This window comes from Nuphar pumila, chromosome 12 (genome assembly GCF_984573655.1).
Source record: "Nuphar pumila chromosome 12, dmNupPumi1.hap1.1, whole genome shotgun sequence".
NCBI lineage: Eukaryota > Viridiplantae > Streptophyta > Magnoliopsida > Nymphaeales > Nymphaeaceae > Nuphar > Nuphar pumila.
In genome coordinates this window covers 16,295,405-16,439,583 of record NC_143260.1, presented here as the reverse complement: position 1 = coordinate 16,439,583, position 144,179 = coordinate 16,295,405, and the positions used below count along the sequence as shown (strand labels likewise).

The 144,179-nt window shown below is 37.6% G+C and overlaps 4 protein-coding genes across 7 annotated transcripts; 1 reads left to right on the top strand and 3 right to left on the bottom strand.

Moving 5' to 3' along the window:
• Window positions 1–7,182: 7,182 nt before the first annotated feature.
• Window positions 7,183–8,806, bottom strand: LOC149820134 (protein CUP-SHAPED COTYLEDON 2-like). The gene is made up of 5 exons (XM_089981746.1): window positions 8,659–8,806; window positions 8,297–8,580; window positions 7,699–8,193; window positions 7,513–7,582; window positions 7,183–7,280 (listed from the first exon to the last, which is right to left on the bottom strand). Exons 1-5 carry the CDS (start codon window positions 8,741–8,743, stop codon window positions 7,183–7,185), a joined length of 1,032 nt encoding a protein of 343 aa, XP_089837872.1. The 5' UTR covers window positions 8,744–8,806.
• A 17,850-nt stretch (window positions 8,807–26,656) lies between these two features.
• LOC149820133 (uncharacterized) lies at window positions 26,657–27,577 on the bottom strand. Its single transcript, XM_089981745.1, has one exon. The coding sequence runs from the start codon at window positions 27,575–27,577 to the stop codon at window positions 26,657–26,659; it is 921 nt and encodes a 306-aa protein (XP_089837871.1).
• Window positions 27,578–39,297: 11,720 nt separating this feature from the next.
• LOC149820132 (uncharacterized) lies at window positions 39,298–91,274 on the top strand. 3 transcript variants are annotated; one of them, XM_089982005.1, is made up of 4 exons: window positions 39,315–39,511; window positions 69,564–69,638; window positions 69,756–69,842; window positions 89,995–91,274. In XM_089982005.1, exons 1-4 carry the CDS (start codon window positions 39,386–39,388, stop codon window positions 90,979–90,981), a joined length of 1,275 nt encoding a protein of 424 aa, XP_089838131.1. In that variant the 5' UTR covers window positions 39,315–39,385; the 3' UTR covers window positions 90,982–91,274. The 3 variants fall into 3 exon arrangements, with proteins under 3 accessions (XP_089838129.1, XP_089838131.1, XP_089838130.1); XM_089982004.1 differs by having other exon boundaries at window positions 69,564–69,842; window positions 89,995–90,100; window positions 90,188–91,274; XM_089982003.1 differs by having other exon boundaries at window positions 39,298–39,511; window positions 69,564–69,842.
• Window positions 91,275–93,885: 2,611 nt separating this feature from the next.
• LOC149820131 (homeobox-DDT domain protein RLT2-like) lies at window positions 93,886–138,411 on the bottom strand. 2 transcript variants are annotated; one of them, XM_089982532.1, is made up of 19 exons: window positions 138,205–138,411; window positions 137,567–138,079; window positions 132,574–132,644; window positions 130,933–131,451; window positions 130,769–130,858; window positions 130,516–130,680; window positions 130,221–130,443; window positions 127,261–127,361; window positions 126,962–127,048; window positions 126,702–126,854; window positions 126,453–126,608; window positions 101,826–102,035; window positions 101,419–101,740; window positions 101,030–101,310; window positions 100,389–100,946; window positions 98,841–99,479; window positions 98,606–98,710; window positions 95,763–96,023; window positions 93,886–95,071 (listed from the first exon to the last, which is right to left on the bottom strand). In XM_089982532.1, the coding sequence occupies exons 1-19, from the start codon at window positions 138,311–138,313 to the stop codon at window positions 94,292–94,294; spliced, it is 5,343 nt and encodes a 1,780-aa protein (XP_089838658.1). In that variant the 5' UTR covers window positions 138,314–138,411; the 3' UTR covers window positions 93,886–94,291. The 2 variants fall into 2 exon arrangements, with proteins under 2 accessions (XP_089838658.1, XP_089838657.1); XM_089982531.1 differs by having other exon boundaries at window positions 101,030–101,740.
• Between the last annotated feature and the right edge of the window lie 5,768 nt (window positions 138,412–144,179).

Here is a 144,179-nt window from a genome sequence, read left to right as displayed (position 1 = left end):
ATGAATGCAACAAGTCGATCTTAGGTTTAAGCAACGCCTGAGATTGCAAACAGACAGGATCTCAACTTAAAATATAAAAGAAATAGAAATCCTTCATAGAAATGGCTGAAAATTTACAGATATGAATAGACATTTAGATTAAAAAAAGCCTTTTTATAGATTTTAAAAATTATCGCCCATTAAGAAGATATGACTGACAAAATCGGCTAAAAACTGGACCATAAAAGTAACATAGTATAATAGGGTTTCGGTTTTTAACCAAAATTTGGGTACGAAAATACCATAGAAATTAATAAAAGTTGTCATGGACAAACTAGATTCAATTTCAAAGACACCACTTTTTACGGATCGAAGATATCATCTTCGGTTAGGAAGAAATTACTCTGACAAGTTAGTGTTATTTCTGGTCAAATCTGGAAGAGGCCAAATGACAGGGTCCGAATCCCAAAGTTTTTTTGTGGATCAAACCAACTCAAAATGATCTGATTTTTTGGTGGAGATCCCGAAAACACATAAATAAAGATGCAGTAAAAAATTAGATCAAAATAAGGCTTAATTATATGCAAAATGATGATGTTAAGATCGGATCAGAATTGAAAATGTCATTTAAACATGATTGAGTAGAGTAGCAGCTTATTAATGAATTGATCCAATGATCAAGCATGAGATATATCATTCCAAATCATGGATGATAATAAAAATGATGCAAAAATAGAATTAAAATATCTAAAAATCAAATTAAAAGCATTGGGGTATGAATTGAAATTGATTTAGCCCATTGAATATGGGATTTGATGATCAAATCTCAAAATTCTAAGGGCTTGAATGAAAATACATGGATCAATGATCAAAATACATGGATCAAATAATCTAAATTGATATTAAAATGCATATACATTAAATCCATAGTGATATGCATTAAATGAAATTGAAAATACAAGGAGAAAGAGATCTAACTATGGAAATTAAAATTACAAGAAATAAAAAAAAATCAAAAGAGGGAAGAAGGAGACCTACCTTGGACTGAAGAGGGCATGAAGCTTCTCTAAAAATGGCGTCAACTTCAAGGATGAAGGAAGGAGAGAGAGAGAGAGGGAGAAGAGAGAGAATTCTTTTGATTCTCTCAATTTCTCAAATTTTCAACTTATGGAAAAGAGGCCCCAAAGGGGTCTATTTATAGCCCATCTTGGGGGCATTTTAGGCATATAAAATATATTCTAGGGTTGGCGCCAAGCCCATGTGGGCATTTTCTCTTTTTTGAAATTGGTAACTTTGGTATTTTGTCAAAAAATGCATATTTGGCACCCCTTTTGCAGGTGGGTGTCCATGTGGGTCTTTTTGAAAATTCTAAAATAGGTAAAAGGGGTATTTATTCAAAAATTTGACACATGACATCACCTTGAAAGTGATGCTCATGTATGTTTTTAAAAGTAAAGAGGGGTTTTTTAAAAGGTAGAAAAATAATTTGGACTTTAACATTCAAAAATACCAAGTGGTGCCCCTTCTTTGAAAGAACATTTTTCTTTTTGATTTTTTAATTTAAGATGAAAAGTTTAAAGATATAAGTGGAATAAAAGGTGAGAAATAGGAGGAGAATTTGAAAATATCGGATTTCAATTGGATCCAAAATCTAATTCGATTTTCGAAATCCAAATTGAGTTAAAAATGAATCCATATTGAGTTTTGAGAAATTTTGCAAAAATATTGAATTTAGATTTCAAATTCAAAGATTATTTTTGAAATTGGGATAAAAATTGGATTTTGAATTTGAATTTAAAATCTCCAAATTGATTTTGAATAAAAATTGGATTTTGAAACTGGATCTGAATCCATTTTGATATTTTGAAATCCAGATTGAGTTATGAATTGGATCCAGGGTATTTTTCAAAAGATTTTTGCAAAATGATGGATTTGAATTTGAAATTTGAGAATTGATTTTAAAATTAGAATAAAAATTGAATTTTGAAAAGGATTTGGATCTGAGGCTTTTGAAAAAAATTGGATCTGGATCTCGATTCAAAGGAAATTGGTTTGAAATGGGAATCGAACCCTAAATATGGATTTATGAAGAATTGAAAATAGAAAAAAACCCAAATTCATAATGAAAATTGGGATTTTGGATTTGGGTCTAGATCAAAATCTAAGAAGTGGAAATTGAATCTTAGATGTTAGATGAATCTGAGTTCAGAAATTGATCAAATTAACCTTTTGAATGGATCAGAAGGTGGACCCAGACTAAAATAGAACTTAAATGATTAATTGAATCCTGGATATCCGATGAGATATTTTAGGTTAAATGAATAAATTGGACTCTGGATTTGGATTTCTGAATGCGTCAGATGAAAAATCCTGGTCAAGGATGAGAATTTGACACCAGATCTAGCATTGGATCCACTATCCAAATTGAAATGGATTAGATCTCGGATATTGATGAAATGTCAGATGAAGAAATTGATCTGAGTCCAAATTTGGGACTTGTCTTAGTTCAAAAATTGTTAGAAATGATGTTCTGAATAAATTTTTATTTTTGGGTTTTCGCCCTGCAGGGTTAGAAACACGGTACTAGATTGGTTTGAGCTAATTTGAAATGGACTGGATTAGAATGAATTGAATCAGAAGTCAGTTATACTCAGGTGAACTAAATTCGGAGCTAAGACACTAGCTCAACCGGCTGGAGCTAGCTCAATTTGGATTGAATTGAGCTCAAACGAGCTAAAATGAGCTAAAACGAAGGTCCGAGTATGAAAAAGTGACTTTGAACTGGAACTAGACAATTCAAACTCTTGATGAACTCAAATTAGATTCCTGAGGATAGGATCTAATAAATTTGGCTAACTAAGGGATAGTCTGACTAAAATTTGAGTTAAAAAAAAAGTTTATTTCACCTGAAATGAATGGAATTTAGCTTGAATGAACTGACACAACTCCTCGTGAGCTCAGTGGAGCTAGAAATGACTGTCATTCTTACTCTTCCGAACTTAGAATGAGCTTGGCTACGACAGACTTGACTAAAGGGCTAAGGGTGACTCAAGGGTATAATAATAATTTTATTAAGAGAATGGGATAAACAGAGCTCTAGACCGAGATAAACCTAGGGGCGAGACTATATCACCCTGCAAGGGTTTCGTATCTGCAAAAAACGAATGTCTAAAATGGACTTGAAAAAATTGGGGTGTTTACAAAGCAACACAACCAAAGACTTTGAAATAGCATACCTTTGGTTTGTGCTTATACCAAGTCTCATATGGAGTTTTATTGTGAATAGATTTTGTGGAAGCTCTATTCAAACTATGCACAACAATGTTCACAATTTCGACCCAAAAACTATTGGAGAGCATCTTTCTTTTTAGCATGCTTCTTGTCATTTTCACGATAGTTTTATTTTGGCACTCAACCAAACCATTTTGCTCTAGTGTTTTTTCCGCAGTTAGTTGCCTCATGATGTTTTGCTTTTTGCAGAAGTCCCAAAACTCACTAGCTGTGAACTCTCCTCTGTGATCCGTCCTCAATCTCTTCGTATTGTAATTGCTTTTTTTTTTCATATAAGCTTTGAATTCTTTAAAGACGGAAAATGCTTCTGACTTTTGTTAGAGGAAATATACCCACATCATCCTATTGTAATTATCCACGAAGAGTAAAAAATATCTCTTTCTACTATAAGACTTGGTTTGCATTGGCCCACAAATGTCTGCATTGACCAATTCGAGTGAACGCTTTGCCTTCCAGGATGAGTCTGGGAATGGCAATCTATGAAATTTGCCATAGATGCATTCTTCACATATTTTTTTCTTCATTGATATAAGAGAGGCCAATCGCCATATTTTTCTATTTTAACAATTTCATGTTTTGATAATTTAAATAACTGAATCTTAAGTGTTAAGATTTGATTCATCTAAATTTTTAGTTTTCAAGGCTTGTCCTTCACATGAGGTTATAGTCAAAGAAAAAACTTTATTTGTAGTCATTTTTATTTTAACTATCACTTGTTGACTCTTCTTGTCAACTATAGTACATTGATCATTTTTATTGATTAGTTTTTTTTGCATAAGTTGACCAATACTTAATAAATTTTGAGCTAAACCAGGGGCATAAGAGACATTGTGGATAAGTTTAGTCTGATCTGATTTAGTTTTGACAGCTATGACTCTCTTGCCTTCAACATTTTGAGACTTGTCATTTCCCATCCTTACTTTATAGGTGACAGTTTTCATCAAGGTTGATGCAACACTTTCAATTTTTTTTTATGTGGTTGTTGTACCCACTATCCACATACCATGCATCATGTGACTCTTTCTCAACATTCATGTAAGAGAAGAACATCTGGCCTTTGTCATCACCATTTTTTGTAAAATTGGCTTCATTCTTTTCTTGAAACCAACAGTTTTTCTGAGAGTAGTTTGACACTCGATATCTTGTGTATTTGAATCGACAATCTCTTGATTCATGTCTAGGCTTTTCACATAGCAATTATTTTCGGATTGTTTGTGGTTTTTAGGCTTATTAGAATAGCCTTTTTCTCAAGCGCGACTTCTAAATCTTGGATTTTTGCTACCTTTTGCAAAAATGAGATTTTTTATTAGCACTTTCTTTTTCTTTATGGATATTGAGCTTTGATTGGAGTGCATGCCTAATATTTTAAGATTTGGACCTTGAGATTTGTTTCTCATGTGCCTTAAGAGAACCCATCAACTCTTGTAATAACAAGGTTGCTAGGTCTTTCGATTCTTTTATGGCAGTTATAACATAGTCATATTTCACCGGCAAGCTTCTTAGAATTTTTTCAAAAATTTTTTTCTCTTCAATTTTATTGTCATAGCTTCTTATTTGATTTATGATTCCAGCAACTATTGATAAGAATTTTTTAATGGATTCATTGTTTTTCATTGACAGTGTATCAAAATATCTCCATAATGCTTGAAGCTTGATTGATATAATTTTTTTGGAGCCTTGAAGTAACTTTTATAATATTTCAAGCTTCTTTTGATGTACATGCATTCATAATCTAGAAAAATATTTACCCCAAGTTAGAAGCAGAGAAACGTGTCTACATCCTTCTTTTTATTCTTCTTAAACTCTTTTTGTTTTGTTGGAGTCCATGTTGCAAGAGTTGCATCATCAACTAGTTCTTTGAAATCAACTTGGACGAGTTCACAAAGTTCTTGTGAGGTGAATAAAGTCTTCATTTTAAGACTCTAAAAATCACAATCTTCACCATCAAATGCAGGCACTTAGAGTTGGGAGATATTGGCGACAAAATTGCTTGAGCTTTCTATCATAGTTTTGGTGTGAGTGTGATCTCCTTCGATAAAGCTTTGATACCACTTGTTGATATATTGAGAACTCAAATAATACACTAGAAATAAGTATGATTAACAAGAAACTGAGGAAGTGTGAGGCTAGAAAATTAAACACTCCACGAATGTTGTCCACACTCAGTTAGTCACTCGAGGAATTTCATTTCATCGCTTGAAAGAAAATATATGAGAAGTATATATAGTGCCAAAGATGTTGGGATGATAAGTACCTCCTTTGGAATAGGCTAAATAACTAAGAGACCCCAGTGAGAACCCAAAAGCACCTCACTATGTTTAGCATATGGAGGCCCATTGCTAACTTCTCAAATGGGTTACATAGCATGAAAATGAAAAAAAATCAGGATTTTGTTTCAACAAAAGAATCTCATCTATAGTGTGACTAATGGACCTTGATCATTATTAAACAAAGTTTTATTTATATGCTGTCACCCTCGAACCACAAGTTAAATCTTTTACCGTTTTATGTTTCTATATTCCCCAAAAAAGGTGATATATCACTGTCAATGTTTCTGTTTGTTATTACCATCGGACATAAAGGCAGAAACATTCCCATCTTTTCTCTCTTCTTGATCATTTGGTTATGCAAAGGAAACTGCTTCGCGTTATCTTTTCGTTCTCCACAATCGTTTGTCTTAATCTAGTTCCTAAAAGCAACTGACTATAAATCAAAAACCGATGAAGTATTGCAATAAAAAAAAGTGTCTCTTCCTGTTTCTATCGATGGTTTTTGTTTTTACGCCGCTGGCACGACGATCCCTAATGGCATGCTGAGCCAGCACGACCAGCTGTTGGTATGACGACAGTAGATATCATATAACAGGTCTTTGTATGGGTGAAATTCTTCGAATTATAAATTAAAAAAACTCATAAACCATCATTTTTTTTCTTAAACAAAAAGAGAACTCATATAACCCATCATTTCATCAAGCCAACACCCATTGAAAATGAACTGCTTGAACACATGATGCTGAAGCGTCCATCATCAAGTAGAAGACGGGACGGGAGGGGTGAGGGTGTTGAGGGGAAGGTGACATGACGTTTGACAGCAGATAATAATCGACTTATAACGTCTTCTTCTATCTAAAAAAGTCCACTCGACTGACGACACCAGCGGAGGGAGAGAGGTGACATGATGAAAAAATGAAAAAAAGGGATGCGTCCAGAGAAGAGAAGACAGCAAAAACAATATTAAAAACCGAGGGACAAAAGAAATTTTAGTACATTGATTTTGATTTAAGCACAGACCAGAGAGAGAAAGAGATGGAGGAGAATAATGATTAATGATCTATAAACATTTATACGCTTTCTTTCTAAAAATGACATCTGACAACTAGGCCAGTATTAGCTACAAATGTATATTTGAACTAAAGTGGAGCATTGCTAACCTAGATATGATGTTCTATTGTGACCATATGATGTTGAATGCTTGATTTACAGAGTTGATTTCCAAAAACAAAAACCAACCTCCCGGTCATTACTTAATTACCATGTTCCTACTTTGAAGTTGACAGGTAAGCAGTTTTGAAGTTGTCCTAAAAGTTGACTCCAACGTGATGTTTTTGAGATAGCTAGGTTTTTCAAAATATAAGAATATACTTTGAGATTGAGAACCACGTCAATCATCTTTTATTCAGTCTTTCACCATCATGAAAATCGCATATAAAAGGCGTACCGCATAATAACATGGCAAACAAACCACATTAACCGCTTATGTGGATACATCCATGGAAACAAAAAAGAGTGCCCCAACGTACACCATGAACGGCCAGGGGCAGAACCACATGTCTCTCTCTCGTAAACAGTTCCGGTTGAGGATAAGGCAGTAGTGTACCCAATATTCAGAACCAAAGTTCAGAGCCTTGGCCGCTTAGGACCCGCTCTTAAGATTTTCTCGCTGAAAACCCTTCTCGATAAAGCTGTATCCCGGAATGTGAGACCAACGAGAGTCCTCCGTCTCCCCAATTCCTAATCCCACAAACCAAGCAAAAAGTCTCACAAAACCAAACACTAACAGTAGCACATGGATGATGGATTGAAAGCAAGCCATCGTAGTAGTTCAACCACTCCACCGACTGACCAACGTCAAATCTCTCTCTCTCTCTCTCAGTCGGAGATAACAGATAAGACGTGCATGATATTTGCAGCAGTAAATATATTGATAAACAAGAAAAGTTTAGATATACTGCCATCCTAAAACCTGCTAGTCTGCTACTGCTGCCAGTCAGACGGCAAGAGCACATCATCCAGACATGAATGGCAAGAGAATGCTAACCAAAAACAACAGGAAACGAAAAGAGTATAGTCACACGCAGTTCAACCCTTCAACAAACAAAGAAAGACATCAGTAATTCCAGAGAGACTCCATCTCCGGAACGGCAGCCACCGGTTTCGCGCAGTCCACCCTCTGCTGGTGCGAATCAACCGCCCACGTCGACGCCGACGACGCTCTCAACCCCGCCGGATTCAGGTAGGCGCCGCCGCCTATGCCGTGGGCGGCCGGCAGCGCAACGGCGGAGAAGAAGGCAGGCAAGTGCAGGTTCTCTTGCAACGCTCTTAGGCTGGGGAAAGAGGTGGCGGTGACGTTTTGGTGGAGAGGAAGGTGGTGGTGGCGGCGAAAGTCGGAGGAGGCGGTTTGGTGGTGTAGCTGGTGGATACCGGCGGTGGAGAAGCAGGACACGTGATCCCCTGTGGTGGTGTCTGTGGTCGTGTCATAGGAGCAGCTCTCTTTGTCGTTCCCGGCAGCCGTGTAAGGCGATTCCAACAATTGGGGTAGCGTGGAGGAGCACCCCATCTCCGAGTCTACGTAGGAGGAGCTTCCATTGCTTCTCTTCTTCCCACCGGCACTCTTCTGAAACACACGAGACACCACCCACTCATCCTGAACGGAAAGGAAACCAGATCAATATTATATACCAATAGGTAACCAGTCACCACAATGGTAATATTCATCTCATTCGCTAATCCTAATGTAAACAGTTTACCTTGGCGGTTTTGGAGAGGTAGTGGTAGGAGAATTTGCCTTCAAGCCGATACTCATGCATCACCCAATTGCTCTTCTCGCCTTTCGGTGCTCTCCCCTTGTAGAAAACAAGTGTTTTCTTCATCCCCACCAGATTACAAGTCTTCGAGTTGAAGATCTCTCTATCCTTACCCGTCGCCTTCCAGTACCCCGCCTCTGTCGCTCGGTTAGTACGCAAGCCCGTGGGGTACTTCCTGTCTCTGAGACTAAAGAAGTACCATTCTCTCTCTCCCATCTTCGCCTTCTCTGCAATACCAACCAGAAAACTCTTAAAATGCTTCAGATACGAGAGAGAGAGAGAGAGAGAGAGAGAGAGAGAGAGACCAGGAAGCTCCCATGGTTCACATTTGTTGAGATCGACCTCAGAAATGGCTCTTGCAGTGAAGGAGCTGTCGAGAACCTTCTTCATTAAGTAGTATGTGATGAGCTCCTCATCTGTTGGATGGAATCGAAAACCAGGAGGTAGAAGCGGCTCTCCTCTTCCATTGTTATTCCCTTCTTGGAGATCGGAGATAATCTGCATCTGCCACACAGTGGAGTTGGGGTGAGATAAAGAGTGAATAAGAGGAACTCTGCCCTTTGTGGTGTGGTGAGGGAGATCCAAATATGGAGATGAACCCTAACAGGGCGGGTGTTAGTGCATTTATATATTGTTTTGTTAGGGGGAAAAGAAAAAAAAAAGAAAAAGGAAGAGACGACTTGTCTTTGTCTAGTGGCAAATTTTATGGTAGTGGAGGGAGAGAGGTGAGGAAGGGTAATGTTTTCTTGTACGGATGGAATGGCAGACAGTATGGGGGTGATTTCAAATAGTGCCCTCTCTCTCTCTGCTGTGACAGTGAAAACTGAGCCCTCGACCTGTTTTACTCTGCTGCTGCAGCTGCAACGCCTGCTACCGCATCCTTATCGTATCGACTCTCTCAGTGAGTTCTGAGAGGAATCCATTATTATATCTCCCTCCCTCTCTCTCTCTCAACCAAACTAATAACGATGAATTTTTTGTTGGTGGAGGTTTTAGTTTTTAGTATGCGTGCGTGAGAAAGAGTGCAGCTATATTAGTGTCAGAGAGAGAGAGAGGGAGTGGGAACAGAAAGTAGTTTTAAGAGGGGATTGATCGTCGATCGAAAAAAGTCTGATATCGTAATCTCAGGTGTCAGGCTATAGTACCACGTTATATTATAAAAAGACAGCGACCACCCTCCTTTTCCTTCCTCTTCTTTTTATCACACCAACCGCCCCCTTCATGTTTCTTGGTACTATTTAGTATCATATTATTTCGTGGGAATGATGATCATTATCCATCTGATAAGTTTTTCCAATGTTAACCAGAAGGGTAACGTTTTCCCATCAACCAAACAAGTTTGGTGCTAAAAAACCTCTGTTTACTTACATAGACTTCAGTTGAGTTGTACTACTTTACAGCAAAGGTGGTAAGATGGAAACTATTGGTAAAAGAGCTCGCGCCACTGTACAACCATGTAGATGGGTTTAGAACCCATCTAAGCTTGGTCACTGGGTTGTGGACAGTCCCTTTCGACTCTGCTTTTTGTCTATGTAAACTTATATCAAGTGATTCTGGAAAAGCCGTCTTCTTACATATGACAATGACAATATATAGGTTTTCTCTTTTCCCATTAACAAGGAACAATCAGACTACACGCATCTTCCAAAATAATAAAACCAACTCGGTCGCTATCATCCAGCATCTTGGTGATTCCCCAAGTTCCAAAAAGAGGGCGAAATGTGAAAAATGAAATCAATGGCAAGGGCAACTGAGGAAAAGCAACAGTATTCAGAGGATCTGATCATGACGGTAAAACAATCGTTATAATAATGTAGTTGAGTAGGAAATGGACTAGATAATAAAGATGGTTGTGAAATTAGTTAGGTAAAAGAAGAAAAGAAAGAGTGAGAAAAGGAGAGGTGGAAAAAAAAGTTAAAAAAGCAACAATTGTTGGTGTGACCGAGATGTCTTTGTTTTTTTTCCAACCCCAAAACTGAGTGATCATTCATCATTATTATGACGATGATCACATACCGGGATTGATGTCTGATGATTTTGATGCGTCCTGCTCGGTTTTTAAGAAGAGGGGTAGCCACCACCATCCCCATCCATCATCTGCTTTACATCAAATCATCTTCCTTTCAATCTGCATGACAATCTCGACGCCCTCTCTCTCTCTCTCTCCATCCTTTATTCTTCTTTTGCTTTTTTACAGCTAACGCTGGTAAAAGTGATAAAATAATATATTTTTACAGATACCAATAAACCCATTTTTAAACATTTATTACTATTACTAATAATTTCACTTGGAGTCATTGTATAGGGCTACTAATCCTTTAGTGCAACCTGCCAATTCTTCCTTTTTTTTCGCTCTCTCTCTCTCCTTACGAGGGAGGGAACTGCAGGGGATTAAGAAACCAAAGGGATGGTTGACTTCCCAACGCCCCTCCGCAAAGACACAAATCTTCCCGGATCTCGAGTGACGCATGCCTGACGTCCCTCGCCGCCCACACTTATGCCACGTGCCAGATGCACTGGCGCTTCGCACGTGTTTACGTCCTCCCTCGCACGCGTCTACGGTTGTACCACGTGACAGGACGTGCATGATCTCTCTCTCTCTCTCTCTCTCTCTCTCTCTCTCTCTGCGCATTCATTATTCGCTATACACGCCGCTAAACGACAAATCCTGCAATCTTTTCTCTTTTGTTTTGGTATTTTTATTTTTTCACGTATACTCTACGTACGCCCCCATGCCACCATCCATGCAAGCCGAGAGTGGGACGGGCAGTTTCGGTCATATGGTATATCACGCATCATCGGTTGTATTCAAAGTCCTATCGCACATCTCACTTGAGATACGTGGGTTTCACTTGGGGATGCGTGAGACTTGGACGCTCACCACAATCCCTAAGTAATGAGATGTGCGGTGATGATGGAATATAACCAATCATTTTGGTAATTTTCGGTATGACAGAGTGAAGTCCGATGTAAAACGAATCAGTTTTTCGGTGTAAAAAAGATCAATACAGATTTGTATTGGTCTTTTTCGCCTATTTAGAAAAAAAAAATCAATGCAGAACGGCAGAAGTGACACTTGCTTTATGTAATGGGACCCACTAACAAACAGAAGAGTTGAAAGGTGTCATGTCTACAATAGTTTTGTAAAACGTCATTTTACCTAATCCGCTGTCAACGCAGGCCACGATGGCTTAGTTGAGTTGATGTCAACGGACCCCTCTCAGGGCATTTAATTCGCTAGTTTTCTGCCTTTTAAAGGATTTTTAAAAATTTTGTCTTAGAAAATTCTGAAAAACTAGACCCTGGGATGGGTAAACTGTTAGACGGGCGGTCTAGGCTCAAATCTCATGGGCGTCACTTTGCACTGTGCAAGCCGAAGCTTGGTGACTCTTTAAGGTCAAGAGGTAAGCTCTCAGAGTTTTACGCTGATATAGACAGAGACCGTGGTATGTTAGGCTGAGAAAGCGGGGTTCAGTCGCTGCTGCTGAGAAGTAAAACTCAAAAAAAAAAAAAATCTGAAAACTATAAGCTTTGTAAATGTCGAAAATGTTGCTATTGACATGACATCACGTGTTCAAAACACAAGAGAAGTGTTTTGATACAAAGTCAAAGCTAGTTTTTTTACTAAACCGAGGCCAGTCAATAAGCGTTTCATGATAAAAGGGTTTTTTTTTGTTAAAAAAATATAAAACTCCAGCAACCACACAACAGCTTAATTTAATAATAATAATTATTATTATTATTATTATTATTATTATAAGGTAATGAGGGACCCGTGCAAAAACAGTACCATGTGTTAGTACCTTAAAAATTGTTATTGAGTCGGAAAGCGTTTCAATAAGGAAAGATGGCTACATTCGAACAGAGAAGATAAGATCAGATAGATAAAGCCCTAAGATGGGACCAAGGGTTGCAGCCACCAAGAACCGCTGTGCTCAATGAAGCGTGTGAGAGCGGATCAGGTCTAAGATAGATACCTTGCACATAACTGTCCAAGAAAACTTGGATTCCGAGTGGCACCCAAAACCTTACACAAGTGAATGCACCTCCTGTGGATGGGCCCCACATGTTTTTGTCCATGTGGTTCACACCATATCAACGGCTAGGATGCTTTCATGCAATAGTATTTGGGTGAGTACCTATGATCCATTCATCTTTGCCGATGGATGTTATCAGGGGCAGCTCAAGAGGGAAGCAGATCAGGTCATGCTGAACATGAGTGTTTTTGCTCATGCCGACATCATGGCCGTCTGTTTGCATTTTGGATGAATGCCACGTGGTTTTGTTGACTTTTGAGTTTTTTAAAATGCAAATCGGATGGCCACGATGTCGGCATGAGCAAAAATGCTCATGTTCAGCATGACCTGATCCGCTTCCGCTCAAGAGAAGTTGAGGCTTTAGGCGAAGACTCCAAATGAGATCTTAATTTTTTTTTTCATTGTACATAAAAATTCTATTATGTATAGCTGGGCCTGCGAAAATGCTTTACAAATAAAAAAAAAATATCTTATATTTTTACTCTCTTTTTTTTACTTACAGGCACCTGGCTCTGGGTCCAACTACATGCATATGCCCAACCGAAACATAGGGTTCGGCTGGGCCTAGTAAAACATAACATAAAAGAAAATTTGTTTTCAAGACATGAACATACATAGTATATGAGTTATCGGCCTATGATCTGATTTTCTACAAAAATGAAAATGTGTAAAAAGTTAAACTATGGACAGTATAATACATCTCAAAAAATTTCAATAACAGATTTAGCATTCTCTTTGCATTGAATATTAATTCTAGCATACTTTGTGCATTGGACATCAACCTCATCAATCCCAGATTTAACATTCATTATGCATTGCACAACAACTTTATAAATCACATATTCATTATGCAATAGATGACAATCTTATAGATTACTAATTTAGAATTTACTATGCATTGAATATCAACTTTATAAATCACAGGTTCTTTATGCATTGAATAATAACTTTATAAATCACCCTGCAGCAGATCTGGGTCAAATCTGCTAATGACAGTCATGGCCAATCTGTTTCAAAGTTGCACCACGTGTGTGTGTAAGACTGATCCAGATCGGCCCACACTATCTGTGGTCGATCGGTGCAAACCTGTCGACTTATTAAAGTGGACAAATCTGTATACAAATTCATATATTCAATCCCAGATTTTACTTTCATGAAAAGGGAATCAATAACATAATATATTCATGCCTAACACTATCAAGGGAGAATGAATCGGATTCTTCTTTGTATTTCAACTAACGTACTTTATAGAATTTGATTTACATCTTTTTTTTATTTGAGAAGAGAGAAGGGCTCGTACCTTTTTTCGAGATTTGAAAAGAACTATACGTGCTTCTTCCCTTCTCTCTCTCTCTCTCTCTCTCTCTCTCTCTCTCTCTCTCTCTCTCTCTCTCTCTCTATTAAGGAAGCCCCTAGAGGTGATGCCCATCTAGGGTTTCCCCATATGGTGGGCTGAAGATAGAGTCACACTCTATCTCCAAATCCCACTTTCCTTATTTTTTCTCAACCTCTTTTTGTTAACTTTTTCAAACCCCCTTTATTACTTTCTTTTTTTCACCAATTACTCTTCTTTACCCTTTTTACTTGCCTTTTTCTCTCCTCCTTTCATGGTTAGGGTAGATTCTTCTCAAGATTAACCATAAGGTAAGTTTTGAAATTCAGAATTAATACCTATTAAATAATAAATTAATTATTTATTACTAAATAATCATCCAGAAGCTTCAAGATGGTATCTTATCCTTTTAGGAGAAATGTTTAGCTTTAATTTAACTTTAATATGAATATAAAAATAAAATCAAAGTTATATCATTGTTGGGGATGGATTTAGATCTGTATCTAGATCCAGGATCCAAATTTATATCCAAACCTCAATTGAATCCTAAGCTAGATCAAATCCTAATTAATATGGGTCTTAGACAGAGTTCAAATCTATGTTACTTTAGATCAAAAACATTGGATCCAGTCCAATCCAAATCCAGACCCGGCCCATCGAGGTTGTCCCTTTTTGAAAAAAAATGAATTTTGAGCCAACCGTAACTCAGATTGGAAAAAGTAAATATCATTGAACTTGGGATTTCGAGACGCATCCAACATCACATACTTTGAATTTTGCTTTTGAAATTCACCAGAATTTAACTTGAATTTTGCTCAAAATTCGTTTGAATTTAAAAGTCAAAAATAAAACTTTCTCGCACCTTTTAATTGGCCCGTTTAGACCTTATCGATGAGACCTGAGTCAATTTCAGGCTCAAAGAACATAGGCCTATTATCAAGGTTTACCCGATTTTTATTCTATACTTAGCCAAATTTTTGAAAAACTCAAATTTAACCAAGTGTGAAAATACATGATATTACATCCACGACTAAAATTATATACTATATTAAATTTTGCAATCCACTTTTGCACAAGTCTTGTTTAGCTGAAGTTGTTCATTAACAAATGATTGTTCCAAAGTTTTGTAAAAGGTTTTCCCAAATTATACCCATCATGAGATGTCTATCTGCATCATAGACAGAAGAGCCAACAAAAGTACAATTTAGAGCTAATCATTCATTTACCAGCTAATGATAGAAACCTAAACAAATGTTATAGATAACATTATTAGAAGGGTTATAAGCAAGTAGTAGAAACTATGATATATGTCATAATTTTGTAAATGATAAAGATGTAAATACTTCTCATATACATATAATATAAAGTGTACCTCTAAAGAAATGTGTATTCAATTTGATTGTCTTGGCTTGAGCAACAGATAGACTATGAAAGAAGCCATTGGTACTTATAAATAAGCAATTATTATAGGTGATTTTTTTAATTATCTTGCATAACAATTAGTAGGTTTGTAGGTCTACATAGGTTGTGAATGTCAAAGATTTGCAGATCTTGTTGTAACATAATTTTAATGTTGCATCTATTCTATTGAATGGAATATGAATTGTTTAATTTTTCTTAAAATGTGTTTAATCAATTTAATTAAGCAATATATTATATTAGTTGACAAACTATAGCAAACTAGTGAAAATTCTTAAAATGTGTTTAATTAAATTGTTTATGTATTTTTTTATATTAGCTGATAAACCATACCAATTCAACATAACAATATAGATATATGATATGCATGGTGTAGCGGATTGTAATGTACTCAATGTGGTCTTAAATCGATCTAAGTGCACTACCAACTTGCAGCATCATAGTGACGAAATCATCTCGCCATCAATCCCACAAAAATTGTCTATTTTCATGGCATGCAAGTTAAAGTAAGTTTTTTGTTTTGTTTTTTTTGTTTTCATAGGGGAATCGCATTCAATTCCTTGTCATGTGAATTCAGAGATTGATTTGAAAATGATGAGGAAGGAAAAAAATAAAAGCCTACTCAGCAATACTGAATGAGAAGAATAAAATTATGTGCTTGCCTTGTTAAGATAGAAAAGACTTTGGATCCACATGACTGCTTACATTTATTGAATAACAATTTGGATATATACTTCTAAAGCTAAATTGCTTTATGATGCTTAGTTAAAATACTAACACACTCAAATACAAAAGGACTTCCTTAAAAATAACTTTTCAAGAACATAAGTTACATATAAGTGTAAGTGGGTATATATAAAGAATTTGAGAACTATGAAAGTTTTATTAGAGGACAAGAGGTGAATTTCTTCTCTAGCAAGTATATGAAACTGTCAACTTTGGTCAATCATTTATGACTATTAGCTAAAAAAATTTGAAATTAGAATGAAAATTTTATAATGAAAGTGGTATGCATAATTTGGTAGATTTTATTAGTTTAAAATGGGGGTCAATCACAGGCTCACTTTATCTTGAAAAACTTTCAAGTGAGAGAATTGGAGAAGTATAAATTTCACCTTAAAATTAAGAAAGACAAGATAAGTGTTCTCGGTCAGCACAACTCATCCAAAATGTAAAGATCTGGCCTTTCCTATACCAAGCCTTTGAGATGGGGCATGTGCAGTGTTGAGCTCTACTACGTGAAAAAAACATCGGATACAGTAACGAGCAGTATGCATTAGGCTAATCAGTGATGTGCGGTGGTAGCATGGCATGTGATGAACAACAATATCAATGTTGATGCAATAGTGTGTGGTGGCATAAACATGAAGTGTTTTGGTTAAGCAGTGCCAACAGATAAGAGGATGTTTCCTTTGAAGATTTGATTAAGTACCTCTCAACTTGGATGAGTATCTCACACGTAGCATTTGGTGTGCACGGGAGTGCGTGTAAGTTAGGGTTAATTCTCCCAAGCATCATCTTAGGTGTTCTCAACGGAGTAAGGTGACTCAGAGCTAGGTGAGTAAATGCTTAGGCATCAATGAGTGATTTGGGTAGCGTTGCTCACTAGGACATGCACCTTCGAGTATGGGAGACTCAATCAGACTTATAAGTTCTCTTCTCGAATGTTCAAGCGAGATGATAGATGCATTAAACATAAACATCTTTGAATAGAATGATGAAGTTGTGGGTTTGTGGAGTGCCCACTTTGAGCAGGATACTCTCTATGTTAGTCTCTTGTGTGTTTGGCAGATTCTCTTTGGATTGTGCGTGTGAAAGAAGTTGTGCTTGGTTCATCGGTTTGGTTCCTATGAAACTTATTTGTTGGCTTTAGAAGCGAATTGTAGCATGTTGGCTCTAAGGAGAGAGATGCAACATTGGGCCAAGAGGTGCTCTTTGTTGAATGAGTGTCCAAGAAGACCATTTTAAAGCACCACTTCGAGGTGTATGCAAGTAGACATTCTCTATTTTGAGAATCAGTTTGTGTCATGGATTGGAAAAAAAAAATTGCATGACAGCAGTGCCTTTGGAGGATAAGACTTCTTGGTGGTACGTGTTGGTGGCCTCTTAACTGCCTAAAGAGAGGACCATGATGAGATGACAATAGTGTCTTTAGAGGAGTAGACCTCTTGGTGGCATGTGTTGGTGACCTCTTAACTACTTAAAGATGGCCTCTTAACTGCCAAAAGAGAGGACCATGAAGAGAATATGCAGCAGTGCCTTTGGAGGAGCAGACCTCTTGATGGCATGTGTTGGTAGCCTCTTAACTGCCAAAAGAGAGGACCACGAAGAGAATGTGCAGCAGTGCCTTTAGAGGGCAGACCTCTGGGTGACACGTATTATTGGAGTCTTAATTGTCGAAAGAGAGGACCATGAAGAATGTGCAACAATGCCTTTATAAGTGCAGACCTCTTGGTGGCATGTGTTGGTAGCCTCTTAATCGTCGAAAGAGAGAACCACCAAGAGCTTATGCAACAGTGCCTTTAGAGGAGCAGGCCTCTTGGTGGTATGCGTTGGTGGCCTCTTAACTTTCAAAAGAGAAGACCAAAAAGGGCTTGGAATTGACCTTGTTAGGGCCAAGAAGATGCCTCGAGGAGAGAAGTGCCCCATTGTGTGCTGGTGAGGGTGACTTGTTGATGTTTATGCCATTAGAGGAGCAGAGCTCTTGACAGCATGTGTGGTGACCTCTTGTTTGTCGTAAGAGAGGATTACGAAGGGCTTGGAGTTTCCCTTGCTGAAGCCGAAAGTGCTCAGCTATGAGCAAGATGATGGCAAGTTTGTCATGAAGGCAATGATGACTTGCTTATATTTGTGAGTACATCTCGCCACCAATCCCACAAAAATTATCCATTTTCATCAGTGGCATTCATCTCTACCATTTATTGTGCAAACAGTGGGACCCATCATGACATGCAAGTAGTTTTTTTTTAATTGTTTTTTTTTCATAGGGAGATCAGGAGAGGATGTTGTGTGTGCATCCCCAAAACACGCACTGTAGCTACAATGCATGTTCCGGGGTCCTCATTGAGCACTGTGTGGCACTCAGTGGGGTGTATGGGGGAGCCGTACACTGCCATACATCAGCCTGCAGGATGTACGGTGGTGTACAGCTCCCCCGTACACCCCACTGAGCACCATGCGGCGCTCAGTGGGGACCCAGGAACACGCACTGTAGCTACAGTGCGTGTTTCTAGGAGGAACATATAACCTGCCCGCAGGGATCGGCATTCAATTCCTTATCGCGTGAATTCAAAGATTGATTTGAAAATGATGGAGAAGGAAAAAAATAAAAATCTACTCAGCAATACTGAACCAAAAGTATAAAACTGTATGCTTGCCTTGTTGAGATAGAAAAGACTTTGGATCCACATGACTGCTTACATTTATTGAATAATAATTTGGATATATATACTTCTAAAGCTAAACTGTTTTACCATGCTCAGTTAAAATACTAACACTCAAAGACAAAAGGACTTCCTTAAAAATAACTTTTCATGAAAATGAGTTACATATAATTGTAAGTGGGTACGTATAAAGACTCTTGGAACTGTGGAAGTTAGTTTTGATGAATTTCTTCTCTAGCAAGTATATGAAACTATAAACTTTGGTCAATCATTTATCTACTATTAGCTAAAAAAAAGTTGAAATTAGAATGAGAAATTTATAATTGAGGTGGTCTCCATGATTTGGCAGATTTTATTAGTTTAAAATGGGGGTCCATCACAGGCTCACTTCGTCTTGAAAAGCTTTCAAGTGAGAGGATTAGAGAAATATAAGTTTCACCTTAAAATTAAGAAAGACAAGATAAGTGTTCTCGCTCAGCATAGCTCATCCAAAATGTCATGATCTGGTCATTGAGTGGTTAAAAACCATATGACAAAGTAGGATTAAATCTTGAATAGAAATATCTAAAACTACATGTGAACGTCATAACATTCAATAATAGTAGATCGGAAACAAAGATTATACGCAAACTACAAACAAAGAAAACAAAAAGATTGAAGGACCAAAGTAGTGGTTCATGCGAGTGTTTCAATAATTATTATACTCTCAATGATTGAGAAAAAGCAATTTGCACATGATCATGAGTTGTGCTCATCTTGACCAATTCTTCTTGAATATCACCAGTACTGCAAGGATAACCGACCACGAGAACGATCTCAATAGTTTCAAGTGCATGCCCAATTTCCAACATCATTTCCACAAAGCGCATCTCACTGGTGCTCCAAAAAAAGTTCTCGAGCTTCATAGTTTTGAGATGGTCATGTAGACAAGGATACAAGCTGCATTCTCTCCATGAATAGCTTATCTCTGTACCCCAGCCACACCAACGAAAACTTTGTTCTTTCATTTGTAACGTAAAGAGACTATTACATCACCATTGAAATTTTGAAGATAAGGACTTATAATATGGGAAACTAGTATTTCGGCATCTTATACATGAATAGTTAGTTCCCTAACATTATCGAAGCTTGTTAATAACAGACTTAAACTGGCCCATGCCAATGAATACATGATTTCTAAATTCAAATGAAGCAAATTCAGAAATTCACTAAGTACAATCATGTCTGACGATTCATGATTTGCCAATGCCTACATAGCAGAACGTTGAGTAATAGGGATCAATCGATAATTGCTATTGTTATTTTGAGTTTCCACGACAAAAAAAAAATAAAGCAGGCAAAAAAAAATGGAGAAAGAGTAGGTGAATACTTACATAAAGAAGGAAGGTGTCTACTTGCAAGGATTTTACATGAGCAACGTTGTTAAGGAGCTTAACTCATGCAGTTCTTTCTGCGTATGGTGTTGCATGGTTATCTCCTGAAGAGGGAGTTAATCAGATCACAATGCCTTCCAATAGCAGGACATGGGTCCTATTAATTTCCCAAAACGAGTCTTCGTACTTGAACGAGTCTTCAATTTCAGGGTATTGGTATCTAGAGAAACCCGACAACAGCAGTTTGCGATTTTAAAATATTCCAAGCATCCATGTATGGGCAAGGTAATTGCAACCTCACAAAGAGAATTTTGGCGTCTTTCCAAACTGTAAACCTGAAAGAACAATCAATGACAAAGGATTGTGTTTATCAGAATCACTGATATCTTCATTTTTTATATTATTATCCTCCTCGGTGAACCAAAGGCTTTGTATTTATCCAATCCAGAAAGTGTATCCACAGTAAAATTGAAATACATTCTTAAAGCGAGATCAATTGAACCAACATCAGCCCTACCAAAAATATTCTGGATCCCCCTGTCAATAGTGACAGTGTGATGTTCCCTCCCAAAGAGACAAAGCTTGAGGCACTCCAGTTGTTCGGTGTTCACACAAAGACATCGATCGACCATAGAGACGAACTGGGTGACAACTCAGAAAAAAGATAATCTGACCGAATTCCAACATCTTATCTTTTTTCTGAGTTGTCATCGGTTGTTCAGTGGGAATTTCTTTAACATAGGGTGCAATGAAGTTGATTTCATCAAACTCTAGTCGCGCCATCGAGATCCATAAACGAAACCATCTCATTGATAGCACACTTGTTTTCACAGCATGGAAGGCAATCTAAAATGCGATGTATTAGATAGTCAGGCAGTTTGCTAAGATGGTCTTTAGGACTTGCAACCCTATTTTCCATCATCACATCATGGGGGTAAACGCTAAAACAATAAAAAAACATATACAACTATATAATTTTTGTAATTACAAAGTACAAATGGTTATAAAAGACAATCAGGTTCTTATAAGTACAAGCATAGGTTTAACGAATGCCAAAAACAAACACACTACCCACACACTAAACAAACAAACACACAAGCTATATGGCAAATATATTCACCTGACATGTAAGTGACATCGATTGACATGCACAAGTTAAAATTTAAACATGATGTTAATTACTACCTACAAGCATACTAGTAATAGTGTAAGCCCCTCATCGACTAAACGATGAGAAAGCCACCAAGTATTGTACACGCAATCTTTATAAAGTTTTCTTACAAAAAAAAACGTACACAAAGCACGTTGTAAACGTCACTAGGCCTTTTTTATAAAAACATTTCAGGAAACAGATAGAAATACCTAACAAACTCCATATCCAAGAACAGCAACTTTAGCAAGAATGCATTCTTGAAATAGTCAAACAAATTGTGAAGATACTTCTTCGCAGCAAGCTCACACAGCATCACACAGTTTTTTTGAAGACCTCATCATAGACAATGATTTTGGTGAAGATTCTATTTTGATTGCTTTTGTTGTGATCTCCATGGCACATATATGTTTGTGTTCTCTAATGAGGTGCTTGGCAATATTGCTGAGTATAATTGGTCATGTGAAAACACCGGCTCCGGAAGGTACACCCCTATTTGTGGTATTGTCCACCCTTGCACCTTGTTGATTGTAATTGCTAAGCATAATTTTACTGAGAATTATTTTTGCCTAAACTTGAAAGGAATAGTTGTATCTGCTTTTAGTATGAAAATTATTTGAGGTATAAATGCAATCCTCTCATTATGATGGACACCACAAATCTCGACCTGCAGCAGGTTCTTTTTGAACTTCTTACAAACCAGCCTTGTTCTGTTGCACAAACCAGTTGAGGGATTCAAATTTCACAGCAACATCAATGGCACAGCCTTTTTTGGTAGAAGCGCATGCAATGAGATATTGTTGGCTGCAAACTGTTCAGGAATTTATTCATATATAATTGCAAGCAATCATCTTCAATGCTATCAAAACTATAGTATATTTGTTGCTCATCATCATGATCGCTAAGCATAATGTCATTTTATCAATGTGTTCATTTTTAGGTGTGAGTATTGTGGATGATGTGATCGGTGCGCCTAAAGATTCTGATGCCATACCATTATACACATGATCTATCAAGCTTGTTATGCCAGCGAGTTCATTCCTAGCAGTAATTGACAAACTTTCATGGATCTTAATCCAATCCTCACTATACGTGGTTTTGTCATCTCCAACTTTTATCAGGAAATTATTGTACGACACATCCTTCAATGCACCCATATTTACTTTTAGCAGCACCAAGATCAGCCCTTCACATAACTTTAACATAGCTAAACATGAATCTACTGTAGAAACTCTTGAACCTTTCGGGATCGCTGAAGTTTGCATTAATCGAAGTCAAATCCCTTACTAGCTGTACGATCAAACGTATCGAACGCAAGCTGGTCAGTCATTGGAGCTTCATCCCATATAATCAAAGTTGCTTCTCGAATCAATCCTGCAAGATGGTTTTGCTTTGTTATATTACAAAGTGAAGTGTTCGACAGTTCCAAGAGGATCTTAAATTGTAAGTGGGCAGTGTGTCTGACTGTTAATAACGTAGTTGCTATCCCTGATGATGTAGTAGCTAACGCAACATTGTTCAACACTAGACGGACATATGCCAAAACTGCCTTGTACAAAAATGTCTTCTCCGTTCCTCCAAGGCCATCAACGAAGAAAGCCTTTGCCTCCCTGTGCACGATCGCGTAATTATTTCACTGAATGTACGCAACTGCTCTTCATTCAATTTTTTGATATTTTCAAAGTCCTCAATCGGTGTAGCTATATTTATCTCTTCTTGCAGCAGTCTAGCTATTAACGAACATTTCATTTTTGTCTATGTTTCTTGGCTCAGGCAAACGTTAGTCCTTGTTTTATTCTTTGCATGCAGCCTATCCCTTATACCCGTCAAAACAAAGACACGAAGACGAGCAGTGTTCGTAACCCCTTGTATTTATAGTCATCTCACATTGCTGGCCAAAACTTATCAAACAAAATGTTGGGATCTGCTGGTTCATTAAAAAGGAGCATTGTATGAAAGAGTTCTCTCAACGCAAAAGGAAGACCGTACGTATGACGGATCAAATGAAGGTAATGGAGCAGAGGAAGATGATGTGCAAAAACAAATTGCACGCTGCACTTGCAAAAACTTGCTTCGCTCTCTCTTTTTTCACTATTGATCAACATGAGATTTTAAAGATGAAAAAAACAAAAACCGAAAAATAACCCACGGTCCCATGTAAGGGAGTGGTTCCAAAAAAAACAAAGAAACTACCACCATTAAATTTTTTAACTTGCTAACAAAGTTAGCTTTCCACGCACACTTCGTGGAGTTAACTCCCTCTTAAGATGCTGCAAAACACTTTGCACTACATGTGCAGTTAGGAACATGAACTTAAAGGAGAAAACTGACTCCTATTTTATTGCGCACGATCTTAACCAACAATCACCCCCTAAGCTCGTGCGTGTGCCTGATCTCGATCATCCCAATCCTATCTCGTAGTTCCAAAAATTTGGCTCGACCAAGTGCTTTGGTCAGGATGTCTGCTAGTTGGTTTTCTGTTGCCACGAACTCCACTGCTATCTTGCCATCCTCAATACATTCACGGATGAAGTGATACCTTGTATCAATATGCTTACTCCTATCATGAAATACCAGGTTCTTGCACAAAGCAATCGCGGACTTGTTGTCAATTTTAAGCGTGACTGCCTCAGGTTCCTTTCCAACCAAATTGCCGAGTAAACGAGACAACCACACCCCCTGACATGCCGCTGATGTAGCTGCAATATACTCTGCCTCACAAGAGGAAAGAGCTACCACTCTCTGTTTCTGACTTTGCCAAGTGACAGGAGCACTACCATAGAAGAACAACACCCCCGTAGTGCTTTTCCGGTCTTCCAAATCTCCAGCCATATCACTGTCACTAAACCCGGTTAAAACAGCTTGGCTTTCTTCCTTCTTTCTCCCATAAAAACATCCAAGAAAACACGTCCCCGCAATGTAACGGAGAATTCGTTTCACTGCAACAAAATGTTCCTCGTGAGGTTCCTGCATGAATCGGCTCACATAACCGACAGAGAAAGCCAAGTCAGGGCGAGTGTGAGTTAAGTACCGAAGGCACCCAACTATACTCTGGTACTTAGTGGCATCTACGAGTGGCGTAGCACTGATCTTGGACAACTTGAGACGATTCTCCATGGGTACATGACATGGATTACACCCTGCCATACCACTTTTTTCTAGTAATTTTTTTGCATAAGCAGATTGCCTTAAACCAATGTCGTCCGCACCTTGAACTACCTCAATGCCGAGGTAATAAGATAGACGTCCCAGATCACTCATGCAAAACAAACTCTTCATCTCAAGCTTGAACTTTTCAATCCCATCCTTGTCCGCTCCCGTGATAATGAGATCGTCGACATAGACTCCCACCAACAACATTCTTTCGCCAGACCCACGCGTATATAAGCCATATTCCACTATACTCCTTCTGAAACCCAGGGACACCAAACTCGCATCCAACTTGGTGTTCCATGCTCTTGGAGCCTGCCGCAACCCATACAACGCCTTCCGTAACCGAAGTACCTTGTGTTCCTGTCCAGCGATAATGAATCCGGGAGGTTGCGCCACATAGACTTCTTCTTTTAGTTCGCCATTGAGGAAGGCGGACTTCACGTCCATGTGATGTAAAACCCACTCCTCATGTGCTGCCATCGCAACCAAGAGTCGTACGGACTCAAGACGGGCCACGGGCGCAAAAACCTCTTCAAAATCAATGCCTTGTTTTTTAACATATCCTTTTGCGACCAACCGTGCCTTGTGCTTGACAATCGTACCCTGCTCATCTCGCTTCACCTTGAAAACCCACTTGAGACCAATTGGGCGATGTCCCGCCGGTAAATCCACCATCTCCCATGTGTTGTTTTTGATGATGGAATCCATCTCCTCCAACATCGCCTTGTTCCACCACTCTTCTTGTCTTGCTTCCGCGAAATTTGATGGTTCTTCAGCAGACGTGAGAAGTAGCTCCTCAAGATTTTCAGATTCCATTGGTGCTGTTGAATCATAGATATCACTAAGGCTGCGATATCTTTGTGGTTGGCCTGGATCAATGGTGGCATCAAGTTGAGCACCTGGAGATTCAAGCGTGGGAGCCCCCAAGCCATGAACTGGAGTCGTGGCTTCGGTCGAGTCAGATTCGGATGAATCTGAAGATACCGCTTCCTGCTGAAGTGTTGTATTCCAGCTGCCAACAGTCACAGGCGCTGCCGAATCAAAACCAGCAGCCTCCATTTCGCCTCTAACGCTCCACGCGGCTCTATCTCTCCTTTCTTCATGGAACTCGACCGACTCTCATAGACTTGTGCCATCATCCCATTGCCATTTCATGTTTTCTTCAAACAGCACATCGCGGCTAATAATTATTTTGCCTCGGCGAGGATCGAGTAGGCTATGAGCTTTGCATCCATCTTCAACGCCGAGATAAACCAACTGTTGGCTCCTATCGTCGAGCTTTGTCAAGTGTGAAGTCGCCACTTTCGCATGTGCTAGACAGTCGAACACTCGCAAGTGTCCCAAGTGTGGTTTCTTCTCGGTCCATGCTTCAAATGGGGTTCTCTCCCCCATCGCCTTTGTTGGTAAACGGTTTAGGAGATAAACCGCATGCCTGACTGCTTCTGCCCAAAGTTTGCCGGGAACATTCATGCTCTTTAACATGGATCGTGCCATCCCAACCACGGTCCTGTTTTTGCGCTCCACAACGCCGTTTTGCTGTGGCATGTAGGGCACTGTGAGTTGTTGCCGTATACCCGCTTCCTCGCACACCTCTGCAAATGCTTTACTTAGGAACTCGCCGCCGCGATCAGACCGCAGTGTTTTGATACGTTGTCCACAACGTGTTTCAACCAAAGCTTTGAATTTTACAAACTCCGCACATGCTTGGTCCTTGTTTTTCATAAAACACACTTGCGTCCATCTTGAATAATCATCAATGAGTAACATAAAGTACTTATTTCCTCCACTTGTGGGTGGAGTGATTGGCCCACATAGATCGACATGAACTAGCTCCAGCCACTCCTTGGCTCGGTGTAGCGTCTTTTGCGGGAATGCTCCTCGCGTTTGCTTTCCCACCAAGCATCCGTGGCATAGTTGATTCGGATGCTTGATCGGTGGGACTCCTACTACCATGTTTTTGTCAACCAGAAATTTCAAGGCATTGAAATTGACATGACCGAGGCGACCATGCCATAGCCATGCTGGATCTTCCATCTTTGTGAGCAAGCAAACTGGACTTGCTTTTGTCAATTCAATATGGTATAGTCGATTTGAGGATCGAGGCACTCTCATGAGCAACTGCCTCGTTTATTTTTCTAACATCTCCAGTTTGCCTTCGTCCAAGACTACTTGGTACCCTATCTCGGTCATTTGTCCAAGGCTTATGAGATTGCTGCACAACCTTGGAATATAGTAGACGTCGTTGAGAGCCCACTGTGCTCCATTCTTACATTCAAACAAGATTGAGCCCTTTCCCATAATCTGCACAGTGAACCCGTCACCGAATTTTACTTTGCCGGTGATTGTTTCATCCATCTCTTGGAATTTCTCACGATCGCCAGACATATGGTTGCTTGCCCCATTGTCAAGATACCATGTGATCTTGGAGATCATGGTTTTTTCCGCCGGGTATAGTTTAGAAAAAAATGTTTTCCTCTACTAGCAACAAGGTCTCCTTCTCTTCCCTCTCCTCGAGCGACGTCAGCTCCTCTGACATCGCGAGCAGAAGTGGCTGCTCTAGCGTATCCGTGCGGGCATGGTGTGCTTCTTCTTCCTTCCTTGGCTCTTTGCACTTGTTGGCGAAGTGTCCAAAGTTACGGCAATTAAAGCATTGAATGTTGTTGTAATCTCGTAAGCCACCTCCTATGGCTTCCTTCCCCGTTGCATTCCAACGGCTGCCTGAGCGCCCCCCGCGCCCTCGACCCGTGCTACGCCCACGGCCACGGCCTCTTCCTCGCGAGGCCGCTTCTGGTAGTTTCCCCTTACCAGAGCTATCACCACCTGCCTTCTTCGGGCGTGCCTCCCACTCCACCTGAGTGTAGAGAACTTGCCCATGTCCGGTTGCCCCAATTGTGGAACGACGCGTTCGTTCCTCGAAGGCCTTGAGTCGGCCCACTGCTTCCTCAAAGACAAGAGTGGAAAGGTCATAGAACTGTTCGATGCCTGCGATGACGGTAATGAACCGTTCAGGGACAGTATCGAAGAGTTTCCTTACAAGTGCGGCGTCATCCAGAGACCCGCCCAAGCTACTGAATTTTACTGCCATGGTAGACAGTTTACCGGCGTATTGATCCACGGATTCGTCCTCCTTCATGCGCAGACCATTGAATTCACTCTTCAACGTCTGTAATCGTGCATCTCTAACACGATCGGCGCCAATGAACCTTGTCTTGAGGCAGTTCCACATCTCTTTTGCCGTGGCTTTATTTGCCACCTGCAGCAAAAGATCTTCCGGTAAGCACTGAATAAGGTGCAATTTAGCCCTCTTGTCTTTCTTGACATCAACGGTCGCCCCGGCAGCGGGCTCGATTGCCTCCCAGACTTCTTGATCCTCCATCATTGCTTGAACACGGATTTTCTAGGAGGTATAGTTCGTCAAAGTAAGCTGCGGATATACATACCGGATTGTATTCCAGTCGCTGCTGTCAAGAGAGCCTTCTCCTCCGGTGACTGTCGTCATTAGATTGAATCGGGGGTACTTGGGCATTCAGCAACCTGGCTCTGATACCAACTGACGGATCAAATGAAGGTAATGGAGCAGAGGAAGATGATGTGCAAAAACAAATCGCACGCTGCACTTGCAAAAACTTGCTTCGCTCTCTCTTTTTTCACTATTGATCAACATGAGATTTTAAAGATGAAAAAAACAAAAACCGAAAAATAACCCACGATCCCATGTAAGGGAGTGGTTCCAAAAAAAACAAAGAAACTACCACCACTAATTTTTTTAACTTGCTAACAAAGTTAGCTTCCCACGCACACTTCGTGGAGTTAACTCCCTCCTAAGATGCTGCAAAACACTTTGCACTACATGTGCAGTTAGGAACATGAACTTAAAGGAGAAAACTGACTCCTATTTTATTGCGCACGATCTTAACCAACAATGTACTTGCTTCCATGAAGCAATATCTAATACTTTTATCTTCCTCTAAGAAGCCTCTTTGTAAGCAACTTTCCTTAAAACTCCTGCACATGTGGCCATTAACATTTAGCAAATCCTCATAATCCATGGGCACGATAACTTCATTCAATAAAATTCGCAAATGAAAAGGCTCGTCTTTTGGAGACACTGTGTATATCTGGCCTATAACAAAATCCTTTTTGTGCTGCTACAGCATTTTTGTAGTTTTCACGAAGGTGTAATGTGCTAAAAAATCTTGATACAAACATCAAACAACATTAGGGTTCTCTTGATTCATGCAAAAAAACTATGCCAACATAGTACATTGGTTGGACTTATCTTCTATAATGTACCTTAAGTTATAATGACTCATATATGTCACTCTTTGCTTGTTTGGAAGGTGAATTGGCAGTTGATACACCATCGGATACACATCGTACAAATCGAATCCAAAAATTCTCCAAAGGGCTTCTAGAGGTGAGATCTAGCATTCATCTTGAAACATTTTTACTTCATTCAAACAGGCATCCTCTTCTTTTGATGATATCTCAATGTCGGGCTTATCATGGTCCTTGTATATGTACGTGTACAAATATTTGACAACATTTAACGCGTTACAAATCTCAACATTCATATGACAATTAAACTGGAGCAACAACCGTGGATTGTAACATATGATCCACCTATTGTCCAAAATATGACCATGCACTAATACATGTTTGCTATCATCTCGGTGCCTATAGATATAGGGTATCTATCGTTTGCTTGTAAAGTCTGCTGAAAAAAGATTTTTGGGTATCTATATTTACACACATAATTTTTTAGTATATTCTCCATGCGAGGGCATTGCGGATTCAAGGCACCACATGGACCATACATCATGTGTCTTACAACATATTCATATAATTGTGGTTGTTCTGCAGCGTCAGGTATCTCTGCACAGACAATCTTGTCAAAGTCCTTATTTGTTTGAGGTTTCTCCTCACCACCTAATATTAAGAGCATGTGAATATGATGCAATCCTCTCTTTTGAAACTCCACATTTGATTTGTATACATTTACAGATCCAAACAACTTTTCTTTACAATAAGTTCTTCAATTTTTTAAATTTAGCATAAAAGTTGTGCTGATAATTCAGGTCAGGTCGATCATATGCCCGTTAAAAAGTAAACAATTCATTAGAGATTTCACTCCAACCACTATTACAAGTCATTGTAATGAATAAGTCAGGTTTTTCAAATTTGTTGACAATGGTCGTAGCATCATGATACTTTGTATACATGTAATGTGGTCCACCAATAAAAGATTGTGGCAATATTATTTTCCTTCCAACTTTTGAAGCATCCACTTCTCCAGAACCAAGGCTATCTACCAAACAACAATTTATGTTGAGGTCCCTAAAATCTATGCAAACTCTAACTTTGCCATTGGATTTAAGGACAATAATGTTGGCTAACCATTCTAGGTAGTCTATGGCTCGGATAAATCATACTTTGAGCATGTCTTCTAGACTAGCTTTGACTTGGAGTTCTATTCTCTTGTCAATTTTTCTAAGTTTTTGTTTGACCGACTTGGAATTTGAATGCAGGATAAGGTGGTGTTTGACAAGTTTCAGATCTAGACCCATGTCTTAGTATGACCATGCAAACATGTCTTTGTATTGTGTTAGAAATTTGACTAAGATTTTGCTTTTTTATGGGCTTAGTGAGGCTCCTTTTCTAATGACTTGAGGGTTCTCTAAGATTCCTAGGTTGATTTCTAGGTTTTCTTTCCTAACCACCAAAGAAGGGTTCTCTTGCCTTTCAATTTTTTTTTAAACTCAAAAAGCTCAGTAATGTCTTTATTAGACTCTTTCTCTTTCATGCAATGCTCTTGGTTTGGACTATCTTCATGTACAATGTGCTCTAAAGGAATTTCAGTGTCAGATTTTTCAAATTTTTATTTTTTAGACTTTTGAAATATCCAATTTTTTTTTTTTGAATAAGGAAACATTGACAAAAAGGAGAAGATTGACAAAGACTTTTTAGATCTCATCCGCAAATACAGAGAAATTTTGGAACAAAGAGAAAGTGATGTCATCTTCAGATAAAGATAAAGACAAAGACAAAGACATATTTTTTGGGTTTTTTAATTTTATAATTTTTTCAAATTTTTGAATATGGTACAAGGGCATGATCAAGATTAAATAGAGGATTGGGTATCACCACCCAGTTTTGATTGGACTCATGATTGTTCTTGTTAGTGAAATCTCCAGCTACAAAAGTAGAACATGCATCAAAAGACATTCCAGAAAACAGAGAATCTAATTCTAAGGCTTCAGGATATGAGTCTATGATTCTATATTCTAGGTGTTCAAGGAATTTTATGTGAGGCACTATGGAGTTGAGATCTGTACTATCAGGTGCTTCAAAAGGAATATGAGTAGGTCCTGCCTTTCGAAGAATCCTTCAAAACCTCTTGGGTGGAATGTCAAATCCATATCCACTTGAAAAAGGTCATGTAGTTTAAAATTTGCCCACTTTGAGTTGAATAGTTTTAGTGATTCTCTCTAATGCCTTTTGTATGATCTCAGATGAACAAATCTATCGAATAATGACTCTTTAAATGACTTATATCAGTAGGTTGACTTTTCTTGATACCTGAGGCATCACCTCTTTTGCGAGTGAATGGTTCCTATTGGCTTTTGCAATTCTTGCTCTGGGTTTAGACCCATTCTGACCATCTATTCCCAACACCATCCTTGAGTTTTTAGGTATGCGAGATAGGGATCTCAAGGTTTGGGAAGTTGTTCCTCAATCCATGAATTTTTTGAATTTAGAGGAGGAAGAGGGATTGTCCTGTTTTCTTTTCTCATCCAATCCAGTTCTCTTTGGATATGCTCTTTGGCCTTGACTTTCCTAGTGAATTGTGCCTTTTGTCCCTTAACCCATTTTTCATATTCCATATGGATTTTAACAATTATATCCAAATAGTAGGTTAATCCATAAGATTGATACTTAATGCCCCAGGTACTGGCCTCATTGGAAAGTGGATAGGACCTAAATGAAGCCCTTCAAATTCTTCACTTTCAGATTTTTCTTTTGGATCTTGATCCCTTTTCGAAAGTCTAATACTTCAGGGAAAGGGTTCTTCTAACTACTCAAGTGAACTTCAAATGGGCAAGATTCGATCCACCTTTTCTGACTATATAGATCTTGATTAAACAATTTAGGTGATCCATACCATTTTTGCTCGTAGGGAAGTCCATGGAGTGCTCGCTCCAAAAATTGTTCCCAACCTTCTTTTATTTTGCTTTTAACCCAGCATGCTCTTTGTTGGTCTCTCCATTCTTTATAGTCCTGATTGACTATTCTCTCTTGTTCAAGGTCATCTTCTAAGTGAGTGTAGCTGAGATTAGTGGTGAATACACTAATTTTTTGTCTGACACTTGATCCAACTTTATCTGATCTATCATGACTCTTGGTTATGGATGGGTTGAATTTGAACCATCCAAGACCTAAAATTTGATCTTTTAGATGTGCTAGGTCATTTTTAGAGTTTTTAGACAGATTTGACTTTTCTTCTTTAATTTTCAAGCCCCTTAGTGTGCAGTCTAGGTAAGACCCCTATTCTAAGGCCATGAGATCCCTATTGGATTGGACTCAAATCTTCTTTTTCCACTGATTATAGTCTGCTTCCACAAGGGCCTGACATCCTGGATGGTTGGTCCAATGAATGTAACCCAATTTATCTACAAACCTTCTAACTTTAAGTCAGACTTTGTTTTTTTTTTCTCTTTTGGAGTCACAGGTGGATCTGTCTCTAGAACTAACTGGTTGACATCTCTGAAAGTATTCTTTCTAGGTTATCTTTAGATATTCAGCTTGAAAATTCTCTGAATTTGATCATTCCAAATGTGGAATTAAGCCTTTGCTTCACATTTCTAAGCATATTACTCTGGTATCCGAGTATATTGCCAAAGAAGATTTTTGCCTAGGTCAATGGAATAGAATAGTCTGGTTAATCCTAGTGATTTTTAGAATCTGACTCTCCATTTGATTCATTAAGTAGGTCTGATTCACTCTGCACAGAGTATGCATTTGGTGACATTAAGGCCAAGACATTCTTTTTCTTAACTGAAAGTGGCTATCATGTCATCATGCAGATCGATATTCTGGAACAAAGATGCTAAAACTTTCAAAGTCTGATCCTTCTTGAATGATTTTGGAATTTAGAATTCCTCCTTGAATGAACTTAGGAGGTTTCCACTTTTTTTGGGTTATCACTCATCTTTTATTGTCTTTATCATATTGTAGGCCTTCTCTTGAATTAGTTAGAAGGACTAGGATAAGAGTTTGGATTCATTTATTATCCTTTCCCAGGCCTTGAAAGGTTATATATCTTATTCTTAGAATTATGGACCATCCTTTTGGTAAATTGGGTGAACCGAGAGTATTATTTGCATTGCTTGAATTATGAATCCTTTATTCTTTCTGACAGTTTGAGGAATTCAGACCTTTTGGAGCAGTCCACTATTGATACCTTGGACTCTTTTCATGTGGCCAACTCGATAGTTGATGTTGATGTCTCTTCTTTTTCTCATATAGAGGGGATATCTGTTAATTGGTCAGCCCGAGGAATCATAGGCTATACTACTTTGATGGTTAAATCATATGAAAAGATGACAATGATATGATCCTTCCATGGTATCTTGACATACTGATGCTAAGTGGATGAGACTGCCTTCAACTCTTGGATCCAGGGTTGCCCCAAGAGTAGGTTATAAGAAGTTGGGATATCTACCACATGAAATAGGGTTTGGTGGGATAGGTCAAATTTCCATGTCCAGTACTATTCTTCTTAATGTCATTATGACGTTCTTATCATAACACCATATTTGAAGGCAGTGGTCTCCAAATTCAGAATAAGTAACATTGAGTTTTCGTGTCATAATATAAAGACAAATGTTGAGACATCCACCACCATCTACCAAGCTGTTAGGAATTGAGAATCCTTTAATCTGGACAGTGATGTACAATGCTTTAGTATGAAGGAACACAAGATTTGATGAATCTTCCTCTAAGAAGGTGATCAACACTTGGGTCAGGACTTGGGATACTAGGTCCGCCAGACTTTTTGGTGTCATCGCAGGAAGAACTTTGACTTTGTTCAAGATGTCTTCAAGTGCTTGACGATGTTTTGAGGATACTCTTATCAGTTCTAGTGCAGAAATTAGAGCAATGATCTTTGACAAGTGACTCTAGCAATCATACTATCCTTTTTTTGTAGACTCAACCCCAGCAGAAGTAGCTGAAATCTCATTTTTGGGTATTTTTCGTGTTTAGGAACCCATTTGGTGGGGAAGTAGGGGAGAACTTTTTTTAGTATGTTGTGGTTGATATATCCTCCCAGATCTAGTGAGGTAGTCAACCCCTTTTGTCAGGGCCCAATTCGAGGAGATAGAGATGGAGGGTAGTGTTGGTGACTTCTTTTTCTGAGCACTACCTTTTTGAAAAATTTCTCATGTGGATTGATCCAAATACATGACATTCACATCTTTAGGATCTTTCTACTTGTTTTGTTCAATCTTCTTACCTTGACAACTGGAATGGTAATCCATCTCAAAACTGGTTGGTATTACTTTATGTCCTCTTCACTGACAAAGACTTGAGGGAGCACCATGATGTGCGACATCGTTGAGTGTCATGTCTGATGGTCCTATGAAATTTGCAAAAAATTATAGGATCCCTTCCCTTTACTTGAGAAGGGTTAGGAACCTCTGGGAGCTTGATGATTTACGATTTCAATAAGGATTTCATAACTTCTATGAGAGATTGACAAAATTGGTTGAACTTGCACTCTCTGATCCAATTCAAATTCCATTTTGAGCTAGGGAGTCCATGCTTTTGCTCACCATGTTGCCTATACTAATTTTGGTATCTGTATTGACCTTAAGGTCTATATTGTCCTTGAAATCTTTGTTGATCTTGATTATGAAGTAGTCCAGACTACTACCCATTATTCTTTTTAGGATTAACGATGCTAACTTGACTCTTTGGTTCAAACTTTTTTGGTCCTAGCATCCTTGTTGTTTCTAGTTTTGACTAGTGATCCATAATACACCCCCCTCTTGTGGTTTGACTCCATCTAACTAATCGTGTCAATGAGAAGCGTGAAAGTATCATATTTTTACATGGTGAAGAGCCCATTTAGGGGTTAATTGAAGTTATTCATGACTAGGGTGACAACATGGGACTCAATGATAGGGTCTTTATCAATTTATGAAATCTCGTGCATCTTACTCCTTTTGCCCAAGATCATACAATTGACTCATCAGGGCATCCATCTTGAATCTGAATCTCTTCAATGAACAAATTCATCAAAGTAACTAACAAATTTGGTGGACATCCAAAGTTTAAAACCATGATAGTGCTTTACCTTCGAGATTTCTCAGGAACCATCTGATCAATGCTCGATCATTACTGAGAACCAAAGCATGTGTCCAAGAATAGGGTCACATGGGTCTCTAGGTTGCCCGTCCCATTGAATTTTATAAATTTTTGGGGAGCGATTCTCTAAGGCTCATGTTTTTGACCCAGGACAAAATCTTTGATCGCATAAGGTCTTCTCTCTCCTTTAGCTTCCTTCATCTGACGGGTTATGTTACTTAGCCATTCTTTTAAGTTTTGGACTCATTTCTCATATTCACTGGGTTGGAAACTCATTCTCCTGGCTATTGGCATTACTGGGCTTATTGACTCTAGAATTCGGATCGACATGATTCTCTAAATCGGCTATGCTTGTGGATATGCTTATAATTTCTCAGCTTAGCTTTATTTTCAAGGAATTTTTATTGGATCTTTTACATCAAGAACTTCAAAGTTGCATTAGAGTTTTTCACTTAATCTAAAATAGATATGTCTAAAAATTCTTGAACTATCCCATTTCCTTTATCTGTTTCCATGAATTGGACCTCTTCTTCTTCGTCTATTTGGTTTTGATCCTCCATAGCGGGCTCACTGATAGAAACCACTCTAGATAAATGGGCCATCCCCATTTCATGAAGTGAAAGCTTAGATAATAGGGCTCTCAAATCCTGAGTGCCTCTGGGTACTTTTCTGAAATTCTTAGGCAGATTTTGGATCACTGACTTTGGTTGAACAAGTGGGTTAAGGTTCCCAAAACTCTGCCCCAACTCAAACGATGATCAGCTCTTTAGAGGATCCATAGAATCCTTTTGTAGAACCATGTTTGAGGATCTAAACACAAACAAGAGTCCAAACAAAATTACATAACACACAAATCAAGCTTTTGAAAACTAGATTTCCTAGATCTTCTCGAAAGCTCTATGGATCTGTGAGGTCTGCTTCAAGTATGATCAAACAAGATGCATTTTTTTTGTCAAGACCTTTCATAATATACACAAACTAAGGTTCCTGATACTACAAGCGGGCTACTGGTCTCCTTGATCCACCATTGATATATCCAAGCTGAAGGCTTCTGATACTAGTGGAGAATCTGTAGATCCAAAATATAGAATAGGTTGAAGGGTTTTAAAAATCCAATAAAAAAGTAGTGGCTCTATAGATTCATGTTCCATTAACAATTTTATAGATAATATTTGCAAATATTATACTTTTGTAAAGGCCCCAACATACGTGGACATCTTAACTTTATATGAGATTTTAGTTAAAGGAGGTTCTTATGTCTTCTGCATGATGGTCAAGATGTTTGTAAATGTATGACGTGAATCTGCTGAGCTCAAACTTTTAAATTCTAAAAGGTTCACATGCAGTATTTGCAAAAAGTCACAACATACATTTGCATACATCCTAACTTTATGTTATTTTTAGTTAAAGGAAGTTCACATGGTATCTGTGCAAAAGTTTGGACGTCAACAAATGTATGACACAAACCTATCGAATTCGAATAAGAAAACATTCAAAGCTAATGACATTCACCACATACATTTGCAGACATCCTAACTTTATGTGAGTTTTTAGTTAAAGGAGGTTCACATAATATTTGCATGAAGGTCTAGACGTCGGCAAATATATGACAAGAACATGTCGAGCTCAAACTTTTAAATTCTAAAAGGTTTTGCAAATATCAAAAGATTCTTTTGTGTTGGGATTCAAGTTGACCATTTTCACAAAGTTTTTATGCTAATTTTAATTGGTCCATGAAATGTTCATGCGAATCTCATTGTTATTGAGATGTTGTGACCTTCAGACAATGTACATATCTATTGTGCAAACATCAGTAGGTTTGCATGTGCAAATGGTAAAAACATCTTTAAAATGACAAGAATCAGCAATTTTGAACATGGGGATGATTTCGGCAAATTAGTAAATATTTTAAAAAAGCACCATTTTTAAGGCAATATGATCATTTTTTGGTTTCCAAATCACAATGTGGTGTTTATAAAAAGTGTGGCATCTATTTAATTTTGAAGATTATGTAAAAAATAAAGGACATTATTACTAAGAGTCTAGAGTGGGTTTTGGGCAATATGGCCATCTTTTGTGGGCTTATTCAAGGATGGTTTTGATCTAAGATATGGGTTTTAGGTACTGGTACATGAGGGTTTAAAAAGTTTTGGGTATGATTTTCTTTAAAATACGTATTGATACAGTCAAAGAGGGATATCAGTAGATCAAATTTTATTTGATCGACTGAATCTTATTAAATTTAGTCGAATTTGGTAAGCCAACAAAGTATCCTTTTGGATGTAAACATGGTTTTGATTTTTTGCTATTGAATCCAATTACATGTAAAAAATCAGATTTGATATGAGCTTTTGAGCATCTAAACCCGAATCTCATTAGTGAACATTATATTAGTTATGGTATGGTATTGGCTATCCGATTCGAATTCTAACTATTTGCATTTTTACCGTCATAAAGCAAAATAAAGATATTCTAATAAACATGGATGGAGTTTCAAAGCTTATCTTTTTTTTCATTAAAAAAACACAATTTAAGTGTTGATTCCTAGTAAATCAATCATGCCAAACAGATCTATGAGGTCATATTTATGAAAAAAAATACTGAATAGCACCCAAAACTCATTTAGCATGCATATATATATATATATATATATATATATATATATATATATATATATATAATGTAAAATTTTGACTTAAAAAAACATATGTATAGGTGTTTCATTAATCTAACTGACAAATATATTTTATGTAATTTAAAGGCAAGTAATGAATAGCCCTTAAATAGTCTTATCTTTTAAATCGTCCTCAACTACTTCAAAGGGACAAAATTTTGGGTGTTTTCTTAATCCTAACCGGTAGATGTGTTTTCCATAGCTAGCTTAATAGAACATGTATTAGATTAAACAATTTTTTGTGTTTAGATGCCTATTTTGAGTGGTGGAGAATCGGTGGCTCATACTGCACCAAAACTTGTTAGAACTAAAATTGAAGGTTTCACATTGGGTAGAGTTGATTTAATGAGACTTTTTGCATAGACTATGATTAAGCAACAACACATGCAGTTATGTTTTTTATTAGAAGCCAATAGTGCAATCTACTCATTACTTATTTAAAGATATACTTTTTATTTGGCTGAGGACATTATATACTTTTCATGTTTGTATGCCTAGTAGGATCCCACGGAAAATTCAAAAAGACTCCCATCCTTTGACATGGGATGTCTGTCCTAGGGGTGGCAAAATCTGACCGACCCGCCAACCCGCTTCTTAGCCGGGTTAGGGTTTGGCTTAAATGGGTTCGTGTCGTAAACAGGTCGACCCACCTAACCCGTTTATTAAACTGGTCATGTTCATGTTAGGGGTATGCCAACCCGTTTGACCTGTTTAATAAATGGGATAGGCGGGCGGGTCATTTATGAGAAAAGTTTAATTATTTATGTTTATCTTGATGATTATAAGACAACTTGGTGGATATGTTTGTAGCATGGTTGTAACTTGTAAGACAATTATGTTGATGTTGTCTTTATGTTTATGACTTTATGTTGAAGTTTTATGTTAATGTTGGTAGTACAATTCCATATTGAGATTTGCAGAAAAAAAAGTATAATATGTATTTTTTTTTGTGTTTCTAATTGTGTTATTCGGGTTACTCGGGTCGGTTATCGTGTCTATGTTATTGGGTTGACCCGTTTAATAATTGGGTCGCCATGTCGTGTAATCGTGTTGTGTCGACCTGACCCGTTTATTAAATGGGTTAACCGTGTCGTGTCGGGTTACCTGTTTAATAAATGGGTCGTGTTCGTGTTTGCCACATCCGGCCCGTTTAATAAATGGGTCGTGTTCGTGTTGATGTATTCTGACCCGCCAACCCATTAACCCGACCCACCAACCCGCCGACCCGACCGGATTGTCACCCCGACTGTATCCTAGTCCGAACGGCTAAAATCAGTCCAAGTCTAGGTGAGAATGCAGACAAACCTAGATGTCTAGGTTTGAATGTCTGGTTTGAATGTCGGATGGTATTGCACTAAGATTTAATGAAAAGTGCCCAGTCTTGGCCTAAGTAGGGTTCGGCAATGCGTCGGGCGGTTTGATGGGCCAAGCTAACCTGGCTCGTCATGAGTCAGGTTTGGGTCAAGGTTTTAGGCCTGAGCGGTTAGTTAAACCTGACTCGTTATATATGTGGGCTGGGTCCGGGTCGGCCCATGGGCTATTAGGCCTGAATTATTTATTAATTTTTAATAATCTAAAATTTAAAAATAAATTAATTGCATAGTAACTTTATAACTATTATTTACCTAATTAGTTGAATTAATTTTATGAAAACTATAAAGATAATTAGTTAGGTTCATGGAAACTTGTTAATTATTTATTATTTATCTAATTAATTGTACTAATTAGTTGAGTTTGGGATGGGCCGGGCTTCACCTGTTTCACATTGTTCTATTGGTCCAATGAGCTGTGTCATGAGCTGCCAAAGCCCGACCCGTTATTAAATGGACTGAGCCATCTCCAGGCTGGGCAACACTTAAAGCTCGGCGGGCCAAGCTCTAAACGGGCCCGGGCCGAAAAGAGACATAGGCGAGATCATGCTGACGTACATTGGGTAAGGATTAAGTAACCAATTCGGGTCGGATCAACTCCATCGTTCGTGATTACATCGACCCGTTTGCCAGGCCCGACTGTGTCGACTGCAAAGGCAAGGCCAGGCCCCGCCCACGAGACCTGCGGTCGATCAGCTTCACCCCTTTACCGCCGATCCCTTCCTTTCTCTCCCCTTCTTCTCCGTCGTCGTCGTCGTCGTCGTCGTGAGGGATGAGTGTTCGTGGTGGTTCGTTGGCCAAGGGGGGATTCAACTTCGGGTCGGACGATGTTCTCTGTCCCTACACCGATTACGACGCCACCCTCAACCACCAGCCTCCTCCTCCTCCTCCGCTCAAGGTGATTGATTTCTCGGCGTTCATCCTCTCTTTCCAATTCAGATTATTTCCTGTTCTTTTGTGTGTTTCTTTTACATGCTGTGGATCGGTGGATTACTGATTGATGACCACTTTGTGGTTTTTTTTCGGCCTCTACTGATTGGAAATCGGAGTCGGGGAACCGATCCTTTAGGATTGGATGGTCTTGATTAATTGCCAAATTGAACGAATTTTTGCGTCTATGTTGAACCTCGGAATTAGGTCGTGTAAACAAGCACCATTTTGTTTCGAATAACGTTCAAATTGTCGCGGCTCGCCTGCGGTGCAGACACCCTTTCTCTATCATCTGTTATAGTGGGCTACAAACTGGGACGCATGAAAAAGAAGGGAAGAAGAGGAAGCAGAATGAGGAATCCAATAGTAGTACTTCTGTTCTCTCAGCTAAGCTTGAAGACAAGGGTAATAATCGGCTAGGAAGGATGATAGAAGGGAAATGGTTGTTTACTTTTTTTCTGGCGAATTCTACAATTTTTCGTCGAATCATCAGATCATCGTACGCCAAACTTTTACGTCATGTGTTATGGCGATTAAAGGATTCATCATCATCTCCAAAAGAATGGGGATGAGAGGCTTTCCTGTGTTCTAATTACCAAGAAAGCAGGAACTGTGACCGACAAAGGAATAACCGGATTCATCCATGTGTTTCAAAGGAAATGTCGAAGATAAATCAAATGAAGATCAGGATGGATCCACTGAGTAATTCTTGTTCAGGCACCATCAAGATTTTTTACTAATTATGCTCCAGTATATATTCCCACTATGCAATCTGTGCATGCATCATGCTTATTATTTGATAACTATGATGCTGCAGAGCATCGTCCTCAATTCCTTGCTTTCTGTGTGTGCAGTCGTGTAACTGATTCTCCTTGTCTCTTCTATTTCTGAATTGTAGATAAATGTGTTGTATCCAAAATAGTCAACGGTGGTGTACCCCCATACTATATTTACAACCATCGAATCTTCAAAACGTGAAAGAAAACCATTTTCTTCTTTTTGGTGCAACTTCTCTTCATGGTATCAGAGCAAGGCGGTCCTATATCATTCTCCTCCCCCATTCCACTTCCCTTTCTTCACTCAAGCTCAGTATCCACTATTTCCTTTCTATAAAACTTATTCCCCCAAACTGTCTTTTGTGGCATTCACAATTCCTGGATAGCATGCATAGCCAAAAACCCAAAGGTAAGAATAATCAACTACTTGATTAAATCACCTACAATCACCTGTGAAATCAATCTATTGGTTAAGCATATATGGATTTCAAAAACATGATTCCAATACACACAGAACATGTCAACCTACAAGAAGTGCAAGCCCGGTCATTGATCATGCACCAATGCTTGCACTCAGCTAAAACATTTTGTTGGTGAGTGTGTGGACAGAACAACATGAACAATTCCATGTTAAGCAAAGTGTTTAGATAGCCAATGATCTTCTTGCCACTTTTTGAATAATATAAATCCACATAAACTTGTCAATATCATCTAAAATGTGCACATAAGAGTGATGTCTATCGTCAAATTGAATGGGAACTGGTCCCCAAAAGCCATAGAGATCAACTCAACTGAAACTTAGTTTTGAGATGATCAGGAGAAATGTAGCCAATGATACTTGCTTCACTGGCATGCTTCACACACTAAGGATGGTTTATTGTGGGAGAACGAAATTGCATGAGTTAAAACAACTTTATGGGCTGCCTAAAGCACTAGATGAACCAGCCGATGGTGTCAGTGATTGATGGCAGACCATTCACCAATAAGTGCAGCTGCACTCTCTGCATTTTGTGTGCCTCAACTTATTGCTAGCTGGTAAAGCCGAGCTTCACTTTTGCTTCATGAAGGACCTTCCACGAGCAGCAATCCTTGATAAGAAAGTGAGGGATGAAATTCAAACACAAATAATTGTCCTGTATAAACTGATTAAATGAGAAAATGTTTTTACTTATAAAAGACATGGGTAGAACACCTGTTAGTTTAAAATTTCCATGTGGAATGACTTGAAGGAGTTGTCACATATATAATATCCAAACCTTGTCCACTACCAACTTTAATATGTTCTTGACCAGAATACTTAGAGCAAATGAAAAACTTGTTTGGATTTGCTATTTTATTGTTGTTGCCCTAGAATCAAGGCACCAAAATTCAAGGGGAGCAAGCAACACTGTTGATGCATTGAGGTCACTCATTGAACCAAGAGCACATTGACAAGTTGTTCAGATCTGCTATCATATGGTTGTTGCTGTAGAATCAAGGTGTACCAGAGTTCAAGGAGGCAATAGAAACTGTTGATGCGTTGAGGTCATTCATTGAACCATTTGGACTTGGAGTGGTAAAAGAGGTCTTTTGAGTGCTGACATGAATTGAATAAGATGGCTGGTGACATTGATGAGCTGTGTGACCAACCTTGTTACAAGCTGACAAACAAGACAATTCCATAAAGCCAAAAACTGATTATCAAAAGGGACTGGTGCAAAGAGTCTACCACAACCTCTAGTGTTGTTGAATCTTCCTCAAAACCCTTGGAATTTGATGTGGAGTGATGGTGTTGTCTCTATCTAGAGGAGATGTTGTCAACCAAACCACAATACTCATTGATAGATAACAATGTTGTGAAAAGCGTTGAGGCGTAGCGAAGCGCTCCACCAAAAACTGAGGCAAGGCGTGAGCCTCAATTTTTTTTTTGAAAACTTAAAAGAACTTTAAAAAAAATATCTAAAAATACAAATAAATAAAAATTTGTTTTATTGATGAAGCAACAACCAATAAGTAATAGAAAATCTCAAGTAAATACCAAAAATATGAGATGAATATGTAAAAGTAACATTAATGCAACAACTTGATCTATGTAAGTATCTAAGAAATAAAATATGAACATTCAATAAATATTAAGTAACAAAATCTCTAATAATCAAATTTCTCAGCATCATGTCATCATCAGAAAATGCATATTAGCATTTACAACCAAATGTTAATGTATTTGTCCAAAACTCTCCAAAATGGGAGGGAGTCTTATGCAAAAGGGGCATGGAGAAGATTGGGAATAATGGGAGGAACCTCCAGGCATTTGGGAATGCCTTGTTTATATGGCCCAACCAGTCATGTGTGAGATGAGAAAATATGTACAAAACTCTACACTCTACAAAGCACATAAAATACACCAAATAATCTACCTGAACAGTAGGCCTTCTCAGTAAAATGGATCAATCACAGCCATGAGAATGTGGTCAAATGAATCAAGGAGACAAAGAGAAACAGATTTGTTGGTGCTAAGGGCAACCTGAACTTAAATCCCATGTCAAGTGGATCTGATGGAGCACTATCCAAATGGGACCATAAACAGTTTGTAATCCAAAAAGTCAAAATCCATTTCTAGCTTTCTCCATAAATATTAATATTTTATTATTAATATTTATAAATAATAAACAAACGTAACCAAAAGAAGCCAGATACATTTAAGAGTGTAAAGTTTCCACATTAGCCCTGCAGCATAGAACTTTGCTGTGGAAAAATCAGAGGACTTTAAAAACACTAGGCATCTTCCTTGAATATAGCTCTGTATGCGTTATGGCTTCAAGTGTTTTTATATGGCAAGAAGATGATAAAAGTCCATCATGTTATCTTAGATGAACATTGGCTTCCTTTTGCAGGTGCTAAAGATTTAGACTTAACTAATTCCATAGCAGAATCAGCCGTCTCAACTACAGTGAACCACCTTCCTATTTATGCCTGTTGTTCAGGATATTCTCTTCTTTTCATAGGTTGACTTTCTTAAGTTCACCATCTGATCCTATAGACTTATCTCCATTTTCTTCACACCCAAATCCATGATTTGATAGAGTCACTTCATCTTCACACTCCGACTGGCCCCTGCTACTAGCTCTTCCACAGTGTCCTCCATTGCTCAACAAAATGCATCTAATTGACTGCTGTCTTCACAATTTTACCTACTCAGCCCTCTACAACTGCTCGCCAGTCTGTTCGAATGCCTTGCCATCTCCATCTTGCACTCACACCATGAGAACATGATCTTATTATGGAACCACAGCCTAAGACATATTGTGCAGCTAAATATCCAATTCATGAGGCTCTCCTATCCCACATAACTGCACATGATGAACCAACCTGCTGCACCAAAGCTTAAAAACACTGTAAATGGAAGCATGACAAGCAAGAAGAATACTTCACTTCTTCAAAATGAGACTTGGACTTTGATCCGTTGCCAGTCCATATGAATCCAGTTGGCTGCAAGTGGATATTCAAGGTCAAACAATGGGCAGATGGGGCTATTGAATGCATGGTTACAAATATCGAGATCTTGAGAAACTCTCAATATTATGTGAAGTATTCATGAGCCATGAGTTATCCAGAAATCCTGTCTATTTTTTATATATTAGTGATATCACAATTTTCTATGGTTTTGTTAAATTTTAATATCTTTTATGCATTTGTTTTATTTTTCTTATGAATGTTATATACTCTAAGATTTTCTTGATATTTTGTTAAAATTAAAAATATTCACTTTATTGCAAGATTTTCTCTTGCTGACAAAATCTCGAGAATGAGATTTATGACTACGAGTGTCTCAAGGCTTGTATTGTCTCACCAAAGACCATCATCAGCAGGGAGGGGTAGATTATACTGAAATGATTAAGCCAACAACTATTTCAATTTCCTTTCTATTGCTGTATCCTGAAGATGGCATACTTCTAATTAGATGAACAGAGTGCATTGGAAGAGGAGGGGCACGTGCTTTTCATAGACCAAATCACCCAATCCATATTTGCAAGTTACATGAAGTTCTTTGCAGGTGGAAACTGGCCCTTTGGCTTGCTTCCAGCGACTTAGTCAATAGTCAATCCTTATTTCACTTTTCATTGTAGAACTTTTTCTTCAATATCTTGAGGATGTCTTATTTGTCATTTAGTTGAATACAATACTTTTGTCTATGGTGCATTAGAAAGAGGAGGCATATATGCTTTTTGCATACCCAAATCATCGAACACATGTTTTTAAGTTATGTAAAGTTCTTTTTGGGTTGAAATAGGGCTCTTGGGCTTTGTTCCAATGACTTAGGAGTAGTCATTTCCTTGTTTCACTTGTCCTTTTAGATCTGGGGCAAATGCTTCCTTATTCATCTAGTTCTCAATTGAGCGGCATTCTATATGCTTTTATCTATGTGGATGATATTCTGTTGAATGGAATTTATGTCTGTGATTTATTGGTGACAAATCCCAAATAATTTTTTTTACTGTTCTATAAATTGGGACAAGAATTTGCATTAAAAGATCCTGAGACCCTCAACTGCTTTCTCGCTATTAAGGTAATCATCATGAATATTTTCTATTGGTATCTCAGTGAAAATGCATTCTTAATCTTTTTGATCCAAGCCCATTCAAACACCTATCTCCACTTCAGTCAAGCTTATTAAGATTGATGGTATACTTTTTAAAAATCCCAGATATCTCTTTGGCAGTAAACAGGGTTAGTCAATTCATGCACCAACCTGTTACTAGATCCAACATCTGGTTAGGATATCGTTCTCTGAACCGATTTAATTATAGTTTCTTTGTGAACTTTGCATTTGTATTCACTCTGTTTCTCCTCCTGTATTTAGATTTGACAATCTTGGAACTACATATCTCACAATAGATCTCATATCTAAAATTAATTTACATTTTGTTAAGGACCATATGGCCAAGAAAATGTTAGAAGTCCATTTTGTATCGAGGTAGATCAGCTTGCTGATGTTCTAAATAAAATCCTTTCTGCTACTTGTTTATTATCTCGTTGGACCAAGGTCAACATAAGCCTGATCTCATTGACCCTGAGAAGTTAAGGAAACTATCAAAGATAGATCCGGTGCAGATTCAGATGGAACAATTTTGTGCAGGCATCATCCAGAATTTTTGCTAATTACGATGCTGCAAGTCTTCCTGCTCAAAATCCTTTATGATCTTTTACTTTATTTATATGCAGCCATGTGAAACTGATGCATCTTGCCTTTCTCAGTCATACCTTAACATGTATCCAAATCAAGTCAACATTGGTGTACCTCATACTTTATATACAAATGTGGAATGTCATAAACATGAGACACAATCACCTCTTAGTACAAGTTTCTTCAATGTGAAATGATGCCTCTCGAAGGAGCGATCACAAAAAATAGATATCTCATGCCAAAATTGATGGATCAAGGTTTGCATTTAAGCATTGTCTAATGTCAAAAGAGAAGAGCAGGAAGGTATGTTTCAGTAGGTTTGCTTGGCTGAGTGATCAGATGAAGGGAAGACTGAATCATGGTGAAATTACATATAGGCTGTGATGGCTGTGATCTTGGAGGAAAAGTTGGTAATGGAAACTGCATTGTCCTTTTGTCATCAAATGGCTACTGCTGATGCTGATTCATGCATAAATCACGTAGAGACATTTCCAATTAAACAAACCACCATTGGATTACTCAACAAGGTCATACTTCAAAATTCACAGATACAGGGGAGGGGTGTGCTGGGTCTAGCCAGTTTTGAATTGTGGAATTGAAACCTCACCCAACTTAGAATTCTAGTATTTGGACTGACTTGATATCTGGAATAAAAATTCCAGAATTACACAATTTCTAAGTTTTGAAATTTGAACTTCGGCAAGTCTGTTGCTTTGAGTTCCCAACATGGCCAGATTTCATGGTTGAAAGTTTCCATATGCACTCAAAGAGAGGAGATTGGGATCAATAGCAGCCCCTTCTCTTCCATATTCATCCTGTAAATGTAATAGATTGAGGAGGAATAAGAGTATTCATGATAACAATGTTTATCAAGAAAATAAGTTATTATTGTGTCAGGATATTTCCCATGGGGATGCTTCATTAGTAAGTGGAGCAGTTGACAAGCATGTAGTAGATACATCTGGGTGGTAGAATTTGTGACAATGTTAAGCACTGTAGAATGGCTTTGCGGAGGTTTCACTTTTTACTATAAATGTTTAGTGTCTAAGCATTTTTTTACAGGCAATCCAAGTCCAATCAAACCAGTGAAATCATGGGGTGCTGTTGCTTGTTGTGATTGTGAGAATAAAGATCGGCATATCTGTTGTCAATGGAAAGTTTATTATCCCATTGTCAGACCACCGTGAAGAAAGGAGGGGATGTATTATAATATACACATGCAAATGATGCTTGAAGTCTATGGAAAATTCCTTAGACTCTGTGCAAATTGGGAAACCGTGAAGGTGTTAATATATGCTTTGGTCTCTACCAGTGTTACTAAAAACGTGTCTCAAGGCGCAAAAAGCAGGACTCGCCTCAAGGCGAGGGGCTTTATGCCTTGAGGCGTATGGGTAAAGCGCAAAAGCCCCGAGGCGTGTGCCTCATATGCCTTGAGGCGCACGCCTCGAGGCGAGGCGCGCCTCAGGATGAGGCGCATATAGGGCTTAAATATAAAGGGGTTGGGGGCCCTTTATGTTTAAGCCCCTCATTTTTTTCTCACCCCACATTCTCTCTCTCTCGTGGTGGAGCCCCAAAACAGGTACGCTCTCTCTCTTGTTTCTAGTTTTTTCTCTTTCTCTCTCGTTCTCCTCTTCTTCTTCTTCTTCTTCTTCTTCTTCTTATCTCTTCTCCTTCTCAGCACATTTACACGTCTTTCTCATGCTGCTTAAGCAGTAAAAATGAGTCAGTTGATTGATGAAATACAAATTAGTATGCACTATTGAATATTTACTTTGCAGATTATTACAATTTATGTAGTATGGATTTAATGATTGATGAATATTATTATGTTGTATGACTGACTATTTGTTCGTTTATTCTTTCTGAAACCATTATCACAGTTTAAATCTTTTTTTTTTGGGGGGTAACTTTCAGACTCATGCTTACCCCTAAGCTATTCAAGAACATTGCTTGTATCATCACGGTTTATGCTTTAGACTCGCATTTTTGACCTGTCCTGGGTCAAGGCTTGCAGACTGGCAGTCTTCAGATTTGCATTTTTGCTAGTCTGTAACAAATTTTTGACCTACTGGTGGACTTAAAACATTTTTTCTATTAGCATTCTTTATCATTGTAGTTGATCTATCATCTTGCATTGGCTGCTGGTTGCATCTGACTTAGCCTAAGCTATGACTTTATCATTTGTACGATGGGGCACAACTGGGTTATGGCTAGCAACCTGATATTAGTTAGGGATGCTAATAAACATTTGGCCTAATTAATATCTCTGACTTGGTGTATCTGCACACAAAATGTTATAGTATTTAAGATATTTTACATTTCATAAATCGTGAGTGTGATAGTTGATTGGGTATAATTCAGCATCCCCATAGATTAGATATTACTTTCAGATAAACATGCGAGCTCTTGTTTGGACCACGAGTGGAATATGTACTGTCATTAGGCTGCTTTTAGAAAGACTTTGTTTGTGTTGCCATGCGTGTCCATTCTCTTTCAAGACCTAAATCTTGATAATGAATGCATGTGCAATGCCGACCATGTCTGTCACGGGAAAACCCATTGTAGAAAAAGTTTGAATCGATTAGCCTTGTTCCATTTAACTCTTTTGTCTTGGCTTAGTTCACATTTTTTGGTTAAAGAAGATCTTGTGCATATACACAAGCATGTACGCATTCATTATTAAGATTTGGTTAAAGAAGATCTTGTGCACTTATTGGTTTCTCATATACACAAGCATGTATGCATTCATTATTAAGATTGCAACTGCTATTAGTTTATTGTTTGTTTGTGCATTATTGAATCATAAGATGCAGCAAAATCTTTTTCTGTTATTTTGAATGTCTTTTATCAAAGAATGGTACTTGTAATCTTTTTTTTTTGTTAATATATATTTTCGTATATGCATTTTTGCAATTAAACAATGGGAAAAGATGTAGGATGGGATCATGGAGCTAAAGTTCCAAATCCCACTAAAGATCTCAAACTCGTAGGACATGTAATTTGCAATTACTGTCATAAACAGACTACAGGAGGCATCTATAAGTTAAAACATCACTTAACTGACACAAAACATGGTATAAACATGTGCGAAGCGGTTCCACCTGATGTAAAAAGATTTTTTTAGAACCATCTAAGGGATTAGAAAAAAACAAAAAACAAAAGGAAGAACAAAACAGGTTGGATATCGGGTGGAGTGTTTATTTTGGATCATCAACAGGCGATAACGTGAACAAAGAAACCAGTGGATCATATAGTGATGCAAAAACAAGCACAGGTGGTCCTATGAACCTCTTTGTGAACAAAGAAGCACGATAAACCGCAATAAACACTGCTTTTAAAAGGGATGAAAGAAAAAATGTATATTGTGCAATTGGTAGATTTTTTTATTCAAATGCCTTATCATTTAATCTTTGCAACAATCCATATTTTGGTACAATGGTAGAAGTTATTGCAATTATGAGCGAGGGTTTAAACCGCCTTCTTATCACGAGATCAAAACGTGGATTTTGAAGGACGAGGTAGATTGTACTCACGAAATTTTAAAAGAGTTCAAAAAGGAAAGACCAAAGGTTGGTTGCAACATTATGACAAATAGTTGGACAGATGGAAAATGAAGAAACTTAATTAATTTTCTTGTGAACAACTCATCTGGGACAATATTTTTTAAGTCTGTTGACATCAGCGATATAGAAAAAATTGGTGCAAATTTGTGTAAGTTGTTAAAGAAGTTGGTGAAAGTAATGTGGTGCAATTCATTACAGATAATGCATCAAATTATGTGGCAGCTGAGAATATGTTAACAGTAGAAAAAACATGTTTTTGGACACTATGTGCGGCGCATTGTTTGGATATTATGTTAGAAGATATTGAAAAGATATCAATTTTTAAAGATACAGTGGAAAAGGCGAAAAAAATTACAAGATATATTTATAGTCATGCATGGGTATTAAATTTGATGAAAAAGTTCAGAAAGAAGAAAGAACTTCTACGTCCAGCCGTCACTCGTTTTGCCACAACATATCTCACGCTTCATAGTATTGGATGTGATAAGAAAGAGTTGAAGTCGATGTTCTTATCTTCAAAATTTAGATCATGTAATTACTATAAAAAATCTAATGCTAAGAACATTTCTTATATTGTTCTTAATGATCATAAGTTTTGGGTTGTCATATCATATGCAATTAAAGTTACACGGTCTCTCGTGAAAGTGTTGCGATCAGTTGATGCAGATGAACCTGCTATGGGATTTTTGTACGAGGCAATGGATAGAGTAAAGGAGAAAATTGCTTTAAACTTTGACAAGGTTGAAAGAAAATATAAACCTATTTAGGATATCATTGATAGACGATGAGACTTGCAACTTCATAAGCCTTTGCATGCAGCTGCCTATTATTTAAATCCACATTTTCATTATGCTGACAACTTCAATCCGGATGGAGAAGTTATGAGTGACTTTTATGATTGTGTTGAAAAATTGGTTTCTGATGCAAATGTTCGGTTGAAAATTACAACACAAGTCGATGCATTTAAAAAGGCAAAGGGGTTGTTCGGTAGAGAGGCAGTTGTTACAACAAGAAAATTAAAAACTCCTGGTTAGTTTGCAATTATGCTGTTTGTTAATTATGACATTCTTAATGTTTTTATCAATTTTGTATTGTTTTATTTGAATGCAGCTGATTGGTGGAGTTCATTTGAGCACGAAAATCTTGAGTTGATGAATTTTGCAATTCGAATTCTAAGTTTGACATATAGTGCATCGAGCTGTGAGAGGAACTAGAGTACTTTCTCATTGGTTTGTGACTTTGTATTTTATTTTTGAAATACATTTTTATATGTGTAATTATCTTATAATTGATTATCAATGATTTAAAATTATAGGTGCATACAAAACAGATGAATTGACTTGAACAAGAGAAGATGAATGCATTGGTTTTCATAATGTACAATATGAAATTAAGAGACACCCTTTCGAAATACACACTTTCGATTTGCGCTTCAGGAAAACGCGCTTCCCCATGCCTGATGTCACTTCCGGTAACCTTGGAATGAACCACAGATTGTGGATTTGCATATATTTTAGAATAACTCGTTGCTTATAGATGCTTTCCAAAGTTCAACGGTCACCAATGTTGTGAAAAGCATTGAGGCGTAGCGAGGTGCTCCACCAAAATCTGAGGCTAGGCGTAAGCCTAAAAAAAAAAAACTTAAAAAAACTATAAAAATATCTAAAATTATAAAAAAATAAAAAAATCTTTATTGATGAAGCAACAACCAACATGAAATAAAAAATCTCAAATATATAAAAAATCTAAAATTATAGGTGCATACAAAACAGATGAATTGACTTGAACAAGAGAAGATGAATGCATTGGTTTTCATAATGTACAATATGAAATTAAGAGACGCCCTTTCGAAATACACACTTTCGATTTGCGCTTCAGGAAAACGCGCTTCCCCATGCCTGATGTCACTTCCGGTAACCTTGGAATGAACCACAGATTGTGGATTTGCATATATTTTAGAATAACTCGTTGCTTATAGATGCTTTCCAAAGTTCAACGGTCACCAATGTTGTGAAAAGCATTGAGGCGTAGCGAGGTGCTCCACCAAAATCTGAGGCTAGGCGTAAGCCTAAAAAAAAAAAAACTTAAAAAAACTATAAAAATATCTAAAATTATAAATAAATAAAAAAATCTTTATTGATGAAGCAACAACCAACATGAAATAAAAAATCTCAAATATATAAAAAATCTAAAATTATAGGTGCATACAAAACAGATGAATTGACTTGAACAAGAGAAGATGAATGCATTGGTTTTCATAATGTACAATATGAAATTAAGAGACGCCCTTTCGAAATACACACTTTCGATTTGCGCTTCAGGAAAACGCGCTTCCCCATGCCTGATGTCACTTCCGGTAACCTTGGAATGAACCACAGATTGTGGATTTGCATATATTTTAGAATAACTCGTTGCTTATAGATGCTTTCCAAAGTTCAACGGTCACCAATGTTGTGAAAAGCATTGAGGCGTAGCGAGGTGCTCCACCAAAATCTGAGGCTAGGCGTAAGCCTAAAAAAAAAAAACTTAAAAAAACTATAAAAATATCTAAAATTATAAATAAATAAAAAAATCTTTATTGATGAAGCAACAACCAACATGAAATAAAAAATCTCAAATATACTGAAAAAATATGAGATTAACATGTAAAAGTAACATTAATGCAACAACTTGACCTATGTAAGTATCTAAAAAAACATGGGCATTCATTAAATAAAAACTTAACATTAACAACGAAATGCATCTTAGCATTAACAATACAATGTCATAATTAGAAAATGCATGTTAGCATTAACAACCAAATGTTAATATATTTGTCCAAAACTCTTCAAAATGAGAGTGTTAACATTCACAATTGCAATTGAAAGACCTAAAAAAATATATAAATGGTCATAAGTCTATGATATGAATTAGGGCCTAGGCTCTTCTTGTGTCTCGTCATCATCAATATCTAAGTCTTCAATGTCATCATATGAGGAATCCATATAAATAGGTTCTCCTTCATCTTCATTCTGTGACTCTTCATCATCTGCACTTTTTTCCTCCACATCCTCGTTCACTTCTTTTGCTTTTTTTTCCTGCAATAAAAAATCATGTATTAAATACTTATTTTATGTAATTAAAAAATTATATTTATATTCATAGCAAGGTAAAATGAATTTAGCTTTACCTCGATCTCTTGAAGACCTGTCTTGCCTAGAACCAGTTTGTGAATCATGAGGTGAAATAACTTTTTCAATAAGCACATGCTCAATGGCATTTATGTCGAAGTTCGGATCCAATCATGAATCCTCCAACCAATTAGGATAACTAGGCGACACTGGATCTTTCTTCTCCACAATCCACTCATCGTCTGAGTCTATATGATCTAGACATATAGGGTCTTTGGTAGCTCTCCTCCTCATATTTCTCTCTCTTAATTTCATATTATACATTACGAAAACCAATGCATTCATCTTTTCATATTCAAGTTTATTCGTCTATTTTGTATGCACCTATAATTTTAAATCATTGATAATCAATTATAAGATAATTACACTTATAAAAATGTATTTCAAAAATAAAATACAAAGTCACAAACCAATGATAAAGTAGTCTAGTTTCTCTTACAGCCCGATGCACTGCATGTCAAACTTAGAATTCAAATTGCAAAATTCATCAACTCAGGATTTTCATGCCCAAATGAACTCCAACAATCAGCTGCATTCAAATAAAATAATACAAAATTGATAAAAACATTAAGAATGTCATAATTAACAAACAACATAATTGCAAACTTACCAGGACTTTTTAATTTTCTTGTTGTAACAATTGCTTCTCTACCAAATAACCCATTTGCCTTTTTAAATGCATCGACTTGTGTTGTAATTTTCAATCGAACATTTGCATCAGAAACCAATTTTTCAACACAATCATAAAAGTCACTCATAACTTCTCCATCCGGATTGAAGTTGTCAGTATAATGAAAATGTGGATTTAAATAATAGGCAGTTGCATGCAAAGGCTTAAGAAGTTGCAAGTCTCATCGTCTATCAATGATATCCCAAATAGGTTTATATTTTCTTTCAATCTTGTCAAGGTTTGAAGCGATTTTCTCTTTTGCTCTATCCATTGTCTCGTACAAAAATCTCATAGTAGGTTCATCTGCATCAACTAATCGCAACACTTTTACGAGAGGCAGTGTAGCTTTAATTGCATATGATATGACATCCCAAAACTTATGATCATTAAGAACAATATAAGAAATGTTCTTAGCATTAGATTTCTTATAATAATTACATAATCTAAAATTTGAAGATAAGAACATCGACTTCAACTCTTTCTTATAACATCCAATACTATGAAGCGTAAGATATGTTGTAGCAAAACGAGTGACGACTGGATGTAGAAGTTCTTTTTTCTTTCTGAACTTTTTCATCAAATTTAATACTCATGCATGACTATAAATATATTTTGTAATTTTTTTCGCCTTTTCTACTGTATCTTTAAAAATTGATATCTTTTTAATATCTTTTAACATAATATCCAAGCAATGCGCCGCACATGGTGTCCAAAAACATGTTTTTTCTACTGTTAACATATTCTCAGCTGCCACATAATTTGATGCATTATCTGTAATGAATTGCACCACATTACTTTCACCAACTTCTTTAACAACTTACACAAATTTGCACCAATTTTTTTTATATCGCTGATGTCAACAGACTTAAAAAATATTGTCCCAGATGAGTTGTTCACAAGAAAATTAATTAAGTTTCTTCCTTTTTCATCTGTCCAACTATTTGTCATAATGTTGCAACCAACCTTTGGCCATTCCTTTTTTAACTCTTTTAAAATTTCGTGAGTACAATCTATCTCATCCTTCAAAATTCATGTTTTGATCTCGTGATAAAAATGCGGTTTGAACCTTTACCCATAATTTGCAATAGCTTTTACCATTGTACCAAAATATGGATTGTTGCAAAGATTAAATGATAAGACATTTGAATAAAAAATCTACCAATAGCACGACATATATTTTTTCTTTTATCCCTTTTAAAAGCAGTTTTTTATTGTGGTTTATCGTGCTTCTTTGTTCACAAAGAGGTTCATAGGACCATCTGCGCTTGTTTTTGCATCACTACATGATCCACTGGTTTCTTTGTTCATGTTATCGCCTGTTGATGATCCAAAATAAACACTCCACCCGATATCCAACTTGTTTTGTTCTTCCTCTTGTTTTTTTTGCTTCTAATCCCTTAGATGTTTCTAAAAAAATCTTTTCACATCAGGTGGAACCGCTTCGTACATGTTTATACAATGTTTTGTGTCAACTAAGTGATGCTTTAACCTATAGATGCCTCCTATAGTCTGTTTATGACAGTAATTGCAAATTACATGTCCTACGAGTTTGAGATCTTTAGTGGGATTTGGAACTTTAGCTCCATGATCCCATCCTACATCTTTTCCCATTGTTTAACTGCAAAAATGCATATAAGAAAATATATATTAACACAAAAAATTAAATTACAAGTACCATTCTTTGATAAAAGACATTCAAAATAACAGAAAAAGATTTTGCTGCATTTTATTATTCAATAATTCAATAGTCAACAAATGCACAAACAAACAATAAACTAAAAGCAGTTGCAATCTGAATAATGAATGCATACATGCTTGTGTATATGAGAAACCAATAAGTGCACAAGATCTTCTTTAGCCAAAAAATGTGAAATAAGCCAAGCCAAAAGAGTTAAATGAAACAAGGCTAATCGATTCAAACTTTTTCTACAATGGGTTTTTCCGTGACAAACATGGTCGGCATTGCACATGCATTTATTATCAAGATTTAGGTCTTGAAAGAGAATGGACATGCATGGCAACACAAACAAAGTCTTTCTAAAAGCAGCCTAATGACAGTACATATTCCACTCGTGATCCAAACAAGAGCTCGCATGTTCATCTGAAAGTAATATCTAATCTATGGGGATGCTGAATTATACCCAATCAACTATCACACTCACGATTTATGAAATGTAAAATATCTTAAATACTTTAACATTTTGTGTGCAGATACACCAAGTCACAGATATTAATTAGGCCAATGTTTATTGGCATCCCTAACTAATATCAGGTTGCTAGCCATAACCCAATTGTGCCCCAGCGTACAAATGATAAAGTCATAGCTTAGGCTAAGTCAGCAGCCAATGCAAGATGATAGATCAACTACAATGATAAAGAATGCTAATAGGAAAAATGTTTTAAGTCAACCAGTAGGTCAAAAATTTGTCACAGGCTAGCAAAAATGCAAATCTGAAGACTGCCAGTCTGCAAGCCTTGACCCAGGACAGGTAAAAAATGTGAGTCTGAAGCATAAACCGTGATGATACAAGCAATGTTCTTGAATAGCTTAGGGGTAAGCATGAGTCTGAAAGTTACCCAAAAAAAAAAGAAAGATTTAAACTGTGATAATGGTTTCAGAAAGAATAAACGAACAAATAGTCAGTCATACAACACAATAATATTCATCAATCATTAAATCCATACTACATAAATTGTAATAATCTGCAAAGTAAATATTCAATAGTGCATACTAATTTGTATTTCATCAATCAACTAACTCGTTTTTACTGCTTAAGCAGCATGAGGAAGACGTGTAAATGTGCTGAGAAGGAGAAGAAGAAGAGGAGAACGAGAGAGAAAGAGAAAAAACTAGAAACGAGAGAGCGAGCGTACCTGTTTCGGGGCTCCACCACGAAAGAGAGAATGCTGTGAGAGCCGAGAGAGAGTCTGCTGTGAGAAAAAAAACAGAGAGAGAGTGGGGTGAGAAAAAAACGAGGGGCTTAAACATAAAGGGCCCCCGACCCCTTTTTGTTTAACCCCTAATTTTTGGTCAAATGAGGGTTTTGACTATCATTTGACCAAAACTAACGAGGCATATGCGCCTCATCCTGAGGCGCACCTCGCCTCAAGGCGTGCGCCTCAAGGCGTATGAGGTGCATGCCTTGGGGCTTTTGCGCTTTACACATACGCCTCAAGGCATAAAGCCCCTCGCCTTGAGGCGAGGCGTGCTTTTTGCGCCTTGAGGTGCTTTTTTAATAACACTGACGGTCACCTTCAATTTCCATATGGGTTTGGGTTCAGAAGTTGCCCAAGTGTTTAGGTGAAATTGTTGTGTGGTTGATTGATTTGCTGGCTGTGGATAGGAAACCAGAACTTTGGTTCAATTTATATTTTGGCTCAGATTTGAAGCCAGAACTTTTGACTGGGTAAATTTCGCATGCTCGCAGAAAAATCTTCTCTTGGTGCAAACTTGGACTTTTTGGAAAACAGATATCGCGGGAACTTGGAAGTGACTGGAAGACTAGGAACTGCAAAGTTCAGGTGGATGCCTGAAAATTTTCATTGAAGTTAATAATCGCCTCCATTTTTTGCTTGGTTAAGAAGTTCAAATGGGATTGACTTCGGTCCTACTCTTCTAGCAGCAAGGAGATTGACACTTATGTCAGCTCTAGATCAAGTCAGGATGCATCAAATTTGCAAGACTCTAGATTAGTTGTGCTAGTTTCTATGCCATATTTTTTACAAAGATTCAGTCTTGTTAGGAGTTGCCCACCAGGAAGTCAATTTTGGTAGTTTAGTTAATTTGTATGCTTACCAAATTGCAATAACTATTCTCATTGAATAGGCAAAAGGCCTTTTTACAAGAGATGGGGAGTGGGCCTGAATGAAACAATTTTGGTATTGGTATTACACAGCTTTCAAAATTATTGAAAATATGAACCTGAATGAACCAATTTTGGTAGGTTTCAAAAGTTCACAAATTGTAACTCTAATTTGGTGGAAAGACAGACTCATTTTCCTGTGCATGTTGTTTCATTTAAGGAGCATAAAGTGTGTATGGCCAGGCTAAAACTTGGTGTTAAGGATGAGTTGTCATCTTCTTTCATTATTCTATTTATGGTTCTTATGTCGCACTCCAAAACAGACCTATGGTCATGCCTCAGAATGTGACTATCGAGCAGTTCATTTTTGTTGTCAGGTCTTTATGAATCAAATAACCCTGGTAGAAGTTCAAAGAAAATAAAATTCAAGAATATAAATATTTCAGATCATTTCATAGTTCATACAACTCTATCTAGTCTATCTAATAACTTCACTTTCATAAAATCTTTGATACAAGTCAAAATACAACTTTGAGATGATCTCAATGCTTTTCAAAGTATAAACTGATAGTTTAACGACTTAATCATTGGTTAAGATGCTTGACTTGTCAGTATGTCCTCGTCGAAGTATCCAATAAATATCTCTCAAAATTCCTCGTTGCTTTATTAAAATTTTCACTTTGAAACAATAAACGATTAATGGGCTAAATGCTCAGTAAGTAGCTAATTACAACTTTAATAATTAGATTTGTCAAGATTCCAAAAGAGTTAATTGAAAAAAAAATTACGAAAAACAAAATAATATATCTTAAATCACTTCTGCAAATTCAATTTAGACCATGAAACCTGATTTTTTTAATGTAGTACAATTATACAATTTCTTATTTTGCAAAACTTTTAGAAAACATTCTTTTCTAGAACTAATTGACATACTCACTGTAGATCTGAAGGGTTGATCTTGAAATTTGTTTGGTCGATAAAAATCCTTTTGTTACTTTTGATGGGCTGATAATACCAACTGGTGAGGGAGGTCTATATGCAATGATTCATAATCTCGTGGAGAATCTCCAAAGGCCGATAAAATCTAGCTCACTCAAGAGGATGGTAACTCCACTGAGTCATGTGAAGGATCTATAATTCATTGACAATATCGAAGGGTCAATTGAATTCGAGGATTAAGTCCAGTTGGGCCAATAAAATCCTTATGATAAGTCTAATGGGCTGATTAATACCGTATGACCAGAGGTGCAATAATGCCAAACAAGGTTGTAGGGGGGTCTGATCGGTGGTGTACCACGAACGGACAAACTTTAGAATTACCAAGTCTTTTAGTTCAACAATAGTAATTATTGTTTCACAAATTATAAGTCAATCTTTAAATATGAATCCTCATTTAATTTTCATTGTTAAATCTGATTTTCTGAGGGCCATTGCTTGGTGCAATGGTAAAATGCTCGGGCTGCCAGTGGGGAGATCACGAATTTGAGTCCCAGTGCGGCCACTTGCAAAGAGCAGAAGGTTAGGTCCGTCTCTAGTACCACCCCTCCCTAGCACCTCGAACTACGAGAGCAAGTATGACCCTTTTTTGTTAATTCTGATTTTTTTTATAACATAATTTCTATTATACAGAAAAAGATAAAATCAAAGCTAATGATTACCTACTTAAGGAGAATAACTTTTAAACATTCAAAATGTAAGTTACTTGACTTTAGGAAGCTCTAAGTAAAATCAAATACTCACAAGAAATTTAACGTATAAAAACTTAATTGTAATTATCATTCTCATGAACTAATTTAAGTAAATCTGACTCTAATTATAGAAAACTATGACTAATTACAATAAAATAACTTATGGCAAGCTTAATCCTAATTATTAAGACCATAATACAAAATTAATTTAAGAAAATAGAGCTCTAATTATAGAAAGCAACTACTTACAAAACTAATTTAAGAAGAGCTGACTCTGATTATAGAAAACTATAAGAAATTATTTTCAAAAATATAAATTATGACAAACTAAATTCTAATTATCAAGCTCATAATTAGTTACTTACCTGGCAACTGCGAAACCTTTCAGCGTTGCTCCCTAGCCCCCTCTATCCTCTCCTCTTCCTTATGGGGGGTATTTATAAAGGGTTAAGGCGGCAAGGGGGGAAAGAAGGGGGGGGGGTTGACATTATTTTATCAATTATATAAAATCGCGTTTTTGTCTTTGGTCTTATAGTAAATATCCTCTATTACTTGTTTTATTTTTATTCTCCGTTTACTTAAGATATTACATGTAATTAAGCAAATTCCTATTTGAGTTAATTAAATATAGTTAAAATTCAAATTCTTAAGAAATAAAAAGTCAACTCCAAGGCTTCAGTATAGATTTTAGAAGTTTATGGATCAGTCCAAGATTATACATTTCTAGAGCTTAGGTATTTCGTTCTTTTTAAATTTTAATTAATTGCTAAAAATTATTTCCCTTTATGGGCACACTTTACAAAACTTGATTTTAAATAAGGATCTCACTTGACTTTTACATAAACTACTATAATTGATTGAGGGCCATAATTGAGTACAATTGGGGTGATCTTAGCAAACACTTGGTTTAGGAAGAGGGAGTCTCACCTAGTAACATTTAAAAGTGGGGTTAATACGAGTCAGATAGATTTTTTCCTACTTAGAAAGAGAGATAGGGGTTGTTGCATCGATTGTAAGGTTATACCGGGAGAAAGTATAGCTACACAACATAGAGTCTTAATTTTAGATCTTAGAATTAGACAATGCCGCAAAAGGGATAGACATAGGATAGATCCTAGAATTAAGTGGTGGGCACTGAAATGAGCTAAACAAGGAATGTTTGTAGAGCAGGTAGTTAAGGAAGCTGATTGGTGTCTCGAGGATGATTCAGAATCAATGTGGAATAAGATAGCGGATGGCATGAGAAAAGTGGCTAAGGAGGTATTGGGTGAGTCTAAAGGCGGTGCACCACTAGGTAAGGATACATCATGGTGGAACGAGGATGTCAAATTAGCTATTAAGGTTAAAAGATAGTGTTATAGAAATCTAAGCAAGAGTCGTGATAATGCGAATTTAGAGAAATATATGATAGCAAATAAGGAAGCTAAAAAAGTAGTTTGAAATGCGAAGGATAAGGTATATAAGGAGGTTTATGACAAGTTGGATACCAAAGAGGGCGAAAAGGATATTTATAGGCTTGCAAAGATGAGAGATAGGAAATCGAGGGATCTGGGTATGGTTAGATGCATCAACGATGAAACGCAAAGGGTTTTAGTCAAAGATGAGATTAAGGTGAGATGGAAAGATTATTTTGATAAGCTTTTTAATGAAAGTCATGCTCAAGATCTTGGAGACTTCTTCATTCCTTTTCATGAGATGAATTGTGACTTCATGCGCAAGATTCAAAAGAAAGAAATTGCAGAGACTTTGAAGAAAATGAAATCAAGAAGGGCAGTTGGCCCAGATGGTATACCTATCGAGGCTTGGAAATGCTTGGGAGAGAAAGGTTTAGAATGGTTGACAAATCTTTTTAACAAGATTTGGCGGACAAATAAGATGCCTAATGAGTGGAGGAAGAGTACTTTGGTGCCTCTCTATAAGAATAAGGGTGATATACAAGATTGCACAAACTATCGTGGTATAAAACTCATGAGTCATACTATGAAACTTTAGGAGAGGGCGATTCAGTCTAGGTTGAGGAAGGTTGTCCTGATATCGGAGAATCAATTTGGTTTTATGCCTGGAAGATCAACTATGGAAGTTATACATCTTCTTAGACAACTTATTGAGAGATATAGAGAGAGGAACAAAGATTTGCATATGTTTTTTATTGATTTGGAGAAGGCATACGATAGAGTACCTAGGGACGTTCTCTGGTGGACAATGATGAAGAAAGGTGCTTCTCTCAAGTACATTAGTATAATTAAAGATATGTATGAAGGAGTAGTAACCAATGTCCGCACTTGTGGAGGGGTGACAACTAATTTTCCTATAACGGTTGGGTTACATCAATGATCTGCTTTAAGCCCTTTCTTATTTGCCATAGTGATGGATAAGTTTACGAGATCAATTCAAGAAAATGTGTTGTGGTGTATGTTGTTTGCTGATGATATTGTTTTGATTGATGAGTCTAGAGCTGGGGTTAATGCTAAGTTAGAATTATGGAGACAGACATTGGAAGCAAGAGGATTTAAGTTGAGTAAGTGTAAGACAGAATATATGGAATGTCGGTTTAGTAAGCAACGAAGTAGTGATGGGAGTGTAGTGAAGCTTGGTGAGCAAGAAATACCGGTGGAATGACTGTTTCAAATATTTGGGATCTATCATTCAAAAGTATGGAGAAATTGATGGAGATGTAAATCATAGGATAAAGGTTGGGTGGATGAAATGGAAAAGTGCAACTAGAGTGTTGTGCGATCGTAGAATGGCATTGCGGTTGAAGGAAAAGTTTTATAGGACGACAATTAGGCCCGTTTTACTATATGGTACGGAATGTTGGGCTGCCAAGAGACATCATTTTCAAAAAATGAGTTTAACTGAGATGCGTATGCTTCAATGGATGTGTGGAAAGACACTAAAAGATAAGATTCGGAACGAGGAAATATGTAAGAAGGTAGGCGTTGCACCCATTGAAAATAAGATGAGTGAGAATCGTTTATGATGGTTTGGGCATATTCGACGAAGGCCTAATGATGCTCCGGTTAGAAGGATGGAGAAATGGGAAAATATATTAGCTAAAAGAGGTCGGGGTAGGCCTAAGAAGACTTGGATGGAGATGATAAGAAAGGATATGAAGGCTTTGAACCTCACCGAGGACGTGACATTGGATAGAAATGATTGGAGGAGAAGGATTCATGTGAAGGACCCAAAATGATTTTCTTTTTGGTTCATATCGCCAACCCCAATTGTTTGGGATGAAGGCGTTGTTGTTGTTATGTACTTGTGTGCTTTTTTGTCTAAAATTTGTTCTTACGTTTCAACTTAAATTTCTTGTTAAAATTTGATTATAATGATATTGAATTGTTCAAAAGTTTTCACAGTAGATTATGATACATCTTGCTCATTTTACTACTTAGACGTGCCACCATCTTGCTTTTGATCATCGATACTTCTCACCGATCATGACCTTTGCATATTTGCTTCTGTCAAATTCTTTCTTTTTTTTATCTTTTAAATCTTCTTGTTTTGGGCATCTGATTCCATTTTTGTGTCTATTGTCTTGGGTATCCATGGATTTGAAGGAAAAAGGGTGAACTGACATTTTACATACTTAACTAGTGATGGTTAAGAGTTAACCAAAGTTGGCTAGATAGAGATCAACAGAAGTGTCTATTTGAGCTACTTCTTAAAAGGTTGGGCACCTACTTCAAATTTCTGAAATTTCAGGTGGTCAAATGTAAGATCATCATAATGTATGCTTTATATGTAAATGACTCTAATTTATGACAATTAAAATTCCAATCATCAAGATGAATATAGCTGTAATTTGACAAGTATTTAAGAACTCAAGATAAATTGTTGGATAACCAAACCATGATGGCAGACTTTGACATCTCTGTTCACTCGCATGAACTGCATATCTTGTCTTTTCATTGATGAAAGTTTTAGAAGGTAAATGTCATCTCCTGCTAATGGATGTGCCCTTTCAGTCAATTCTTTAACAAAACAAAGGTGTGAGAAGAAGGTAACATTGCTTTTTTTAGTCATCTGGGAAAACAAAAATCAAATTTCCATGAATTTTGGACAAGAAAAACAGTATTCAAGACCATATGGCTATTAGCAGTTTGAAGGACAACCTAATCAATGCATGTTATAGGATGAGATGAGCCATATCTAGTAATTACAATAACATGACTGGTAATTTGGTATTTTGGATGCCATGCATTAGGAGAATACAACAACCAAATAATTATAGATTACCTTGGCCTTTACCACAAACCCACCTCCTTGATCCTTTCCTTTCCTCTGAACGTCCTAAAAATGATTGTTATTACCAGTATTTCATGTGAATTACTTCTGAATCTTTTATTTGTGAATAGTGTCTCGTGATGTAGTTGAAGAGGCCACAACTTTTCAAACATTGGATATTTAGTTGTCAATGATAAACTTATGGACATCACAAAAAGATGGAATGAAATGGGACTGAAAAGATAGGAATGTAATGAAACAAAAATGTGCACAAATAGATTCCTCTAAGGGCTACAACGATACACAATTATGCACAAATACAATAAGCCACTTATGGGCAAGATACAAGCTCACAAAGAATAGAACAAGTGCAAGCCACCAAAACTACAAAACATAAAAAACAAATAGTTTTATTTATCATAAAATGCTTAAGAGAAGCATGTCTTACTCTATGAGAGAGATCCCATATATATAGAGAGTGAAAGGAATAAGGGGTTATTTCAACTAGCCATTGGGCTAGCCCCAATGGCTAGAAAAAAAAGAAAACAATAAAGAAAATACTAAATTTCCCTTAATGGGCAGGCCTATTACATAAGTGAAAAGATAGAAATGCCCCTAGAGGGAATAATCAATTACACACACACACACACACACACACACACATATATATATATATATATATATATATATATATATATATATATATATATATATATATATATATATATATATATATATATATATATATATCATACAAATTAACACTCCCCCTCAAACTTACGGTGTGATAACCGAAAGTTTGTTTAGTAGAAAGTGAAACCAAGGTGACATAAGCGCCTAGGTGAAGAAATCAGCCAATTGATATTCAGAGCTGACACAAGGCAAAGTGATAGTCTTCAAAAATTCTTCACACACATAATGACAATCCATTTCGATATGTTTAGTTCTTTCGTGAAATGTATGATTGCTAACTATGTATATTGCACTCTTGTTGTCACAACATAGTCTTGAGGGTGTTTGCAAGTAAACCACCATGTCTTCAAGTAATCTCCTCAGCCACACAATCAATGATGTTATAGTATCCATGGCACAATTTTAACTTCAGTTGATGACAAAGATACTTTTTGTTGCTTTTTATATTTTCAAAACACCAGAAAATCACCTAAAAAGAAAAAAAAATCATTAGGATCTCCTCCCCAATTTTAATTAAAGTAATTTTTTAATTCAAGTAAGGAGGAAGACAACAAAAGACCTCGTAGAAACATAATTTTGTGATTATATAATGATTTTCATCACAACACTCATGCGAACTATGGTTGGTAAGTATTGCAACTAACTTACAGTATGAACAACATGGGCTATATCAGGTCGAGTGATAGTCAAATATGTCAATACTCATATCATCTGGCAGTATGGAGTGGGATCCTCCAAAGGTAATCTATCATCTTTCTTTATCTTGGCGTTAATTACTTTTGAAGTGTCCACCCTATTTTCATCAGTAATCCCTTGACCTGTCAATAATTTCAATTATAAACTTGGTTAAAACCAAGGTCAATCATTTCAAAATGTTCCTTAAGAATACTTTTAATATAGCTAACCCCATGTTTGTCTCCACCAGTAATGATTATGTTATCGACTAAAGAAGCAAAATAATAATACATGCATCAGATTTCTTAATAAACATAATAGTGTCAGTATAAAAAGATTTAAATCCAATTTTAATCATCACATAGCTGAATCTATCATACCAGACCTTAGGAGCCTCTTTTAACCCATATAAAGCTTTTATTAAATGAATGACCTTGCCATAGAATCTCATATCAAAGAGGTGAATCCATACAAACTTCTTTTGGTTCCCCATTTAAAAAGACATTTTTTTACATCCATTTAATAAATAACCCATCCTTTGATAGCAGTTAAACTATGAGAGTTTTAACAAAGGTCATTTTGGCTACATGTATAAAAGTTTCATCATAATCTATACCATATTCTTGGGAATAACCTTTAGCTACTATTCTCGCCTTATATCTTTCTAATGCCCCTTCAGTTTTAGTCTTGACTTTGTAAACCCATCTACAACCTATGGTTTTCTTTTCTCTAGGTAAACCTTTTATCTCCGATGTTTTGGATTTTTCAAGTGCCTTTAATTCATCATTCATTACTCATCCATTCAGGGTAATTTTTAGCTTGGTTATAGGTGGTTGGTTCAAAATATGACAAAATCTTGCTAGACAAGCTTTATATTGGGGGAGAGAATGATTCATATGATACAAATCTATTTGGAGGTCTAGAGATTTTGTCAGGTCTTCTCAATTCACTTTGTTGTTGTCCTTCTAGGTTGAAATTTTTTTCTAGGGCACTAGGTTGTCAATCATTTTCTCGCCTACTATATTGGATTGTTATGGGTTCAGATATGTCAATATTTTCACCATCGTGGATATTGAGTTGTGGTTCTTCGTTAGTAACATCATCAATCACACATTCATCATTACTCTTAGGCAACAATTCTAACAAGAATGAATATTCAATAGCTTCCTTAGGCACATTTTGATCAAAAAAACTTTCTTTATCTTAAAATGAAGCATCTTTTGTGACATAGTGTTTGTCGTTTTTGAAGTCATAACACCTAAATCCTTTATAGTTTTCACCATACCCAAGAAATACACATGGTATGGCTCTAGGTGAAAGTTAGTCATTTTTGTTGGTAAGAACAAATCATTTACATCCAAAAATCCTTAATCTTGAATAATCAAGAGGGATTTTGAAAAGCTTTTCAAGGGGAGAGCTATGTAACACAGACTCTTCTAACAGGGCACCGCACCCACATCACACTCACACCCATGCAGATGTGACACTTGGACATGTCTTCCTTTGTGTCAGGTGAAGTCAACCACACTGAGGTTCATTTCTGTCCAAAAGTAGATTCAATTAACACTAACCAAGTCTAGTTTTATCTATATTGTATATATATATATATATATATATATATATATATATATATATATATATATATATATATATATATATATTTGCACCAGTGTGGTGTTAATTTTTATTGATGAGGAATAGTAATTGTAGATTGTTAATTTGATTTATTGCATGAATTTATGCATCATGAATTGATGATAACTTAAATTGCTAAAAATTATATATATATATACATACATACATACCATGGTTGCGAGAGCGGGAAGCGATACGGGAAGTGCGGTACTTTCAAAATTTTAGGAAGCGGGAAGCATAGGACGACTTAGAAGCGAATCACGAGCCGGTAGCGATCTAGGAAGCGAAGCGAAAGCGACCTAGGAAGTGAGGGGAAAGCGAAAAAAGAGGAAAAAAATAAAAATAAAAATGAAAAAAGGGGGAAGCGTGGGGGAAGCACGCTTCCCTGCGCATTTCGGAAGCGCGACGTTTCGTGCTTTCAAAATGCGCTTCGGAAAGTACGCTTTCCCATATGCCTAGGCGTTTCCGGTAACTCTGATACATACCCTCTCCGTCCGCACCCCTGCACCCAAGTTTTTTTAAAGTGCCGCATCCGCACCCGCACTTATGTGACATAGGGAGAGAGATGTTTTGAAGTTTGGTAGAAGGAATTCTATTTATGAGATATAAACGGTAAGAGAAGCTTTGACCCAAAATTCTTTTGGAACATGATTCAAAATGAAAAGTATCCTGGTTGTTTCAATTATGTGTCTATGTTTTCTTTCGGACAAACCATTTTATTGGGACGTATTGACACAAGACCTATGATGTAAAATATTATTAGTTTCCAAATATTCTTTGAAATCTTTTGACATAAATTCCCCCATGAATCTAAGTGAAAAATCGATATGTTGGTTTTGAATCGATTCTTAATAAGGTTATGAAAAGATTTAAATTTTTTTAAAAACTTCATATGTGTGCATAAGAGAGTAAATCCAAGTATATCTAGAAAAATCATTCACAAATATTACATAATAAACATAACCACCTTTAGAGACAATGGATGTAGACCCCAAACATCCGAGTGCAGTAATTCAAGAGGTTTAGATGGAGAAAACTCCTTTTTGTAAATAGAAGGTCTTTCATTTTGCCAAGAATGCAATCGGTACAATGAAATTCTTCGTTACAAATTTTTTTAAAACGTAGTACATGAGATCATTTAGATATGTTAGGATGACCTAGCTTTTGATGCCACAAAAAAGTATCCAAATTTTATACGTTACAACAAAATGTGTTTTTTAGAATAATCATTTTATCCATATAGTAGAGATCTCCCTCCCTATGACCTTTCCCAATCTGCTTCCTTGACTGAAGATCCTGCACCCAACATCGGTTTGATGAGAAGAAGACACTACACCTATGGTCGACAATTTGGAAAACCAATAGTAAATTCAAATTAAAGTTTTGGAACAAATCTAATTTTGGGAATGAAAAAGATCGAAAATTTGTTAAAATCCTCAATTCCTTTTATGTCAAGAGAAGACCCATCAATGGTCAAAACATCATTTTACTTGAATTAGTGCCACAATCAGAGAGTAAAGAATCGTTTGGGGTCATATAAAAAGATACCTCGTACTCAAAAAGCCAAGAAACCTTACTGGGAGGTGATGTAGAGACCGTGGCTCCTGAGATAGAGGACGATGAGTTCTTGAGGAGCGGTTGTAGAGCCTCCATCAATTGAGACAATGTCATGGTCTCAATGGACTTGGAATCTCTATCAGTCCCACTGGTCTTCTTGAGAAGTCTTCACCAATGCCACTTTCTTTTTATCTCTTCCTTTGAACTTTGGGCAATAGGGCTTAATGTGCTCGAGTTCTCCACAATTATGGAAAATGATCTTCTTCCTTCTATTATCATTGTGTGGCTTCTCAAAATAAGGCTTGGTGAAGTGAGGAGGCTTATAGGTATTTGTGTTGGCTTTGGGTCTTGAAACGGCCAACACATTGTCTTTAATCTCCTTATATTCGGGCATAGACCTTAATCTTGTCTCTTCCATACAAACTTTGGCTAAAATTACATGTAAGGCAATAGTCCTTTCCCTATGAATAATATCCACCCAGACTTGTTCAAACTGGGGTCTAAGACCCCTCATGAATTGAAAGAGCTGCTCCTTAAGGATTTGTTTGTTCCTTTCAAGAGTATCATTCAGAGTCTCCCAAATAGGCTCCAACTTAGCCATTTGATCCCAAAGTATTTTAAGTGTACTATAGTACTCTCTAAGGGATTTATCTCCTTGTTTGCAATTGTGGATGCGATCCCATGAGTCCCATTTATATGCGACATCCTTTTGTCTGTAAGTTTGTTTGACGAACTTACATGCTTCATTGGCCCTTTCAAATTCAAGGATGTTGGAACATGGTTCTTCATTCATGCTTCACATGAAGAGGGAGAGGACCTTGTCATGTCCAACCTCCGGGATTTCTTGTAGTCCAACAATGTCTTCTTTCTTTTACTTTCTTTAAGAGGCTCTTCTTTAGATGCTTCATCTTCTCCCACTACGGTTTTTGTGAGAATAGGTTGAGGTTCCAGAGAGGAGCCATCAACATATTACCACAAATCTTTGCCCATAAGAATTCTCTTCACGGTCGTAGCACACATGTAGTTGCTTCCATTAAACTTGACGAGAACAACTGTAACAACTTCTTTGTCGGCCATTGGAATGAGAAGAGAAGAATAAGGTGAGAGACGAGGACAAAAATAAAATAGATGACAAAGGTTCCACCAAGAAGTTTTCACACAAGCTCCTGAACCTCCAACATACAATCCACGAGCACGAACCTGCAAACTCCAAGAGCTCAAAGCTTTGATACCATATAATGAAAAAAAATCTGCACAAATTCCTCTAAGGGTTACAAAGATACACAAGTGTGCACAAATACAATAAGCCACTTATGGGCAAGATACAAGCTCACAAAGAATAACACAAGCATAAGCCACCAAAGGGCTGCAAAATATAAAAAATAAATAGTTTTATTTATCATAAAATGCTCAAGAGAAGCATGTCTTACTATGGGAGAGATCCCATATATAGAGAGAGAAAAAGGAAGAAGGGGCTAGTCCAATTAGCCATTGAGCTAGTCCCTACCTCTAGAAAAAAACAAAAACAATAAAAAAGAAAACAATAAAGAAAATACTAAACTGCCCCTAATGGGTAGGGCTTGTTACATAAGTGAAAAGACAAAAATGCCCCTAGAGGGAATAACCTATTACACACATATATAGGTACCTATATATATTTATCATAAAAATTAACAAGGTATATCAAAGGAAGAAAGGACCAAGATCAGAAATGAGAAGGTCAAAGAAGGTAGATGAACAACAGGGATGTAAGAATACAAAAATAGTCAGAAAACAGTTGAATGTAAACCTGATATTCGCACCTTAATAGCCCACCAGCTTTGATACCATAATCACCTTAGGTAGAAATGGGGAAGAGAGAGGATGTTATTTATATCATGATGCTGGTTAGTATTATTTACAACATAGTTACTTGTTTCTTTTAATATTTCAAAACTGCCACTCAGAGGTGGTGTGCAATCCAAGTAAAAGAAGTACAATCTGATGAGGTGGCTTATGCCAAAGCATGATGTTAGGATAAATCAACCATTGGCAGTGTTCCCATGTAAAAGGTCGGCCCTGCCAACTATCTTATGTGGTGCTAATATATAATGGCTATTTAAGCATGCATTTGATTAGTTTCTCAGTACACCATAGTCCATATTGTATATGTATCACCATGGTATTCTAATAATTTATTTCTCAGCATTCACACACAGATATTTATTCATAATATGTTACTAGAATTGGTTACTACTTCATGTGGTTCTGTTTGCTGCTATGTCTAATGTAATGTCATTTTTTTGCTGCCTTTGCCTACTTTATGGCCATTCATTAAGATATATATATTTTTTGGGGTCAAAGATTTTTCTCTTATGTGATATTGGCTTGAACTCGTCATCTTAACTTGTGTGGTGTAGGCAGAGCTTAGGGAATCTGGAGCTGGGAGATCCTTTGCAGAAAATGCTTTTTGTGAAGGAGGTTGCAATTCTGAGGTGATTTCTACAGTTGAAAAAGCCATGAAGAAATATTCAAACAATCTATTCTCCTTCCTAGAAGGAATCAACGGACGCCTATCACAATTGGAGTCATTTTGCTGCACTCTTGGGCAGGATATTAATGAGTTCCATTCTGATTTGGTTCATAAGCATAATGAAGAAAATCTAAAATTTATCGATCTTGTGAAGAATCTCCAAGAAGTGAGTTCCTGTTCGGCTAGTTTGACTTTTGGTTATGATACTACTTCAAGAAACATATTGTGAAGCTAGTCTTCGAGCAACATTTAATTTTACTGGTTTCCTTTAGTTTTCTCTGATCAGAAGCCAAAAAATGATTTCCTCTAGCATTTTTTGTGCAATTATACATAATGCATAAAATATTATTCCAAGATTCATTCATGATTATTATTGATATAATTCTCATGCCTTGTGAGTTTTTGGGCTTCTAGGACATCTATGAAGGCATAAGCCCAAAAAATCATGTTTGTGATATATATATAATGTGCTAAGTAACATAAACACGCCTAAAGGGATGCTATACCCCTGTCGACACTCGGCGACACGGGTGCGGGTACCGGTTTGCAATGCAGGTACGCCCTGGGCCAGGTCCAACCCAGACCCGATTTTCTCTCCCTCTCTCTCGCTGTTGTCTTTCCCCTCTCTCTCACTCTTGTCTTTCCCCCTTCCCTTGATTTCCTTATCTCTCTCTCTCTCGATTCCCTTCTTCCCCCTTTCTCTGGTTTGGAAAATGAGAAGGAAAACCAGAGGAAAATAGGGATAGGGGAAAAACAAGAGAGAGAGAGAGAGAGGAGAGGAAAATCGAACAAGGAGGAGAAAGGAGACCAGAGGGAAGAAGAAACAAGAGAGAGAGAGAGAGATTGAAGAAACGGAGGAGGAAGAAAGTGGTGGAGAGATATAGGAGGGGTGGGAAGGCATACCTTGCTTCCTCTCTTCTTATGTCGGTGCTGGAGGAAGAGAAAGAAAAAGAACAACATATATATATATATATACGCACAAAAAAAAATGGATTGGGTCCAACCCTATCCAAAGTCCAAACAATAACCGTGTCCCTGTCCCTGTCCCTGTCCCTGTCCCTGTCCCTGTCCCTGCACCCGCACCCGCACCCGTGTGACAGATAATCTGTATATATTCATGACTATTATTCATATTATGCTCATGTCTTTCAGACTCCGTGCTCCCGGGAACATGCATGAAGGCATATTTGCTACAATTATTTGTATTTGCAATCTAGTTTAGATTTTTTGATGCAAATCATTTTGACTCAGTCTGACATTGTAGATATGTTCAACATGATCAATTTGTTAGGAATTGACCCTTGATTTGTGTTATTTTGCTGAAAAAAATGTTTTTAAGAGTCGAAGAATTTTGAAGTGTTTAGCTAAAAACAATCCACTCACACATCAGAATCCAGCTATGCAAATGTCAATTCTCACAAAATAGAGATGTAGATCATATCTACCGGTCGGATTTATCTAAAAAACAAAAAAGAAAAGAATTTGCTAAGTTGTTTTACATATAAAGGATTGTAGCAAATGTTTTCCTTTCTATATATATATATAGTTTATCTAACATTAAACTAGTTGTGTTTAACATTAGATGGATCAACCTTATTAAAATAACTAAAATTTAAAAGAAAAGCATTTTTTAAAATGAGTTGTCACTTTTTAAGGTAAAAAAGGTAGCTTTGATAGATTCATAAATTTACTTTTTTGGAAAAGGTGTTTGACAAATGTCATTTTAAGGGTATTTTAATCATTTCATTATAGCTAAATGTAATTAGTGTTAAGCACAACTAGTTTAATGTTATATATATAGTGTAGCTTCCAGACCATTTATCTCCCAGACTGTCCCAAACCTCTTTAAAAAACATATTTGCTTGAGTTTTTTGCATAATCCAAATCTGTAGATGTGTTTATCACTTATTTACTAAAAACCATGCTTTGGATTAAATCAATTTAACAAGAATTCTTGTTTTTTAGTTAAATTTTTGGTGCAATATATATTGTTGATTTTGTGTGGTGCTAAAAACACATATGAACATGAAAAATGGTTAAACTAGTACATGTTTTCTACTAAATAAAGCATGGAGATCATGTCTATGGGGTTTAGATTAAACAAAAAACACATGCAAGTGTTTTCTAAAGGGGTCTGGGACTGTCTAGGAGATAAATGGTCTGAAAGCTACACATTATGTTTTTTAAAGGGGTCTGGGACATTCTAAGAGATAAATGGTCTGGAAGCCACACACACACACACACACACACACACACACACACACACACACACACACACACACGTGTGTGTGTGTGTGTACCAGAATAGAGATCATCCTAACCCCAAAAAGTTAGGTCACTCATTAGGACCAGAAGATCATAGTTTCATGTGTTTTTTCTCTTGATCTCAACTGGTAGAAGTGTCATAGTAGTTTACTCAGTAGAAAACATGTACTAAATGTTAAATTATGTATATATAAATATATATATATATACATATACTTATATATATATACATTCGCATATATATATATATAAGTATATATACGTATATATGTATATATACATAATAATATAGCTTTTTCCTGTTTTGTATAAACCAAAAACCCGATAGGGGTGTTTTGGTAATTCCACATGTACTTTTTATCTTTTTTACCTTTTTTCCTTTTTCCCCTTTTTCTTTTTCCTTTTTTATTTTTCTGTTTTTACTTTTTGGAACCATAAAGGGGCCCCACCTATCTAGTCGTTGGGGCCCCAACAGTCATATTTATGACCGTTGGGGCTCCCAACGACTAGAAGGGAGCCCCCTTTATGGTCCTCCTTTAATGCCTTCCTCCTCTATATAAAGAGGAGATTCCCCCTTGTAAATGTATGGGTTTTACACCCTTCTCTTCCTTTCTTCAATAATATCCAACTTATGACTTTAAGTCATTTTCTATATTTGAGAGTTTTGTGTGTGCACATTTGGTGTTTGTGTTCATGGCTCTAGTGGTCACTCTTAAAGAGTGACTTTTGCTCTATTGGTGCTTCCGCCTCTTTTCATTACATGGCATCAGAGCTCGGTTGGTGATTGGGCTTTTCTTTGGAACGTGTGCCTCTCATTTTTTTGAAGAAAGGAAGGACTTTTGGTGCCGATGGAACGTGACTCTAAAGTGGAGCTTTCTTTTAAGCTAAATGGGTCCAACTATCTCATGTGGGCCTCCGCTATGGAAAATCATCTTAGAGGTAAGAAACTTTGGGGTTTTGTTATGGAAACTACTCCCGAACCCTCTTGTTCTCACTAAAATCGAAAATGAGGTTGAAAAAGCTTTAGATGGCGATGAGCGCATCAAAGCTATTAATGATCATCAATCCAAAATTGAGGATTGGGAAAGTAACCATGCCAAAATTTTGGCATGGTTTATGAATAATGTAGACCTTAAAAATTGTGCTAATATTGCCAAATTTAGAAGAGGGCCAATGAGGCTTGGTTTTTCCTTAAGGGTATGTATACCCAAAAGGATCTTGCCCGACAATTTTTTTGTCAAGAAAAAATTCGTTCCACCAAACAAATGGATATGAGTGTCCGGGACTATTTTAGTTCTCTAACTCCTCTTTGGGATGAACTTGCTCTTCTTGAGCCTAAGTGGGTGGCTCCGGAAGATATTGAATTAAGAAGGGAACAAATTGAAAAGGAACATTTTTTCCAATTTCTTCATGGTCTTCGCCCGGAATTTGAACAAGTAAGGGCATCTCTTCTCCATAGAAGCAAAGTCCTACCTATTGAAGATGCACTTGCCGAGATATGTCAAGAAGAAACTCGACTTGGCTTGAGCATTAAGAGTGATGAAGTTTTGGCCGTTACTAGGCCCGGATCGAATGTTAAAGCATATAGACCTCCCCACTTTAACAAAAATAGTAATGGGCCTAGAAAGAGAATAATATGCCATTATTGTAATGAACCGGGACACATTAGACCGGTTTGTCCAAAACTCAAAGGAAAGGTTGCCGCGGTTGGAGAAAATTCTCCAAAGAAGGAAGAAAGTACCAAAGAAGGAGATATCAAAGAAACTCTAAATCACATCTCTGAAGTTCTCCAACATCTTCTCAAGACTTCTCCTTCAACATCCGGAGCCGCCATCGCCTACTCTTCATCACCTCCAGGTATGTGGATACTAGACTCTGGTGCTTCTTTTCATATGACATCTCATAAAAACTCTTTCAAATGTTTTTTCCGAACCCATATCCTCTTGTGTTTCAACGGCCGATGGTACATCATTAAAAATTGAAAGTATTGGAACACTTGATTTTAAAAACTTTTTCATTCCTAAAGTAAGAATCGTTCCTAAAATTAATTTAAACCTTTTTTCTGTTTCTCAAATCACCGATCATGGATGCCAAGTCTCTTTCTCACCTAAAGATTGCACCGTGCAGGATCTCCAGTCAGGGAAGCTGATTGGGCAAGGCCATAGAAGGGGTGACCTCTACTTTATGGATTTTTTGACTCTTCCATCTAAGTCATCTTGCAATCTTGTTAAAGACAAAAGTATTGGAATATGGCATGAGAGACTTGGTCATCCAAATTTTGTAAAAATGTCTCTTTTTCCGTTTTTGAACAATACTTGTAAAGACAATTACATGACTTGTAAAGATTGCATTTTTGGGAAATCTAAAGCTACTTCATTTCCTCAAAGAAGTTACTTTACCACTCGGTCATTTGAACTTATTCATTCCGATGTGTGGGGACCTTCCCCTATTTTGTCTAAAGGAGGTTTTTCGTATTACGTGGTCTTTATAGATGACTTCACTCGATTTACGTGGATTTACTTCCTAAGTCGCAAATCCGAAGTTTTCTCCTTCTTTAAAGAATTTCATGCAATGGTCAAAAATCAATTTTTGGGAAATCTATCTATTCTTAGGTCCGATTCGGGAGGCGAATATATGTCCAATGATTTTCAAAGCTATTTAAAAAAAAATGAAATTTGTCACCAACGTTTTTGCCCCAACACTCCGCAACAAAATGGTCTTGCGGAAAGAAAGCATAGACACATAATAGAAACTACAAGAACGTTATTAATTTCAAGAAATATTCCAAAATCCTTTTAGGCCGAAGCAGTTTTAACCTCTACATATCTTATCAATAGAACTCTTTCATCCTGTTTGAAAAATCTTTCTCCATTTGAAAAACTTTACAATATCTCTCTCGATTATAAAAGACTAAGAATTTTTAGATGTAAATGTTTTGTCCTAACTCATAAAAATGATAAACTTTCTCCTAGGGCTATTGAATGTATCTTTTTGGGATATGGCGAAAAACAAAAAAGTTATCAATGTTTTGACATACTTAAGAACAAACTTTATATCTCTAAAGATGTCACATTCCTTGAAGAGGAAAATGGTTTTTCGCACCAACCAAATGAAAATATTGATTATTCATTTCTATTTGACTTGTTGCCTCAAGAAAACATCATAGATGATCATATTGATCCTAGTGAATCCCTTAGCGAAGATCATTTTGAACATCCAAGTGATGATCAAAATTTAGAAGAAAATGTTTCAAGACAAATTCAAGTCTACTCTAGAAGGAATGAAAGAAATCCTCCTTGTGCCCTTGAAAAATTTTCCCAAAGTGAGTCAATCGAAGAGACCTCTCAAAGAAGATCAAATCGGATTTCCAAAATACCAAATAGATTTGTTTCGTATGATTCCTTTTCTCCTAACTTTCGAGCATGCCTACTTGCTCTTCACTCCTTTCATGAACCATCTCATTACAATGATGCTAAGCAATATGCTCATTGGAATGAAGCTATGGAACTTGAACTTAATGCTCTTAAAAAGGCACAAACTTGGGAAATCATTGATCCTCCCAATGGCAAGAAACCCATTGGATGTAGATGGGTTTTTAAAGTAAAAACTAAGAGTGATGGTTCATTGGAAAGATATAAGGCTAGGTTGGTTGCCAAGGGATATGCCCAAGAATATGGGGTAGATTATGATGAAACTTTTGCCCCAGTTGCTCGAATGACTAGTGTTCGAGCTCTTATTGCTATAGCTTCTGTTAAAAAATGGCCTATCTTTCAACTTGATGTCAAAAATGCCTTTTTGAATGGTAATTTAAATGAAGAAGTTTATATGAAACCGCCTCCAGGTATGAACTTAAATGAAAAAAATTTGAAATTAAAAAAGGCTTTATATGGACTTAAGCAAGCTCCTAAAGCTTGGTATGATAGGTTTAGTAATGTATTAATCCATTTAGGATTTTCTTCTTGCTATACTGACACTGCTCTTTTTGTTAAAAAGACAGGTGACTCCATTATTATGCTTCTGCTGTGTGTTGATAATATGATCATCACTGAGAATGACAAAAAGGGGGTAAATGATGTTAAGTCTATGTTAAAAGATACTTTTGATATGTCTGATCTTGGTTATTTGAGATATTTTTTAGGAATTGAAGTGGCTTATTCCGCGCGAGAATACATCTTATCTCAAATGAAGTTAGCTGCAGAAATTTGTACCAAATCAGGAATATCTGATGAAAAGAAAGTTGAGACTCCTAAAGTTATCAATTTGAAACTAAGACTTGAAGATGGTGTTCTTCTTGAAGATCCAACCCCCTACCGTCAATTAATTGGATCCCTCACCTATCTATCCATCACCCGTCCAGACATAGCTTATGCAGTTCATGCAGCGAGCCAGTTTCAACACGCACTTACTACGGTTCATATGGCGGCCGTAATGAGAATTGTGCGATTCATCAAAAATACTATCTCCAAGGGACTCTTCTTATACTCTTCCTCATCTCTTGAATTAACTGCTTTTACTGATGCTGACTGGGGAGGAAATCCCAATTATCGTATCTCAATTACGGGTCTTTGCATTTTTTTAGGTGAATCTCTCATTTCGTGGAGATGCAAGAAGCAGCAGAAGGTCTCACTATCATCTACTGAAGCTGAATATCGGGCTATGACAATGACAACTATGGAAATCGTATGGCTCAGAAGTCTCCTTGGTGACATGGGCGTTCTCATTTCCACTCCCACCAAGCTCTGTTGTGATAACAAAAGTGCGATATACATTGTCAGCAATCACACCTTTCATGAGCGGACCAAGCATATCGAAATGGATTGCCATTATGTTCGAGACGAATATCTCAGAGGAACCATCACATTACCATATGTCACTTCAGAATATCAATTGGTTGACTTCTTCACCAAGGCGCTCCCAACTCCACGATTCATGTTTCTTCTTAGCAAACTTTCGGTCTTTTCCCTGTAAAGTTTGAGGGGGCATGTTAAATTATGTATATATAAATATATATATACATATACTTATATATATACATTCGTATATATATAAGTATATATATGTATATATGTATATATACATAATATATTTCTTTTTCTTTTTTTGTACAAACCAAAAACCCGATAAGGGTGTTTTGGTAAATCCACATGTATTTTTTCCTTTTTTCATTTTTCCTTTTTTCTTTCTTTTTTCCCTTTTTCCTTTTTCTTTTTATTTTTTTGGTTTTACTTTTGAAGGACCATAAGGGGCCCTACCTATCTAGTCGTTGGGGCCCCAACGATCATATTTATGACCGTTGGGGCTCCCAACGACTAGAAGGGAGCCCCCCTTTATGGTCCTCCTTTAGCTCTCCTCCTCTATATATATAGAGGAGGCTCCCTCTTGTAAATGTATTGGGTTTTCACCCTTCTCTTCCTTTCTTCAATAATATTCAACTTATGACTTTAAGTCATTTTCTACTTTTGAGAGTTTTGTGTGTGCACTTTTAGTGTTTGTGTTCTTGGCTCTTGTGGTCACTCTTAAAGAGTGCTTTTTGCTCCATTGGTGCTTCCGCCTCTTTTCATTACATATATATGCAAAGAATCAATAGTTTCAATAGGCAGCCTTTTAAATGCTATTTTTCTACCTCTCACATTTTTGGGGGGGTTTGCACAGATTATCATTTTGGTGAAAGAAATTGAATGCATACTTCAGGAAATAAAGATTTAAAGATTTTGAGTAATTATTGAATGTGTACTTTTCTTTGACTAGCACTTTCATTTTGAGTAAGTGATCCAAGTCCTTGCTATGCAATACTTGATTGAGGTATTCTTTCAATTATTAATTTTCTTTAAAGCATTATTTCGGCCCCCCATCCAAGTAAACTATCAGACTGAAAATGATTTCATCGAGGTAGTCTTTCAACTATTAATTTTCTTTAAAGCATTATTTCGGCCCCCCATCCAAGTAAACTATCAGACTGAAAAAAATTTCATACTTGTTTATCAACAACACGAGCTGCTGCACATCTTTTTACATTTCTTTATTGCATCACTAAATTTGTTAGACCATGCATGGGATATACTAAATTTGTTATAGTCTAGAGATAGACATATGTAGACTTCTTTAGTCTGCACTTTTTCTTCACTCTCTGAGGAATGATGACATGAGAAGGGGAAGGGGGAGCATTTCAGAAGGCATTCTTGACTTAAGATCCCATTCAATATACATGGAAAGTAATAGCTTCTTTGTGGAATTTGAGTGTTAAAGGAAGCAAATATTTCCTTATAGTTAGCCTCATATGTTTGTTTTGACCATCAGCAACTAGATGCCCAATATATGTGGACCCATCTCGCACCCGATGCCCAATATATGTCACATGGGTGCGGGTGCGGGTGCGGGGGTGCGGCACTTTCAAAAAACTTGGGTGCAGGGGTGCGGCAAAAATATAAAAAATTATATATATATATATATAAAGTCCAAAAGTTGGACATAAATGACCCTGGGTGCGTTGACTGCACCCAGGGGTCAGGTTGACTGCATCGGGTGCAGGTGCGACGCGGGTGTGGCACCTAGTTGAAGAGTCCCTATGACATAGTTAGTACTTCATTGTAAAAATCTATTTGCTTCTTGATATGCCTTCCTTCCTATAGGTAGTCCAAAATTTTATTTTTGTGTGTTTCTTCCCTGAAGTTCCTGTTAAATTATGTAATCAACCATGTAATCTAATATATATATATATATAAGGTAATACATATACATATATTAATATATATGTATATGTATCCACTTATTATATATATTAAATATATATTTTTTTCATATTGTTTAGCTGTAGGGGTAGTTTAGTCTTTTTATACATGTTCTTTTTGGAATATGTTTTGTAATTATTTTTTCTTTTCTTTTTAATTTATTTATTATTTCTTTTTGTAAAAGGTAGGATGTACCTTGGAGGGGCCCACCGTTTAGTCGTTGGTCCCCTTCCAACGGTCACATTTGTAACCGTTGGAGGGGCTCCAAAGTGGAGCCCCTCCAAGGCCTCCACCTCCTCTATTTAAAGGGGCTCTCCCCTTGTGTATTCTCAAGGCTTTGGGAATATTGCCCAAGCTTATTCTCTTAATGCTTATGATTCTTGTGTATGCATTTGCGCATTTGTGAGTTTGTATTGTGCTTGTGTGAACAAGTGTCTCAAGTGTTCTTGTTGTGCTTATGTGCACGTATTTATTTCCAAGAATATTGTAATCTTGATCATCATATCTTGTTGGAGATACTTTTACATGGTATTAGAGCCTCATTGAAGAAGGAGGATCGTGCGTATCCTCATTTTCGAGTGCCTCGAAAATCGTGCCTTCAAGATTTTGAAGATTGAAGTAAACCATCCTTCTCGGGCAATATTTTAGAAGCTTCTCTTGTCAAGAAAGATGTGAAAAGCTTTTGAAGTACGTGTTTTTCCTCATCTTCTATCTTCTTTAATGGGCGAAAAAGACTCTCACTTCTCCCTTGGTTTTAAACTTAGTGGTTCGAACTATTATGTTTGGTCCGGCAATATGGAAGCTCACATCAAAGGAAAGGGCCTTTGGGGGTATGTTCAAGGTTCAATACCGGAACCCAAACCCAAACTTACAATCATTGAAAAATGAGATATTAAGATTCTTGAAGGGGAAGATAGACAAAAAGCCCTAGAAGATTATTCAAAAAAGCATGATAAGTGAGAGATGAAGAACTTCAAAATCTTGTCTTGCATTTTTTCATCCGTAGAAACCAAGATGAACGCTAACATCATTAAGTTCAAAAAGGCCTTCGAAGCTTGGTTGTACCTTGAAAAAATATATACTTCAAGGGATTTATCACGCAAGTATTACCTTCAAAAGTGGGCATTGACCCTTCAACAAAACGATATGTCTATTCGGGAATATTTTGCCGAACTATCTTCTATTTGGGACGAGCTAGCTATGCTTGAACCAAAATGGAGCGGAGAAGCAATCGAATTAAGACACAAATAACTAGAGGAAGATCGATTCTTCAATTTTCTAAATGGACTTAGACCAGAATTTGAACAAATTCGGTCGTCTTTTCTATCCACCTTCACATCTCCCTCTATTGAAGATGTAATCACTAAGCTAAGTGGCGAGGAAACCCGTATAGGGATTAGTAAGAACAATCCTAGCATCCTTGCTACCTCTTCTTCTCAAGATGATTGTGAAGGGGTAAATGTCGTGTCAAGACCCGAGAATAATATGAAGACCTACAAACCTCCTCATTTCAAAAATCAAGGTCAATGAGGAAATGATCGATATGGCAAAAGAGACTATAACAAATTAACTTGTCATTTTTTTGAAGAACTCGGGCATATCAAACCCATTTGCCCCAAATGGAAGAAAATACTTGTTGCGGCTATAGCATCCCAACCAGAGGAACGACCATCTTCATCAAATGGGTCTCTTTCCCTTCAACAAATTGTGGATGCTCTACAACCTCTTCTCAAGGGAGGCATTTCCTGAGCCGCTATGTCATCCTCTTCACCTCCCGGTAAGACATCTTGGCTCCTAGATTTCGGTGCATCTTTTCACATGACTCTTAAGTGCTTGTTCCCTTTCCGATTTTTCTAAAAATTCTCTTTCATCTTTTGTCTCAACGGCGGATGAAACACTTCTTGAAATTAAAGGAATAGGCAATTTTGAAAAACAAGATTTCTTTGTTCCAAAAATTCGTCTTGTACCAAAACTAAACTTAAATTTATTTTCGGTCTCTCAACTCTCGGACTATGGTTGCGATATAAAATTCTCTTCTAATAAATGTTGGATACAGAATCGCCAGTCCGGGAAGTTGATTGGGGAAGGCTTTAGGAGAGGAGACATCTACTATGTTGATTTTCTCCAAATTCCAAGAACCAATTTTGTAATGTTGCTCAAAACAAAGATATTCATGTATGACATAAAAGACTGGGGCATCCTATGTATATGAACCAATATGAGAATTTTGTTGGGACGTTCCTTATTGAGTGACGCATTGTACTCTATAGGCTCGGAGGCAGTGATAAATGGGCAAGGGTTGTTAGGTCGTCGCCTAGAAGCGACGCGTCACACCGGCGCCCGTGTGTGGTGTCAAATAGGCAAGGGTTCCCTCACTTCGTTCGACGGGTGGGGGTAAAGAAGATAGTTCAAAACCATAAAATTAGGTTAGCCACTTGGAACATAGGGTCTTTAACTGGTAAGTTGGTAGAGTTAGTAGATGTTATGTGTAGGAGAAAGATGGATATTTTATGTCTACAAGAGACCAAATGGGTAGGTGAGAAAGCAAAAGTGATAGAACCTTGGTGATATAAGATTTGGTATACTGGAATAAATAGGAATAGGAATGGAGTAGGGATTGTTATTAGGCGTAAGTTTATAGATAATGTAGTTGAGGTCCGTATGAAGGGTGATAGGATTTTACTTATTAAATTAGTATTAGGTACAGATATTATTAATATTATTAGTGTTTATGCACCTCAAGTAGGCTTAGATGATTTCATTAAGCGTCAATTTTGGGAAGATTTAGATGGAGTAGTACAAGGGATATCTTATGGAGAAAATTTTTTCATCGGCGGTGACCTTAATGGACATGTAGGCATTAGTAGGGATGGATTTGAGTGTATCCATGGAGGCTATGGTATAGGAGAAAGAAACGAAAGTGAAGAAAGGATTTTAGATTTTGGTTTGTCCTATGATATGATCTTAGCAAACACTTGGTTTAGGAAGAGGGAGTCTCACCTAATAACATTTAAAAGTGGGGTTAATACGAGTTAGATAGATTTTTTCCTACTTAGAAAGAGAGATATGGGTTGTTGCATCGATTGTAAGGTTATACCGGGAGAAAGTGTAGCTACACAACATAGAGTCTTAATTTTAGATCTTAGAATTAGAAAATGACGCAAAAGGGATGGACATAGGATAGATCCTAGAATTAAGTGGTGGACACTGAAAGGAGCTAAACAAGGAATATTTGTAGAGCAGATAGTTAAGGAAGTTGATTGGTGTCTTTAGGAGGATTCAGAATCAATGTGAAATAAGATAGCGGGTAGGGGTGGCAATCGTGTCGGGTTGGCGGGTCAGCATACCTCAACCCGAATCCGACCCGTTTATTAAACGGGTCGGCTGTGGCAAGCACAAACCCGGCCCGTTTAATAAACGGGTAACCCGACACGACCCACCAACCCATTTAATAAATGGGTTGGGTCGGGTAAACGGGTTCTCAGGTTCGCGGGTCAGGTTGGCGGGTCGGGTCGACGGGTTGGCAGACGGGTTGGCGGGTTGACCCTCCTGCCTAACCCGTTTATTAAACGGGTCAGCCGGGTTGGCATACCCCCAACCCGAGCCCGACCCGTTTAATAAACGGGTTAGGCGGGTCGACCCGTTTATTAAACAGGTTGGCTTAAGCCCAACCCGAACCCGCCTAAGAGGCGGGTTGGCGGGTCGTGTCAGGTTTTGTCACCTCTAATAGCGGGTGGCATGAGAAAGGTGGCTAAGGAGGTATTGGGTGAGTCTAAGGGCGGTGCACCGCTAGGTAAGGATACATCATGGTGGAACGAGGATGTCAAATTAGCTATTAAGGTTAAAAGAGAGTTTATAGAATTCTAAGTAAGAGTCGTGATAATGAGAATTTGGAGAAGTATATGATAGCAAAGAAGGAAGCTAAAATAGTAGTTTGAAACACGAGGGATAAGGTATATAAGGAGGTTTATGACAAGTTGGATACCAAAGAGGGCGAAAAGGATATTTATAGGTTTGCAAAGATGAGAGATAGGAAATCGAGGGATTTGGGTATGATTAGATTTATCAAAGATGACACGCAAAGGGTTTTAGTCAAAGATGAGGAGAGATGGAAAGATTATTTTGATAAGCTATTTAATGAAAGTCATGCTCAGGATCTTGGAGACTTCTCCATTCCTTTTCATGAGATGAATCGTGACTTCATGCGCAAGATTCAAAAGAAAGAAATTGCAGAGGCTTTGAAGAAAATGAAATCAAGAAGGGCAGTTGGCCCAGATGGTATACCTAGCGAGGCTTGGAAATGCTTGGGTGAGAAAGGTTTAGTATGGTTGGCAAATCTTTTTAACAAGATTTGGCGGACAAATAAGATGCCTAATGAGTGGAGGAAGAGTACTTTGGTCCTCTCTATAAGAATAAGGGTGATATACAAGATTGCACAAACTATCGTGGTATAAAACTCATGAGTCATACTATGAAACTTTGGGAGAGGGTGATTAACTATAGGTTGAGGAAGGTTGTCATGATATCGGAGAATCAATTTGGTTTTATGCCTGGAAGATCAACTATGAAAGCTATACATCTTCTTAGACAACTTATTAAGAGATATAGAGAGAAGAACAAAGATTTGCACATGGTTTTTATTGATTTGGAGAAGGCATACGATAGAGTACCTAGGGACGTTCTCTGGTGGACAATGATGAAGAAAGGTGTTTCTCTCAAGTACATTAGTATAATTAAAGATATGTATGAAGGAGTAGTAACCAATGTCCGCACATGTGGAGGGGTGACAACCAATTTTCCTATAACGGTTGGGTTACATCAAGGATCTGCATTAAGCCCTTTCCTATTTGCTATAGTGATGGATGAGCTTACGAGATCAATTCAAGAAAATGTGTCGTGGTGTATGTTGTTTGTTGATGATATTGTTTTGATTGATGAGTCTAGAGCTGGGGTTAATGCTAAGTTAGAATTATGGAGACAGACATTGGAAGCAAGAGGATTTAAGTTGAGTAAGAGTAAGACAGAATATATGGAATGTCGGTTTAGTAAGCAACGAAGTAGTGATGGGAGTGTAGTGAAGCTTGGTGAGCAAGAAATATCGGTGGATGACTGTTTCAAATATTTGGGATCTACCATTCAAAAGTATGGAGAAATTGATGGAGATGTAAATCATAGGATAAAGGTTGTGTGGATGAAATGGAAAAGTGCAACTGGAGTGTTGTGCGATCGTAGAATGTCATTGCGGTTGAAGGAAAAGTTTTATAGGACGACAATTAGGCCCGCTTTACTATATGGTACGGAATGTTGGGCTGCCAAGAGACATCATATTCAAAAAATGAGTGTAGTTGAGATGTGTATGCTTAGATGGATGTGTGGAAATACAATAAAAGATAAGATTCGAAACGAGGAGATACGTAAGAAGGTATGCGTTGCATCCATTGAAAATAAGATCAGAGAGAATCGTTTACGGTGGTTTGGACATATTCGGCGAAGGCCTAATAATGCTCCAGTTAGAAGGATGGAGAAATGGAAAAATATATTAGTTAAAAGAGGTCGGGGTAGGCCTACGAAGACTTGGATGGAGATGATAGGAAAGGATATGAATGCTTTGAACCTCACCGAGGACATGGCATTGGATAGAAATGATTGGAGGAGAAGGATTCATGTGGAAGACCCAGAATGATTTTCTTTTTTGGTTCATATCGCCGACCCCAATTGTTTTGGGATGAAGGCGTAGTTGTTGTTGTTGTTGTTGTTGTATTAAACATCTTTGTAATGAGAATTTTGTATATAATGAATGTATTCTTGGGAAAATAAAAGGTCTACCGTTTACTCAAAGATCCATGTTTACAACAAAATCTTTTGAAATTATTCACTCCGATGTATGGGGACTGGCTCCTGTGATATCTAAAGGAGGATTCTCATACTATGTTATTTTTGTGGACGATTACACTAGATTTTGTTGGATATATTTTCTTAAACACAAACATGAAGTTTTTTCAATTTTTAAAACATTTCATATGATGGTTTTAAATCAATTCAATGGAAGTTTAAAAATTCTTAGAACCGACTCCGGTGGCGAATATCTTTCAAAGGAATTCAAAAGTTATCTTGAAAGTCATGGTATTATTCATCAAAAATCTTGTCCGAAGACCCCACAAACAGAATGGGTTGACTGAGCGAAAGCACAGGCATATCATCGAAACAACTAGAACCTTGCTCATTTTGCAGAATATTCTAAAAAGACTTTGGGCTGAGGCGGCCCTTACATCGGTTTATCTCATAAATAGACTCCCGTCAAAAAATTTGAACAAGATTTCCCCATTTGAACGATTGTATAAGAAAGAACCTGATTATAGCAGGTTAAGGGTCTTTGGATGTAAATGTTTTGTCCTTACTGATAAAAATGACAAACTCTCCCCAAAGGCCATTCCTTGTGACTTTCTTGGTTATTCTGAAACTCAAAAGGGTTTTTGATGTTATGACATTAAAAATGATAAACTATACGTTTCCAAAAATGTAAGATTTTTGGAAAATCTTAGTGGTTTCGAAAATCTTGAATCTAATATCAAGAATATAGACTATTCTTTTCTATTTGATCTTTTAACTAAAAGTGATGATACTAGTGATGATGAGTCAAATCAGAATGACTCAAGTGATAATGAAACCAGGGAAACCAGTCCTGTGTCTTCTCCTTTTCATCAACCTGTCGATGAGGAACCACGTAGAGATCCCATAACCTATTCTCATAGAGATAGAAATACTTTCAGAAGTGCCCTTGAAAGATATGATGATGTTGGTGGGACTGCTCCTCAAAGTGAGGAGAACCTTCGTAGGACCGAAAGACATTGGAAAAATCCTTTTAGGTTCATCTCATATGAGTCTTTTTCACCTAAACGTAGAGCCTGTCTAAGCGTCATTCATTCTTACGTAGAACCTAGAAACTTCGAGGAAGCACGAAAATGTCCTGAATGGATAGCCGCAATGGATAATGAACTCGGAGCTCTGAGAAGAGCCAAGACATGGGAATTTCATGACCTTCGTAAAGGTAAGAAAGCAATAGGGTGTAGATGGGTATTTAAGGTGAAGATTAAGAGTGATGGGTCCCTCGAGAGATATAAGACTCGTCTAGTTGCAAAGGGGTATAGTCAAGAATATGGGATTGATTATGAAGAAACATTTGCCCTGGTGGCTCGAATGATCATTGTCCGATATCTTATAATTGTTGCCTCAATCAACAAGTGAAACATCTATCAAATGGATGTTAAGAATACATTTATAAACGGAGATCTAAATGAAGAAGTGTATATTGATGCTCTTCCTGGAATGGAAACTCCTAAAGAAAAGGTGTTTTGCCTTCGAAAAGCACTTTATGATTTGAAACAAGCCCCCAAGGCTTGGTATGATAGGTTTAATTCCGTAATGATAGAAAAATGGTTTTTTATCCTGTTTTACTGATATTGCTTTGTTTGTTAGAAAATCCAATGCAGGAGTTATCATCTTACTGTTGTATGTAGATGATATGCTCATAACTGGTAGTGACTCTAAAGGGGTTAAGAGCATAAAATCAATTTTAAAGGATAAGTTTGAAATGTCTGATCTGGGTTTTCTGACTTATTTTTTGGGTATTGAAGTTGCATACTCTCATAGAGGGTATTTTTTATCTCAAACTAAGCTTGCTTCTGAGATCATTGACAGGTCAGGTATTACAGATGAAAAGGTTTGTGAAACTCTTGCTATAGTAGGAGCTAAAATGAAGATTGATGATGGTGTTCCTCTTTTGGACCCAACTTCCTACAGACAACTTGTCGGATCATTGATGTATCTGAGTATCACCAGACCAGATATCTCTCATGCAATCCATACTTCAAGTCAGTTTCAGCATGCACCAACATCGGTCCACATGAGTGTCATCTTGTGAGTCGTAAGATACATAAAAGGTACTCTAAATAAGGGAGTTTTTCTGTCATCTTCTTCTGATTTAAAATTAATTGCTTATACTGACTCTGATTGGGGAGGTGACCCAAATAACCGTCACTCCACCACTGGTCTTTGTGTGTTCTTAGGAGACTCACTGATTTCATGGATATATAAGAAACAACAAAAAGTTTCTCTATCATCGACGGAAGCTGAATATCGTGTCATAGCGACTACTACCATAGAAATTGTATGGATTCATTAGTTGCTAGAAGACATGGGGATCACAATAGAAGGCCCACCAAGTTGTGCTGTGACAACAAAAGTGCAATTTATATTGCGAAAAATCACACTTTTCATGAGCGGGCTAAACACATCGAGATGGACTGTCACTATGTTCGTGAGGCGTATCTCAAAGGAGTCATTGACCTTCCATATGTCACGTCAGAATATCAATTGGCAGATTTCTTCACTAAAGCTTTGTGTGCTCCGCGCTTCAACTTCCTCCTTAGCAAACTCTTGGTCATCTTGCCCTAAGTTTTAGGGGGGGTGTTAAATTATGTAATCAACCATGTAATCTAATATATAAATATATATGTAAATGTAATACATCCTACCTTTTCTTTTTAATTTATTTATTATTTCTTTTTGTAAAAGGTAGGATGTACCTTAGAGGGGCCCACCGTCTAGTCGTTGGGCCCCTTCCAACGGTCACATTTGTAACCGTTGGAGGGGCTCCAACGACTAGAAGTGGAGCCCCTCCAAGGCCTCCACCTCCTCTATTTAAAGGGGCTCTCCCCTTGTGTATTCTCAAGGCTTTGGGAATATTGCCCAAGCTTATTCTCTTAATGCTTATGATTCTTGTGTATGCATTTGCGCATTTGTGAGTTTGTATTGTGCTTGTGTGAACAAGTGTCTCAAGTGTTCTTGTTGTGCTTATGTGCACGTATTTATTTCCAAGAATATTGTAATCCTCGTATCTTGTTGGAGATACTTTTACAGTTCCTCCATGTCATCATAGATTTTCTCTATTTTCAATTAAAAAAAGCACTGGGAATTATAAACAGTGGACTGGCAAAAAAATTATTATCTTTGCCATAACATGATACACGTGACATGTAAGAAATGATAATTACAAGAGTCTCTTTTCTGTGTCTTCTTGCTTATGATAACTCTAGGAAGCCTGTCAATTAGACATTTCTTTTTCAGGTGTTTCAATGAAGGAATCCAAGACACAAGGAGAGTTGGTACAAGTTACAGGAAAATCAATCATGTGTACCCTTTTTACCTATAGTATACATCCTCTGCCTGTGCAGTCCTTGTTCTTATCAGTTTTGAACTTGATAATTTAATCAACGAATGTTGTCATTATGAATTAAATAGGGGTTCTTTTCCTATTTGAAGGTTTGCCTTACTAGAATTATGATCATCTTTGGGTTAAGTATGATAGGATGTTAGAAAGAAGGCCATATCAAAACAACTCTTTTCTTATTAGTTTGGTTATAAGACTCAACCTTTTTCGCTTTGCAGCTATCTCATGAACACATGATCTTTAGGGTGGAGTTTATTGAGGTGTGATGCTGTGAAATGTTGAAAGCACCCCAACATTCTAGAAAACTTGTTAAGATAGACATGGGACTGCAGAAACATATGTTGTGGACTGTTGACTTTAACCCATTCGTTGTTCATAGCTTTCTACCCATCAAGTATGCACCTATATGCATTGCTTCTATGATCAGTTTTTACCAGTTGCATTTTATTTGGTATCGAGCTGCACCAAATGTAGCTAGGTAGGTTGGAATATTTTCAGATCTAACCTGGTTGACAGAGGAAACATGGCTTAGGAGAGGTTTGAAACTGATTCAGAGATCCAGATAGGGAAGGATATGATTACTCTCAGTTTTGATCAGATTTAGAAAAGGGAATAGATCTGATAACAAGCACAGATCTAGAGGAGGGAAACAATGGAAGATGAAAGAATAGTAATAAGAAAGAGATGCATGAATGGAGAAGAAAAAGGAGCAAAATATTAATGACTTTAATAATGTGAAGGGCACTTACCAGTTCCTGATCACATTAGGTAAGGTCCACTCTGATACCATGAGAATTTAGAGAAGTCAAGAAAATTGTAGAGGAAAACTAACTGTCCAATCGTACAAAAATACCCCCTGTAAACAATGGTCTAACAAACAAGAAGTTAGTGTTGTCCAACAGAGGAGCAACAAACTAGAGTTTAGATGCAGAGATGCATTTGATGAAGTGGGTTCCTGGTGCAATAGTAGAGGTTAAATAACGTTAATGGCACCTATGATACAAAAGACAGTCAAGAGATGTAGTTTGAAATGGCTTTGAATTATACCGACTACAAGGGTATATGTCCTAGATTGAAGAGAAGGGTGAGTACGAGGTATATGTCCTTGTTTATTTCCCATCTTTCATGTTTAATATTTTAATTGATTTGCTGTTCCCCTTCCTGAATTAAGGCTGAGCAAGGTGTCTCCCTGGAGGTCAAGGGGTGCACCACGATTCTACGCCGCCGGAGAAGCAACCGTAGGTATGGCAGGCATAGTCCATCGCTACCAGGTATCCTACTCCAGGGATGGTTTCTCCGTTCCTCATGGAAAACTTGATTTGCTGTTACAATCACTTTCTCACGTGCTCAATTCTCTTGCTGCTGTCTTTCTCTTGGCCTAATTACTTTAAAGTTTAAACTGGTAATAAACATAATTTAAGAAGTTCCATGGGTGTGTGGAAATACAATAAAAGATAAGATTCAGAACGAGGAGATACGTAAGAAGGTAGGCGTTGCACCCATTGAAAATAAGATGAGAGAGAATCGTTTACGGTGGTTTGGACATATTCGGCGAAGGCCTAATGATGCTCCAGTTAGAAGGATGGAGAAATGGAAAAATATATTAGTTAAAAGAGGTCGGGGTAGGCCTAGGAAGACATGGATGGAGATGATAGGAAAGGATATGAATGCTTTGAACCTCACCGAGGACATGGCATTGGATAGAAATGATTGGAGGAGAAGGATTCATGTGGAAGACCCAGAATGATTTTCTTTTTTTGTTCATATCGCCGACCCCAATTGTTTTGGGATGAAGGCGTTGTTGTTGTTGTTGTTGTAAGAAGTTCCATGGGTGCGCTTCCAATCGGTCAATAAAAGTGTTTTTTTGCTGGTCGCTCCTCGTTCTTTTCATTGGGGGAATGCCTACTGAGAGCAATTGGAGACTGACTTTTAGTTTTCTCAAATTGTAAGAATAAAAATGCAACAAGCGTCTGTACCCTGATTCCAAGAGCATTAGCTTCAAAAGTTCTTTGGATTTGAACCATCTGAATATTTCTGTCATAATTTGGATTTTCATTTCTTTGCAAGACCTTTGATAAGTCCTGTTTTTGCCTCAGGTTCACAAGTCCGTGCAGGTCATGAGGGACAAGCAAGAACTCGTTGAAACTCAGAAAGAATTAGCCAAGCTGCAAGTAGTACAGAAGGAATGCCCAGATATGAAGCGTACAGATTCAAAAAAAGCAACAGCTGTTATTTCTACTTCTGATGTAACTAAACTGGAAAACGTGCCTGATGTCCGTAATTTTACAGTGCAGATCCAAAATGCGATGGGTTACACTTCATTACCAAACCAAACAACCACCTTAGTTTCACTACCATCAGTAGCAGCTGATCAAAACATGCCATATAAACAAGATTCCTTCCAGCCATCGGCTTCGTCAACTTTTCCACCAGGAAAATCTGTGGTTGAGTACCAGAAGCAGGCTAACACGAGTCAACTTTCCTATTACAACCAAACACAGAGCAGCATTCCATATCATGCCCATCATTCATATCAGAGTAGGCATGAAGTTGGCCCATCTGGAATCCAGAATCCCCAAACTCCTCAACCTGGTCAGAATGAACCAAATTCACGGTCACTTCCTTATCTTCATCAGCAACAGTGGGCTTCCCCTTATCCTCAGCCACAGTTTTCTCAACCACGAGGGCAAATTGAGATCAGACCTGAAATGGCACCTCCACCAACAGTACCATTCTACTCCTACAACCTACCATCTTCCCAGCATACTGCGAGTTCATCCTCTCAGCAAATATTTCCACAACCCTCTGGGATTTCTCAATCAAGCCCAGGGAACCAGACTGGAGAACGCTCTGGACATGGTGGCAACTATGGTAGTTACAGATACCCCATCCCTAGTGCATCCAACTATCAGCAGCAGCATATGCCACCAATGCCTTTACGCCAGGCCAACTCGAGTGAGAGCAGTAGCGTGCCCCGCCACCTATCTGCACCTTCTGCACATGATGCATCAAAAATGGTTTATGATACTGATCTCAGCCAGCATGCATATTCGCATTATTATCAACAGCAAAGCAGGCAGTAGTAGCAGGCTGCTGCTAAAATGGTTTATGCACATATACTCGATAATTTTGTGTGAGGTCTAGGGCAACAACGTGCAGAATGGTGAGCAATCTGCGTATGTATTTCAATCCTTCTTGGCAGTTAAATGGCCATCGTGCTAGTAAAATTCCATTGCCTAGCGCTTTTCAAAACTGAATCTGTATACTGTAAGTGTGACTCAATCAATAGTATATAATGAGAACTGTTGTTGTTTTGTTATAGGGATATTTTCATTTACAGACTGGTGCTAAATAATACATATTTGTCGGCTTCTTGTCACTTCTCTTTTGATCCTTTTTGCCACTGATATCTTTGTATGTTGTGTACGTGTTCTAGGAAGGTGTTTTGGTTCAAACATGCATGTCTTGCATGCATGCACGCAGGCGGGCACATGCTCATGCATAAACATTACACTCGATGAATTGCAGAATTTTATAGCCTATAGTGTGCACAAAAACCAGGGAAAAAGAATAAGATTACATAAAGAGCCATATTTCATGTCGCGAAATGCTGTTACCACCAAGGGCACGTTAATTGTGTAAGCAAGCTTAAGAAAGCTCTAGTTCTTTTTGTTTTTTAGCTCAAGCCAGTCTTGGACTAAATGCACATCTTGAAACTATTGGTGAAAGATAGCCCACAAGTAGGGCTGGCAAGCCAGCTGAACAAACCGAACAGAAAGTGTTCAAGCTTGGCTTGTTCTTGTGGAGAGTCAAGCCAAGATCGAGCTCTTGGCGAACATTAGTTAAATGAGCTTAGCTTGAACTGGCTCATTTATAAAAAAAATACAATTTCTAAATTTGAAAATAATAGAAATTTGGACTATAAACCTACTGAGTCAAGCTCAAGCAGAGTCATTTACAAAGTTAAATCATAAATACATTTTGAAAGATAAAAGCAACAAGATTTCAACTCTGGACCTGTTGTCGCAAGACAAATATTTCACTTCTCTCTCTCTCTCTCTCTCTCTCTCTCTCTCTCTCTCTCTCTCTCTCTCTCTCTCTCTCTCTCTCTGCAAGGTAACAAGGCTAGCCAGTGATCCTTAACCGTTTAGTGTTCGACTCCAATGATGGTCAAACTTAGTAATTGGACAGTCAAATCAAGGGTGTCAAGAAGGCTAAACTAAAATTCATTCGAAAAGTGAACGGCCACAAGAAATACAAGCAAACAATCAATTCAAAGAAAACTAATAAAACTGAAGATCCACCTGATCCTTCTGAAACTACTTTAATGGATTGGATTTTTCAAAAACAATATAGATAGGCTTCAGACATCTTGTCTAGCTGAGCCTGACTCTTTTCAATCAGACACTTCATAACATACTTTGCATCAGATAATCATCGAGTGGGATCAATTAGATGCGAATGATAACTATCCCAATGTAATCGTTGTATAACTGGTAAGGGCTGCCTAACCCCAGCTTGCCTTTAAAAAAAAATGAATAATAACCACAACAGGACTCCACACCTTTCTAATGCCTTGCACTTTTTATTTACGGCAAAATACCTGCCTAAGAACTAAGAAGGGCGCTTAATGGGCCTCCTCTCGTAAATACTAAACCTTAAAGGGTCATTTGTTTCACTCAATTTAGACATGAAAATGAGAGTTTACATATGAAACCCTTCACTTTCTTATGCAGGTGAAATAAACATGCCAACTCCATTTTTTCTTGGGGCCTACAATCGTCATGGTTTCTTTTCACATTCACCATGCCTTTACTACTACGTACACCCCCCCCCCCCCCCCCCCCCCTGTGAATAGATTTACTTATGCACTTTTTCACACATAAAATGCCTAATCTTTTTCGTATTGGTGGGAATGAAACAAAGAACCCCTAAGTGAGTGCCTTAAAACACAAAGAACACCCACCGAGCAAGCCACCAGTCTGATCCCAAGGAGAATCAATATTGGGCAAGATGAGGTTCCACCACCTTCCAAGAACAGCCCTAACTACTTGAGCAACTAGGGGTGGGCAACTGGTCTGATGTCCCAATGGGCCGGGTTTGGGCCATGATTTTAGGCCCGGGCCAGTTAGGTACCGGGCCGAAACCTGGCCCATTATATATGTGGGCCAAGCCCGGGCCGGCCCTCGGGCTACAGTGCCAAGCTCGATGTGCCTGAGTTATTTATTAAATTTTTAATAATATAAATTTTTAAAAATTAACCATTACATAGTAACTTGGATAATTACTATTTACCTAATTAGTTGCATGGGAACTTGCTATTTGTTAATTATTACACTAATTAAGAATTAGGTTTCTAGAGTTTTTTCTCAATCACCTTCCTTCAACTTGCAAACTTATAGGACATAGACAAAATAATTTGTTATGAACTTTTGATTTGATGTGAAATTTTGAATTTTATGTTTTTCATTTAATTTATTTTTTTTGGTATTCTAAGAATTAATGTATTAATTTTATTTAAAAAAATAGCCTACAAATGGGTTTGGAGCAGGGCAGGACAGACCCAGCCCGCTTCACATTATCCCGCTTGGGCCAGGCCATGGGCTTCTCTTCGTACCCGAGCCCATTAAGAACTGGACCAAAACCCAGCCCGTTAGTAAACAGGCCCGGCCTTTGACCGGGCCGGCCCAATGCCCACCCCTATGAGCAACCCGGAGCAGGCAATTCCTTGTACATCAAGTGGTTTAACCATTCCTAACTTTTGCCATGATATTTGTATTTCCCATTTTGGTTGCCCTCGACAATATATTTTTCAAAAAACACATTTCAGCCAAAACTCCGATATTTGGATTTGAATATATAAATGATTTTCGAGCTTAAGAGGTGTGGCTGTTGGATCCCAGAAGGGATGCATATCCAACGCCAGTGGAACTATTAATTTGACCAGGATGTTTTCATTACTGTATAGATGCATCTTGCCGCTGCAACTGCTTCTATGATTAAAGAATAAAAACAAAAAACGAACATTAATACAAAAATGTATAATTACTTGGATCAGTACAAAAAAAGACTGGCATAACACCCTCTTTTATTAAGCATCCTTGGATTTGGTTTGACATGTTAGCATAAAAATGCAAGCTGCCTTCTCTCTTCCCTGGACCATTCCTAAAACCCTTGCTGATCATGGTGTTTCAGCAGCAGGGCCACCTCGCTCAACTAAGAAGATCCATCATACAAGGATACCTTTCTGTTGCATAATGACCCCATTGCATGGCATGAGATAGATTTGTGGAGAGAAGATCAACAAAGCAAGCTCCCATTGCCAACGAGAAAGAGATGCTCAATTATATACATATCAAGGTATCAGCCACCGGTATGAAACTGTTTTTTCACTTATTCGCTGTAGTATACAGGGGATGATCCAGAGCCATCATCATCTTCATCCCCATCCCCTGCACGACCATCGCCATCATCATCATCTTCACCACTACCAATGTCATCATCATCACCATCCCCTGCATCGCTACAGCCATCATCATCCTCATCTTCCTCCTCACTATCTTGTAGCATCCCACCTTTGCTTCTCCCACTGTAGACACCATTGTAATTATTCTCCGGATCAAACTCATCTTCAGATGCTTGCTCATTGTCATCAGATTCAGATAAGTCTGATGCACTATTTCCATTGTCCCCATTCATGCGTGCAGAAGCTGCTGCTTCTGCATCCCACATCTCCCTGGCCACTGAACTTCTTGACGACTCCTTGATGCTGCAATCACAGCGAACACCAACCTCACCATCGAAAGGAAGCAATGTGATGCCATTTCTATCCTTCACTTTCCTTGGTAGCTGCTTCCCACGTAATGTGCGTGTACCCCGACCACGTCCTCTTCCACGAGTCCGACCCTTCCGCCCACGCCCTTGCACCAACCTTAAAGAACGTCCAGCATTTCCCTTAGAAATCTCCAGTCTAGAACCACCACTCCCTCTTCCTCCCCTCCCACTCCGACCACGACCCCTTCCCCGCCCACGACCACCTCGTCCACGCATATAGGTCCGTCCATTCCCTACATCAACCAATTTATCCTCTTGTTGATATTCAGTTTCATCTGCTACATCCACAGGCTCAAAATCCTGGACACTTCTGACAACAGTGAACCTTGAAGGCATTTTCTGCAAAAGATGGTAAAACAATTATCACAGGAAAGGTTTCAAAAGGCACAACATAATTATTCCAGCATCATAAATAAAACAAAATTGATGGGGAGTAGATTTCAAGATGGCACATGTTTTCAGCATAGTTTCAGATAACTTTTCAGGATTCAGAAAATTGCATGATACAGAAAGGACTTCCGTCAATGTAACTCAGGTTGTTATTAATCCAAGTTAACATCAATCAGTCAGGGTTGCAACCCATGTATTGGAAATACTGCCAAAATTCAATGTCTTGACATTTTTTGTCATCTATATCATGTCAAATTTAATGGAGATAAGCTGACAATTATTTTAATGAACTCTGCAAACATTTGAAGTTTCTAGAAGGTAAGGTGCATTTTTGCAGACATCAAAATTTTAGGTGCCATTTGAAATTTTACATTAAATGGAATTGATATAATAGATAAACACAAAGCATTTAAACATTAACAAACACGTTTGAAACCAGTGCACTGGGTGCTGCATGACCACACTCAAACCAGTTAATCAACAAGCAGGTGAAACCATGGATAAAAAAAAAAACATGCTTTGTGTGCATGTATCATGGCATATATTATCAGGTTGTATAAATATATGATTGTGCACTTTCTCAGGAATGCACAATGCACTTCAAAAATCAGTTGTTGTCTCCTGTTGAACCAGCACTCACAACAAAGTCTTTGGTTTCCTTGTCTCTCTGAGATGCCAGCCCTTGATGCAGCATGTAAGAAATGGAGGCATCGAACTCCAAAAGCCTGAGCACAACAGAAGCTGTTGTTCGTGGTATCCATGGAAGCACAGGAACAGATCCAGGTATAAATGAACCATCAGCAGCATACCAATGTCCATTGGAACCTATCAATTCTTTGGCTGTTTCAAAAGTCTGAGATAAGTAATCTCGTTTAACAGCAGACTCCAACATTGTAAGGATCTGAAAAAAGTAAAAACAGCAGATACAACTTAGTTTTCTAGCTCACCATTAATGAGATCCAATTCAAAACTGTCTGGACGTGTACAGTTTCACAAAAACCTACTTTGAACAAGATAATATGCATCATCAATGCATATTTGACGGTAGAACTTACATCAATCAAATAAACTACATGAAGGTAATCTTAGCAAAAGCTAGTAGATCATGTCACAGTATATCCACTAGTGAAAGTTACAAGGTATTCATCCTTATAATACATTTTTCCTATGCATCTTCCTTTTTTACTTCATTTTGACTCTTTCTCTCTATTTTATATATATATAGAGAGAGAGAGAGAGAGAAATGGGTATGTGCTAAATGAAATATGCTAAATGAATCATGCTAAATGGGTTTTTCTGCTTTTCCGGTGTGTTTTTCTCAGTTCCAACCCATAAATGTGTTGGGCATGGTCGATTTACAAGGAATCCACACCTGGATCATGTGTTTTCGATGAAAAAATGATATTTGGGGCATCAAAAATTTAGGCAAAGATTTTGGACCATTGATGTTTTGAAGGTTATAAAAATCCACCCATGTGTCAGAATCGAACACTTCAAGAGCTGATCCCTATAAAATCAAATACATAGATCACATCTGTACGGTCAGAATTTTAAAATAAAATAAAATAAAAAAACTGAAAAACTCATTTACCATGTTTCATTTAGCACGTACCCATTACTCTCTCTCTCTCTCTCTCTCTCTCTCTCTCTCTCTCTCTCTCTCTCTCTCTCTCTCTCTCTCTCTCTATATATATATATATATATATATATATATATATAGAGAGAGAGAGAGAGAGAGAGAGACAGAGAGATACACAAACACATCCCCTTGCCCTTCTTTTGGAAAACACATCATAGTTGTTGTACCTATGTAGTAAAATGCACAATACCATGTCCATGAAACATAGCATACATACGCAACAAACCATGTGATGTTTTATAATCATACATTTATATGTATGGAATGGAAAATACATATAAACTAAATTAAGAAAATAGATGTAGATGCATCATCTATGTCACAGGGACTCGACAAACCGGGTGTAGCATACATACGCAACAAACCATGTGATGTTTTATAATCATACATTTATATGTATGGAATGGAAAATACATATAAACTAAATTAAGAAAATAGATGTAGATGCATCATCTATGTCACAGGGACTCGACAAACCGGGTGCCGCACCCGCGTCGACGCGACGCGGGTGCAGCACCCGGTGCGGACAACCCGTCCCTAGGTGCGTTGACCGCAACCAGGGTCATTTATGTCCAATTTTTTTATTAAAAAAAAAATCTTCTGGGGGTGCTGCCCCCCGGACCCCCCTTTCTGCAAGGGCAAAAACTCAGAATCAGGCTCCACAACTCATCAGCTCGACCCCTCCCCTACACAAAGAGGGTGTAGGAAGGGGGCTCGACCCCTCCCCTGCACAAATTATATATATATATATATATATATATATATATATATATATATATATATATATATATATATATATATATATATATATATTATTTTTTTTGCCGCACCCCCGCACCCAAGTTTTTTTTAAGTACCGCATCCCCGCACCCGCACCCATGTGACATAGTGCATCATATATTCAAAAGTAACTGGTTATGTGAAGGACAAGCAACACGCTTCATACAAGAACAAGCCAAAAGAAAAGGTATGATTTTATCAAAGGTGAAAAACAATAACCACATGCATAAACAAACCCAACACCCCACACACACCCAAAAAAAAGGTTGAGTATGCAAGTAGCAAACAAGCCAAACATTGAGAAAAGACTAAGAGTGGGATTCAGCAAGAGCAGGGAAAAAAGATAAGGGAGAAAAAAAACTAGTAGCACCAATGTATGTTATATGCCACCTATTATTAGACGATTTCCCCATGATAAAAAAATTGTGTTGAAATATAGTCAAAAAATCTAGAATTTTCAACCATATTTTAGCATGCCATTTCCATGTTGTTGTCAATTTTAATGATTGTCAAGAAAGAAATTTGTAAGGAGTTGAAAAAGTGAGAATGCCACAAACCACAGAATAGAAATGACGTTAGCACAAATCTTGGATTTCGTTTGGAAGAACAGGATAAAATAGAGACGCAAGCAACATATGTAAGCAATAAAAATTATTAACCATAACTTTCTGAGCTGCAATTGATTGGCAAAGATCAAAGCAAACTCAATCTGCTTTTATTTATTTTCGCTTTTAAGGCCAGGCAACATCGAATCAAATATCAACCTTTTCACCATAAGCTTCTGCGTTAATGGACCTTCTGACCAAAATCCATGTTTGTGGTCAACGTTTGAGTCAATACCGACTCTTGATTCACAAGCTACCAAGTCAGACTTCCGAGTCTTGAACAGCTGTTTGGTCTTTTAACTATGTGCAAAATAAATAGTATAAATTCTTCTTTCTAAACATTGCAGAAAATGCACTGAATGCATTTTTCAGATTGATTTGTTCTTAATGACTAGTGTCAAAGACGACAAAAAGGTGTTCCAAATATTATAAAGTTAGGAAGCGCAAGGCATTCAAAACCTGAAGAAGGTCCTCTGAGGAGGAGGAACTACACAATTTTCCACACCATGATTTCCGATAGACTTCTGTCCAGAAAGTCTTGAGCGCTTCCGATGGGAGTGAGACCTGAATTCCAAAAATAAGATCTGCATCAAGACTTTGCCCTTTACCCAACTAAAATGGCAGTAAGAGTGAAAAGTTGAATTTAATGCTCCTATACTTGAGAGAGAGAGAGAGATCAGGCATTATCCTTCACCTCAATCATTGCTAACAATGCCTTTAGCAGCCGAACTCGCATGGGGAGTGAAGAATGTGATCCATGAAATTTCCAATTAGGGTCCATCTTTCTCTTCTCTTCACAGTTAATGACATGTTGAGTAAATGAAGCATCGGATCTATGAGAGCTCTCAAAAGTTTCATGACAACAACGGCAATGCTTGTCTTTGGAGAAATATAGATTGTAGCACACTTCACAAGTAGAAAGAAGTTCAGAGCATCTTTTCTTTCCATACTTTATGGCACATAAACTAGAAGGGTGAAAGCACTCCATCCACAACCATCTCTGGAAGTCATGGTATCTCTTTAAAGCATCAACTTTCTCAATGTTATTCCACCCTAGATCAATCTTAAATGAATTTGAGTACTCCACGGATTCAGGACTATGACCACAAACAGTACTTGAAGGGCTACCAATTTCAACATTATTACCATAAGAGGAAGCTGCTTCACCATCATCAGTGTTGGAAGCAAGGTTGTTTAGGTCAGTAGAGGCTAAGCAAGACACATTCTTTTTTATAGCCTCTTTGAATGACCTCTCTATTTTCTGCAACATAGAATGAAGATGGGCTTCTCTTATGCCGCGAACATCTAAAGCTGAAAAAAGCGCATCAAAAGCCTGAAAGAAGAAACACAGATGAGGAGAAAAATGTATGAAAAAAATTTAAGGACAAGACAGATTCATACTCAAAAGCCCAGAAGAAATTTAGCAGTATCTAAATTCCAATACAAGCAATCAGGGAAAAAACAAAACATATCAATAGATGAAACCTACAAAAATGTAAGAAATACAGAAGCTTTGAAACCTTAACCATTTGTTATTTTCTGCCTTATTTTTACAGTCCAAACATAAATCTAGTTATGAGAGATCTCATTAAGAGGAGCGTATCCATAAAAAATCAAACTTGCATAAAATTCATCATGAAGTGACCAGTAGGATGCAATCAATTATGCATTACAAACATAGGAGATAAAAAAACAAACATTCACATGACAAAATACCGCACCATGAACATGAAAACGGTCTTAAGCAGGAGTTTCCCAATGAATGATTAGAAAAATGTAACCATTAATAATCAAGGGTGTGGGTTACGTCAGACACTTGGAAACACCTAGCACAAGTATCTCATGTCAACGTGACATGACAGTACACATCACAGGACACACAAAAACAAATGGACATAGTCAAACTTGTGTTGGAAACAGTCAACATTGTGTCCTTAGCTTCATCTTTTTCTTATGAAATCAGTCCTTTATAAAATGCATTTTACCATTTTATAATTTGTCAATGAAAACATGCATTTGAAATTTTAATTTGGATATATTATTTTATTAATCATAATGGCTTACAATTGTTATACGTGGATCTCCACTTGCAAGAGTTGGTATTCATACTTTATCGCTCTATATTAAGAAAATAATGACTGTGTATGATGCACGGTCATGCTCTTGTGTTCTAGTTCTATATGTCCACGTCTATATGACACCAACTTGCCAGCTCAATTATCTAGACTCACATAATGCATACCTCCTCTGTATCAATCAGCCTCCAGCAGCCATCTTTAGACTCGAAAAAGATTCTTCCTCGTCCAGGATCATTCCCTGAAAAGGTAACAAACTGCCAATATCTATTACGCCTACGATCTTGACCAAGAGGCAAAGATCTATACACATACAACTCTTCTGCCCGCTGCCCAATGTACACTTTCAGCTGGGATCGTGACTTCTCAGCTGCAAATGCAGATTGCTGCAAAGGTGAAATTTCTGGGACCATAGAGAATTCTTGCATTGGCAAGTTTCTTTCAATTAAAGCATTACTGGGATAACTATTTGCATTTTCTGAATCAAGGATCTGCTCTTGCTTGCCCTGTGGGAATACCGGTAGATCATTCACCTTGTTATCAACCCCAATTAAAGGGCTTTGCCCATCTTCTATCGCGGTACTATTTGGTGTTCCCTCAGCTTTAACAATTGTAAAAGATGAGACCTGAAACTTCGACATGTTCTCCTCTTTCATGCGCCTTTTATCCAATTGTGCCTCAGCCCACATTTGCCTTTTCAGAGCATTTGCTGCTTCGAGGCGTTCCTGAAAAATGCTTTCATTCAGTAAACAGCATCTAAGTGAAAGCAGTCAATAACCGTATCTGATTTACAGTGAGAAAAGGTTACCTCAAGCACAACACGGATTGAGTTTCCTTCTATTGCTACACTAATCAATGCAACAAGGGTGTTAAGCCTCTCCTCAACGCTAAGATCTGAATATTCTCCTTCCATCAGGCCTTGAACCCATGGTTCGCCAACGCTACTTTCATCAATCTCTATGTCCTCATGATCACCACTAGTTTCCACAAGACTGTTTTTATCATTATCATTACTCTGATAGTTGTCACCAGCATGCTCCATGCCTTTTATGCATTCCAAAGGAGATGAATTATTCTTGTCCATGTCCCCTGCTACTCCAAGCTTTTCCTCATCATTAGACAACACATTATCCCTTACTTTTCCAGAGGAAGTTGATGATTGAACTTTACCAACATTTGAAGAGAAGATCGGCTTACTTGAATTACCCAGATTGACTGGCTCATCAACTTCAGGATCATTTGGGAAATCACACTCAAAATCCTCATCTCGTTCAACTTCATTATCTTCTGCATCCTTCTCAGCTTCTTCTGAATCAGAGAGACCACTTAGAAATATTTGTATTTTCTCCCTGGCTGCTTGTAGTATTGCTTCTGCATCAGCAGGATCTTTTCTAAATGCTGGTCGTACACAATATGTAGAAGGAGCAGTTCTTTCGAAAAGATTAGCATCTCTTGATAGTGCTGCAGCAATAGATGCCTCTGGTGTCTTACTGGTTGTAAGGTCCCGAAGGCCAGATTTCTGTAGACAGAAGACATCAGTAACGATCCATGTCAGGTAACAAAAATGACTTGCTTCCTCAAACAAAAAAAAGAGAAGACAGTACCTGAATTTTATCAGCAGCTTCTAAAATTGTAAGGCCTCGACTTCCCTCAAGTGAGAGAACATGAAATGCTGCATATTTAACTGTTCCAGGTGTCAACCTATGTCTGGACCTCCGTAAATATGAGAAGCCTTTTTCTTGCATCATAGCAACAGCACTTTCAGCAGCTGCCCCATTTCTTAAAGTAGAAACTACATCTATACCATCATTTTCCTGCATCCATTGCAGTAATATGTAATCTTCAAAACAATTTAAAAGCTCAAAAGATGTGAATGTGAGCTTGATCTCACACATTGTATTGGGAGAATATGACTGTATATATGCTTCATTAGAGAATACAGGCATAATATCATGAAAAGATAGCACTTTGTATTAAAACTTATTTGGCATCTACAAACAAAAACTCGAATGAAATACAGGACCACCATTAAACAGAGGCATCATAGGTTAGTTAAACACATTCTCATGCATGAAGCACAAAACCTTTATATGGAGAGAAATAAAGCACTATAGAATAATTTTGTGAAAAGCATTGAGACAAATGTGAAAAGCTACAGCACACATGAAACAAGGCATAGTCTTCGAGGAGCTGAAGTGTAAGCTTCGTGAACAAATAACCAAAATGTTTAAAAAAATAATAAAGAAAAACCACAAAAAATTTGATGCATGGAAAATAACAATCACAACTTTGAACTTTAAAATATGAATGTCTTCAATTAGTAATTGGCATTTAATAATTATAAACATATAAACTGAAGTATATGACAGATTATAATAAACCATTAACAGCCACCAAATAATCAAATATAATTAAGTGTGTCAATGTTTATCACAAGTTGTCTCCATGGATGTTCATTCAGGTAGTTGAAACGGCTTTCGGGTTAAGAATGATGTGATGTGACCAGTGTTGTGAGCGTTGAGGCGTAGCGAGGCGCTCCACCAAAATTTGAGGTGAGGCGTAAGCCTCGAGGCGCAAAGCGTAAGCCTCAAAAAAAATTAACTTAAAAAAAACTATACAAATTATCTAAAATTATAAATAAATAAGAAATGCTTTAGTGATGAAGCAACAACCAACAAGAAATAAAAAATCTCAAATAAATACGGAAAAAATCTGAGATTAACATGTAAAAGTAACATTAATGCAACAACTTGATCTATGTAAGTATCTAAGAAATAAAAGAACTTGGTGACATCTGGGTTCTGGCATGGAGAAGCATACACAATACATATGGGGAACAAACACAAGAGATAGAAGCAGCAAGTAAAGAACTGTAAGGTAAGCCCGAGTCTACAAGCATGATGCTGAGCATTTAGCTATGGACTTTAGGCGTTTCCTTCACCTTAACCATCAAGCCATTCTTCATGGTCAAGATGACAGATGTCTTTGGAGAAACAGGGTATCCTTCCTCAACCCTTACCTCAAAATTCAGCAGAATCAGTGCAGCAGCAAGCTTCATTTGCAGAAAAGCTATTTCTCTACCCACACAAGTCCTAGGTCCACCATTAAAAGCAAGAAACCTGAAGCTGTTGCTTTCATGCCTCAGCTTTCCTTCATCATCTATCCATCTCTCTGGTTTGAACTCCAAGCAATATTTTCCCCATACCCATTCCATCCTCCCAACCGAGTAAATCGTGTAGAGGATCATCATCCCTGGCTTCACTAGAGCCCCACTAGGAAGGGTTACTTCTCTTATAACCCCCTTTTGGCCGATGGGAACAGAAGGGTACAATCTTAAGCTTTCACTTAGTGCTGCATGTAGAGACAACATCTTGTCTAAATCTTCAGCAATAAATTATCCCTCTTGTTCTCCTTGAGGATCCCTCTCACCTCTTCTATTATCTTGGCTTTCCACGTATGGGTACTTTGAGAGGTTCCAGAAAAAACAGCTTAGAGCATTTCCCGAGGTATCGCGACCGGCAATCAAAAAACAAAAAAATCACGGCAGCATCTCTTAACAGCGTCACTTCGTCGGACTTTTCTGCATAAATTGATAACAGATCACTGCCTCCAAATCCGTACTCTTTCCGGAGTTTGATCTAACGCGCGACGAATTCATTCAGAGAGTTGCTTCTCTTTCCAAAGATTTAACCGGCGGAGTATTTGCCACCAGCTTGCAGGTAACACATACCGGTACGAAATAGACTCCATCACATCATCAATAGCTTTCGCAAAAGGCACCGTTGGGAATCCACTGCAAAGACAGTGAAGGCTATCGCCGAAAACAGCAGTACAGGTGCTATCAAAAGTGAACCTGAGAAGCACATCTTGGAGATCGATGGTCGATCCCGAGAAGGCGGATCGTTGTAGGATTGAGATGAACTGGGTCTCAATAATCTCTTGGGTAGTTCGTGTTAAAATGTACCTCTTATATATATATATATATATATATATATATATATATATATATATATATATATATATATATATATATATATATATATATATATATATATATATATATATATATATATATATATATATATAATATATATATATATATACATATGTATATATATATACATATGTATGTATATATATATATTACATCAATACCCGATAGGGGTATTTTTGTAATTTCACATAAATGTTTTAGAAAACAACTATTTTTCGGTTTTTGTTAAAATGTATTTTTCTTTTTTACATTTATTTTTTGTAATTTTTAAGGACCAAAAGGGGCTCCAACCATAGAGTCGTTGGAGCCCCCAACGGTCACAAATGTGACCGTTGGGGGCTCCCAACGACTCCATGGGAGCCCCCTTTTGGGTTCTCCTTTTGAGGCCTTTGGCCTTCCTCTCTCTCCTCTCCCTCTTGTATAAATAGGAGTGAACCCCTTGTATATTTTTCATTCTGGAGAGCTCTCTCTCTTTTCAATAAGAGGCTTTTTATATTGTTGCCTTCTTAAAGGCTTGTGCTTGTATTGTCCCTTAGTGGACTTGTGATATTGTCTCTTTTATTCGTTGTTGTAAGTGCTTATAAGCACTCTTTATATTTCCGCAATATCTCATTACATGGTATCAGAACCACTCGATTCTTGAAGGAAAGGTGTGGTTCGTGTATTTCATATTTGATGGATCTCTTCTCACTTCTTGGCAACATCATGGAGGCAAAAATTGACCTATCCTTCAAGCTCAATGGAAAGAATTATATGATGTGAGCATCGGCAATGAAAAATAATCTCAAAGGAAAGAAACTTTGGGGTTTTGTCATGGGTACCGTTCCGGAACCTAAGCTTATGCTCACAAAGAACGAAGGAGGTCAAGAAAAGGCTCTTGAAGAACTCGCCTCAAGGCCATTGAAAATCATCAAAAAGAAGTGGAAGATTGGGAAAGCAATCACGCAAAAATCCTTGCGTGGTTTATGAAAAATGTTGAGCTTAAGGTATGTGCTAATATAGCTAAATTTCGTAGAGCCAATGAGGCTTGGTCCTTTATGAAAGGTATGTATACCCAAAAGGATCTTGCAAGAGCATATTTCTTGCAAGAAAAGATTAGAACCACCAAACAAGGTGATTCTAGCATTCAAGACTATTATAGTGCCCTAAACCCACTATGGGATGAATTGGCTCTTTTAGAGCCAAAATGGGTTTCTATGGAAGATATTGATTTAAGACAAAAACAAATGGAACAACAACGATTGTTTCAATTTCTTTTTGGGCTACGTCCCGAATTTGAGAAGTGAGATCCTCACTTTTCCATAGATCTATTTTTCCTCCTATTGAGGATGTTATTGCCAAAATCACTCAAGAGGAGACAAGGCTTGGCATGAGTAAACATGTTGATGAAGTACTTGCCGTATCAAAACCGGGTAACAATGTAAGAACCTATAAACCTCCTCATTTTGGGAAACAAGGAAACTACAATGGAGGAAGAAAAATGATTGTTTGTCATCATTGCTATGAGTCGGGTCACATTAAACCCGCTTGCCCAAAGCTTAATGGAACTTTCAAGCCTAAGGTGGCCTCTCTTGAAGAAACTACCACCAAAGAAGATGAAGGCAAGAAAAATGACCTCAAGGAAACTCTTGGACAAATATCTATGGCTCTCCAACAAATTCTAAAAGTTTCTTCCTCCACATCGGGTGCGGTTGTTGCTTCTACATCATCACCCGGTACGTGTTCTTGGATCCTTGACTCCGGAGCCTCTTTTCATATGACCCCCCATGAAAATGCACTTATTGATGTTTGCACCAATTCAAAGGACTCTTGTGTCTCTACGGCCGATGGAACCTTTTTAAAAAATTTAAGTATTGGCTCTTTTAAAGATTCTCAAAATTTTTGTGTTCCAAAAGTAAGAGTTGTTCCCAAACTAAATTTAAACCTTTTTTCGGTCTCTAAAATTGTCGACCATGGATGTGAAATATCTTTCTCATTTAATTGTAAAAACCGCAAGTTTGCCATTTATATTTTTTTTTTAATGTTTGGAAACATACAAATTTGGGCCTAGATCCACATTTCGGATCTAGGACCCATAAAGGGGAAATCAGGTATAAAGGATATCAACAACGATTTTATAATAATAATAATAATAAAGGAATACAATTTTAATTTTAAAGTTAATCCAAGGATCCACAGTTGGATCCATTTGGATCCGACTTGTGGATCCATGTCGTTTGGGGGCGGGTTACGGGTCTCGGGTTCGGACCCGAGCCGCGCCCTGTGTATCGAGTTTTAAAAAAAAAAAGTAGAAGAAGGGGCAACCCGATAAGTCTGGAACAAAAGAGGGATACAGGGGTTAGGGTTCTGAGAGAGAACCCTAACGGTATCGCATGGGGGAAAAAGAGGAGGAGGCCTTGAAGCGCAGCCGCCGGCGGGAGGTTCGGCCCTGACTTTGTCGGGCTATCCTTTTCAAAAGCAGGGGGTTCTTGAGTTGGTTTCCCCCTCTCGCTCTTTTTGTTTTCCCAAAAATCTCTCTCTCTCTCTCTCTCTCTCTCTCTCTCTCTCTCTCTCTCTCTCTCTCTCTCTCTCTCTCTCTCTCTCTCTCTCTCTCTCTCGATGTGCGCACGCCGGAGGAAGGAGCCCCATTATCGGTGAATCTCCGGTCGTCCGCAGGCATCGAGGACCCCTCGAGCATCTCCTTTCACGAAGGTTGGGAGGAACGTCACCAGCCTGCACCCCTCTGCGACGGACGTCTCCGGCCACCGGAAAACCACTGTAAGAGGTACGGGTTCCCTCTTGTGAAAATGGGTGAGAAATCGAATTCAGGTTCGATTTTGTGTGTTTTGTTTTTGAGGGATTTTCCCTGGGTTGGGAAAACTACAAACCCAGCCAACTAGGATCGACTGGGCTTGATGGATACCCCAGCCGACTGGGTCTAATTGAAACCCCAGTCGACTGCGCCTGACTGGGCTTGGTGGAAACCCCAGCCGACTCGGTCGGCTAGATAAAAAAAAAAAGGATTTGGCAGCTTATGGGGTAGGGTCTATTGTGTGGTTGAGGGGTATTGTCCAAGGATATCATGGTTGCAATACAACCCCCATGAATGGACTACGGCTGGGCAGAACCATGGTTCGGTGTGTTTCCTGATTATCATAAAAGGGTTTTTACGTATATTGATTTTTTTAGAATCCTAAATTTTTATCCTCTGCCCTTTCCATTGGAGTGTGCTGGACCTTGTATGCATAATATGAAAACCACTGTAAGAGGTACAGGTTCCCTCTTGTGAAAATGGGTGAGAAATCGAATTCAGGTTCGATTTTGTGTGTTTTGTTTTTGAGGGATTTTCCCTGGGTTGGGAAAACTACAAACCCAGCCAACTAGGATCGACTGGGCTTGATGGATACCCCAGCCGACTGGGTCTAATTGAAACCCCAGTCGACTGCGCCTGACTGGGCTTGGTGGAAACCCCAGCCGACTCGGTCGGCTAGATAAAAAAAAAGGATTTGGCAGCTTATGGGGTAGGGTCTATTGTGTGGTTGAGGGGTATTGTCCAAGGATATCATGGTTGCAATACAACCCCCATGAATGGACTACGGCTGGGCAGAACCTTGGTTCGGTGTGTTTCCTGATTATCATAAAAGGGTTTTTACGTATATTGATTTTTTTAGAATCCTAAATTTTTATCCTCTGCCCTTTCCATTGGAGTGTGCTGGACCTTGTATGCATAATATGAATTACTCGATAAATTTTTGGTCTTGCATGTTCAGTTGCTTCAAGTAGGCTGTAGTTATATGTTTCAACTGCTGTCGGTGAAGAGGTGGATAATAGTGACTTATGATTAGTATGTGCTTGTAAGCTGATTGGTATGTTAATGTTCACTCTTATTGTTGCTCGTTGGGTCTGGAAGTTTATACTAATCGGTTTTTGAACTGTTACATTGAACCATATAACCTGTATATTACATTCCACCGATCTAGTTAAAATATAACATGCTACGTTAATCCCTGTAAGTAGGAACACTGAACACTTTTGTTTTACTTGTAAAAGGGCATGTGAGATGTCCATTAGGTGAAAGCAAGATTTACCTGTTTAGTGGTCGGGGTTGGGATAAAATCAGACTATGAAATTCTTTGCAAATGTGATAGTTGTGGAAAACTAGTTGCTACACAAGGTAACACCTGCCTAAGTTTGACGGATGCCTGTGGAAGAGTTGTAAGACATATTAAAGAAATGTCCTTCTTTGGAATCGGTTGTGGCATGTAATCAAGTCAATTGTTGAATGACCAATGGTTGGTAAATAGCCTGGTAGCCACAAGGGTGTAGAAAACAGAGTGTCATTGACTGTGGTTTTCTTACTTGGATGAGTCGTGTGCGTGGGCATATGATAGGGGTTGTCGGATGCAAAATATATATATATATAATAAATAAAATAAATACAGAATTTCATATAGGGGATTTTCTCTATGTTGTAGGTCTTGACAGCATACACAGGCCCAGACCGGGCTTGTGCATATACTGACAGACCCAGCCGACAGGGTCGGTTGGGCTGGATTTGTTTATTAGAACAAAAAGAAAAAAAATAATGTATATAATTCCTTTGTTTCTCCTTCGGTGATATGTTGTTCAGTTTGACTGGAGTGGGAGTTTTTAATAGATGCAGATTTTGATGGAAATGAGCAATGTTATGAGTATACATGTAAAATGTATAGTCATGCTTCTACTAGATTAGTGATGCATCATTTAAAATAAGTGTGTGAAATTGAGGGGTTTATTCGCGTGCACACATTCGTAGGAAATGTGCATTCGAGGATACCCGTATGGGATGGAGGTAGTACATGTAGTGAGAATGTATATGATTGAAAAAAAAAAAAACATGCTTATGATTGACCTTGTTTTGTATGGTGCACATGCATTTGACACAATAGTATGATGTTATATAACACATCATTTTGGTTTTGTTGTGTGATGCATCGATGGCCTTATGGATCATCACCGGTCTGGAGAGTCGTGAACTTGGTTGTGTTCTTATATGTTTAATTTGCATCACTTTAACCACACAAGTTGGTAGGGCACACTACTACACTGTTCCCGTTGTCCTCACGGGCTGGAGTCCCATAAGGGTTCCCGCAAGGGAGGATGCGGGTTTTCACTTTACTTTTGAATATGGGGTTGCAAACTTAAAGAATCGACTTTAATAAAAATATAAGAAATAAGAACAGTGTAACTTATGTTCTGGGATCTTCCATCTGGAGAATGGCGATCTTAAAAATTCGGTCTTGGGGAGACTGTGAGGATACAAAAACTCGGTGTGCTTAAAATAGGTCCCCTGAATCTGATATTGAGGTTCCTTCTCCTGCTCACGGTTTTAGGGAGAGTCTGTCATTTTACCTAGGGGTGGTGTGTTTGTCATAGCTGTGATTGTTATGGTACCAAGGAAATGACACTTGTGGGCGTGGGGTGTCCCTTGTGTCCTCGACATTAGATGTGGAGGTCTAATGTTCCGAAGGTGATTCGGTCGAGGGCTAAGTTGAAACCCAGTAATAAAATACAAATTGTGTGCTAAGCTACCCTGGGAACCTAACTTGACCTCGGGGATTTTACCCGTTTGGTGTATCCGCGGGCGATGAGAATTAAAAAGAGAAACTTAAATTGTATGCATTTAATAGGGCATGCATATGGAAACATGAACTTAAATGAAAGAAAATAAGGTGTTCATACATTACACATATATCATGTATAATTTTGCTATGCATTAGATCATGCATGATCTGTTTCTCTTCCCTGATATATGTTGTTGAATGGGTGATGGTTACTCTTTAATGTATGTGGAATACCCTGCTTACTCAAACTGAATACCTGTTATTGATTAAAGTTTTTGCATACTTAAAAGATGTTGCATGAATGCTTAAGTTGGATTGAGTAGATGTAATAATTGATTTTCCTCAAGAAGAATTGCATAAAATTGTACTTGTGTTCTTTATGCTCATTTATTTTCATTAGAGGGATCTGTACACAGAATCCTTCGGATTTCTGACCCCTTTTTTTTATGGTTTTTCACAAGAACAGGAACTCAGTGAAGCGACTGGTGTCTGGGCAAGTCACGGGTGTCACGCACTAGCTGGATAAATCACAGAGGGACATCATGGCTCTGCTTTTGTTTTCCCTTTTTGTTCATTTAATCGTTATTGCACTCTGAAAAATTCATTTATGCAAGTGTCTCTAAACATATTTATTAGTATTTCAATAAATGAATAATGGTTTGTTTTGGTATGGAAGATAAGTGTAAGCTCTATTATGGTGTGTGGTTATCCAACGATGAGTGGAACTGTAAAGACCCCAGGTCTCTGGGAATATTGTCACATCTAGAAAAAAAAATTCCGCATTTTCGAGGGGCATGAGTTGGTGTCGTTACACTAATGGTTGCTTTGGGCAGGATCTCCGGTCCGAGAAGCGGATTGGGCAAGGCCATAGAAAGGGAGAACTCTATTATATGGACCATCTCGATCTCCCTACAAATTATTTTTGTTCTTATGTCCAAGAAAAAAACATAGAAACTTGGCATAAAAGACTTGGTCATCCAAGTTATTCCAAAATGTATCTTTTTCCTTTTGGAAACAAATTTTGTAAGAAAAAAGAAATTAATTGCAAAGATTGCATTTTTTGAAAAAATGAAGTCTATTTCATTTCCAACTAGAACTTTTCTTTCATCAAGACCTTTTGAATTGGTGCATTCGAATGTTTGGGGGCTTTCTCCGGTTATGTCTAAAGGGGGTTATTCGTATTATATTACTTTTATTGATGACTTTACTCGGTATGTTTGGATTTATTTTCTTAGTCATAAATCAGAAGTATTTACCTTCTTTAAATATTTTCATAAAAGAATTCAAAATCAATTCCAAAATAACATATTTATTTTAAGATCTGATTCCGGTGGCAAATATTTATCTCATGAATTTCAAAACTATTTAACTCAAAATGGAATTTGCCATCAAAAGTCATGTCCTAGGACTCCTCAACAAAATGGCATAGTGGAAAGGAAACATAGGCACATTATAGAAACCGCTAGAACATTACTTGTTTCTAGGAATATTCCAAAGAAGTTTTGGGCCGAAGTCATTCTAACCGCAACTTATCTAATCAATAGAATGCCCTCTTCTAAATTAAAAGCTCTTTAAACTTTCACCTGATTTCAATCGTCTTCGTATTTTTTGTTGCAAATGTTTTGTCATATTACATAAAATGGATAAGTTGTCTCCAAAAGCAATTGAATGTGTTTTTCTAGGATATGGTGAAAATCAAAAAGGGTATAGATGTTATGATTTTAAGAATGATAAACTGTATGTTTCAAAAGATGTAACATTTCTAGAAGAAGAGAACGGTTTTGATAAAATAAAAGAAACAAATGAAATTGATTACATATTTTTATATAATCTTATTGATGACATACAAGAAGATTTTCTTGAAAACATAGAAGATACATGTGAGGCGTCCCATCTTGATATAATACCCTCAAATGATAGTGATACAAATATGAATGTTTACTCAAGAAGAAATCAAGAAAATCCTATTAGTGCCCTCGAAAAATACTCTCAAATTTCTGAATCTACTGAGGAAACACAAGTTAGACATTCTTCTAGAATATCAATACCCCCAAACAGGTTTGTATCCTATGATTCCTTAACACCCAACTATCGGGCATGTTTAATAACCCCACATTCTTATTTTGAACCTGCTCACTATAATCAAGCTAAATGTATACCACATTGGGTTGAAGCAATGCAAGTTGAACTAAATGCATTAAAAAGGCTAATACTTGGGAAATAGTTAATCTACCCTCACACAAAAAAACTATTGGGTGTCGCTGGGTCTTCAAAGTTAAAATTAAAAGCGATGGCTCTTTGGAACGATATAAAGCTAGATTAGTCGCTAAGGGATACTCCCAGGAATATGGCATTGATTATGAAGAAACATTCGCTCCCGTAGCTCGAATGACCAGTGTCAGGACCTTAATAGTTGTCGCATCAACCAAAAAATGGCCTATTTATCAACTTGACGTAAAAAATGTCTTTTTAAGTGAAGAAGTTTACATGAATCCGCCACCCGAAATTAATATTAAGCAAGGTCAAACACTTCGGCTTCTGAAAGCATTGTATGGCCTTAAACAAGCTCCTAAGGCTTGGTATGATCGTTTCAGTGATATCATGATAAAGTTAGGATTTCACTCTTGTTACACTGACACTGCTCTTTTTGTTAAAAATGCAGGTACTAGTATCGTAATATTGTTACTTTATGTTGATGATATGATTATCACTGGGAATGATCAAAATAGTATTATTGATGTTAAAAATATGTTAAAAAATAATTTTGACATGTCTGATTTAGGTTTTCTTAGATATTTTCTTGGAATTGAAGTTGCATACTCTTCTCGAGGATATATTTTGTCACAGATGAAGCTTGTTGCAGATATCTGTTCTAAGTCTGGGATTTCTGATGACAAAAAAGTAGAGACTTCCGAGGTTATTAATGCCAAATTACAGTTGGAGGATGGGGTTCTTCTGGAAGACCCCACACCCTACAGACAACTCATTGGGTCTCTTACCTATTTAACCATCACCAGACCAAATATCGCCCATGCGGTTCATTCAGTTAGCCAATTTCAGCATGCTCCTACAACTGTGCATATGAGTGTTGTTCTCCGAATCATCCGCTACATTCGAAATACCATCAATAAAGGGCTATTTCTATCCTCCTCTTCTTCCTTGAATCTTCTTGCTTATACTGATGCAGATTGGGGAGGTAATCTCAATGATCGAGTCTCAACTACTGGTTTTTGTGTCTTTTTAGGGGACTCTTTGATTGCCTGGCGATGCAAAAAGCAGGCGATGCAAGAAGCAGCAGAAAGTTTCACTGTCATCCACTGAAGCTGAGTATCGGGCTATGGCAACCACGACAATGGAACTTGTATGGCTTCGCAGTCTGCTTAAAGACATGGGGGTTGATATTACCGAAGCCTCAAAATTATGTTGCGACAACAAGAGTGCCATCTATATTGCGAGCAATCATACCTTCCATGAGCGTACAAAACATATCGAAATGGATTGTCACTATGTTCGTGACGAATTCTTACGAGGAACAATTGCTCTACCGTATGTCACTTCAGAATATCAGTTGGCGGACTTTTTCACTAAAGCTCTTCCGGCTCCTCGCTTCATGTTTCTTCTTGGCAAACTTTCTGTCATTTCCCCGTAAAGTTTGAGGGGGTGTTAAAATGTACCTCTTATATATATATATATATATATATATATATATATATATATATATATATATATATATATATATATATATATATATTACATCAATACCCGATAGGAGTATTTTTGTAATTTCACATAGTTGTTTTAGAAAACAACTATTTTTCGGTTTTTGTTAAAATGTATTTTTCTTTTTTTATTTTTTACATTTATTTTTTGTAATTTTTAAGGACCAAAAAGGGCTCCAACCATAGAGTCGTTGGATTTGTGACCGTTGGGGGCTCCCAACGACTCCATTGGAGCCCCCTTTTGGGCTCTCCTTTTGAGGCCTTTGGCCTTCCTTTCTCTCCTCTCCCTCTTGTATAAATAGGGGTGAACCCCTTGTATATTTTCATTCTCGAGAGCTCTCTCTCTTTTCAATAAGAGGCTTTTTATATTGTTGCCTTCTTAAAGGCTTGTGCTTGTATTGTCCCTTAGTGGACTTGTGATATTGTCTCTTTTATTCATTGTTGTAAGTGCTTATAAGTACTTTTTATATTTCCGCAATATCTCATTACAGTTCGGGCCACGAATTGCCGGAAAAGCTTGGAATGGATGTGAGAATTTGCAATCTTCCTTTGCATCTTCCACGATTCTGCATCCGAATTGAAGATCCCAAAGCCCATGAGCTCCGAGAATGCATCGTTAAATTCTTTTCCCTTGGGAAAATTGTCGAAATTGGACTTGAGTATGTACTCTATGTTTCTCGGGTCGCATGTCGCGAGGATGTGCATGTTTGTGAGGATAGGACCATGGATGGTTATGGTGCCTCCACACGAGCTACTGACGCTGGTTTCCGGGGTTACCTGGGGTCTGGCAAGGGATGTCGGCATCGCGGCTGCTTCCGGCGAGGAGGAGGAGGCCGAGAAGGAAGAGACAGTGAGAGACGAGAGAGAAGGGCTGCGAGAGACGAGAGAGAGGGGATGCGAGAGAGGGAGAGACAGACGAGATAGAGAGAGGGGCTGCGACAGCCAAATTAGGGCCCCTGGTCGAGGTAACATTTTAATGTTGGTCAAATGAGGGCTTTGACCCTCATTTGACCAACAAAATGAGGCATGTGCGCCTCACCGTGAGGCGCGCCTCGCCATGAGGCGTACGCCTCAAGGAGCATGAGGTGTACGCCTCAAGGCGCATGAGGTGTACGCCTCAAGGCACATGAGGTGTACGCCTCCATGCTTTTACGCTTTATACCTGCACCTCAAGGCACAAAGGCCCTCACCTTGAGGCGAGGCGCGCTTTTTGTGCCTTGAGGCGTGTTTTTAATAACACTGGATGTGACTAAGGCATTAAAATATGCCACTCTAAGGTTAAATACAGAGTGAGGAGATGAAACAGTAACTGCATTGAGATTAATACCAAAAACATCAAATTTGAATGCCTTGATGGTACAAGTACCTCATTCTGTGATCATAGCATACAAAATAATGACGGGGGCTGAGCTCAGGCTAGCTATCCACTGTTTCAGACCTGGTTTATGCATGTCCACCAGGTCCTTCTAGGTCCAACCCAATGCCTGTCATGCTAATGCCGAATCATGCAATAAACAGCCCAAACTTGAAACTATGCAAGAAATCTAGACTTGCCTGGAGTGCAACTGAGTGGTGGGTGGGCCAAAAAACCTTGGTAATCAAAAGTGCTAGGTGGTGCCTAGGTGTTGTCCTCCCCCACAAAGGCACTAGTTGTCGCCTATGTGGGTGACCTACTGACCCAAAAAAACATTTATTTCAAATAAAATATAAAGTTCATAAAAAAGCAGATAATATACAAAATATGCAGCCCCACAGTGATTATAATATTTTAAACATGACAAAGAAAAATATAAAATACAAAGCTAGGCGCCCCCCTTCAAGCCTGTGCACTAAGCTTGCTCTGCCTAGGTGCCTACATGATCACTTGAGCATGGCTTTAACCACTAAACAAATAGACCCTAAATGAGTGGGAGTGTGGCTTATGATGGATCCACGTTAGTAGATCACCCAAAACCTTGTTCCAAGTGACTCCACTTGCATTTTTCCTAATCGCTAAGCAGCTTACCTAGACCAAAAATGAATCCAACAAGCAAGTTCCAAAAGAGGGAAAAAAAAGAAAAAGGTTATAGCCAATGGATCTTGTTTGAGACAATTTTGTCATTATGATTCATATCATGGTTGTATCGTAATGTATCAAACGTATGCTATGATACAAGTCTTTAATGGTTCTGAACCTATACAATACAGTTTCAGGGGGGGTATATTGTGCTTGTGTTGTATTTGTTGTAAAATACTGATACCCCCGACTTGTGATTTATTATTTATTTTATTTCGTGTTAAAGAGGTCCACTTACTTTTGACTAGACCTTTTAAGTGTAAGGGGCCATTTTCAATTCCAAAACACACCCTAGTGCATTTGAGAGAGTTTGAGTGTGGGATTTGAGAGTATCAAGAATGGAAGATTTTGGGTTTTTTTTCTTCATTTTTGTGTTTTGAATTTTAGAGGACAATTTTGTGCTTGATGGGGCTTCATTTCTTACCATTGAGGCAAAGTAAGGTGAGCTTTACTATTTTCACCATTATTTTGAAGCCTTTAAGGTAAAAAATCTCTCCTTTCCTAGGGTTTTAGGTTTTATGAGTGAAATGACCTGCAATGATTAGTGAAGACTAGAACTTGTCTTTTGATCTAGATTTAACAATGATGGGAGGAAGAAGCTAAATAAACATGAATGACCATGTGTGGAAATATCATTAAGTAATTGATTATGGCAAATTTCTGAAGTGTCAGCTTTGTCAACCCAATATTCCTGTTAGCTCAGTGGGCTCAATAATTTCAAATGCTATATTGCAAGAGGTGGCTATTCTCCACAACCATGGCTATTCTCCACAACCATGCATCTCTCCTTATACTTTGGATCATGTTCATTCTAAAATAGTTGGTGGTTTCTGAGAAAAAAAGGGCACAAGATGCATAACTAACCTGCACAGCAGCTGCCGGAAGTCTTCTGGGATTCTAAGGATGAAATAGTTGATAAAAGCCCGTCATCACTACCATCAGCCACAGAATATTCTAGATTCCATGATGGAACCTTTTACAATCTACATTCCAAGTTTTAAGTAGTTTACCGCATGTGTGTTTTGGTCACAGGTTAAAGTAGAATCTGAGAGAGTAAGAAGCCGAAAAAGTAGATCACAAGGTCAACTTTGTAATCTACTTTCACAAATTTCACAGCTGGCAATCACAATCTTGGTTGTCAAAGGCAGCGCCTACGCGACCTAGGTGCAGCCCCACCACCTAGGATTTTGGGTTAGGGTAGTGGGGCCCTATTTTACTGTCTAGGCATCGCCCAGCCTGCCTAGGCTTCAAACCTATACTTGTCCTTTTTTTTAACTTGGCTGACCAACCAAGCCAAAGTATAAAAAGGGGAAGGTGGTGCTCTCTCTCTCTCTCACTTTTTTTTTCTTTTTCTTCCTGTTTTTCCTTCTTTTTTCCTTTTTTCTTCTTCCTGTTTTTTCCTTCGCTTTTTTTCCTTTTTTATTCTTCTTCCTCTCTCTCAGTTTGTTCTCTCCTGTTTTTTCTTTGTATTCATGTTTCTCTCTCTCGGTCTTCTCGTTTTTGCTATAATTTATGTTTTAAAGTTATATATATACTGATAATCTTGTGTTTCAGCATATATAATCTGTTTGACTGTTTCTGAGTTATATAACTTATATTTCTGGTTGACTGTTTCTGAGTTATGTTTATATATATATATATATATATATATATATATATATATATATATATATATATATATATATATATATATATATATATATATATATGTGTGTGTGTGTGTGTGTAATTCATATATAATCTGTTTTTTTATGCAAATATATATAATTATGTTAAATGTGATGTTTTAGTTATCATGAACTATCACTAGTTCAGTTATGACTAATGACATTTTAGTATGACTTGGATGTGAATTTAATATTGTTAAGGCTTTAATTGTGTTTGAATTATGTAGTTGTCTTTTATTTACATTGTCAGTTCTCAGTTGCATGGTTTGCTATGTCACCTGGGTATGGATGCAGGTACAGAGGGTACGACACGGCAATTCCAAAAAATGTGGGTACGAGGACACGACTATATATATATAATTCAAAATATACTGAATATAATCTAAATATATATGCTATATCTAAAATATATATTATATACTGAAAATATAAAGTTATAAACTAAAAATATAATTGTAGAAGATGAACCGAACCCTAGAGAGAGAGAGAGAGACGGCTGAACATGAAAACAGAAAACTTAATTCTATCATTAGGGCTTCTCTCTATATTAAATAGAGAGAGGCAAAACAGAGAAATTACATCTAAGTCCTTATGAAAATAATATTTCAGAAAACCTCTAATAAAGAACAACTTAACCTAAAAACCACCTATTCTCAACACTCCCCCTCAAGCTGGAGCATAGATATCTATCATGCTCAGCTTGTCACAGCATCTGGAGAAATTTGGCCTAGCAAGAGGCTTTGTAAACATATCTGCAACTTGGTCTTCAGACTTTAGGTATTTTGTAGTGATATGACCAGCTTGAATCATATCTCTTACATAGTGGCAATCAACCTCAATGTACTTTGTTCTCTCATGAAAGACAGGATTGTTTGCTATATATGTTGCCGCTTTGTTATCACACATCATGGTCATTGGAGAGGAAACCTTCACCTGGAGATCATTAAGAACAGTGCGAACCCATATCAATTCAGCAGTTGTTTGGGCCATAGCCCGATATTCTGATTCTGCACTCGACCTGGAAACCACATTTTGTTTCTTACTTCTCCATGAAATCAAGTTGTCTCCCAGAAACACACAGAATCCTGTGGTAGACTTTCTATCTACTACAGATCCAGCATAGTCAGCATCAGAATAGGCTACTATCTCCAGAGTTCCACCTTTCTTGAACAGTAACCCCTTTTCAGGAGAGGATTTTAGATATCTGAGAATCATTATGGCTGCATTCCAGTGTACCTCAGTTGGTTTGTCCATGAACTGGCTAACTTTGCTTACTGCTAAAGCAATATCTGGTCTGGTCACAGTTACATATAGTAACTTCCCTACTAGGGAGCGATAGCGTTTGCTATCAACAGGTTTTGACCCTTCTTCAACCAACTGAACTTTATGGTCCATGGGAATATTTGCTGGTTTAGCTTCCAACATGCATGTTTCCTTTAATAAGTCAAGAACATACTTCCGTTGAGACAAAACCATCCCTTCACGGCTTCTAGCAACTTCTATACCCAGAAAATACCTGAGTGAACCAAGGTCTTTTGTAACAAAGTGTTTGTGAAGATGAGCCTTTGTGGCTTCAATAGCTTTCACATCATCTCCTGTAAGAATGATGTCATCCACATATACTACCATAACAACTATGTCAGAGCTAGTTTTCCTTATAAAAAGTGTATGATCTGCTGCTGATCTGTTAAAACCAAAGCTTGAAATCACTTCAAACAACTTTTGAAACCATGCACGAGGACTTTGTTTCAAGCCATAAATCGCCTTTCTCAATTTGCACACCTTATGACACTCCCCCTCAACCTCAAAACCTGGAGGTTGTTGCATGTAAACGGTCTCAGAGAGATCCCCATAAAGAAATGCATTTTTCACATCTAATTGACACAAGTTCTAGCCATGCTGAACAACTACTGAGAGAACAAGACGGATGGTACCCATCCGTGCAACAGGAGAAAAAGTTTCAAAGAAGTCAATTCCATATGTCTGGGTATACCCTTTCGCGACTAATCTGGCCTTGTACCTTTCAATAGAACCATCAGATTTGTACTTTATTGTATATACCCATTTACAACCAACAATGTCAGCATCTGCTGGGGAATCAACTAGATCCCAGGTATGCTGAGATACCAAAGTTGTCATTTCTTCTTGCATAGCCATCTTCCAGCGATTATCAAGTGCTGCCTGCTGATAGTTCAGAGGAATGGTTTCAGCAGACAAGGCTGAAATAAAAGACTTCATCTGATGTCCAATTCTGGCATGGGAGACAAAATGAGATATGGGATATAAGGTGCATTGTCTTGTCCCTTTTCGTAGAGCAATAGGCCTGTTATCATCATCCTGAAGATCACTATTGTCAGTAGAACTTACCTCAGGAGAAGAAGAAGATGAAGGCTCTTGCGGAAGTGGAGCTCTACGCACATATACCAATGGAGGATTATTAAATCTGAAAAAGGATGAAGTTTGGTTCGGTAAGGAGGGCACAGATTCCAAAGAAAAAGGAGGTATAGGTAATGGAAAAGACTCAGCTGGATCAACCTGCAGCGGAGAACCGGAACTAGAGTAATATGGAGAGGATTCCAGGAAAGATACGTCCGCACTGACATACTCTCGGCGAGAAATAGGATCATAACATCGATAGCCCTTTTGATTTTTTGGATAACCAATAAATATGCATTTTGTAGCTTGAGCGGCTAATTTATCACGGTCAGGGCCAAGTTTGTGGACAAAACAAACACATCCAAATATTTTTGGTGAGAAAGAAAAAAGTGGGGCATTAGGTTTTAGGATATGTAATGGAATTTGATCACCCACAGAAGACGAAGGCATGCGGTTGATCAGATAGCAAGCAGTGGTAATCGCATCACCCCAGTATAACGCAGGAACATTAGATTGAATCATAATGGTCCTGGCAACATCAAGGAGGTGCCGATGTTTTCGCTCAGCCACCCCATTTTGTTGAGATGAATAGGCACAGGAAGTTTGGGGTTGGATGCCATGATCTTGGTAAAATTGTAACAGACCTTTTGATTTAAACTCAAGAGCATTATCAGTGCGAACAATCTTGACAATAGATTCAAACTGAGTTTTTATTTCAAGAATTAGGGATTTGATAAGACTTGGAACTTCAGATCGTTCTTTTATTAAAAATACCCATGATAACTTAGAGAAATCATCAACAATAACAAGATAATACCGACACTGAGTCCTAGTAGGAATCTTACTAGGACCCCATACATCTGCATGAAGAAGTTCAAAAACTTTATTACTAGACTGACTATGACTCAAAGGGAACGAACTTCGATGATGCTTGCCCAACTGACATGCTTCACACTGAAATGATGTGGTGGAAGGAATCTGAGGAAAGACCGACCGAAGCTTTGACAATGAAGGATGACCAAGACGACGATGCCACTGAACAGGACTGAATGAATGTTCCACTGCAGCATGAACAGAACCCATTGGATGATGTAGGTAGTAAATTCCATTTTCTTCATAGCCTCCACCAATCTTCTTCCCCGTCAGCAAATCCTTAAAATGACAACCCATTGGATCAAATATTACTCTACAATTTTGTTCTTTTATAAGGTAACTAACAGAAAGTAAACTTTGAGGAAAGTTTGGAGCATGAAGAGCATTTTTCAACTGTAATGAGGAGGATATAGAAATATTTCCCTGACCAACAACCGGGGAGGAGCTCCCATCGGCTAATGAGACTCCAAGTTGAGCCTTAATGACCTTTAGATCTGAAAAAACACGTGAATTTCCACACAAATGTCTGGATGCACCAGAGTCAATAACCCACTTACTATCATTCGGATGGAGATGATTCCCGATTGAATAGGCAATACCAGCTATAGGAGAAGTGGAACTCAAAGGTCGAAGAGCAATCAACTCATCATATTCCGCACGACTAAGGGTGATACTACTTTCATTTGCAGTGATATTCTCTTGTGCATTTGTTGCCTCAATAGTAGTAACATGAGCTTTAGGGTTATATGACTTTGATGCAGAAGAGATTGGCCGACCATGCTTATCCCAACAACGATCTTCTAAATGTCCAGATTTTCCACAAAATGTACATTGAAGCTTTCCTCTGCCTCCCATACCACGTCCACGTCCTCGTCCTCTGATATTCTGAATATTTCCACGGCCATAACTAGATGGGACAACAAGAGCAGATGTCTGAGTCACAGGCTGAGATTGTGGCAGAGATATCGCAAGTCTACTCAGACGATTGTAAGCGTCAGCAAGAATGGGAACATCTGAACCAGTCAACATTTGAACTTTTGCAACAGAAAAATCTGAAGAGAGACCTGTAAGAAAATGAGCAACCATGGTTTGTTCTTGATGATCCTTTTGCTTCGAGTAACACAGACGCTGGTGAGCATTAAGTCTTTCAAACGCAGCTTTGACAGAGGCATAGTACTGGGCCAAGGTCTGATCTCCCTGTTGCAAGTTATATATTTCTTGTTCGACTTGTAAGATATGACTCACATTCGTTTCTTGTGAGTATGTATCACGAAGATTGTCCCACATTAGTTTGGCTGTATTATAGTAGATCAATCCATCTGCAATATGGGGTTCGACACTGTTCATGATCCATGACATAACTATGTCATTATCTTCATCCCAAGTAACATATTTTCCCAATTTCTCAATGGGTTCGCCTTCCAACAAAATATGTTTTCGACGATGTCCAGATACCGACATCATAAAAGTTCTGGACCACCTGGCATAGTTGGTTTCATTCAACCTAATATAAGAGCCATACGAGAAGGGGTTGGCAAACACCTTATACTCCCCAATATGTTCCATTTTGGAATCACCTTTCGACGTTTCAGCCATACTAAAAAAACTCACTTGAACAGCAAGTGTTCAAGAAGAAAAAAAAATTTCTTCAACTCAGCAGGAAACCACACCTGCTGTTCCACAAAATAAAGTTCAATCCAGCAGGAAATCACACCTGCTATTTTCCATGACAGAAGAGTAACTTCAGCTTCCGTGCTTCCTTAAAAACAACACTCGACACAACAGGGAGTCACTGAAAAACACATTCTGAAATAAACCAACCCACACAAAAAAAAACTAAATTTCAGTTGCTGTAGATACCACAGAAATCCCGAACATTGCTGCACCCAAACACATCACCACACATGATAGAATGCAGTCGCAAAACACAATGTTCACTAAACCTGCTGTTCTCCAACATATAAGGCATGACATCCAGTAAATATCACACACAATCAGCTTCTGCAAGAACTCAACACTTACGGCCACACAGAAAAAAAAATTCTGTTGCTCCCAAACAGCAGGAACACACCTCGACAAGAATTCAGCACTCACGACAACAGAAAAAAAATTCTGAAAAAAAATTCTGTTACTTCCAACCATCAGGAATACCCTTCGACAACTCATGAACCAAAAACAAAACTCGTCATAGCAGCAACAAGACTCGGCACCACCAGGTCGCAACAGGAAATCCAGATGAGGAGAACTGATTTAGATTTTCTCCTAAGATCTGAACCGCAATCAAACTCCCAACAGCGTAGGTAGTCACGAGGAGAGAAAACAAAAAGAAGGACGAGGAGATACGACACCCACAGCAGGCATCCACGACCAGCAGATGATACGACACCCACAGCAGGCATCCACGACCAGCAGCATGCCCAGAAAAAAAAAATTTAATTGCCGACCTGATTAGAAACATTACTCAGCGTGATCGAAGTTTGATCATGATCATGAAAGGCTCCACGATCGACTGTGTTCTGGTAAAACACGATCACGCTCCCACGTCACAGTCGATATCTCGATCACGCTCCCACGTCACAGTCGATCACGTTCCCACGATCGGCTGAGCTCCGATACCATGTAGAAGATGAACCGAACCCTAGAGAGAGAGAGAGACGGCTGAACATGAAAACAGAAAACTTAATTCTATCATTAGGGATTCTCTCTATATTAAATAAAGAGAGGCAAAACAGAGAAATTACATCTAAGTCCTTATGAAAATAATATTTCAGAAAACCTCTAATAAAGAACAACTTAACCTAAAAACCACCTATTCTCAACAATAATTATAAATTATAAATTAAATACAAACTTGTATGTATGGAGGGTAAAATAGTGTGTCCAGGTGTTGACGTGTGTTGACACTTATGGAGGGCAAAATGGAGTATCTATATGACATAGATCATACGATACGCCCCATATCGTACAAGTTGAGCTTGTTTCTTTTTTAACTTTTTCGGCGTCGGAAAAGAGGCAACCGACCACTTATGGGGGCCATTTTCTTAGCCCTCGAGGGTCACATTTTGACCCCATTTTTTCATGTTCTCCCTCCTCAAACCCCCTTTTCTAAGCCTATCCACCCTATTTTGAGATCAAATTCACCCTAAAAATTAGGGGTTTTGCTAGATCCGAACCCTAGAACTGTGGTTTGCCTCAAATCTCACCCATTTTTGTCCTACCCAACCCGTTTTTGGATTCTAACCCTCAAAATTGAACCCCAAAGTCCATCTTTTACACTAAAACCATTCATTTTCATCTTACACGCGTGTTTTTTTTGGCTTCTAACCATCAAAACCGAGTAATAGTAGTGTGATGATTTACCCTAAATCCACTCATTTCCATCTTACACGCATTTTTTTTGTTACACACATATATACATGTGTGTGTAAGATGTTTCACGCGTGGATCTGATTTGTATGACATTGAAGTTTCAAGAGGGTTTCAAGCATCAAAACTAAGGATAATTTGATGTTTTAAGTTTTTTTTTTGCATTTAGCTTTTTTTTAGTTCTAAATGTGCTGTTGATCTTAGTTTTTTTCCTTTTATCAACTTAAATCACCTGTTTTGTATTCTTAAATATCAAAATCATGCTCTAAGGATCGATGGATGATGGAGGTTGTGGCTAAAATGATCTAACATTAAAATACTATAAACCGGCAAATTTGGGACACCTTTAAAAGGGGTAGTAAAGTATAACTTTTGTGGTTTTGTAATGCATGGTGTATTGTATAAATTTAAATGTCACAACTCCACTGCACGGTTGTGTATTCATCGTATTCCCTTTGATGTTCGTGTTGTGTTTCTTATGAGTCTCATAGAAGATGATAAACAAAAGTAAACGAAAAAAATTGCTAGAAGTTGTTCCTTATTTTGAAGATGAAGATAAACCATCAACATATCAAACTAGGGACCACTTACGTTAAAACAAACAAAGAAAATCATTCATCGGATCTTTAGTTTGTAACCTTGTATGACCTTTCTTTGTTTTATATGTTATGTAAAGTTGCAAACCTTGACTTTGGTATGCAGTGATATTTTATTTTAAGTTTTAATTGTTTGCATTTGTGAATGGTTGGACGTGATGAGCCGGTGTGGCAGTTTTTTGAGATTGCTGATGATTTTGGGTGGTGTAAAGTGTTGAGACGCATATTTTGTTGTGCATTGATTAATGTAGGTGTACATTGTATGAAATAGCACATTATTCAAGAACGTGGTGCTCCAGTGCAATTATGCATGCGAGCTCCAGATGATACATGTGCTATAATATATGTCAACCTTAGTGAGATATATAGAAAGCAAGAAGCAAGATTACAAGATTTGACAAGTGCAGGGCCTTCATGCACTAGCACAACGCAATGCAAAATGTGATTCAGATAAACAACAACAGGATGCACAAGCCCCACTAGTGTCAGTTGCTCCACAACAAGATGTCATTTCTGATTATGAACAAGGAATGTTTGACAATGAAGATGATTGATGAGTCTTGTTGTAGTGAATTATGCAATTGTAGTGAACTTTTGAGTCTTTTCACTTTTTTAGTCATGTAGTGAACTTTTATGTTATTGACTTTTTGAATTTATGTAGTAAACTTTTGAGCATTTTGGCTTTTGTAGTAATGTAGCAAACTATGCTTATATGTTTTATCAAGTATCAAGTATCATTATCATCAATGTTATTGACTGTATCTAATGAATTACTCAACTCTATTTCATGTGAACGACATGTCAATAGTCTACTATGTTTATTTTTATATAATTACTTATTTTTAATTCTTGTACTCATTCTTGTGTTATATGTTTTACATTGTTTTTTTTTAATTTCTTCCTAATTTGTTGTCATTTTAAAAAAAAAAATGGCATAATTTAGCCCTTTTTCTTGTTTTTTTTTCACTACCTTGCGATATGATACTCCCGTATCGCAGGCTCATGTGATACGGGTTCTGATACACTAATTACAACATTGGGTAAATCTAATACTAAATGCAAGGTATTTTGAATATTACCTTTGAAAATTTATGAAAACCACAAACTACCCTAGAATGGACGTGGGATAAAGCCTAAGTCTAGCGTTGAACATATTTTCTAACAATCTTTCACGATATGCAAACCAAGTTTCTTAGGGGTATTTTTAAGCATTTCATATATTTTTATATGAAGCTTTTTCTTGAAAATCATAAAAAGATAAGTTTGAATTAGATCACTCGAATTGGATCCAAACTAAACCCAATTTGGACTTGCATCAAACTTAGATAGGATCCCTATCAAACTTTTGCTCCCAAACATATCTCAAGAGAGAAAGATAAAAAGAAGGAATTATGCATCAAATGATGATCAAATTAACAATTTTAACTCTAAAATGGAGATGAGCAAACTAGTTGTACCAAGGGGGACATATTTAAGACCTTAGTGAGCTACATTTAAGTGTCTACACCAGGTACTAAACATCAAAGCAGAAATTCATGGGGGGGGGGGGGGGGAGATTCTACTTGGGGAGATTCTACTTGGCGGTTAATGAAACTTAAAAGAGAGAGAGGGAGAGAGAGGAATCTCATTATAGAAATTAAGAAAGAGAAGGGGCAAGGATTGACCCCACTCCCTGTTTCTTTTACTTTCAAATTGTTAGGCATGCTAGCAGCAGCTCAGAAAATGTAAGTGTGAAGGCATAAACTTCAGCCTCCAAGCCCTCCAGAAGCTTCTTGGTAGTAAACAACAGAAAAAGCATGAAAAAGATATCAAACAGCATGAATACAAAGCAGCATGTTTATTATTGAACCATTTCATAAGGCAATCAAGCAAAACAAGTTGTTACCGTTTAGCAATGTCATTGCCAAAAGAATATGCAATAAGTTCATATGCAATTCTAAGTGAATATGAAGGATGAACTAGCATGCACAAAAAACATTATGTTTAGATACTTCAAAAGTACCTCATTGTCATCTCGAAAGCATGGTCTTGGAGGAGTACTTTTCTTCCACCTTGGCCCAAATCCTGCTGATAAAGCAAATTGACGCAACAGTTCAGGCCATGTCAAAGGATTCAAATGGTGCTGCCAGCTTCGTATGTCAAAACCCCAAGCGTATGCCTGATTCACCAAGGAAAAGTTTGACAAGGTGAGCCTACCAATCTTCGTTTATCACCGAAAATTGAAAAAATAAAGAAGTGCATAACATCTTACTCCTTCAACGATTTGTGGGTGACCACCCCCTGGGTTAGCAGCACTATTTTGATTGGCTCCTAGTCCAACGGCGGGTGTCCTTGCCACATCTTCAATGTCTTTTATGATGGATTTCAGTAGAGCAATGTGCACCTCCCCCAACAATCTTGGGTCCTGTAAGACAGAGTGAATTAGTAGTTTGATTACATATATGGATAATTTAAAGCAGAAAACTGCAGTGGGGGGACCCTAATATGCAGTAGCAGATGACCATAACTCACGTAGTCATGGAAAGCTTGAACAAACTCATCAAGTGTAAACGGCCAAAGTTCAAGAACATCAACAAAGGTAATCAAGAACCTCCAAACCTGAAATGTACATGACCCATGTCTTTAAAAATATGTAGATACACAGAAAATCATAAAACTTCTTGTACACAACATACTGTATTAATACAGATAAAGCGGATCTAAGCACAACCCAAACAAGTATACTCTATTGTTCTAAGCCTTGGGCATAAGAAAGCATTCTGCAATAAAATGATTTAATAAGCTATGAGCTGAGAATCAGAAAGACATACCATGAGAAGATTTGCCATGTTCTCCTCAGAACCAATCCAAGGCTGAAATCCAAGAGGTGCTTTCAATTGTACTGACTTGGGGGGGAATGGGCTTAATTTATCTGGAAACACAGAAAAATACTCATGAAGATCAAATACATAAATTATGGAATTGTAAGAGCAAAGATACTTCTATATGTACAAAGATTGGTAGAAAATTATGCACAAAGAAGCCTATGCATTAATGAAAAGAAAAAATCAGGACACAGCAAGCAAATGAAGAATTCATGTGTGTGTAACACATTTTTTTCCATTCTGCACACTCTGAATTGCTATCTTCCTTTCTTAAGCCCAAGAAGTAGCCTGCCATAGCATCATATTTTGACGTAAAAGAATACTGCCTACATAGAAAAGCATTTAGCATTGTGGTAATAGACATGAAAGGACAAAATTTGAGCGAAATAGATTGTGTAATTATCTGCAAACTACATCAATCCAGAATAAATCAATTAGAAACACTGGTCAGAAAAGAATGCATGAAAGCAAAGCTCACCCCAACAGCAACAATTTACAAATCATCCTTCAGCCAGTTGCTAATTTTAGTTCCCGCTTTACATCGGTCACACAAATTAGCTCCATGTTGAGGGAAGATTGACAGCTATAAAAGGCTCCGAAGGGGATACAAAATGTGGAGGCAGACAAAGTAAAGATCATGTCAAACAAAACCTGCATGAGGAACACCTCATGAAGGATCGCACTGAATAAACTTTTACTAACATAGAAAACAGCACTACTTAAAGCTGTCTTAAGTTGATTGATTTTTGATAAAGACCTCAGCAAGGGATTTCATAAAACCTGCCGCTAATGCAGTGGAAAGCCACATGTACCAGTTGCCTCTTATTCAATGAACCAACTGAATGCAGGATTGTGGGTCCTGTTGAGCTTGCCTAAAATAATTTAAACAGAGGAAAACAATCTATTCTTCCATGTGTTGTTGAATCCCAGTAAGCATGTTAGCATAGAGGGGCTTGACAATTGCGACCAAGAATGTTGTAGAAGATCTGGTTAGAATGGGAAAAATACCAAAATTTTACTATATCTGTTTCATGTTTAATATCTGGTCAAGATACCTTTGACAGCTTGTTAATTGAAGGAAGAAACAAAGACCCAATAAATCAGATAATGAGAGACATTTCTAGTCAACCATGTTTTAGAATTTTGTCAAACCTCTCTCTCTCTCTCTCTCTCTCTCTCTCTCTCTCTCTCTCTTCCTTCCACTGACCTTTTATCATCATCTCCAAATCACTACGATCAAAAATCATTATCAACATCATATTCATCACATACTTTCATGTTCGACAACACAATTAATATCACATCATCATCAATATCAGCATTAGGCGACTAATCATTATTAACAACTAAATGCAATTGTTATCAGGAATCTCTGCATGATTATGATTATCAAAAACATCAACATCATCATCATTCTACTGTCATCACAAAAACCTTTTCTGCTTCATGACCACCATCATCATCATTGTGATCAGGTGCATGATGATAAGATCAATATCAGCATTTATCACTCTCACCAAGACCAACATCTCCATGCACATCATAACCATTAACCATCATCATCAACATGACCTACACTACATCACCACTATTATCATCATTATCATCAATATACCACCCCCACCACATCCTTGACATCATCATCAACATGAAAACCACAGCCACCACCACCATCTCCCTCTCCAACACCCTGCCTCACCACATATTTTCAATTTCTGGTGTCAATCCAGCCATAGGTAGGTCAAAACAGGTAAGGAAAGGGCCTTTAAATCTTTTCCTACTTTTTGTTGAGCATCCACTGCAAAAAAAGAAAAAAACAAACAAGGATAAAATACTCATATATGCATTTCCTCTCCCGGCGATATATGTGTCTGTAAGAGACACAATTCAAGTTTGTTGGTAAAAAAATGCGAACTCTTCAAAAATCATACTTCAAGTTTGTTGGTCTAAAAAATGTTAAAAATAAAATCCTCAAAAATCAAATGATTGAAACATACAGATTAACAAGTCAACCATATCATAAACAACTTCAACACTTAAAGGTACACAATGTTTGGCTTCTTAGTTTCAAATGACTCCTCATTGCCCTTAAGTGCTCGATGAGCAAGCAACAAGCATACAAATAAGCATATGTACATACATGTGTATGAGAAGGGACAATGTTACTCAACAATTTAGAAATGATTTCATGAACTTAGAATAACTAGAAGCACTCTTTGTTTACAGGCCAATTTATTATGCACCCTTCTGTATAAATTTATGTTTACTGACAGTTGGATGATTAAAAGGATCAACAAAATGTTTACATGTATCGATATTATCCAAAACCATTAAAAGAAGTTGTTTAGTTCAGCTCTACAATCTTAGTAAATCACAAACATGCATTTGAATCCGAACTTCCTATAACAGTTACATACATGCGCTAATTTAAACCATAAACGTGCAGGAACATAAGGCTGGGAAACAATTATGAATATTTCTGGCATTTAAAACAGAAATTACCTACTCGCCAAATATTTGAATATTCTTATCACTTTCACAAGATAATAATTTGAAAAACTCAGCTGAAATAAAGGAAATAGCATTCTACAATTCAGAAAAAATCATCTGCACAGTTCAAGGCATCTGATAAAATAAAATGCAAATATGAACATTAAGCATGCACCAAGCCACAGCATTCCATCTTATCTAACGGCACATTTCAGTGCCAGAGAAAATATAAATAGGCCCCAAAACAGGCATATCACTATGGGACTTGGATCCATCAATTTTTGGGGACTAATATCTCTAATAGCTATGGCAGTTGATAAATTACTCTATCTTCCAAAAAGCGGAAGCAAGAAACAAAATAAGATTTAGATGCTTCAGGTAAATCTGACCGAAATATAGGGCTATAATTGAAGTACCTCTGAACAACTCAAGATACTGCAGTGTTTCAGAGTCCAGAGAAATAATAGAAGGAAACCCCTTGCTAGATGCAGATAACTCCATCAGTTCCAAGCGCTCATCTTCAATAAGCTCCAAAGACTCACGAGCAATTTTGCGGGCTGTTGCCCTTTCATTGGCAGCTTTAATCCTTGCTACCTCCTTTTCTCTACGTAGCTCTTCTTTATGCCTCATTTTCTCAGCCTGCACTCAATCCAATGAACTTTAGTTAGACTCATAAATGTTTAATAGAGCTTTACTACAGTGCCTGCTTACTCTAAGATTTTCCTTCTGCAAGAACTTTTCCTTTCTTTCAAGGTCACGTCTTTTTTCTCGCTGGAACCTCTCCTCTTCTCTTTGTCTTTCACGCATGACTCTTTCTTCTTCTTTTCTCCTTTCACGGTCTTGTCTCTCCATCTCCCTTCGCATTTGCTCCTCTCTCTAAAAAGGAGTGGTTCACAAACATCAGAATGGATCTATATTACACTAAAGAAAAAGGAAAATTTTAGCAACAAAATGCATACAACACCTTTCGCCTCAGAATGTCTTGCCTCTCAAGCTCCTTCCTGATTCGTTTTTCATGGGCTTCAACTTCCTTGGCTATTCTAGCTTCTTCGCTCTGCATAGAAGAAATTTTTTTTAGGACAAAAAGATATAATACCTGAAATGATTTCACAAAAAAATAAGATGTACCTTGTGCTTCCTCTCCATCCTCGAAGCATCTTCTTCTGAACAGAGCTGCTTTTCTGATGAAATGAAGGAATTTTCTGGACGAAGAACTGCATGAGCTCCAAACTGAGCATCAGCACCATAACTTACCAAGGAGTTCTTGACTGTGATACAATCATGATCAGCAGAACTTGGTGAGAACAGATGGCCATGTCTGCCATGTTGCAAGAGATTGACATTTGACGTTTGACCTTGGAAAGTGTATCCAGGGCCAAGATGTTCGTTGCTATGTGTGAATGGTCCGCCAGCAGGCAATGATGAGCTCCTTGCCCCAAAAGATTCAATTGGAGAATCATAAAAATCTGATTGGCTTGCCCTATCATATGTTTCAGACCTTACATTGGGCTGTTCTGGAAGAAACTGATACTCATGGAGAGCCCTTGTACCAGGTTGAGGAAGTAGCATATGAGTGCTGCTAACAGCAGATTTTCTCGAGGAACTCGAAACAAAGCCTTGTTCCATTCCCGGAGTGACCAATGAACTCTGTGCATCGAATAGCTTATTAATTTAAACAAATCTTACTTGCATCCAGATGAACAAAATACCTTCAGAAAAGTCAGATAATGACAAGATATCATGACACAAGTAATTTTCCTGAATGCCTGAATCTCAGATGCACCCCAAAATGAGGATCTAAGATTCATATTTTGATAGAGATTCATGTATCTCAGAGATACATATATCTCAATTACAATCCGAGTTTGATATCCACATTTCCAATGCGGCATGAGTAATCTAAAGGATATGATTGATGAGCGCAATCCAAGAAAACAGTTAAGTTTCTCAAGACCTCCAAATAATTCTAGCATGTATATCACACAAAAGCAAAACATCATAAGTGTTCAATCATCACGGAAATATTTTCAAGTTAATTAAAGGATGAGTTCTTTGAAGAAAGGATAGATGGACTTCAAATAGGACTCAAGTCGTAACATGCTTCTTGATGATATTGTCGATCAGAGCTCCAACCAAATTGTTGAGAAGCAAATGACAAATGTCACGAGTCACAAGCACATGCACGTTAAAAGAGACCCAGGAAGTATGTAGCATGGAGAGGGCAATCTTCTGAAAGCAGGACATGGGAAAATATTTATATACTTTATTATTTTAATATTATATGTCCTATCATGTTTAAGACTCCAAATTCTTATTTTGAAGTGACATGTTACCAAAACAATCAAGATTATTAACAAATAAAATTATAAACAAATCAGTGGCAAATTTTAGAATGAAAAAGAGCAAGTAACCACATAGAAAAGGATAAGATCATAAAACACAGATTAAGATAAGGACATGCTGACACAGGTTTGACTCAGTTCACGGAATGTAGTGGCATGTCTGATATCCATGTTGACGCAGTGTTGTATCAACAAGAAACACTCATGCTAAGTTTGTATCTAACATCATTGATAACACCTCTTAAGTCATTTCGATTGATCTATGGCCCAAGACATGAATGAATCTCTAAAATGCTGCAAACTGCGGACTAAACACTTCCAAAAACAATGAAGTTTACTGTTTACACGTATTCACAAACATGGAGGATATTCTTATATGAAAGCAAACATTAGAAAGGCACTGTTACAAGAAAAACATAAAACACACCTTGATAGATTTCACATCTTGCCTTTCATATGTTTTGCTGTCATACTGCCACCCACTGTGCTTTGGCTGACCTATTATGAGCTCCACATGGAAAATACATGAGGTTAAGAACAACATTGTATATGATTGCAAATTCTTTAGGAACAATTTCTACCATGAATCTAGAAACCTTTGCTTGCATTGCCAAATGATTAAAATTTCGCAAGAATTCAGTGGACAAAAATACATTAATACATTGCATACATATATGTGCTTAAATGTGCATGTGAGAATTTTTCTTGGCATTATCATGCTATTATTATTATATCGATTTAGGGATTTTTCTAAATCCCCTTGAATATTTTTCATTTTCCTTTTTCTTTGATTTCAAGATATAACAAAAAACTTTCTAAAAGTATTGCAAGACATATATGTGTATGTGGTGCATCTAGATTAAAAGCACCAGAAAATAAGAATCAACCACTGAAGCCAAAAATTTCTATATGCATTTTCAACATAAATCCCAAACCTTGCTTCAACAAGCCTTTAGCAGTTTGGAGACCATGTGGCATGTTAGCTGTAGGCTGAAAATTAATGTAAGCCCTGATTGTAAAAGCGCATAGGTTAGCACCTGATCCATTATTATGTGGTCCAAATTGATTCATAAACAACTACTTCTGGAGTATGGAGTTTTTCCTAACCCTTCTGGAACACCAACAAAGAAAGCTTTTACTGGAAAATGAAGAAAGAGGGTGCAAAAGGGTACAAGAAGTCACTTACAGGAAAATTCATAGTGACTAAGGGGTGTTTGATAGCAGGGGGAAATTTCTTCATGGGAGAAAATTCCACTGTTTTTGAGGTGGGGCCCATGTTCCCATCAAACAAGGTAAAAGTTCTCCCCTGTTTTTGGAAAGAACTTTATCTCAAAATGTGGAGGGGAAAGTCGTGTCACCCCACCACATGACTTTTCCCCCCTTCAAAAGATCTTTCCAAAAAAGAGTTTCATCCCCAACTGCATCCTCGACCCACATTGCCCAGAACCATCCACCTCAGCTCATTGTTGCCAAAGTCCATCTCCACCTGGACCCACATTGCCGGCGTCTCTCTCTCTCTCTCTCTCTCTCTCTCTCTCTCTCTCTCTCTCTCTCTCTCTCTCTCTCTCTCTCTCTCTCTCTCTCTCTCTCTCTCTCTCATGGTGGAAGAAAAAGAAGGCAAAAAAGGGAAGGAGAATGAGGTATTCACACACACCCAACCCTCTCTCTCCCCCTGTCGCTCCACCGACTTCTCCTCCTCTTTCTTCCTTCACATCTTCCCTTCTTCTTCATGGTCCTTGCTAGGACTCCAGCGTGATTTTTTTATGGGGGGACTCTGGTTGGTCGTTGCAGGCTCTCTCTCTCTCTCTCTCTCTCTCTCTCTCTCTCTCTCTCTCTCTCTCTCTCTGTGTGTGTGTGTTCCCCCATTTCTGTTTCAAACAGGGGATAAATTTTTATCACGATTTTTTTACCATGAAAATGTTCATCCAAAGAATTTTTTCCTGGATATTTTTATCACAAAAAAATTCATCCGCTGTCAAAAGCACCCTAAATGGAGAAGTATCATTCTTCTTTCCAAAAAAAATCAATTAGAAGGTGCTACTCAGGCTTCCTAAAAGCTATGATAAATCAAGCAACTTTCACCGACTGATGTTGGACCTGATCACGAGCCACAAAGCAACAACACAGCTTGCAACTTGAAACAAGCCCACATGACATGAGGAAGTCTATGATAATCTAGCTAAACTGTCCAATGCTCCTCTTTTAGTACAGCGACTTTAACCCATAAGAATTTGATATCAATGAATAAAGCAAGTCATTGAAACAATAAAGAACAAAAGAGAAAATGAAAAACACCACCACTTGGACCTAATCATCAAAGCCACCCACTGATCTACATACAGTTATTCGAAAAGCGTAAGACAACCTTTACACTATTTTATCTTCATTTTGCCAATCTTCTGATGAGTTAAGTATTTATAGTGTGTCAAATATTTGAGGTCTGTGGTGAGATGTGTTTAGACCATAGTCACATGTATCGTTAAAGGTAATTTTTTGGCGAGGATATTTTTCGGAGAGATTTTCAAATGTTGATAAATCTCGGGAATATCTCAAGAAAATCTCAGGAGTTTAAAAAATGAAAAAAATATAAATAACAATAAAAAAGCTAAGAAAATAATAAGTTTTGCATTATTTTCCTTTCAAAAATATAAAGAAACATGTTTTAAAGGTTTTAATTTAAAATATAAAAGAAACAAAAAATAAGAAATGCAAACTTAAAATAAATAATAAATAAAAAAGATTTTTTCTCAAAAAATATAGCGATGTTTTGTCACAGGCGATATTTTGAACATATCGTGATATATTCCAGATATTATCATGATATTTTCAAAATATCGGCTACCTTGAAATAGCTGGTAATATCATGATATTTTCAATATATCGGCGATATCGGTGACAGTGGTTTAGACACTCTTTTATGTTGATTAATAGAGCATATATGTTTTCCTACTCGTCTGTTACTTGATGGAGCAAACATCTTGTCTGCATTGCAGACATTTAACACAAAAGGTAGACTAGTGAAATATGTTTAGCCCTTACTTTCTCCAGAAAAGAGCAACTGAAATTTTTTCTATAACGTGACATGAATATGATCAAAGACATGGACAATAAAATCTTAGTTTGGTTTCCCATAATCAATCATATCCTTAAGCACAACTCAGAGCAACACCATGCTAGTGTCCTCGACATGATCTCTCACCAGTTAATATCAGCAAGAAACATATTGTAATGAAACACTAGTGCAAAGAACAACGTCACAAAGTGACTACAAGAGATGCACAAGTATACAAACAAGAAGCCACAAATGGGCAAGTGACAAACACACAAAATATGAGAGAATTTAAAAATATAAAGAATCTCTTATTGAAAATCCCTCAATAAGCATTACAAAATAGTGGGGCAAGATCCCTTATCAATGGAAGCAAAAGGGCTCCCATAGAGTCGTTGGGAGCCCCCCCCCCCACACACACACACAACGGTCACATTTATGACCGTTGGGGAGGATCCCAACGGCTCTTATGTGGGTGCAAATCCAAATATTTTAAAGAAAAATTAAAAAATTTAAAAAAATAATAAAAAGAAAAGGTGGTCCCTAGTGGACATGCATATATACAAGTGAAAAGATTAAATTGCCCCTAATGAGCATTCCAAAGGACATAAAGAAAAAAAATTATATATATATATGGTAACAACGTATTTTTAACACCTCTCCTCAAATTAATGGTGAGATGACCAAAAGTTTGCTTAGAAGGAGAACCTAGGGGATGGTAAAGCTTTGGTGAAGAAATCTGCATGATAGTATTCTGAAGTGACATATAAAGTTCAATAATGACTTGTAGGAATTCATCTCGAACATAATGACAGTTCATTTCAATGTGTTTTGTATGCTCATGGAATGTATGATTACTGGCAATGTAGATTGCACTTTTGTTGTCACAACATAACTTCGAAGGAATAAAGATTATGGCTTTCATATCTTTGAGCAGACTTTTTAATTAAACAAGTTGAGTTGTGGTGGTGGTCATAGCCCTGTATTCGGCTGTTGTGGAAGATAGAGATACCTTCTATTGCTTCTTATATCTCCAAAAAATTAATTATTCTCCAAAGAAAACACAATAGCCTAAAGTAGAAATATGGTCATTAGAGTTTTCACCCTAATCAAAGTCGATATATGCAATTAAAGTTGGAGATGAAGAAGAAGATAAGAATAGCCATTTTGTTATAGTTTCCTTCAAATATCTGATAATTCGCATGACAACTGTCGTGTGAATGGTGATAGGAACATTATGAAACTGACTTGCACTTTGTACAGCATGAGCAATGTTCGGCCTGGTAATATACAAATATATTAGAAATCCAATTAATTGACGATAAGGAGTGGGGTCTTCTAAAGGAGGTCATCATTGACTCTCATTTTAGCATTTATCACTTCTGAAATCTCCACTCTCTTTTCGTAAGTTAATCATAATTTAGCAATAATATCTAATGTAAGTTTCATTTGAAAAAGCATATATCTTCTAAGAGAATATATAACTTCAATGCCCAAAAAGTACCTTAGAAATTCACGATCAGACATATCAAAGTTACTTTTAAGAATATTTTTAGTAGATTCAATGTTTTTTTTATCATTCTCATTGATAATCATATCATCAACATATAATAGTAAGATAGTTATGTGGTTCTCTGCATTCTTAACAAAAAGAGCAGTGTCATTATAACAAGAAGTAAATCCACTATCAATAACAACTTTATTGAAACGGCCATACCAAGTTTTTTTAGCTTGTTTAAGAACTTAAAGAGCTTTGTTAAGCTTAAGAGTTTTTTTTTATTTCAAAATCCAGCAAAGGATCCATATAGACTTCTTCAAAAATATCCCCATTTAAAAAACATTTTTAACATCTAATTGGTAAATAGGTCATTGTTTGATAGATGCTAAGGCTATTAGAGTTCTTATGCTAGTCATGCTAGTTCAAAATGATGGTGATATTGGCGCTCAACTATTACTAGGGCTGAACATGATGCCGAAATGGTTAGAGTTGAGCCAGGAAAGTTTCCATTCCCAAATGCCACTCTTTCTAAATGTCACCCTTTCCAATGCCAAAGAACATTTTTTTAATTCTAAGCTTCCAGAACACATAAATCGTCCCTCTGAAATGTATGTAGCAGTTGATACAGTAGTTGCCTTTTTCTTTTGAACCAATTCTTAAACCTTATAACATGGAAACGAAAGACCCTGTGCATGAAATTGACATGATACTTCCATGCGTCCAAGAGAGTATCTCCCCGGATACACAGTGATTTACCCCCCTCCCCGCCAACAAATATAGTCAGTTGACTCAAACTCCTGTACTTGAATTTTAGCAAAGCTATCAGTGCAGGCAGAGCGAAAAACAAAACAAAGGAAAAATGAATTGCATTACCTACGGACTGCATTATAGGCCTTCCGAAAGCATCCGGAGGCAAGGGGTCGAATTCTACGCCGAGAACTGGACCATCTTCGCGCAGAGGTTCCCCGAGTTGCGCCTCTACGACAGAGATTGCATGGAGCTCCGCCATCGACGGCTTCTGATGATGATGGTGGTGATGCCACAGAACAGGAGGAGGAGGCGGCGGCGGATGGACAGCCAGAGAAGGATCGCAGTACCTCTTCACCAACGCATGAGGCGGGGACGGCCCGTCGCAAACGATCCTGGGCAACGCCACGGACGCAGTGCTCCCGCTAACACCACCGCCCTTCCGGTGTTCGGGCAAAGCGTTCCAATCGTCCCGCCCAGGGGAGTCGTTCACATCCACGCCTTCCTTCATGGCCTTCTTCTGGGCGACCTTCCTGTCCTTGAGCCTCCTGTGGCAAAACCACATCTGAAGCTGCCTGTCCGTGAGCCCCAACTTCTCCGATAGCTCCGCCCGCAATGCCTCCGGCGGGTAATTATCCCCTGAACCCACAGATTCATACAAAAAACAACACCAACGACAACAATAATCAAGATCCAAGCCCTCCCCAAATCCCCAAACTAAAACAAAAAACAGAAACCATGGAGAGAAAGAATAAAGGACGGACTCAGGTAGGTTTTCTCGAGGAGTTCGAGCTGACCGGCGGTCTTCATCCTCCTTTTCGTCGATTTATCGGCATCCGGCGGCCGCTTCTTCTCCTCCTCCGAATTCTCCATCAAGATCTCTGCAGACGGCAGATTCCTCCCCCACCCACCACCCCAAAAAAAAACCTAACCCTAATCTCAGATCAGGACGAGGAGGACGACGATAGAGAGGGACAAAAACAAGACGTATAGCAGAGAAGGAAAGCAAGTAAAGCGATGATTTCACTCGCGGCTATCCACCAAAGAATAATAATGATAACAAAGAAACCGCTCCTCTTCCGGTCGGCCTCGAATATCACAAAGACAAAAAGAAAAGAGGAAACAAAGGAGGGAAGCAACACGCATCCCATCCGTCGATTGCTTTCCAAAGAGAGGAAAGCAAACGACGACGAAATTTAATATATTCCTGCTCTTGTTTTTGTTATTTTTATTGAGGGGAAAGAACAGGATTCGATCAAAGCAACACACGAACAATGAAAACGAGGGGGCGAACGGAAAAGGGAATTTTGGGGGAGGGTGGTGGGAAGATAGCGATGAAAGGGAGAAGCGATGAGCAATTTTAAAAATACTTTCGTTGTTGTTGTTATTATTATTATTAAAGCCAAGAACAACAACAACAACAACAACAAGAGTGAAACATTTACAACTACTCATTACGCGCTCACAGTCTTCCATCCTTCAAAAACAACTCCCACGATTACGTTGATGTTTATTTTGTGTGTATGTGCGTGAGGGCGTGCGCGTGTAAATCTTTCTTTTTTTTTCTTTTTTGAGTTTTTCTCTCATTCAATTGTTCTTTTTCTTTTTGGGTTATCATCAATTCATACATCGATTTTGCCTTTTGCTTCAATCTATCGTGCACTGTACCGCTCTCTCTCTCTCTCTCTCTCTTGACTTTCACGCAATGTTGTCAGTAGGGGTGGCAATCGGGTCGGGTTGGCCGGTCGTGTCGGCGGGTTGACGGGTCAGCATGCCTCAACACAAACCCGACCCGTTTATTAAACGGGTCGGCTGTGGCAAACACTAACCCGACCCATTTATTAAACGGGTAACCCGACACGACTCAGTTAACCTGTTTAATAAACGGGTTGGCGGGTCGGGTTCGGGTAAACAGGTTGACCTGCCCGCTTAACCCATTTATTAAATGAGTCAACTTGGTTGCCATACCCCCAACACGAACACGACCCGTGTAATAAACGGGTTAGGCAGGTCGACCTGTTTATGACACGAACACGTTTATAGCCAAACCCGAACTCGCCTAAGAGGCGGGTTGGCGGGTCGTGTCAAAAATTGCCACCCCTAGTTGTCAGTATGGGTTTTTGTCTTGAATTGTTGGACCACCGACCTCTGGTGGTGTATCGCCGAATACAGATACTTAGCTGAATCTTTCTGTATCGGCCCAAAAATAATAAAAAAATATTATGTGTCAACATAGTGACAAACATTTTTATCTGCAAAAACTCGTTATTCAAAAACTCGCAAGAAATTGAACATTTTTTATAAATCTCGCATTTTTTCAACAAAATCTCAGCAATAGAAAAATAAATTAGAAAATATATAATTATTTTTCTAAGAAAATATTAATAAAAATTATATAAAAATAAAAATACACATCTTTTCATGACAAATAGTCATTTAAAACATAAATATCGCATTTAAATCATGGTATTTATGTTTTTTTTCATAAATCTCACAATATTTTGAAAATCTTGAGAGAAATTGTCGTTTTAAACTTTCAGGCAATTTTATAGAGAGATTTTTCATAAATCTCGCGACATTTTGTTACTATAGTGTCAACCATAAAGTGATATTTGTTAAAACTATTTAACTAATTTCAGTATTTTTTGGCATTTATTTAAAAAATAGCCGATTCGGGGTGAAGCGCATGGAAATTTGAACGATACAATGTGTATCGGCCAATACGCACCGATACTGATAACAATTTTCAAGTTTCAACGGCTTTCGCTCCCATGGAGGTCGGCGTAGTAGGCTGTCCTTAACCTCCTTTTTTAGTGAATCAAAACCCTCCTCATGGATCAAATTTTAGTTGATGTTCCATTGAAATCAAACTCCTTTTAGTAAGATTTTGTAAGGCAACCCCATATTTGATTCTAGACGGATGAGAGTATGATTGGCATTTTGCTAGTGAGCTTTTCACCATCAGAATTCAAATTTGGATCCTGATCTGTTTAGCCAATATCCGATTGGTTGAATCTGGTATAAGCTACCTCCATCCCAGATTCGAACCGTTTACATCCCTAGTGACGAATGTCCTCATCTTTTCTAATCTAAGCCGTTCACATCGCTATTGGTATATCATCATTTTTCAAGAAAAATGCAATACCCTGCCATTAGATGAATTCTTTAAAAACTGGCAAAAATTGCTATTCATATATTTGTATTGTTTATTTACAGACATTTGGTTTTTAAATTAAGTTTTTTATTGATATTTTGCTGATAAAATAATATATAAATATAAAACTTTCTTGAATTTTTAATGAGAAAAGTTTGACATTATTTTTGCCATTTTAAACTAGATTGAGAACAGCATAGGCCCTTCTTAGACTATTGCAAAAGGCGCATGATACTCACAATTCTTTTTATAGTTGTGGCTCCTTGTTTGATACTCTTTCAGTCATAAGATTTTTTATTGAACTTAAGGGGCACCCATATAGATTCCATGCTGATATATTTGGTTCTTACCAATAGAATCCAAGAGGAGTTGATTTGGTTCACCAATTTTGTCTTTAGATTAGATTTGTTTTATTGCATGCATAAAAAATCGTTTAGCGCTACGTAATACAACGTATTTTATTTTCAATAATCTTGCTTCATCTAGAATAGTTGATTCATGATTCGTGATTTCTGCTATATTAGCTATTCATTGCATCCATTCGATCATTCATTGTCGTTAGAACACAATTTATTTTATTGTTTTAAATCATTCATGCATAGATTGTAGTCTTTTGTTTAGTTCATGGAAAACAGAAGATAAATTATTCATGTCAGGCCATTGAACGTCATTGCCTTAGATCAGTTGATCTAATCATCTGATCAGATCTAACTAAATCTAATTATTCTTTTTGTGAAGCCCAATCGGTTAAGGAATGTCACGATTGCCAATCTGATTAGGAACTGCAATGCAGATCCAATCAGTCGATTGAATCAGGCTAACAGAGATAGCCCAACGATGATCTTGGCAGACCAGATCACACACCTCATAGTTTGCATTAATTTGATCTATCCAGACCACTGTTGCAACTAGTCGATCCAGATCAAACTTAAGAGAGTCATTGCTGATCTGATCTATCGTCAGATCTGATCGATATCGGTTTGAAGATTGAGTTGACATTTAGCCGATCCACGGTTTGGGATTATCTCAAAGCTGGGCTCCTGGGTAATTTGGATTGACCTTTGTTTTCCACATGCAACATGTAGTTAAGTTTCTGGTTTCATTCGTTTAGTATTTAGAATAGTAGTCATTCATAATTTGAATACTTTTTCTTTGGTTCACGATTAATTAGCCATTCAATTCATGTTTTGCTTATTTGTTAGTCATGTGTCATTGGTTATTTTAGGTGTGATCCAGTTAATATGTTTTTAACTTTCTAGTGTAGTTTAGTCCAGCTGTGTGAAATTGAATCCTTGTTTTCACTTAAACACTTTGTTTTAGAATAAATGGCTTGTTCCCATTAGCACATGCAATGCAAGGTGATACACTGGGCCGTATAAAACCCTTATCCATCAACTCTTATAATGTTTATTCAATTCCTCTAGTTTCATTGGTACTATCTGATAGGGTGCTTTGGAGATATGTGTTATTCCTAGTACCAATTTGATACCAAAGTCTACCTCCTGAGACCAAGGAAGTCTAGATAGTTCTTTTAAAAACACATCCAGGAATTCTCAAAATCTTCAACCCTTCAATCAATACTGGTTTTAGATCCACTACTGTAATGTTGATTAGAAAAATGACACATCATTTCCTTATATATTTTTAGGCCTTTAATATGGAGATGACCTGACTCTTCATAACATGTTTTGAAAGTCTGAATTCTACTCTTGGGCATCCAAGTCGAGACAACATGACATTTCCCTCATGTCACATAACACATGCATAGTGTTCGTATATCCATTCCATACCCAATATCACATCATACTCGGTCATGTCGAGCATGATTAGATCAGTAGGTAGATTGTGCCCATCTAACTTAATATTTATACTGAGTACATATGTTATACACGTCGAATTAAAACCTATAGGGTTATATACATCCAGAACATGATTCAGTAGTTCTATGTGTACCCTAAGTTGTTTTGCAAAGTTGAATAAGATAAAAGAATTTGTTGCACCGCAATCAAATAAAGCAAATGCCACTTTTCCAATGCACTAGGTCACCTTTCTTGAGTTGTTCAACAATATTGGTATAAACTCATCCCTGAACCTTCTTCTAGGTTGTTTGATGTTGGCGACATTGTTGTCCTATATATAAATGTTTGCACTTCAAACATGGTTTGTTTTGCTTCGGTGGTGTGTGATTCCCTCCCTATTGTTTATGCTTCCTAAAAGGAGGTTGCTCCTTTCCTCCAATGAATGGTGGCTTACAAAATCCACCCTTACCACTAGACTTGTTGTCGTCCCTCTTAGATTTATCCCACTCTTCACTAAGAGTGGTAGTCGCCGCTATGGCATTACTGAATGTGGTAGGTTTGTTGGTCATTACCTGGTATCTCAAGCTATCGTTGATCCCTCTCACAAACTTTGTTACCCTAGCCTTATCGTTGGTGAATAGATCCAAGTAGTAGCGCTCTTGACTTTTGAACTTCATAGTTTAATCTACCATACTCATTTCCCTGGATGAGTTCAAAAAATTCTTGGTCTTTTTACTCTTGAGCATGTGGAGGAAAATACATTTTTGGTTTCAAAAATTGGGGTATTACAGGTGAACCTACAAACGTTGGAGGAGAGGGTTGAGCATCAAGCTGCAACCACAAAGCGAACGAGTTGATTCACTTGGTCTAGTTTTTCTACTAGAAGGAGCATTCTCACGAAAAAAAAGTATGAAGTTCTATTATTTACACGTAAATCGAAATTCATAGGTACAAGTTTATTCTGATTACTAATAAAACAAACCCTGTACCAAACTCTCCTTGCACGGGATTGGTGTTGGAATTGTCAAAATTAAAATAGAGAGGGTTTTCGGGAGAAAACCCCTCTCAAGAATTGTTTTTCTTGGATTCAAATTTTTAAGTTCATAAAAAAAAGAATAGTCTTTAAAAAAAACTAATTTGGATTTATGAAGTGGGGTTGATTCTGATTCCTAGGGAGTAATCGGTTCCACCCCTAAAGTGAACGATTTACTTGAAATAAAAATGAATAAAGTTATGTAATCGTGTTATTGGATTTTTAGAAACAAATATTGTATTTGCATTACAGTAGGGTAAATTTTATTGCTTTCTTGCGAAACTTCTAGTTAGAAATTGTGGTCTAATGTTCATGTAAATATGGTATGATGTTTGTTTTGATTTCATTATTTTTGTCATAGAAAAATATGCTCTTCTATGCTTGATATGGTGAAAATACCAAAATTATTTCTAAGAATATAGGTTTCGGGAAGACGAATCAATTTTTTAGCCTAATAGTTGCGAAAATGGGATTTATCTATAATGGATAATATAAAAACCATGTACTAATATTCTTAAGATTTTTATCAATGTGTTCGTGTGAAAAAAAATAAAAATATGAATTTGGTGGCCTATTTCTGCTAACTCAAATGCATATTGTCTACTATTACATATAATTTGTGAAAAGTTTAGATATGTTCTAAGATTAAGCACTGAGCGATGATAGTCGGAACATAAAAGTATAGGTATGCACTAAACTGGTTGTATCTCTCTCACCCAAAGGATTTTTTATGAACGGTTTGTGGCATCGAAA

Excerpts from the sequence above, each read along its gene's own strand:
- LOC149820134 (XM_089981746.1), bottom strand. The coding sequence starts at position 8,743 with ATGAAGAAGGTTCTCGACAGCTCCTTCACTGCAAGAGCCATTTCTGAG. Across the intron at positions 8,581-8,658 it reads TGAACCATGGGAGCTTCCTG|AGAAGGCGAAGATGGGAGAG; the intron begins GTCTCTCTCTCT and ends TTGGTATTGCAG. Across the intron at positions 7,281-7,512 it reads CAGCAGTAGCAGACTAGCAG|GAATTGGGGAGACGGAGGAC; the intron begins GTTTTAGGATGG and ends TTGTGGGATTAG.
- LOC149820133 (XM_089981745.1), bottom strand. The coding sequence starts at position 27,577 with ATGGAGGATCAAGAAGTCTGGGAGGCAATCGAGCCCGCTGCCGGGGCG.
- LOC149820132 (XM_089982003.1), top strand. The coding sequence starts at position 39,386 with ATGAGTGTTCGTGGTGGTTCGTTGGCCAAGGGGGGATTCAACTTCGGG. Across the intron at positions 39,512-69,563 it reads CTCCTCCTCCTCCGCTCAAG|GCAGAGCTTAGGGAATCTGG; the intron begins GTGATTGATTTC and ends TGTGTGGTGTAG. Across the intron at positions 69,843-89,994 it reads TTGTGAAGAATCTCCAAGAA|GTTCACAAGTCCGTGCAGGT; the intron begins GTGAGTTCCTGT and ends TTTTTGCCTCAG.
- LOC149820131 (XM_089982531.1), bottom strand. The coding sequence starts at position 138,313 with ATGGAGAATTCGGAGGAGGAGAAGAAGCGGCCGCCGGATGCCGATAAA. Across the intron at positions 130,444-130,515 it reads TGCAGAAGGAAAATCTTAGA|GCTGAGAAAATGAGGCATAA; the intron begins GTAAGCAGGCAC and ends GATTGAGTGCAG. Across the intron at positions 102,036-126,452 it reads GCTTTCGAGATGACAATGAG|GAAAATGATGGTATAGATGT; the intron begins GTACTTTTGAAG and ends CAATGGATGCAG.